We start from the raw sequence: 120,023 nt of genomic DNA, 5'->3' as shown, positions 1-120,023 counted from the left end.
CATGCTAGTTGTAGGCTGTCTTAATAAACACAAAGGTCGGTTTTACTCCCCACGTCTGCAGATTTGAAGATCTAGTGGATGATTTTTATTTATCATGGATAAGTGCTAGCGCTAGTTAGCATAGCTACATGTCGTAGCTGTAGCTGTGTACCAAGACACACGTCAACATACTGATAAATAAAACAACAAGAAACACTAAATCTGTGACCAATCGTTCAGACAGGTCCTGCTACAGGCGCCTCTCCGTCAGGATCAGATTCTGGATCAGATTCAGAGGGTTGAAGTAACGCGATCTCTGAGCAGCCGTGTATATTCAGCCAACATGTAAACATTAGATCAACGTGCTGGAGAGCCGAGGCACATCCACTTCCGGAGGGGGCGTGGTCAGAGAGAAAACAGAGTGTTCTGAGGAGGGCTGAAGAAGAGGGATTTTCAGGCATGCCAAAATCTGATTTCAAAGTGTTTTTTTGAGCATAAACTTTAAATACATGTTTTGGGGACCTCTTAGACCAATATATATTGATGAAAAAAGCGTGATATGTCACCTTTAAACTTTCTGAGCGAGGGGCTCTAGTGACAGAGCAGGAGGACTGCAATGACTCAGGGTCAACCATACCTCAGGGATTTTAAAAAAGTCTAGGTTTTCATGCGTTATAAAGTCATGACATAAAATGCATTTATAAGTTACTGACCATACAGTTGTGCTCATAAGTTTACATACTCTGGCAGAATTTAGGATTTTTTTGACCATTTTTCAGAGAATATGAATGATAAGAGAAAAACTTTTTTTTCACTCATGGTTAGTGGTTGGGTGAAGCAAAATTTGTATAAATCAACTGTGTTTACTCTTTTTATATCATAAAGACAACAGAAACTACCCAAGAAACCATAAATTCTGCCAGGGAATGTAAACTCATGAGCACAACTGTATCTAAAAGACCTAATTTTGTGATATTATAGATAAAAGAGCTGGGTGGCTGAGGTTGCAAGCGGAGGTGAATTAAATTGGAATGATATGGGAGAATTGGGAGTTATGGTCCATCACGTATGGGTATATGGTAACAACAGAGGGTGTTTGTCTGGTCATAATGGATAGAGAGATGAGTTGGGACTAAATGCATGAAAACTATTAATGATCCACTATTTCCTCCAGTGGTTTAGGATGCTGTTGCTGGGAAGGTGGAAGTATGTATGTATGTATGTATGTATGTATGTATGTATGTATGTATGTATGTATGTATGTATGTATGTATGTATGTATGTATGTATGTATGTATGTATGTATGTATGTATGTATGTATGTATGTATGTGTAAGTAAAGACTGTTAGTATCTAGAATTTCCTTTCTCATGACAGTATCCTATCATGAATAATATATTTCAATTCAATGCAGGTCTTCTACATGTGCCTTACATCATGCCTCAAAAAAGCATCAAACTCTACTCCCAGTAGTTGGTTTAATCCAAGAGTAGCTACATTAGATATGGACATCAGTTGAAAGGCCTGATGCAGACACAGACTAGCAAGCGACAGATAGAAGTGAGTCTAACTGTGTGTTAAGAAGAGCATCAACCCTCTTTGGAAAAACATGTGAACACACACTTTATGGTATGAAATGTTAAAATGTCTTGTGTTTAGATCGCGTCTTGTGTTTAGAACGCACCCCAACACCACCTCCACCACCACCATCACCACCACCACCACCATCACCTGTGATTTGAAACCCGATCAAACTTTTTTTCTTACCTTCAAATCAGTGGTATTAAAATGCCAAACACAAGAAAACTAATAGTTAATATGTTACACTACAACAATGTACACTACACTAAAACAAAGAGGGAAAAAATCCTCTTTGCGTAGTTTAAAAACAACAAAATAATCCGATGTGGCTGATGTACATCCTCTAAATTTTGTGAAAACACTTCAAAAAGAAAGTATTTGAGTCATTGCTGGAGAAGGTTGAAATCAGATGCAGCAAAGGTTTATTCCAAAAGTAAAGACAACAGACAGATCTGAGTAAACTCTGAGTTACCACTGGAGAAGGCTGAAGCTTTTATACAGAACACTACTCTTTATATGTAAGGTACTCCTCCCATTGATGTTATGATTGGAGGAACACGTTACACGTCATCATTACATAATTGAAAACCAATCATATCTGGAGTGAATCCAGAAGCAGAAAACAAAACGTATGGAAACTGCAAATATGTCCAGGGGGTCATACCATATAATATTACCCCAGCCAGCTAAAACTTTTGCCCCCTTCCTTTTTTGTGCATCTTCTCTCAGGTCAAACAACAGTTGAATCCCCCTCCCCATCAGAGAGCTCAGAAAACACTTCTAATGTGACCCTTTGACCCACCGTACATATGATTCTTCAACACACACAGAATGGCCATATGAAAAGGTTCTACCTCTGAACAGTAAGACTAACATTGTGTGTGCTGCCTAGCAGACTGCATGAGGAAGTAAAGAAGGGCTAAATAAGTGCGAGGCAGAATGCCTGCATGCAATGGAGAAACGAAAACAAAATACTTCCCTTGTTCTTTGGTTAGACCTGTATCTCTTGACACAAATCAAAGTCTGCAGTGCTAGAAGAAAAATGTTGGTTTTCTTCCACAATTAAAAAAACATCCCAATTACCATCAACACTATACTTTTCCCTGTGTAACACAAGACTGTGTTTATGGGTTACATCAACCTAATGACCACACAGCTTCCACAGTGACAATTTCCTTTATTCTCATTTTTTTCATTTAAACACACAATCTATTTTTCTGGTTTCTGAAGCTCCAACTTACATATACACGGCAGGAGCCCCGGTCTTGCTCCCCCAGCTCACTCCCCCTCTCTCTCCCAGGTCCAGTATGCTACTGCAGGGTAGAGGAGAACAAATCAGGAAAAGTTTCCACCTATGTTAATTAACTCCGTCACTGCTCCCACAAACCCCTCTCAAACATCTCTCTCTTGCAGCTAAGCCTACACCCGACCCAACCAACACACCCTGCTTGCATGGGATTTTGTATAAAAACATGATGTGTATGTAAAATTTGAATCAATCAATCAATCAACCAACCAACCAACCAACCAACCAACCAACCAACCAACCAACCAACCAACCAACCAATCAATCAATCAATCAATCAATCAATCAATCAATCAATCAATCAATCAATTTTTATTTGTATAGAGCCAAATCCCAACAAACGTTACATCACAACAAACGTTATCTCACAACACTTTTACAAAGGGCAGGTATAGACCGTACTCTATGTTGAATAAGACCCAACATCAAGACAGGATACAATCCTTATCTCATCTTAATCCACCATGAGCATTGCACCTCGCAGTATTTAGCTAGCGACGTGGAAAAACTTCCTTTAACAGGCAGAGACCTTGAGCAGAACCAGACTCATGTTAGACAGCCATCTACCTCGACCTAGGTTGGAAAGAGGGATAGAGGAGAATAAGAGAGAGAGAGAGAGCGATGATAGTGATGAGATGAGTAGTAGTAGTAGTAGTAGTAGTAGTAGCTGTTGCTGCTAGACTCCAGCACGTCTGTAGCAGCTGGAGTCTGGAATATCCCCAGCGGCAGGCCGTCTACGGCAGTGCCTCAGAGGAACCTACGAGACAAGGGAGCTCAGGGACTCCAGAAACTTACTTTCAATGGGACAGGGAGAGTTAAAGTAAGTGATGGGGGGGTGGTTTGAATATTTTTCCAGAGAACAGCTTCATTGGCACACAGAATTTTAATTATATGCTGATAATTACTGTGTAATGAATCAGAGGCCGAATCATATCAGCCAGTTGAACGCTCATTTCATTTATTTCTCATAAAAAGCTCTTACGTATCTATTAAACTCAAACATGTTTTCACTATTGACTGTTAATGAAATGGACAAGGTGCCTCAACCTCTTGACGTTGTATGAAGTAAAGCCAAAATACCCCTTCAATGGTTGAAGAGATGTTTTGCTGGGGAAGCCTATGCATGCGCAGAGGCGATGGAGCTGGTCGAGACAGGATTGATGTCATCCCTTTTCTGCTAACCAAAACACACATTTAACTTACTGTTAAATGTTGAAGATCCCTCAGGCTGGTCAAGTCCACAGCAGAGTCTGGAGGGCTGTTTGAGAAAATAATATCATACAAGCTACCTGTTTACTCTACATTAAAATGTGTGTTAACATGTAGAGTTTTTATGTCTTAAAAAGTCTTATTTCAACATGTAAACACAGTCAATAAAGCATGAAGACGACAGCTCGTTTATCTACCTTGTCAGGGGCATCACTGCACCTTGACATATTTTTTTATAATAATAATAATTTATTTAAATTGCACTTTTCTATACAGGCAACAATGCAAAGCAAACAGTAAAGCAATAAAATAAGTCTGGAAGCATACATACCTATGAAACAGACCAATAAAATCAAGTTAAACTGAATAAAATCCCAGTATAAAAGCTTTTCTGTAAAAATACGTCTTGAGTGATGAAATAAAACCAGGGACTGAATCTACAAATCTCATCTCCTCTGGCAGGCTGTTCCAAAGTGTAGGAGCTGAAAAAAAGCCCTGTCACCTTTGGTATTCAGTCGGGACCTTGGGACATCCAGCAGAGCACTGCCAGAGGATAGAAGACTGCGCCCTGGCTCACATAGGGATAAAAAATGAATGATAAAACGAATAGCACCACCAATTCCTAATTCCATTCCACTTTTAAACTTATTGTAGATCTGGTTGACAGGAAGCCGCATTATCTACGCACAGGTGATTGTTGTGGAGATAAGGGCTGGGCAACTGGCTCTCTGTGACGGTTAGCTTCTGATGGCCACATGTGTCTCAATATGTACATTGTACTGTATCAAGAGTTCCCTCTGACTGTAAATAATTGTTGGCCAGAATTTTGATTTACCAGGAAATAAACAATTAACAGTGAAGCTTATTTACAGTACATGATACCAACGACAGAAAACAGGTTAGGTGTCCTTTTCCCAACAAACAATTCACATATACTATACAGTGTGTTTGTATGTGGCACTGTCTTACACTACACCCCTAGGAGTCAATCCCTCCAATAATGTGTAACAGTCCTGGTCTCACCCCTCCCCCTGCTGGACCCAGCTGGTGATAGCCCTGGGATCCTGAACACTGCCACCATATCTGTCGCTACCAAGGCTTGGTGGTCCTCCATGAAAACTGGTGCCAAATCATTGTAGTGTGCCTTCATCACATCACTAAGGCCCCAAAAGCACATAGGCCCTCTCTAAATCTGTAAAAGTAAGACATTTTAAAAAGCCAACAGCACTCAGTAACAATGATCAGATGAATGTGGTTGTACAATTTGAGTGGCATCCAGAGGGGGGATAGGAGGGCTGCATTAACTTGACTTAACATCTTTTTACATTTGATGTTGGCCGCCACTATATTGTATTCTATAAATCTATTTAGGACCAAAGTGTGTGAAATGTACTTTTGTTGACAAGAAGCATCAATGTGAAAATAAACACAAAACAGCTGCAGCTTCTTCCGCAGCATGTTCAGTAATTTTCCTTGTGGTTGAAAGTCGAGTCCTGATACTCTGATAAGTCATCATGAGTCATCCACCTGAGCACTGACGCACTGCTGGCTGTGGACTGCTCCCTTTCAAAGAATCATAACATTGGAAGTAATTCATGACTCCACCTTGCTTTGTAGTACCTGAACAATCAGAGCCTGTCTTTGTGAGCTAAAAACATGTCGCACAAATACCGTACAAGTTTAACTGAGTAGGAACAGGCCTGAACATTATCGTTAGCTTTTTGTCAGGTTTGAGTAACGGCTGCAATCTGAACATAATTTTCAAGTCACATAGTGTGTGTAAAATGAAATAAAAGTGGTCAAAGGACATCAAGGATGAAATGTAATGCTTTATTATGGTTCGAAAAAACAAACAGTAGAGATGGTGAACTCAGTTGTATTGCATCATGGCTTAGTTAGTAGTAAACATTGTTGTTCATATACACAATAATGGCCCTCGTTTATCAAATGTGCATACGACCGAAAACTGGGTGTGCGACCATTTCCACGCAAAGATCGGCATTCATCAATCTGAACATGGGCAGAGGCTACGCTCGAATCCAATGCCAGGTCTCAACTAGTGTATGCAAGTTTTCATGTCAGTGTGGAGCGCGGTGCAGCAAAGTAAATCTGTCTGTGGCGGAGAATTAGCACATATTAGTAGCCTACAGTGCATTTTCAGACAGACATACAGAGGTTGACAGATTAATATTTAGATGGTTGAATAAGATATGACACCTAAAATGTATCTTATGTTTTGCTCTCTATCGAGCCCTGCAAAATGCTTATGATGACGTTGAGCAGCAAGAGCTGTGAACTGATTTCTGCCTATGACAAATACGTGTTTTCTAAATCGATTTACTTTAAAGATCTACGAAGCTTTCAGTAGCCTACTTATCAACACTCCCACGCGCACAGTTAACTCTATATAAATATTGTAGGTGAATTAAACAGAAAATCAAAAAAATGTAAATTAACCGGAGGAAACTGAATTAAACTTTTAGGGTGAGGTACGGTTTTTATTAGAAAGTTGTGATTGATGATGACAGGAGTTACCATGAAGACGATTGTTTTACTCCTGACTATTTCATTGAATGAATGGCCTGTGTGTGGCAGCTGACCATTTAAGAAGAAAGAACATTCATTCACATGAGATCAAAACCTGTCGGCACGCCTAGAGTCATTAATGATTAATGTAACGCTCTGGTTTGTGATTGACCCAGATACGCACGTTTCATAAATGATACCAGAACATTGTCGTAAGCTGATATCTGCACCCAAATCTGCACTGGTTTCAACGCAAGATTGATGAATGAGGCCCAATGTGTGCATTGACTGTTAATGCACACACACACACACACACACACACACACACACACACACACACACACACACACACACACACACACACAAACCTACACATGTACTGCACATTGCACTTTAACATTTTACATTTATGATTTTTGTATTATTTTGTTGTGATTTAGATATTATGCTTCAGTGTTCCTATTATGGCCTTCAGAAACAGTCATTGCATTTTACTGCCTGTCTGTAGGAGCATGTGACAAATACAGATCTTAACTCTAGAACCTTGAATCAAATGAAGTGACTTTCTCTTCCTGCCCTGTTTATGTGCTGTGGAATCAGCTGAACTATGCTTTGGCTATGGAAGGGTTAAAACATTATTTTCTCCATAAGAGCAGTACCTCAAAGTTAATGACTGATGCCATGATAACATCACTAAAACATTCCACTTATGTGGGTGCCTGTTACAAGGAGATACTGCACAGGGTTGAGCATAACTTGAACAAATGGTTACAGTGGGAGGCTTAGCTCTTTTTATAATAAGTATACTTATAATATATAAGTGGGATCTGAACTACTTCATCAAACTTGTTTGGAAGAAAATACAGAGGTGTTTTTGCTGAAGAACTATCAAGCTGTTTAGTGTGTCGTATGTTGTACTATGACATGGTACAAATAAGACAAATTAGACAATCCAGCATTTTCACATTTGGTTTTATGTTATCTTAAGATCAACTTATAAAGTGCAATTCATGAGGAAACAAGCAGGAAAAAAATGCTTTACATGAGCAACTAACATTTTAATATAATTTAATAATGTATTAAAAAAAAAGTTAGAAATTCATAATGACACATTTGTTCCAAAATATACATAGAATATGTTTGTTTGAAAAGTGGAGCTGATCAGATACCCCTTTTTTTCCACACCCCTATTCCAAGTACCCTTTCTGATACCACTGTTAATAAAAAAAAAAGGTACCTATCATTGGTGGAAAAACACTGCCATCTCACATTTTGTTTCCTTTGACTTATATAAAAATACCCATTCGCTTAGTGTGCATTGTGTTGTTGAAACAAGTTGACTTTTTTGGAGGAGCTGAAAAAAATATGGAATCAAATAAGTGTGTGAAGGTTCTCAGACATCCAGGTCATGGTGATACAAAGCAGACTTAGTAGAAATTCTTGAAGATGTTTAATCTCTCCTCCAAAAGGCTTCTTCAGTTCTGACCAAACTGGGGAACAGCTAGTAAATATAAGCCTTTAACCTCTACCCACCTATGACTCTTAAAACCTTTTCGGATCAAGCTATGAATCATCAAATAAGTGCGTTGACAGGCTGTTTGCTGATATGAGAAATTATATGTTACACAGTATTGTTGGCCGGTACCAATACTGGCATTGTTATCAGAGCAACTCTGTTGAAAAGCAACTGTGATTCAAATGCTGGTAAAGTACAGGCACACCTTTATGTGCATGCTACTTTTCTGGAATTTACAATATCCCAACAATGAGAGCTACAGCAAAAGCAATAGTCCCAATGATGACGATTCCTGAGCCAGCTCTAACAGCCACTTTAGCTGCATGGAGCATCACCTGAAATGTCAAAGTGCAGAGATAAAAAACAGACAGGAACTTGAGTTTTTTATGATGATATGCAGTTGTTAAAACAATACCATGAAATCACAAAACATGTTTCATTATTTGGACAGGCTCTCACCTCTTTCCTCTGACCTCGGTGCCCAGAGTTCATTGATGAAGTCTCTGTGACAGAAAACAGATACAAGTACAAGTTCTGTTCTGCTTCAGAGTACATGTGGTATTTAATTCAAAGTGTAAATTTCTAACAGTACTACATGAGAAGATATTCACCTCTTTTTTTCCTCCTTGGAATGGCATTCCTCTCAGTAGTGGTTACAAAAACCCAAACTACAACCAGGACAATCCACATTGTGTAAGCAATCAATGTCCACAGAGGCCATGGCTCTGTCCTGTTCTTTGTGCTGTCAATTATCTCCAAACAACCGACATAGATGAAAGCAACTGTGTAATAAAAACACGTTTTAGACAGATCAATAGATGAGCAATGGAAGCTGTGACATTCACAAGCTTTGAAATTCTGTGCAGCATAACGTGTTATCTTTTTAAATAAAACTTTTCAAAGCTGTGGTTTCATTCGCCAAAATATTTCCTGGCCTTGAGCAGAAGCTAACAGAAAATTAGTTTGATAGTTTGGGAGTTGGTAGATTAATTTTGTAAGCTCAGGATAGATACGGGTCAGCTATGCACTAAGCTAAGCTAAGCTATTCTAATACAGTCTGTATCACTTTTTTAAAGGACAGGTATGAGTAAAAGGGTTGTTGTGGGTGCACCTTATAAATTTCACCAAAACGTTTAGATTCCTTATATATCATATTCTGGGTTTCCTTTATTCCTCCTACCTCTGTCCTAAGTCTGTGTGGGCATGATGACGTAGGTACGCACTGTAACTGTACGTGCAGTGCACGCTCTGGTCAAAGCCAATTCTGGCATGGTCAGAGGTTGGTCAATAGTACGTAATACTCTGCTGTTAATGTTAATAAAAGTTGTAGATTGAGATTCAAATGCTGTTTAAGTATTGTATTCTGTTCTGTGTAGTCGTCGGCTGTTCTTGGATCAGTCCTGTAAAGTTTTTAGATCTTTCATTCAGGTTGTGAATGTGTTCAGTCCTTAAAGCTGGGGTTGGTTGTCACAGAAAACTAGCATGAATTTGAATGTAGCATTTCCTCAGAACTCTGTCTAACCCCCTTGGAGTTCCTCCAAAACGACAGCCCGGCTCACATGCACGAGCGCCGCCGATTCGCGACCATATGATCGTGACTGATTCAAAACCGGTCCTCAGCACATCGTTTGTGTTTTGCACTACGTCAACTCATGTCTCACTCAACGGTAAGAAAACACAAAAACATTATCATAGTGAAAGTTAAAAACAAAAAAACATGGAATGTACGCGCAGGAGGCGCGCAGAATGGCAGGACGGGATTTGATTGGTATCATATTTTGGCTCCTGATGGCAGGGATTGGTTGGTGTTTTCCCAGGTTTACTCCGGCTGTAGATACCGGCTTTTTTTCACTCTTTTTTAAGAACACATTATGTATTGATTGCCATCGGGACAGAAGGATAATTTTAACCAGTATAACAAAAAGTGTATCTAAATCTGACTACCAACCCCAGAAAATATGCTAATGCTAGCGGGCTAAGTTAGCATTATCACTAGGAAATGAGTCCTGTCGATCCTCGTTAATAGCATGCGTTTACTTTTTATCAGGCAAGACCCTAGACACAAACACAGCTCATGGATTTCCGTATTGCTGTCTTTTGTCACAGGTATGGAGGTGTTTTATGTATTTTGCTGATATTTTAATGTTTTTTCTTTGCTGAAATGCTACACTGCACGGTTTAGCAACTAAAGTTCATACATATGTTAATACAGTGAGTTGCTAACACAAATATTTGTATATATGTATATGATGTTAAGTTACAATTTGGGGGAAATAACATTTGAATATGGGATTTTTGGTATAAACAATGATTTGATTATTGTTTAAGTGCCTAGTGTATCAAGCAATTCTTTCTAAATGTTTGGCCTTCATATGTGATTAAGTTTGACTTTTTAAGGTATGTTGGACTTAGTCTGATATATCAGTTACACAAAATGTACATTTTAAAGGAGCAGGATACATTTTTTTGTGTGTAATTGTTTCTTGTTAGAAATTGCTTATTGTGTTTTTAGTGAACCTTTTTTACTGAAAAAAGCCAAGCATGGTCAGAGGGAAGACCCCAGACAAACACACAGCTCATGGATTTCTGCCTTTTGTCACAGAGATGAGAGTCAAGTACTAGAACCCCACCTATTGTTTCCTGATTCGTCATTCATTACCAGAACACAATGCAGGAGTAACACACGGGTTACACATAGTTTACCCTACCCGCAGCTTACCTTAAATGTGATATAATTGCTTGAAAGCCTACAACTTTAGAGATAAAAATTGTTATTCTCCTTACGTGTAAAAGCCTCATGGATGACAGAACACACTTTGGCACAGAGGTCACAGATCTCCTTTCTTGAACAGCATAAAAGAGAAACAATTTCAAACAAGGTACATGTGCTGTTAAGAGAAGGATAAGTTTGCAGTGAAGGAACCAACTCCATCTTGTCCCTATACCAACATTTATGCTCTACCAATAAGTAACGTAACCTACCCATGATCCTAATGTCACCTAATTATGAAGACAGATGGAGATAGATGGGCAGCAGGAGCCAGCACATTACTGGGGTTATCAAGCAGGCACCTCCCCATCATGGGTGTCTCCTTTACATTTCTTTCCCTCACAAACCTTTGTTAACCTTTCATCTCCTACTTTCAAGTCTTACTACTAGATTTCTCTGGAAAGTATAGATGTGAGGTCAGTTATTCATGGGTTGAACTCACAGCTCATGACTGGGTCCAAGTGGAAGACAGATGTTCACTATCTCCACGATAGTCAAGGTGATCACCACACACGCCAGAGCAATGAGAGTGGCCTAAACACACACACACAGACACACACACACACACACACACACACACACACACACACACACAGGGAGGCATGCTTACAGACATAAGGACATGCTAAAATAACTAACTTCTGAACCACTTGAAAATGTAGACAGAAGAAATTGGAAAATGCTGTGCACCAGTTGTTATCACTTACTTGTAATTGATAAAACACAATTGTCAAGCATAACGCTGCTATTTCCAATGCTCCACAAGTCACAAGGAACAATATCTTTGACATCTGCAACCAAAAAAACCAACCAATTTTAATTATCTTAAAAACATGAGGTTTGATTAAATTTACTGGTACTTTTGAAAGAAAAAAAAAAATCACAGGATCTAAGTCTGCATAGACCATTTAGCATTTTTAGCTTCTGCTAATTTGTTATACTGTTCCCTAGATGGTCTTACATGATTAAAAGTTCTATACACTTCAGAGGTTCAGGTTCAGAGGTCATGTGAGTGTGGTCAAGTTGAAAGCTGACCAATAACAAGCGGCAACCTCCGGTCTCAAACTATGAAGCCCATGCGGAAGTGTTTTATACTGCAATTCATCGAGAATCCGCTTGAGGCTTGCTGCAGAAACACCGGAAACCACATACACACCAATTCAAAAAAGACGATCTTTCCAGCATTAATGAACATGTTTACAGCCTGGTTCTAAAAACGTATTGGCTCTCCGTAGCTAATCTCTCTATCGGCACACACTGTACGTGTGTGTATGCGACGGTTCAGAAGATATTAAGATTACAAGTTTTTACCCAAATTAGGACATGACTGACGTGACTCTCGGTCGGGAACACATAGCTGTTGGCTAGGAGGCTCAAACTCTGCCTCTTTGCATTATATTATGCCTGGTTGAGTTCCGCATTTCCAATATGGCTGCCACCGTCGATTGGCTTCAAAACAGTGCTCTGGAACAGACTGGTGACGTCACGGATACTACGTCCATATTTTATACAGTCTATGACCAATCATCAGAGGGTCAGTGGATCACTTGGTGTCCGTCTCCAAAATGAAAAAAGTAGTTTGAATAGCGAGAGCAGAACTCAGCATCGAGAGCAGAGCAGTGCCTGCCTGAGTGCGTACGCCTCTCTGCGCTCTCTTGGACAGAAACTTTCAGCGCAGAGCTGATTTGTGCTCGCGCGACTTGTCGATCACAAGCAGGTGTCATTCCCCACCTCTGTCCCTATGCTTTTATGCGCACTCGCAGCTGCCTAAATACCTCTCGGTTGTTGAATTTCCTCGCGAGGACTTCATATCTGCGCGTGTGAAATATTATTATCAGCTTGTGAATATGTTTTTACGAGCTCTCCCGCTTTGACACAAATCTAACGCCATAGTTAACATGTTTATTTCTGCTGTAAATATCGGCTTTTTTGGATTTGTGTGTATGTGGTTTCCGGTACTTCCGGAGCCAGCCTCAAGCGGACACTTCATGAACTGCAGTTTTTAACACTTTCGCATTGGCTTAAATTCTTGCAGCCGGAGGTTGCTGCTTGGGAACAAGGAGGACAACAAACTGTTACTAAAATAACCAGATATGCCTGAACCTCATGCCTTACCCTGTCAAGGCGACGAGAAAGGGGGCTGTTAGTGATCATGTTAGACATTTCCTGAGAAGATAAAATAATAATAATAATACATTTTATTTAAAACGCCTTTCCAAACGCTCAAGGACACTTAACAGAGAGGATAAAACACAATTAAAACAACACGATAAAAGAAATAAAAACAACATGCAAAGTAACACCAAGTTAAAATGAGGCAGTGAAGTTAAACAGATGTGTGGATTTGAACAGAGTTTTGATTTGAATACCGGAAGTGAATCAGTGTTACGGATGTCTGGTGGGAGTGAGTTCCAGAGTTGGGGAGCAGTGTGACTGAAAGCTCTGCTCCCCATGGTGCTGAGACGGGCAGGGGGCTCAGAGAGGTGGAGGGAGGAGGAAGACCTGAGGGAGCAAGAGGGGGTGACGATGTGGAGGAGATCAGACAGATACGGGGGGGGGGGGGGGGGGGGGGGGGTTGTGGATGGCCTTAAAAGTGTACAGGAGGATTTTGAAGTTGATTCTGAAAATGACCGGGAGCCAGTGGAGCTGCTGGAGGACGGGGGTAATGTGGTGGAAGGAGGGGGTTCTGGTAATGATGCGGGCTGCAGAGTTCTGGACCAGTTGAAGCTTATGGAGGGATTTGTGAGGGACACCGAAGAGGAGTGAGTTACAGTAGTCGATACGGGAGGTGACGAGGCTGTGGACCAGGATGGCAGTGGTGTGAGGGGTGAGAGAGGGGCGGAGACCGTTGATGTTGCGGAGATGGAAATATGCAGACCGGGTTATGTTATCGATATGAGAGTGGAAAGAAAGTGAGCTGTTGAGGATGACACCCAGACTCTTTACCTGAGGGGAGGGGGAAACTGTTGAACTGTCTATGGTGAGGGAGAAACTGTCGGCTTTGGATAGGGTGGACTTAGTACTTATGAGGAGGAGTTCTGTTTTATTGCTGTTGAGTTGAAGGAAGTTGGAGGTGAACCAGGATTTGATCTCAGAAAGGCAGAGGGTGAGAGAGGACGGTGGGAGAGTGGAGTCGGGTTTACTGGACAGGTAGAGCAGGGTGTCATCCGCGAAGCAGTGAAAGTGAATGCCAAATTTACGAAAAATATTGCCAAGTGGGAGAAGGTAGATAATGAAGAAGAAGGGCCCCAGGACAGAGCCCTGGGGCACACCTGAAGTGACGGGGGAGGGTTGTGAAGTGAAGGATTTGAGTTGGATGAACTGAGTGCGGCCTGTGAGGTAGGAGTGAAACCAGTGCAGGGGGGTGTTAGTGATGCCTATGGAGGAGAGTCTATTGAGGAGGATGGGGTGAGAAATGGTGTTGAAGGCTGCACTCAGATCGAGGAGGATGAGTGAGGGAGAAATAAATCTCATTATTTAGCTCTTTCAATCAACATGCAGTGGGTTACAGCATTGACAAAGCAAGCATATGGAAATCATACCAACTTCACAGGCACCAGAAGACTGTCGATCACCATGAGTACTATGGGTTGCTGAAGAGGACCCAGAGAGAAAAGTAGCATTATAAAATATTAGTATATATATTTGTACATTGTCAAAAAACTTAATCAAATCCACAATTGTGTCCCAACTTATATTAAACCTTACCTTAAAAGTAGATGGTGACAGAATGCTTGACTTTGTGGTACCTGGGGTAGTATTTGGCTTTGTGGTACCTGGGGTAGTATCTGGCTTTGTGGTACCTGGGGTAGTATCTGGTTTTGTGGTACCTGGGGTAGTATTTGGCTTTGTGGTGCCTGGCTCATTAGTTGTAGTTGTTGTGGGGTTTACGGGGCTTAAGACATTTACCCAGAATGTTCTGAAATCACTCAAAAATGTGGCCCTGCAACAAATTGGCACATTGATATTTCAAGGTAAATAATTTTCCATCAAAATGGAGTATTGAATGTAACTTAATCAGATCAGTTTTTTTACAAATACCTGAAATTTGTTTTGTTTTTTCGCGACTCCACTGGCCATATCCATTGAACCTCAAACAACCTCTTGTCCTGAATGTCTCCTTGACTGACAGCTGAGGCCTGTAGACAACAGTAGCAGAGGAAGCTTAACAAAGTTTGACCTTGAAAGTTTGATTCTTACTTAAATTTCATTTAGATTTATTTATTAAAGCTCCGGTGAGGAGATTTTAGCTGGCAGTGAAACATCTTATAATAAATACTAATATATATGACCTATACCAGCAATGAAGAGCATCAGTGAGATCACAGGGATTATTTAAAGAGACATGGTTAACTGTTTTTCACACAGGGGTCACCAAATCATAAAAACCAAAAGTTCCTCACAGGAGCTTTAAATTAATGTGGAATTCATGGATGATCAAATATACAGTTGCTTGATGAACAGCATTTTTAAGGCTACACCAACTAATAGTGACATTTGAATATTACTTACTTTTGTACCATCACAGTCCAGAAGAGTGGTTGGGTATGCATTAAGGGCTTTAAATGTTCCGACAAGATTGTCTTCTTCATCTCGAGCCTGCAACATGAATCCTTTAAATCTAATGGAGTTCTTGCTTCTCAGAGAAACTGAAGAATGATTTGACATCAGAACAAAGGTGGAGGGACATAAAGTAAGGACAGATTTATGAATTACCCTTGTAATTAAAGAAAATGAGCACAGCAACAAACACTGATACCATTGGGTCCATAAATCTCTGTACCTGTAAAAAGCTCTTCATCATTGCCTTCTTCGTAAGAGATCAGAAAGGGGGGTTCAGTGTCATGAGCTGGATTTCCATGTTCCGGTAACATTGATCCACATGACTGTGGGAAGCCACCACTTGCAAAACCATGCACATTTATAAGGATGTTGAAGCCAGTTATGATCCACAACCACATCTGTAAAACATGTAGAGTATTATCTGTGAAAAAGAAAATCTAAATACGTCTTTTGAATTATTTTAAAAACACGCACTGAGGATCAATAACTTTTTTCTTAGTAATATCCACCTATTGCACCAAAGTATGTTATTAGCTTCCACTTTAAACATTTCTTTTTAATCTCAAGATGGTTCTCTCTACTTAACTCCAGTGCATTGGCTTCAAATTACACAATGATTTAGATTAATATGTTGTAGCTGCAAGTATGTTTGAGGGTGTGGACATGGTTACACGGCAACCTGATGTTCTACAGTGAGTGCAATAGCACAGAACCGAAGCTACACTTACTAGTTAACTCCTACACTGTATTGTCATTATTACATTACAAGGGCAGTTTGCTGCATAACAGAGCAAACTCAATAACTTAATAACTGAATTCCCCCCCCAAGGGGATCAATAAAGTAATATCCTATCTTACCTTATCTTATCTTATCTTATCTTATCTTATCTTAAATCCACCTACAGAATGATTTAGCTTAATATGTTGTAGCTGTAAGTATGTTTGAGGGTTACAATGTTACAATGTCATTTAGCAGATGCTTTTATCCAAAGTGACGTACATACGAGAACAAGAACAACACAAGCAAAGATCTAGACAAGAGGAAACAAGATCAGTACGAGTAACAAAGTGCTTCAAGTCCATTTGGGTGCAGGTACTGCCAAGCAGTGTAAAGGCTATGCACAAAAGTAAATAAGGAATTTTATTTATTTATTTATTTTTAAATAATAAAATAAGGAACATCTACAATGAGGCAACCAAACCATTTAAGACCTTCCATTATCTTCATCAACAATTAACATCACCACAATAATGACCAAAGTACCAAGTGCTGGGTCACTCAAGAGCTGAACACAGATTCCCAGAGTAGAGCAGGACAGTGCGAGTCAACTGTAGCTGGAAGACATGATCTGCCACTGGGGACAACAGTGGAGAACAGTCTAGCTAAGTGCATAGTGCTTCCTAAAGAGCTGGGTCTTTAGCTGTCTTTTGAAAGTAGTAGAAAGTTCTACAGTGCAATAGGACAGCAGCGAAGCTACACTTACTAGTTAACTCTTTAACTGTATTGTCATTATTACATAACAAGGGCAGTTTGCTGCATAACAGAGCAAACTCAATAACTCATTTTCTCATGACATGTTTCAACAAAATTGAACCTAATGTAAAAAAGCAACCATTTAAAAAAAATAATCACTCTTGGTATATCTTTTCAGTTTAGTTTTTAAGTAGCTAAAGTCTTAGCTTTCAATAAATCAACATATAGTGATCAAACTTTTTCTCTTACCTCCAAAATACAGGTAAACAACATGTCCAACACTACATATACTACAACTTTGGACTGAGCCTGCCCACAGGTAGAGCTAAATGAAAACAAAATACACACAGCTTCCCCTTCCTCTGAGTCCACCCATACCTTACGACACTGATCAAAGTCTGCACTGCAAGAAGAAAGACTGTTCCTTTTATTCTTCAAATAGAAAACAAACACCAATCACCATCCACCCTTGTACTTTGACGCCATTGCATGGTAATGTGTATAATATATGTGTATGTCATTTTAAAATGGTATTGTTAAATGCCCAGAGAACAGCTGCATTGAAACATTGTTGCATAATTGTTGTAATTTGGTATGAATAAATAATACCTCCATATAAATCCTTATGAGCTTTATTTTGCTGTAAGTAATTGCAGAGGATTGCTGACTGTATCAAATTAAGATTAGAAGCTCTAAAATGTTTTCAATTATAGGGACAGGGCTTACTCCATTGCTGCCCCTGCCCTCTGGAACTCCCTCCCCAAACACATGCGCAACTCCACTGACCTACAAACATTCAAATCCCACCTCAAAACACATCTCTTCAGAACTGCTTTTAACTGTTAATGTTTTTATTTCCACTGTGTTTCTAATTTTTTTCTTTTATTGTGTGCTATTTGTGAAGTGTCTTTGAGTTCTGTGAAAAGCGCTATATAAATAAAATGTATTATTATTATTATTATTATTATTATTATTATTATTATTATTATTATTATTATTATATTATTATTAAAATGTTTCTACAAATCTAAATGTAAGATAACAGATTACATTGTCTTCTTAAGGCGTGACCAGATTTAAGTGTATTCTTTTGAATTCTTTTAAAAACACGCACTGAGGATCAATAACCTTTTCTTAGTAATATCCACCTATTGCACCAAAGTATGTTATTAGCTTCCACTTTAAACATTTCTTTTTAATCTCAAGATGGTTCTCTCTACTTAACTCCAGTGCATTGGCTTCAAATTACACAATGATTTAGATTAATATGTTGTAGCTGTAAGTATGTTTGAGGGTGTGGACATGGTTACACAGCAACCTGATGTTCTACAGTGAGTGCAATAGGACAGAACCGAAGCTACACTTACTAGTTAACTATTTCACTGTATTGTCATTATTACATTACAAGGGCAGTTTGCTGCATAACAGAGCAAACTCAATAACTTATTTTCTCATGACATGTTTCAACAAAATTGAACCTAATGTAAAAAAGCAACCATTTTAAAATAATCACTCTTGGTATATCTTTTCAGTTTAGTTTTTAAGTAGCTAAGTCTTAGCTTTCAATAATCAACATATAGTGATCAAGCTTTGCTCTTACCTCCAAAATACAGGTAAACAACATGCCCAACACTACATATACTACAACTTTGGATTTAAAGGTAAAAACAAGGGAAATAAAAACCCTCCTGAAGCAGTGGAATGAAAAGAATGAAGGAATCATTTGTGAAAGGGATCCTCCCTCCAGAACTGTGAGACAACACAGTTTGTGCTAGATAGTGGAGCAACAGCCCAGCAGACTTCCAAATGAGGAAGGAAGAAAGGTCAAACGAAGCACAAGGCTGAGCCTGCCCACATGTAGAGCTAAATGAAAACAAAATGAATACAGCTCCCCTTTCCTCTGATTCCACCCATACCTTACGACATTGATCAAAGTCTGCACTGCAAGAAGAAAGACTGTTCCTTTTATTCTTCAAATGGAAAACAAACACAATCACCATCCACCCTTGTATTTTGACCCCTTTGCATGGTAATGTGTATAATATATGCGTATGTAATTTTAAAATGGTATTGTTAAATGCCCAGAGACAGCTGCATTGACACGTTGTTGCATCATTGTTGTAATTTGGTATGAATAAATAATAGCTATATATAAATCATTATGAGCTTTTATTTTGCTGTAAATTATTACAGAGGATTGCTGACTGTATCAAATTAAATTGGAAGCTCAAAAATGTTTTCAATGATAGCTAAAATGTTTCTACAGATCTGAATGTAAGATAACAGATTCTATTGTCTTCTTAAGGCATGACCAGATTTAAGTGTGTGATAAAGGCTTGGTGTTGATTGACCAGCATTAATTTCAGTGACCTTTAGTGTATTGGTTATTTTAAATCTTGTATAATCTATCTAAACTAGATTGAACACACTAGTCTTGCAAAGGCTAGGCCAACTCTTCAATCCACTGAGGTACTTTATCTGGATTATGTGTGCTGATAACTATTGTGTCTGATTTATCAAATTCTGAGTCAAATTAGCAAGTTTAACGCTCAGTCCATTTATTTCTGTGAAAACCTCCTCAGTGTGTAATATGGATCTAAAACACATTTCCACCATTGACTATATATTATGACTCTTGTGTTGGGTCAAGAGGGCTGTCAGTCATCATCTTATCAACATCAAGTAACTAATTCAAAACTATACTTCTCAGAACAATGAACACTTTGATATGAATGGGTATGGTGAGAACTAATAATGACAGCAAGTTTTTATGTGAAAAATCCATATAGCTTTAATTTTCTATTTTAACCCATGTTCCATCTGTTATAATGGAGAAGGTGGGCATTATGATGTAAAAGGCATCCAGTCATCAGGGGGAGCTTTGATTTTTTGAATACATTCAGGATAGCTGTTGTTCTGTCCATTGTTTTATACAGACTATGATTTTCACAAGCAAACACCCACAGGTAAGTCCTACAGCAGCATGATGCTTCAGTGGTCAAAATGGTTTTCCCTGAGGAACACTGATCACACAAAGGAAGGTTCCTACCTTACAAAGAAATTACAACTCACAGTGAGACCTAATATAACAAAGACTGTCATATTAACAAATACATACATAATCTGCTTCTACACCTCTTATCTATAAAAAGTGTGATAGCTAATTGTTTTATTTACTTCAAGTTTGCAGTTTGTTAGATTTACTTGACGATTAGTAGTAACATTTGTGTATTTTTTGTGGGAAAAAAACAGGTGCAGTATCTTTTTCAAGGGCAATATAAGACCAATTACTTGCAGTTGAAGTGAATATCCACCCATCCAGTCTCTATACCACTTATCTTGTTTTGGGTCACAGGGGTTTGGAGCCTATATCCCAGCGGTACACCAATGGGGGGTCATGAGATGTCTTCCGGATTTTTTTTTTTTTCTTGTGATCTAAATTTGCTTATTTTACCCATTATAAAAGTATAAACAAAAATAGTTGATACATTTGAAATAAAACCCTGCAAATAAGTACATTTCATTAGTTTTCTGCCTTTCTTGTTGCCAAATGACTCCTAAAGTTAGGGTTAGGGTTGGTTAACAGTTAATTAACAAAATGATCATTAGCAGCAGGTTAATTCACTGCAGCACATGAAACACACCCACATCTGCATGTAGGTTAACTAATTTTGAAGTATGAAGTAAATGAAGCAACATTTAACCACTTTGAGGGACAGTGTGGGTTACAAGTCTTAGGCACCTATATTTTGGGTGTCACAGGCTGAAATGTTTGGGAATCCCTCCTCTAGTTGACAAGAGAATCAAGGAGAAAATAAATGAGAAAGCTGTAGCAACTACTTCCGTGTTCTAAGAAATAAAGAAGTTGAAGCAGGTTCAGTCATTTGCTCTGTGGTTAAAAGTCATGTGCCCACATTCTGCAGAGATCTGATTATCAGGTGAGTCATCCACCTGAACACTGACGTACTGCTGTGGACGGCTGGCTTCCAAAGAACCATAAAATCATAAACAAATCTACAACTCCACCTTGGTTTGGATAACCATAGACTAGAGTAATATAATGGCATTCATTCAATCAGACAATCCAGCAGTTACACCAGGTTTTATAAGATAAGATAGATATGATAGATAAGATAAACCTTATTGTCCCGGGGGGAAATTTGTCATGGACATGAGTGCAGTGCTGCTCACAAACAATACATTCATTCAACATACCAACATAAAATAACATGCCCACTGTCAAGATGAGAAACCATGTCACTGCTGCATACACACACACACACAATGACACAACAAATACCATATAACAATAAACAACAATAAGATACCTTTATTTGTCCCACAACGGGGAAATTCATGGAGTTACAGCAGCAAACAGAAGGTGTACAGTACAAGAATATATATATATTAAAAAAAGTCCATCAGAGACGACAGCTTGGCCATAATTCTCCTGTCAGCCACCACCTCCGCAGGGTCCAGGACTGAGCTCGTTTTCTTCCCCAGTTAGTTCAGTCTTGCTCTCCTGTATCCTGTCCGCCACAGCAGGTGAAATCCTTCCAATGTAGCGTTCGTGTCCGGTGTTAGCTCTGTAAGCATGATGCTACTCTGCCAGTATTCCCTCTGGTTCTGGGTTAGCTCGTCCACCTTATCGTAGATAGATCTTACATTCCCCATAACGGTGGGTGGAAGGACAGGTCGATGTCATCTTTTCTTAGCTTGCACCTCAGTACCAGCACGTTGTCCTTGCCTCCTTCTCCTCAGTGCGCAGGGAACATCGGGCCTAGCATCGTTAGCATCTTTGTGTCTTTGGCTCTGTGGTACTTTGTGTAGTCTTTGCTCTGTGGTACTTTGTTAAGTCTTTGGCTCTGTGGTACTTTGTTAAGTCTTTGGCTCTGTGGTACTTTGTGTAGTCATTGGCTCTGTGGTACTTTGTTAAGTCTTTGGCTCTGTGGTACTTTGTTAAGTCTTGGCTCTGTGGTACTTTGTTAAGTCTTTGGCTCTGTGGTACTTTGTTAAGTCTTTGGCTCTGTGGTACTTTGTGTAGTCATTGGCTCTGTAGTACTTTGTGTAGTCATTGGCTCTGTGGTACTTTGTGTAGTCTTTGGCTATGTGGTACTTTGTTTAGTCTTTGGCTCTGTGGTATTTGATGCAGTCTTTGGCTTTGTGCTCCTTGGTTCAGTAGCTGCAATTGTTACTGATGCAGAGATTAGGGTCAATGTGCTGGAGAGCAATCCTGGTTGCTTTGGATAACTGTACTCATTGGATATGTTGAACCTGGTTTATTCTTTGGCTCAGTAGTTGGTGTGGGCTTTGGCTCAGTAGAAATTTGTGAAGTCTTTGGCTCTGTGGCATGTGGTGTAGTATTTGGCTCTGAAGTACTCCTTGTAGTCTTTTGCTCTGTATTAAACTGTTGTCGTCTTTGGCTCTGTGGTACTTTGTGTAGTCATTGGTTCTGTGGTACTCGGTGAAGTCTTTGGCTCTGTTGTATTTGCAGTAGTCTTTGGCTCTGTGGAACTTGGTGTAGTCATTGGATTCCTAGTACATGAAGTAGTCTTTGGCTCTGTTGTTGGTGTAAGCTTGGCTGGGAAGTACTTTGTGTAGTATAAGCCTTTGTGATACTCGTTGTAGTCTTTGGCTCTGTGGTACATTGTTCAGGTCTTTGGCTCTGAAGCACTTGTTGTATTTTTGGCTCTGTGGTACTTTGTTCAGTCTTTGTCTTTTTGGTACTTGGAGTAGTCTTTGCCTCTGTTGTACGTGAAAGCTTTGGCTCTGTGGTATAAGGTGTCGTATTTGGCTCTGAAGTACTCGTCGTTGTCTTTCGCTCTGTTCTACCCTTGTGCCATGTTGGCTCTGTTGAACTTGGTGTAGTCTCTGGCTCTGTGGTACTTTTTTGTAGTCTTGGCTCTGTGGTACTCGGTGTAGTCTTTGGCTCTGTAGTACTTTGTGTAGTCTTTGGGTTTGTTGTACCTTGTTCAGGAGCTGTAGTTGTTACTGATGCAGAGTTTAGGCGGTGATGTGACATTTACCCAGTATGTTCAAAAATAACTCAAAAATGGTGGCCCTGCAACAAAATGGCATTGACAGTATTTAAAGGTCAATATTTTTTCCAAAAAAAAAAAAAGAGTATTGAATGTAACTGGAGCATATCATGTACAAATACCTGAAAAAAATATTTCTATTGAGAGTTGTGTGACAGGCGGAACACATATGTAGCTGTTGGCTAGGAGGCTCAAACCCCGCCTCTTTACCTCACGAAGTTTGGTTGATTTCAGCACCAATTATGGCTCAAACATTATAAAAGAGGAGCTGCACTATACACGTTCTTATAAACTTGCTTTCATTTTTTAGAACAAGCTAAAATTAGACTTAAAACTCTGTCTAAGATTAATCAGAACATGGGACATTAATGATCTATTAATCTATAATACTACAACTTTCCAACAATAAAGAATATATCTATGCCTTCCGAACTTTCTTTTTTAAATCATTAAACTCATTTTCAGTACATCTTACTTAAAATAATTTCTTGAAAATAGTAAACATAGAACATTAAAGTGTTTTAAAAGGCCATGAACTCAGTCCTGAGAATCTCTCTGAGGTGAGTCTTGAGTTCAGAAGCAGCTGTTTTTGTTAGCATGCTACCTTACTGCTCTTATAAGTTAGTTCAGTTACTTCCAACATTTCTAGCATACTTTTTAAGATTTAATGTTAACTAAATAATCCTTAGCTTGCCTAACTGATTAATAACTCTCAGTTGTTTTTAAGATTATGTTAACCGGTACGATCCTTTGCTTACCTAACTGATTACTCACTATAAACATGTTTTTTCCGATTTAATATTAACCAGTACGGTCCTTGGCTTACCTAACTGATTACTCACCATGAGATGCTTTCTAAGATTTAATTGTTCTATGTTGAAGCTCAAGATTTCCATCTTTTAGAACAGAGTAGGCAGCTCATAATATGACTGTGGTTCCTCGCCATTTAGAAGTTTATAAGAGTGCACTGCATGTTGGGCACAAAGTAAACATGTTCCTGCAAAGGTGATGCAGGTACATAGCGCAGCTCTCTCCTCAGCTGTTGGTGGTGGATTGGGCGGAGGACTCCTCCGTTCATTCAGTATTGAGGCTATTAATAGCTCTTGGTCAGAAAGTGCTGAGTGAGAAATCGGCTGAATATAAAAAAATCAAAATATATATTTTTTTAACATTTAACATTAGATTATATTTAGCATTTATATTATATTCAACATTTAGATTTATATTTATATTTAGCATTTAGATGTATATTTAACATTTATATTTACATTTAAAATGTATATTTACTTTTTAGATTTACATTTAACATTTAGATTTAGATTTAACATTTAGATTTAGATTTAACAGTTAGATTTATATTTAGCATTTATATTTATATTCAACATTTAGATTTATATTTATATTTAGCATTTAGATGTATATTTTAACATTTATATTTACATTTAAAATTTAATATTTACTTTTAGATTACATTTAACATTTAGATTTACATTTAACAGTTAGATTTATATTTAGCATTTATATTTATATCAACATTTAGATTTATATTTATATTTAGCATTTAGATGTATATTTAACATTTATATTTACATTTAAAATGTAATATTTACTTTTTAGATTTACATTTAACATTTAGATTAGATTTAACATTTAGATTTAGATTTAACAGTTAGATTTATATTTAGCATTTATATTTATATTCAACATTTAGATTTATATTTATATTTAGCATTTAGATGTATATTTAACATTATATTTACATTTAAAAATTTAATATTTACTTTTTAGATTTACATTTAACATTTAGATTTACATTTAACAGTTAGATTTATATTTAGCATTTGGATTAACACTTTTTTCACTTAATATATTTTCACAACAAATCACAAATATTCCTCTAAATGTGATAAAAAGTGACACACACACACCACACACACACACACAACACACACACACACACACACACACACACACGCACACACACACACAACCTACACATGTACTGCACATTGCACTTTAACATTTTACATTTATGATTTTTGTATTATTTTGTTGTGATTTAGATATTATGCTTCAGTGTTCCTATTATGGCCTTCAGAAACAGTCATTGCATTTTACTGCCTGTCTGTAGGAGCATGTGACAATACAAGATCTTAACTCTAGAACCTTGAATCAAATGAAGTGACTTTCTCTTCCTGCCCTGTTTATGTGCTGTGGAATCAGCTGAACTATGCTTTGGCTATGGAAGGGTTAAAACATTATTTCTCCACAAGAGCAGTACCTCAAAGTTAATGACTGATGCCATGATAACATCACTAAAACATTCCACTTATGGGGTGCCTGTTACAAGGAGATACTGCACAGGGTTGAGCATAACTTGAACAAATACTTACAGTGGAGGCTTAGCTCTTTTCATAATAAGTATACTTATAATATATAAGTGGGATCTGAACTACTTCATCAAACTTGTTTGGAAGAAAATACAGAGGTGTTATTGCTGAAGAACTATCAAGCTGTTTAGTGTGTCGTATGTTGTACTATGACATGGTACAAATTAGACAAATTAGACAATCCAGCATTTTCACATTTGGTTTTATGTTATCTTAAGATCAACTTATAAAGTGCAATGCATTAGGAAACAAGCAGGAAAAAAAATGCTTTACATGAGCAACTAGCATTTTAATATAATTTAATAATGTATTAAAAAAAAAGTTAGAAATTCATAATGACACATTTGTTGCAAAATATACATAGAACATGTTTGTTTGAAAAGTGGAGCTGATCAGATACCTCTTTTTTTCACACCCCGATTCCAAGTACCCTTTGATACCACAGTTGATAAAAAAAAAAGGTACTTATCATTGGTGGAAAAACACTGCCATCTCACATTTTGTTACCTTTGACATATATAAAAATATCCATTCGCTTAGTGTGCAAATGTGAGAAATGATATGTTACACAGTATTGTTGGCCGGTACCAATACTGGCATTGATACAGAGCAACTCTGTTGAAAGCAACTGTGATTCAAATGCTGGTACAGGCACAACCTTTATGTACATGCTACTTTTCTGGATTTACGATATCCCAACAAGGAGAGCTACAGCAAAAGCAATAGTCCCAATGATGACGATTCCTGAAGCCAGCTCTAACAGCCACTATAGCTGCACGGAGCATCACCTGAAATGTCAAAGTGCAGAGATAAAAAACAGGCAGGAACTTGAGTTTTATATGATGATATGCAGTTGTTAAAACAATACCATGAAATCACAAAACATGTTTCATTATTTGGACAGGCTCTCACCTCTTTCCTCTGACCTCGGTGCCCAGTGTTCTTGATGAGTCCCTGTGACAGAAAACAGATACAAGTACAGTTCTGTTCTGCTTCAGAGTACATGTGGTATTTAATTCAAAGTGTAAATTTCTAACAGGACTACATGAGAAGATATTCACCTCTTTGTTTCCTCCTTGGAATGGCATTCCTCTCAGTAGTGGTTACAAAAACCCAAACTACAACCAGGACATCCACATTGTGTAAGCAATCAATGTCCACAGAGGCCAAGACTCTGTCCTGTTCTTTGTGCTGTCAATTACTCCAAACACCGACATAGATGAAAGCAACTGTGTAATAAAAAACATGTTTTAGACAGATCAATAGATGAGCATGGAAGCTGTGACATTCACAAGCTTTGAAATTCTGTGCAGTATAACGTGTTATATTTTTAAATAAAACTTTTCAAAGCTGTGGTTTCAATTTGCCAAAATATTTCCTGGCCTTGAGCAGAAGCTAACAGAAAATTAGTTTGATAGTTCCGGAGTTGGTAGATTCATTTTGTAAGCTCAGGATAGATACGGGTCAGCTCTGCACTAAGCTAAGCTAAGCTATTCTAATACAGTCTGTATCACTTTTTTAAAGGACAGGTATGAGTAACAGGTTGTTGTGGGTGCACCTTATAAATTTCACCAAAACGTTTAGACTCCTTATATATCATATTCTGGGTTTCCTTTATTCCTCCTACCTCTGTCCTAAGTCTGTGTGGGCTGATGACGTAGTTACGCACTGTAACTGTACATGCAGTGCACGCCTCTGGTCAAAGCCAATTCTGGCATGGTCAGAGGTTGGTCAATAGTACGTAATACTCTGCTGTTAATGTTAATAAAAGTTGTAGATTGAGATTCAATGCTGTTTAAGTATTGTATTCTGTTCTGTGTAGTCGTCGGCTGTTCTTGGATCAGTCCTGTAAAGTTTTTAGATCTTTCATTCAGGTTGTGAATGTGTAAAGTCCTTAAAGCTGGGGTTGGTTTCACAGAAAGACTAGCATGAATTTGAATGTAGCATTTCCTCAGAACTCTGTCTAACCCCCTTGGAGTTCCTCCACAACGACAGCCCGGCTCACATGCAACGAGCGCCGCCGATTCGCGACCATATGATCGTGACTGATTCAAAACCGGTCCTCAGCACATCGTTTGTGTTTTGCACTACGTCAACTCATGTCTCACTCAGCGGTAAGAAAACACAAAAACATTATCATAGTGAAAGTTAAAAACAAAAAAACATGAAATTTACGCGCAGGAGGCGCGCAGAATGGCAGGACGGGATGTGATTGGTATCATATTTTGGCTCCTGATGTCAGGGATGGTTGGTGTTTTCCCAGTTTTACTCCGGCTGTAGATAACGGCTTTTTTTCACTCTTTATTGATTGCCATCGGGACATAAAGATAATTCTAACCAGTATAAACAAAAAGTGTATCTAGATCTGACTACCAAACCCAGCTTTAAGAAAATATGCTAATGCTAGCGGGCTACAGTTAGCATTATCACTAGGAAATGAGTCCTGTCGATCCTCGTTAATAGCAGGCGTTTACTTTTTATCAGGCAAGACCCTAGACAACAAACACAGCTCATGGATTCTGTATTGCTGTCTTTTGTCACAGGTATGGAGGTGTTTTATGTATTTTGCTGATATTTTAATGTTTTTTCTTTGCTGAAATGCTACACTGCACGGTTTAGGCAACTAAAGTTCATACATGTTAATACAGTGAGTTGCTAACACAAATATTTGTATATATTTATATGATGTTAAGTTACAATTTGGGGGAAATAACATTTGAATATGGGATTTTTGGTACAAACAATGATTTGATTATTGTTTAAGTGCCTAGTGTATCAAGCAATTCTTTCTAAATGTTTGGGCCTTCATATGTATTAAGTTGACTTTTTAAGGTATGTTGGACTTAGTCTGAGATAGTCAGTTACACAAAATGTACATTTTAAAGGAGCAGGATACATTTTTTTGTGTGTAATTGTTTCTTGTTAGAAATTGCTTATTGTGTTTTTAGTGAACCTTTTTTACTGAAAAAAGCCAAGCATGGTCAGAGGAAGACCCCAGACAAACACACAGCTCATGGATTTCTGCCTTTGTCACAGAGATGAGAGTCAAGTACTAGAACCCCACATATTGTTTCCTGATTCGTCATTCATTAACAGAACTCAATGCAGGAGTAACACACGGGTTACACATGCAAGTGATTTCGATCTTTCTTAAGTTTGAACCATAGCAGAGTAAACCATGATGTGACCATAACTTCCTTAAAAATATAATTAGGCAGTTTACCCTAAATGCTACATAATTGCTTGAAAAGCCTACAACTTCAGAGATAAAAATGGTTATTCTCCTTACGTGTAAAAGCCTCATGGATGACAGAACACACTTTGGCACAGAGGTCACAGATCTCCTTTCTTGAACTGCACAAAAGAGAAACAATTTCAAATCAAGGTACATGTGCTGTTAAGAGAAGGATAAGTTTGCAGTGAGGAACCACTCCATGCTTGTCCCAATACCAACATTTATGCTCTACCAATAAGTAACATAACCTACCCTGATCCTAATGTCACCTTATGCCCACCTCGCTGGGGTTATCAAGCTGGCACCTCCCCGTCACAGGTGTTTCATTAGTTATGCCTATGGCTCAGGCCTAACTGGTTTGCACTCTACTTCCCCCTGCTCCTGTCTCCTTTACATTTCTTTCCCTCACAAACAAACAAATGTAATGACTGCACCTTTTCTTGATTGCAACCTTAGTTAACCTTTCATCTCCTACTTTCAAGTCTTACCACTAGGCTTTTCTGGAAAGTATAGATGTGATAGTGAGGTCAGTTATTCATGGGTTGAACTCACAGCTCATGACTGGGTCCAAGTGGAAGACAGGTGTCCACTATCTCCAAGATAGTCAAGGTGATCACCACACACGCCAGACCAATGAGAGTGGCCTAAACACACACACACACAGGGAGGCATGCTTACAGACATAAGGACATGCTAAAATAACTACTTCTGAACCACTTGAAAATGTAGACAGAAGAAATTGGAAAAATGCTGTGCACCAGTTGTTATCACTTACTTGTAATTGATAAAACACAATTGTCAAGCATAACGCTGCTATTTCCAATGCTCCACAAGTCACAAGGAACAATATCTTTGACATCTGCAACCAAAAAAAACAACCAATTTTTATCTTAAAAACATGAGGTTTGACTAAATTTACTGGTACTTTTGAAAGAAAAAAAAAAATCACAGGATGTAAGTCTGCATAGACCATTTAGCATTTTTAGCTTCTGCTAATTTGTTATACTATTCCCTAGATGGTCTTACATGATTAAAAGTTCTATACACTTCAGAGGTTCAGGTTCAGAGGTCATGTGGGTGTGGTCAAGTTGAAAGCTGACCAATCACAAGCGGCAACCTCCGGTCTCAAATTATGAAGCCCATGCAGAAGTGTTTTATACTGCAATTCATTGAGAATCTGCTTGAGGGCTGGCTGCAGAAACACCAGAGACCACGTAGACACCAATTAAAAAAAGACGATCTTTACAGCATTAATGAACATGTTTACAGCCTGGTTCTAAAAACAACTTTGCCCTTCGTAGCTAATTTCTCCATCAGCACACACTGTACGGGGGGTACATTTTTTTCTAATCCGACGGTTCAGAAGATATTAAGATAATGAGTTTTTGCTGAAATAAGGACATGACTGACTTGACTCCCGGTCGGGAACACATAGCTATTGGCTAGGAGGCTCAAACTCTGCCTCTTTACGTCACACGATGCCTGGTTGAGTTCCGCAGTTCCAATATGGCTGCCGTCGTCGATTGGCTTCAAAACAGCGCTCAGGAACAGATGGGTGACGTCACAGATACTACGTCCATATTTATCATCAGAGGGTCAGTGTGTGTGAAATATTATTATCTGCTTGTGAATATGTTTTTACGAGCTCTCCTGTTTTGACATAACTCTAACGCCATAGTAAACATGTTTATTTCTGCTGTAAAGATCACCTTCATTGGATTTGTGTGTATGTGGTTTCCGGTACTTCCAGAGCCAGCCTCTAGCGGACACTTGATGAACTGCAGTTTTTAACACTTTTGCATTGGCTTAAATTCTTGCGGCAAGAGGTTGAAGCTTTGGAACAAGGAGTACAACAAACTGTTACTATAATAACCAGATATGCCTGAACCTCATGCCTTACCCTGTCAAGGCGACGAAAAAGGGGGCTGTTAGTGACGCTGTTTCTGATCATGTTAGACATTTCCTGAGAAGAGAAAAGAGTGAGGGAGAAATAAATCTCATTATTTAGCTCTTTCAATCAACATGCAGTGGGTTACAGCATTGACAAAGCAAGTCTATGGAAATCATACCAACTTCACAAGCACCAGAAGACTGTCGATCACCATGAGTACTACTATGAGTCGCTGAAGAGGACCCAGAGAGAAAAGTAACATTATAAAATATTAGTATATATATTTGTACATTGTCAAAAAACGTAATCAAATCCACAATTGTGTCCCATCTTATATTAAACCTTACCTTTTGTATTTAAAAGGAGGTGGTGACGTAGCGTTTGACTCCATAGTGCTGTTACACATTGTGGTACTCAACTCTGTGGCGTCTGAGGTAGTATTTGGCTGTGTGGTACTTTGCTCATTAGTTGCAGTTGTTATGGGGTTAGACTTGAGACATTTACCCAGATGTTCTGAAATCACTCAATAATGTGGCCCTGCAACAAATTGGCACATTTATATTTTAAGGTAAATAATTTTTCATCAAAATGTAGTATTGAATGTAACTTAATCAGATCAGTTTTCTTTACAATACCTGAAATTGATTGTTTTATTCCACGACTACCCCTGGCCGTATCCATTGAACCTCAAACAACCTCTTGTCCTGAATGTTTCCTTGACTGACAGCTGAGGCCTGTAGACAACAGTAGCAGAAGGAAGCTTAAGAAAGTTTGATCTTGAAAGTTTGATTCTTACTTACATTTCATTTAGATTTATTTATTAAGCTCCTGTGAGGAGATTTTAGCTGGCAGTGAAACATCTTATAATAAATACTAATATATATGACCTATACCAGCATGAAGAGCATCAGTGAGATCACAGGGATTATTTGTAGCAAAGAGACAAGGTCTTGCACACAGGTCTTACCAAAATCATAAAAAACAAATCTTCCCCACAGGAGCGGAGTGGAATTCATGGATGATCAAATATACAGTTGATTGATGAACAGCATTTTAAGGCTACACCAACTAATAGTGACATTTGATTATTACTTACTTTTGCACCATCACAGTCCAGAAGAGTGGTTGGGTATACATTAAGGGCTTTAAATGTTCCGACAAGATTGTCTTCTTCATCTCGAGCCTGCAACATGAAGTCCTTTAAATCTAATGGAGTTCTTGCTTCTCAGAGAAACTGAAGAATGATTGACATCAGAACAAAGGTGGAGGGACATAAAGTAAGGGACAGATTTATGAATTACCCTTGTAATTAAAGAAAATGAGCAACAGCAACAAACACTGATACCATTGGGTCCATAAATCTCTGTACCTGTAAAAAGCTCTTCATCATTGCCTTCTTCGTAAGAGATCAGAAAGGGGGGTTCAGTGTCACGAGCTGAAGTTCCATGTTCCGGTAACATTGTTTTACATGACTGTGTGGAAACCACCACTTGCAAAACTATGCACATTATTGAGGATGTTGAAGCCAGTTATGATCCACAACCACATCTGTAAAACATGAAGAGTATTATCTGTGAAAAAGAAAATCTAAATATGTCTTTTGAATTCTTTAAAAAACACGCACTGAGGATCAATAACCTTTTTCCTTAGTATATCCACCAAAGTATGTTATTAGCTTCCACTTTAAACATTTCTTTTAAATCTCAAGATGGTTCTCTCTACTTAACTCCAGTGCATTGGCTTCAAATTACACAATGATTTAGATTAATATGTTGTAGCTGTAAGTATGTTTGAGGGTGTGGACATGGTTACACAGCAACCTGATGTTCTACAGTGAGTGCAATAGGACAGAACCGAAGCTACACTTACTAGTTAACTATTTCACTGTATTGTCATTATTACATTACAAGGGCAGTTTGCTGCATAACAGAGCAAACTCAATAACTTATTGTCTCATGACATGTTTCAACAAAATTGAACCTAATGTAAAAAAGCAACCATTTTAAAAATAATCACTCTTGGTATATCTTTTCAGTTTAGTTTTTAAGTAGCTAAAGTCTTAGCTTTCAATAAATCAACATATAGTGATCAAGCTTTTTCTCTTACCTCCAAATACAGGTAAACAACATGCCCAACACTACATATACTACAACTTTGGATTTAAAGGTAAAAACAAGGGAAATAAAAACCCTCCTGAAGCAGTGGAATGAAAAGAATGAAGGAATCCGTTGGAACGTCTTTGTGAAAGGGATCCTCCCTCCGAACTGTGAGACAACACAGTTTGTGCTAGATAGTGGAGCAACAGCCCAGCAGACTTCCAAATGAGGAAGTAAGATAGGTCAAACGAAGCACAAGGCTGAGCCTGCCCACATGTAGAGCTAAATGAAAACAAAATGAATACAGCTCCCTTTCCTCTGATTCCACCCATACCTTACGACATTGATCAAAGTCTGCACTGCAAGAAGAAAGACTGTTCCTTTTATTCTTCAAATAAAAAACAAACACAAATCACCATCCACCCTTGTATTTTGACCCCTTTGCATGGTAATGTGTATAATATATGTGTATGTAATTTTACAATGGTATTGTTAAATGCCCAGAGAACAGCTGCATTGACACGTTGTTGCATCATTGTTGTAATTTGGTATGAATAAATAATAGCTATATATTAAATCATTATGAGCTTTTATTTTGCTGTAAGTTATTGCAGAGGATTGCTGACTGTATCAATTAAAATTGGAAGCTCAAAAATGTTTTCAATGATAGCTAAATGTTTCTACAAATCTGAATGTAAGATAACAGATTATATTGTCTTCTTAAGCATGACCAGATTTAAGTGTGTGATAAAGGCTTGGTGTTGATTGACCAGCATTAATTTCAGTGACCTTTAGTGTATTGGTTGTTTTACATCTTGTATAATCTATCTAAACTAGATTGAACACACTAGTCTTGCAAAGCCTAGGCCAACTCTTCAATCCACTGAGGTACTTTATCTGGATTATGTGTGCTGATAACTATTGTGTCTGATTATCAAATTCTGAGTCAATTAGCAAGTTTAACGCTCAGTCCATTTATTTCTTGTGAAAACCTCCTCAGTGTGTAATATGGATCTAAAACACATTTCCACCATTGACTATATATTATGACTCTTGTGTTGGGTCAAGAGGGCTGTCAGTCATCATCTTATCAACATCAAGTAACTAATTCAAACTATACTTCCAGAACAATGAAACACTTTGATATGAATGGGTATGGTGAGAACTAATAATGACAGCAAGTTTTTATGTGAATAATCCATATAGCTTTGATTTTCTAGTTTAACCCATGTTCCATCTGTTATAATGAGAAGGTGGGCATTATGGATGTAAAAGGCATCCAGTCACCAGAGGGAGCTTTGATTTTTGAACTCATTCAGGATAGCTGTTGTTCTGTCCAGTGTTTACACAGACTATGATTTTCACAAGCAAACACCCAAAGGTAAGTCCTACAGCAGCATGATGCTTCAGTGGTCAAAATGGTTTTCCCTGAGGAACACCTGATCACAAACAAAGAAGGTTCCTACCTTACAAAGAAGTGATGACTCATTATGCAGTGAGACCTAATATAACAACACCATCATATCAACAAATACATACATAATCTGCTTCTACAACGTCTTATCTATAAAAGTGTGATAACTAATTGTTTTATATTACTTCAAGTTTGCAGTTGTTAGATTTACTTGACCATTAGTAGTAACATTTGTGCATTATTTCTTGTGTAAAAACAGGTGCAGTATCTTTTTCAAGGGCATATAGACCAATTACTTGCAGTTGAAGTGAATTATCCACCCATCCATTGTCCATAGGAACCACTTTTCCTGTTTTGGGTCACAGGGGGTTGGAGCCTATCCCAGCTGTCTTCTGGCAAGAGGCATAGTAACAACCCTGAACAGGTCATCACCTATCACAGGGCTAACAGGAGTTAACCAATTAACCTGATAAGCATGGCTGTTTTCGAAACCGCCTGCTACAAACTACCTTGAATGTAGTAGTAGGACTGCATACTTCTTACTGCGTTTGGATGTATACTTAGTATGACTGCTCTGTTGGATCTGTTCTGCAGTAGCCTGTGCTGGGTCAGGCGTCACTGGATTTCCGGTTTTGGAAAGCGGACGTAAACAACGGCCAAGCTGATAGCAAAACTGTCTTCTTTAACATCCACTTATTATTCAAAAAGTTAAGAAGTGGTTTAATGGAATGTATATAATTTCCACAGCGCCTAAAAACTGAGTTCCCCCCATCATATACATAATAAAGGAACAGTGGAACGTTAGCGCTGTGCATTGTGGGAAACAGTACGTGAGGGAGACTGGGTCCGATGCATACTAGGAAATTTTCCCAAATCAGCACAACTCTGTCACCTCCGTATCTATGTAGCCTGTTTACAACCTGCACCTTCCACTTACAACACATGTCAACCAACCTGATCCTGCTGAAAATCCCCAAGACACATTCAGTCATTGGTCATTCATAATTTCAGTCTGCTGTGCCCACAGACTGGAAACAATTTACAGAAAACTTAAAACTGGTCCACTACATCTCAAAATCCAGCCTTCAGGAACTCTCTGATGGACACTCTTAAACACACCTGCACCTGCTTTTAATCCTTTTTCTGTCCTGTCATGTTTAACTTGTCTTTTATGTTTTACCCTTGTGTTTTGTTTCATTACTGTTATCCCTGACCCTTTACCCCTCAAAAGGCTGTGCCTTTTGCCAGGTCGTCACTGTAATAAGAATTTGTTCTCCATGACCTACCTGCTTAAATGAAAGTTAAATTAAATAAATTTAAAAATTAAAAAAAAACATCCGGGTAGTTTTGGCATACTGCAGATTTTGCTCTTGTTCACATAATGCATACTACACACTGGATTTTGGGCAAATTAGTACCTACTGCTAGTATAGAAGTGGTTTCGGAAACAGCCATGTCTTTGGACTGTGAGAGGAAGTGGTAATACTCAGAGGGAACCACTGCAAGCACAGGAACATGCAAACTGCAGAAAAAAAATGCCCCAGCAGGGAGTTAAACCAGTAACCTTCTTGCTATGAGGTAACAGCGCCAACCACTGAACTGCCATGCTGCCCTGAAGAGAAACAACTACAGCAAAAGAATGAAAAAGTATAAAATGAGAAAAGAACAACAAGAAGAACAAACATTTTTATTTGTGTAGCATCTTCTTAAACAAAATTACAAAGTGATCTCTATAAGATGTGATTGAGGAATATGATGTATACGGGGAGATAGACCAAGAATAACTCTTGATGGACAGATGGCATTTTAAAAATATCAACTCTGTAATGGTCTCATACAGCAACAGCAATGTAAAAGTATTTACATAGGTTTCAATCATCCTCCTCTGCTATAAGGTTGTCAGTTCTTAATGGCAAAGGTTTATCAGATCAATGTACCCTGGAGTCATTTTTGAGATCAGTGGTGCAGCAGATAAGACACAGAGATGAATAAAAACTAGTACATAGATCCACGTGAGAAATTTTGCATTGTAACCTGCTGCTCCTCAACTGACCTCTGCAAATAAGCATACGACGCAGCACAGACTTCAAATGGCTCCTAAACTTTGCACCCACAAAAGCATAAAACACAGGGTTCAGGCAGCAGTGGAAGAATGCAATAAACCTGCACACACTGTATGCATAGTCAAGCCGTATGCTTATGTCACAGTCTTGAAATGGTCCGACCAGATTATCAGCCAAAATCCTCAGAAAGATGACCACATTGTACGGCACCCAGCCGAGGAAGAACACAGCAACAATGCAGAAGACTAATTTAACAGCTCTGTTCTTTGTTTTGGATCTCGCTCTCATGATCTTTCCTAGGATTCGAATGTAGCAAAAAGCAATCACTACAAAGCAAACAAGAAGAAAGCATTCTGTTGGATTACAGCAATGTTTTTGATCTGGGCTGTTTGTAATCACAGCCCGGGAGTGTTTACCGGTTTTGGGGGATTGAGACTATGGAACTGTAGAGCAGAGAGGGCATGGCTGCTCCAATACTGATCACCCACAGGAGGAAAGACACAAAAATCCTGTGCTGAAGCTCTTACGTCTTTAAGCAAGAAAGAGGGTGAACCACAGCTAGATACCTGTAGATGGTCATGCTGGTCAGGAAGAGAATGCTGCTGTAAACCCAGTGAAGAAATAAATGACACAATTTTGCAGAGGGTCTCTGAAAAAACCCATCCCTGGGTGTCGTAAATTGCCCAGAAAGGAAGACCGAAAGTGAAGACGAGGTCGGAGATGGCCAGGTTAGGATGAAAATGTTGGTAAGAGACTTGAGGTTTTCGTACAACCCAGGATGATAAGCAGAAGGATGTTTCCTGTGAGGCTCAGTGTGATCACAACGGAGAAGAAAAACAGGATATAGCATCAGGATCCAAATATGACCACCTCTTCTTTTTCACAGACTTGATCCTCATAGTCGGGGTCATAAATGCTGTCATTGGAGGAGTTCATTCATAGCTGCTCACCGGTACCTGGAAAAGACGTTTAAATAATAATAATTAATTATTCAGTTTCATCAATGAATTAAAAAAAAGCTAATTGTCATCTGTTAAATCAACCTGCTAGCATAACTATGTTATAAAGCAAGAATATTACCAGTCAGCTGCTCAATGGAAGAGGTGTTGTGCGTGATGCCTTCTGTCGACTCAAACGAGGGACTACCGGTATCATACTTGTGACAAGGGTTTTCTGTTCCTTGTTCTGTTTGGTATCATGCTATTGTTTTATAACAATATGCACCTGTATGATCATCATGGCAGATTATTGAGCAGCTTTCACATCATAACTGTTTAAAGCTCTCTGTGTGTTTTAAAAGTAAACTTAAGACTTATCTTTTTAATCTAGCTTTTAATTTGGAGTAATTTATTTTAGCCCTGGACTGCATTATCATTATCATTATTATTATTTTATTATTATTTTATTATTTTATTATTTTATTTCTTATTATTATTTTTTATTATTTTTATCATCATTATCTAAAGCATTGTTTAAACATGTATTTATTTATCTTATTTATTTTTGTGTTCATCTGATATCGTTAACTCTACCTTATTTTTAACTTTTATTTCCACTCTTACTTATTTTATTAATTTTACTGTGATTTTCTTTTCTTTTTAAGTATTTCTTTTTTTTTTAAACCATGCCTATCTATATTTTACCATTGCTGTTGTTTTCTTACTGTCTGTTACTCTGTGAAGCACTTTGGGCTGCATGTTTTTATGTATGAAAGGTGCTATATAAATAAAGTTGAGTTGAGATAAAACCAAAATAAAATATATAAAAAAAACACTCGTGGACAGTGACAGTTAATGTGATTGGTAAATTTACATGAGTTTGTACATAAGTACATGTTTTGAGTATCTGTACTTTACTCAAGAATAACACTTAGTGGGAAACGTTTCACTTTTACTCCACTAAGTTTGAAAGACAAATATCTTACTTTCCACTCCGCTACGTTTCTATGAATCTTCTTGGTACTCTCTTTGCTCTAAATCAGAAAATTAATTTTCCTCTCTAAAATCCAATCAGTAGGAGAATAAACTGTGCTCATGTACTTCTGCGAGTAGTTTTTCTAATGGTTAGTCTGTGCCTGTAACGTCGTACAGATAAGATATGCTACACAGCTGCATAGTTCTAAAGGCCTTGCACCTACTGAAATGGCTGCTTATAAAAAAAATTAATGATTTTTCTGTGTAAAGCCTGGCTGATACTTTCCCTGGTCATCAGGTATTTTTGGTTGTTGCTATTATTGTCCCATTATTTTGGAGCTGCAAATATGGGTTCCCCAGAAAAATTTGAGCATCAAACACTTAATTTCCTGAAAAATATTGATTGTTCATAAATGTAAATGATCTGACTTCTATTACAACTCAAGCTCTGAGGCACATGATCCTACATTTTCATTAATACAACCAATACAACTGTTTCTTTAGGCTTTGGCACTGGCTTTTGAATACACATGTATTTAAAACTCCAGTTCCCTAGTTTGTAAAAAATTGTACTTAGCGCTTGAACTGAAATTTCAGAGATTTAGTAGACCTGACAACGCTTCTCTAGAGTCCCAGAAATCAATCCAAAACTGGCATTACAACAGTGATGTTTCTTTTTTACAATTTTAATTTAGCTAAAAAACCTTTAGACTTAAGACATTTATAAAAATCGACCAGGGATATGGTTGTATCCATAGACTGTATAAAATGTGGACGTAGTATCGGTGACTCATCTGTTTCTGAAGCGCTGTTTTGAGGCCAATTGTCGGTGGGAGCCATATTGCTGCTGTCGAGCAATTGTGACGTAAAGAGGCGGGCTTTGAGCCTCCTAGCCAACAGCTACAGTGTTCCCGCCTGTCAATCAAGTCAGCTGTGCCTCTCATGGAGGACTCGTAATCTCAATAACTTTGAAATTGCCACATTAGAACCCCCCCAGCCGACCCCCTCCACCCCCCACCCAACCCCCCCGTACAGCGTGTGCTGATCGAGAAAAATCTGTGACCAATCGTTCAGAAAGGTCCTGCTGCAGGCGCCTCTCCGTCAGGATCAGATTCTGGATCAAATTCAGAGGGTTGAAGTAAACGCGGGTCTGTGAGCAGCCGTGTATATTCAGCCAACATGTAAACATTAGATCAACGCGCTGGACAGCCGAGGCCACATCCACTTCCTGAGGGGGCGTGGTGAGAGAGCTCATTCTCATTTAAAGGCACAGACACAGAAAACAGCCTGTTCTGAGCAGGGCTGAAAAAGTGTGTTTTACAGGCATTCCCTAAATCTGATTTCAAAGTGTTTTTTGAGCAATAAACTTTAAAGACATGTTTTGGGGACCTCTTAAACCAATATATGTTGATGAAAAAGAGCATAATATGTCACCTTTAAGACCGGATGTTGCTGCTTGGGTTGTATCATATAATGCTACAATATTTTATTTCAATATGAGAGTGAACATATGTCAGAGATAGCCTACTCTTTGAAATCATAAAAGGAATAATTTCACATTTCAATCACATTTGTTTGTGGTCAGCGGTGGTAGTTATATTAAACCAGTTACTCAGATAAGCTCGCGAAAGCCCATCCATTTAATACTGAAATGATTACGTCACTGTCCTGCTGTCAAAGGCACGTATTTATGAATACATTGATCACATGACACCTCTGTTTACTCTGCCACGACAACCAAACTATGGAGTTTCAGAGTCCCGCCCACAGACCTCGCTGCCATTGGTCCTCGAGCGACATGTCGTGTTGTCATTGGACAACTTAACGTCAGTTAACAAACTCCCAACAAGTTTGTCTGCTATCATAAACCCTTTGGATTGTTATGGACTTGAGTCATATACAGAAAAGTATGTCGAAGTTTCTGTTCTTTTGCCTTTATTATTGCAAACAGTTCTCAGGAAATATATTAGCTTACTCAAACAATGGTTTCTCGTGATGTTATTGTTCTTGTAAAGTGTCTATCTGAGGATTCACTGTGTTCAAGCTAAATATAACGTCACCAAGACTGACACAGTTAACAAGAGTCTCTTTAAAACCCTGAGCTGCCAGATGTGTGTTGTGTTATATGTGTTAGTCCTCTTAGAGGTGATGGTTAATAATATATGACCCGTCTTCAGCTTCACAAACTATTAAAACCAAACTCAGGTTAACCTAGTTAGCTTTTGGCTAAACAACTCGAAGGTTAAAAACAGCGCAGGGATTCTGTAAACGAACACAGTGGGAGTGGGAGTGGACTAGAGTTCAGGTTATGGCCTGGTTTACATTCACACTACACTCTAACGTATTTCATAACGCCATGACTGATTGATGTCATATAACATACTTACTGTATTTACTCTCTGATAGGCTATTAACATAGCAACATTAGCAATGCTGACATACCCTGTTCAGTTTTCAGTAATATAAGCAATGTATACAAATTGTGTGGAGCTTAGATTTATATTTAACATTTATATTTATATTGAAATTTAACATTTATATTTATATTTAACAGTTAGATTTATATTTAATATTTAGATTTATATTTAACATTTAGATTTGACGTTGGACATTTAGATTATATTTAACATTATATTATATTAACATTTATATTTATATTAATATCTAGATTTATATTTCTATTTAATATCTAGATTTATATTTAACATTTATGTTTATATTTAAAATGTGTATTTCTATTTCTATTTAATATTTAGATTTAGATTCAACATTATATTTAATATTATATTTATATTTAACATTTAGATTTAACGTTGAACATTTAAATTATATTTAACATTTATATTTATATTTAACATTTAGATTTATATCTAATATTTATATTAATGTTTATATTTCATATTATATTTAATATTTACATTTATATTTAACATTTAGATTTAACGTTGAACATTTAGATTGTATTTAAGATTTAGATTTAATATTTATATTACATTTAACCTTTACATTTAAGATTTAGATTTGACGTTGAACATTTAGATTTAACATTTAGATTTAACGTTGAACATTTAGATTATATTTAGAATTTGGATTCAACAATGGTTTTAACTTAATATATTTTTCACAACAAAATAAAATGTGAAGAGTTCACAAATATTCCTCTAAATGTGATAAAAAAAAATGTGACTTTTAAAAATTCACTCTACATTGCTATGACGTTTTGGAGCTAAATGTGGGATGCACAACTTTACAAACGGCGCCCCGTACTGGGGTATTAGCGTTGGAGTGGAAGCAAAAACCTCTCATATTTTCTACAGATATTTTAAACCTTCTTACTGATAGTTAGATCTACGTGCACATATATTGTTTTAAATTGTATTTGGTACACAATATATTTTGATAAGATTGCAGATATTTGGTATTCAGAAGATATAAATGTGTGTAGAGACAGATATTACACACTGTATTGTGCAGATTGAACAGCATTAGATGAACTCAGAAATAACAGATCACTCTATCTCTATCAGACTTACAAGTCTAAGAACCACATTTTCAGCAGAGCAGTATCATTTCTATTAATATTAAACCCAATGTCATGTATTAACATGTCCATGTGTGATGTGGAGAGAGTACATTATGCTTGAGCATACACCTTTTGTTCCTGACTGGCTCTCACTCTCTGATTCAGCAGACTGGATGTGACCCTGTGACCCCTGGTTGCCAGGGAGTGAGCAGTGGGGCCATGGCTGCTGGGGCTACTGCCGGGGAGAGCCCAACTCCAGAGGATTATCCGAGATCTGCATGGTACGTCAGCTTTATGTGGGTGCCTGTCCGTGTGATTGTGTGTGAATAGATCGGCTGTGGGCAGTTTTTGGCTGCCATGGTGTGACTAAGGCTACAGGAGAAAGAAGAGACAGAGAGGTTTGCCATTATGTAATGATCTTAGTCTCTGTGTCAAGTCTGAGGACAGATTTTACACTTGGAACTATTTCTATTTGGACCTTCCTTGTCTTCAAATCCTCTGGAAAAAATTGAAGCATCTGACCTCAAGTCCCTGTAGTCAGGGTGTGGTGGAAACCCCCATCAGCATGCAGCGGGATAGAAAGTGTGTACTGAGGGTGCACCCATCACAGGTGTCCTTCCAGTTTTTGCGGTGGATACGAGGCAAGTGATTGTTTTACAAAAAAATAGCTGCTCCTGAAAGTTGAAATGTGAAATAAGCGAAGGGGATTTGAGATTTCAGCATCTGTACAGTTGTGTGTAAATGTAACTAAAATTAACAGGAAGTAGAAACACAGTGTTACACATTCTGTATTTCTTTTTAGGCAGTGAGACTTGTGGTAATCTCTAAAAAATGGATTCCTTGCTATTTGCTTCTTCAGAGTGTGGTCATGAATTCTTATTTATGACTGGTATGATCCTCTTCTACTTAAAACACATTATTTTTGTTCTTTGGAGTATCTACAAGAAGCATGCCTTTGCTGCCTTTTAAAAAATCCATCTTTTATGCATTTGTTCTAACTTTGTTTTAAGTGATCTCTGAGGCTTCATTTTTTGCTGTGCTTTGTTATTATCAGATGCTGTTGCAGAGCTAGCAAAGGAGTACAGGGAAAGTGGGAGCCTATCACTGATGACAGTACCAACCTGCACAAATTCTCCTACAAACTGGAGTACCTGCTTCAGGTGTGTATTCTTTGATGTCGTTACCTTATTTCTTCAGAAAGAAAAAATAGTAATTAACTCTAATATAAGATTTTTGTAGCAAGAACATGTCTAGTTTGCTCGGCTGGCCCTTCATACTCAGCTAGCCCTTCACTCCACTCTGCAGCGTGCACCCTTCAGCGTAGCCTTATTTCTGTTGAGCAGTCCTTTCATAACCTCCACCTCCGCCTTAACATCAGTAAACTAAATGCATCATCTTTGACAGGAGGCATGTTGTATCCAGCCCCCCCACGATCAGCTGTACAGATGGCTCCCATGTGGAGTTTGTCAATCCTATAAATATCTAGGCTTCTGGCTGATTCATCTCTGTCCTTCACCACACACATTAACAACCTTCCAGTCCAAAATCAGAGCCAGACTAGCTTTCCTTTTCCGCAATAAAGCCTCCTTCACTCATGCTGCCAAACACATCCTTGTCATGATGACAATACTCCCGATCCTGGATTATGGTGACATCATTTACAAAATGGCCTCAAGTACTGCGCTCAATAAACTGGACACTCTTTATCACTCAGCTATCTGCTTTGCCACTAATGCACCCTTCCACACTCACCACTGAGATCTCTATAATTTGGTGAAGTGGCCCACCCTTCATACCCGACGGCTTCACCGCTGGCTTCATTTCGTATACAAGTCAATCCTGGGCAAGACACCTCCCTACCTGTCCTCTCTTCTTCACGTCACCCAAGCCTCATATCGCACTAGGTCCAGTGAATACATCAAGTTCATCATCCCCGGTACTTGTACTGTTTTCATCCGGAATTCCTTTCGTTTTGCAGCAGCCAACGACTGGAATAACTTACAAAACACCTCAAACTCTCAACCTTGACTCCACTAACAACCTTCAAGCTAAAACTTCCACAGATTGTAGTTGACTGTTTGGACTTTGGACACTTTGGACTTTACTTACATGCATACTTTATACACACATACTTTTTTACACCTTGCGAACATTGTTTGTTACTTATCCACTTTTGTTCTATTTTAGGTTTTTATGTCTGTGTGTGTATGTGTTCCTGTTGGCGCCTCTTGGTCAGGTCATGTTTGTTAATGAGAACTGGTTCTCAAACATTTTTACCTGGTAAAATAAAGGTCTAATAAAAAAATAAAAATCTAATCTACAGATTGTACATTTGCAAGTCAGCTGATTGACTTATACATTGTTTCCAAAGTAGAAAACTGTAGAACTGCATTTATCTCTCTTCCAGTTCGACCAGAAGAAGAAAGACCACATTTCTTGGTACAAGGAAGATTATTGGGAGTACTTCAGTGACTGTCTGGCTAAAGTCAAAGGAGCCAATGATGGGATCCGCTTTGTCAAGTCCATCACAGAGGTATGGAGATCTGCATGGTTGTTGTTCAGAATGATATCACTCATAAAGCACTGCTTACACACTCATTATTTGGATAAGAAGATCACCCTCAAAATCATTTGACTCACTATGACTCACATGGATTTTTTGCCTCTCTCACAGTGCAGACATGACACACGAGCACAAAGAGCCTGTCACAATACTCTTTCATACCGCTGCACAAAAAATAGTTCTTTCAATATGTTAGACAAATAGCTCATCCAGTTTTTCCATCCTCTGAGCTACATAACATACCAGTATTTGTAAAATGTTTCCTTTTTCTGTTTCTGTCTCATTTTTTCTACTTTAAATTTGAATAAGTGATAGAAAAAGGAGTTGAATAATGTTTGTTTCTTTTAAAATATGTAACCACTGCTCATCTAGCTTTACTGTTTGTCCATGAAAACAACATCTTGATTGAAATATTTCATAACTTAGTAATCTGTGATGTGTGAATGATCCCAGTTCACAAGAATGTACGTAAACACTTAGATAAAAATGTTGTTTAAATGTTTTCTTTTGCCTTTGACAGCTTAAGACCTCTGTGGGAAAAGGACGAGCATTTATCCGTTACTCCCTCGTACACCAGCGACTTGCTGACACCCTGCACAGTGCCTGATGAACCAGAGAGTCACAAGGTATAACTGTCACCTCACAACTGACGTTATAAAGTATAAAGTCTAGTTGAGACTAGATCTGGGAAACCAGACATAGTTAGGTTGGGTGTGGGTTGTGAAACGGACCTCTGTACATGCTGTTTCCTCTTTTGAACCTTGCAATACACATGGTTGGTGATTGTTCTTGTGTTTTTTTTATCATGTTTTTTTTTCCAGTGAAGATTATCAGTACTTCCAGAGAAGTCAGCGATAGTTGACTTTGGAAGGGAGTCAAAAAAAACTGAAGAAACTGGTTTTAGTGACTACACAACCAGACATCAGACTACGTGTGTAGAGCCAGGCTGTAAATAGTGCAACAACACGAAAACACATATTTACATCAGACATCAAGCCTACATGGAGAAGACTAAATCAAATTAAAATCAATGGCCAGGACTTTGTAATTTCAAGAGCAGGCTGACATATGATTATAATAATAACTTTATTTATATAGCACCTTTAAAAACAAATGTTTACAAAGTTATTTGTCAGAAAAAGTGTAGTTCAATAGCAGAGTAAACAAATTGACAGACAGGGAGGACAAAATGTGATCAATGCAAAACAAAATGCAACGCAAGAGGTTAAGGGAATTCACGTCAATTGGAGTGGTGTGACAATAGACCAGTAAATTATTGTTGAGAGGTTTTCAGGGTAAATAGATAAAAACAAATAAATAAATAAAAAAATAAAATGGAGAAGTAAATAAAAGCATTAAAAGGGCAATAAAAGAGTTTTCAGAGTAAAAGGATGGCATCACATCGGGAAAATTAGAAAAAGTGCAAAGGATGAATTAGGAACATTAAAATAATAAAAGAAAAATATTAACAATAAATTAAAACAATAAATAATCAAATAAAATACTCTAATAAAATTTAAGACATGAATTAGTTGGATAAAAATAAAATTAATAATAAGATAGAAGTAAAAGTGGTTAGAAGATAAAGTCACATGAAAGCTAGTCTGTAAAAATGGGTTTTAAGAAGAGATTTAAAAGGTGTCACTGACTCTGCGTGCCTAATCTCCTCATGGAGGTCGTTCCAAAGTCGAGGAGCTCTGATGGAGAAAGTACGATCCCCTTTGGATTTGAGCCTCGACTTCGGATTGACCAAAAATGTTCCACCCGAGGATCTAAGGCCGCGAGATGGCTCATAAGTTATGAGTATTTCTGCAGTGGTATCCGGGGCGAGACCCATATGAGCTTTAAAAGTGGTCAGAAAAATCTTAAAATCTATTCTAAAACGCACCGGAAGCCAGTGGAGAGAAGCAAGGACAGGAGTGATGTGATGTCGTCTGTTAAAACCAGTTAGAAGCCTAGCTGCTGCGTTCTGGACCAGTTGGAGGCGAGAGAGAGATTTATTGGTGATATATGACCTAAAAAAGCAAATAAGAACATCAGGGATAGGAATGATTATGTCTTACAGCTACTTTTCACATCTCACAACTCCGCCATTTGGACAGTGAGGGCAACAGTAACTTACTGCACGTAGACTGAAAGTACTTTAGTTTACATTCCCATCTCAGAAGTTCAATGAGCAATATGATAGTCATCTCAAAGATGAGAGGAGATTTATTATCATACCAAACATTGTCTGGGCATGTGGAGGAAAGGATCGGCAAACAGATAAAATGTACTCCTTTGTCAACTGAGATCACAACTACAGACAGAAATAGAAGGTTCCTCATAGGTAGACAAGGCAAGGCAAGTTTATTTATAAAGTTCATTGCATCACACAATGACAGGTCAGAAAACACAGTGAAAGAAGATATTCAGTCATTTAAGTGAGACATTAAAAGCAAAAAAGGCAAATAACAGAAGGTTTAAATATGATAAGGCAGTTTTAAAATACAGGAACAACAGCTACAATGCAGTACTAAACAATAGAAATAGGAATTAAATAATTTAGTAAAAACAACTGTGAACATGTGACTCTTTCACCTGAATTTAAAGGAACTGAGAAGTTCAACAGACCTGTGTCACATTGGGGGATAACTGAGGAGGACCCATGTGCAGAAAATAAAGATGTAATAATGAAAGAGCAAAAGGTACATACAAACTTGGATACGGAAACACTAGGAACACAAGAAGACTTACACACAGAATACAAGAAAGACGTACAATGATCCACGACAGGACAGGGGAAACAGAGGAACTGAATACACAGAGTATAGACACAGGTGTGGAACACGGAACACAGGTGAAACTAATGTGGGTAATCAAAAAAGGAGGGAAACACACAAGGGCAGGAAGTAAAACCAAACTGGACACAAAGGGGATCAAGAACTACAAAAACAGAGAACACAAGACAAGACTAAGAAACACAAGAAAATACATCAAGAGACATGGGTCACTAAACACACAAGGGGGACAAGGATAACTAATACAGAATAAACGCTGGGAGAAACCAAGGCATGTAACACAACGAAAAAACTAAACTAAACATCAACTCATGACATCGTGGTGTTCTCTGGGTTTTTTCCCCCAGATATTTCGAGCAGTAAAAACTGCTTCTCAAGTTTGATTCAGACTCTGGAAACAGAAAGTAGACCTGTCCCAGATGACCTGAACAGACTGGATGGTTCATACCCAATGAGAAAATCACCAATGTATCAATGCTTAATAAACCAGCAGTAGTATTTTAAAATCAGGCAGACAAGGAGCCAGTGTAAAGACCTCAGTGCTGGAGTGATGTGACCCAGCTTTAAAGGAATAGTCTGTAGAAATGTGAATGCTTAAGAACATGTGGCGGTCAGATACTAGATCAAAACGCTCCCTTATGTAGATATAAAAGACTCTTTCTAAGTTATGTTCATTGATTATACACTGATTTAAACATTCTTATTAATGGTATTAGCCTGTTCTGCTAATTGCTACTATTTACCACAAACTGTAGCTTGGAAGGTAAGGAAGCTGTTCAGTGAGGAGTAGATAAAGACTGCCACAAGACTTAGAATATTTACATTTCCATGAGAGTAGTCTACCCTGAATGGTTTTGTCCACACAACTACAAGTTATTTGCCTATACTGATTCACTTTGGTACTGAGGAACTTTCCAGGTTGCAGCTCTGTACTGTATGCATGTTGACAACACCTCTTAAAAACACTTAAAGAGGTAGCCTGCTATTTTTTTTCTGCCTAACATCTCAATACAAAATGTATTTAATTAAAATTAAGATCTCCATATATTTTCCTCTTTTCATTTAAAGAATTTTAATTTTTTAATTTTTTGTTATTGAGTTCTTTGGATCCTCATCAGCCACTGGCAATGTAGCAACTCTTTCTTTGATCCACACATGCAAATATGACATAAAAATCCACACAGATTACCAAATTAAAATACAGGGCAAAAATAGTTTTTAAGTAAGTAAATAAATAAATAAAGGAACTTGAGGAGAAAGCACAGGACAAGATTAGATATAATTTATTGAGAATTGGGGAAATAATAGGAAATAATAACATAAAATATATTGCACCAGGTTATTAAACAAATACACAGTATGAAAAACACAAAGCGATTCAGATGTGAGATGGTTACAATAGTTTGTGGGTGTGAATCATAAACAATGACCTGGGAAGACGGAGACATATTGCCAAGTCACAAAGTAACTGCCATGAGTGAAGAGAAAGATGATGACAGACACAGCTCTGTATTGGAAATATATTGAAATGATTCCTCCCGTTGAATTTAAAATCTGGCCAAATCCCAAAATACTTAAAGCTGCTGTGAGGAACTTTTGGTTTGTATCGATTCTAACGCCCCCTTGTGGACAAAGTGATACCTCTTATCTCTTGTCCTGTACATGCAAAATGTGTGTCTTCAGATAATAACCTCACCCTACTGTCTTTTAAAATTTAGATTTATCACACAATGTGATTATTTGCCATGAAAAAAGGGTGTTTCTAAAGCGAGATGCCAATCATCTGCTCTGACACCTACCCCCTCAGAGCAGTTTCAGGCATTAAAAATGACATTGAAAACAAGTCCTATAAATAGGCATACACTTCATATCAATAGCTTTAAAGCTACTATGAGAAACTTTCACTATGAGTCGTTCTTGGCGACCCCCGTCAATTTCTGTCCGACTTTGTTCAATCTCTGACAAAGCGGTACCTTTATCCGTTTGCTGATTTTGTCTCGCACATATAGCCCAAAAAAAATCACCTGCTATCTTTGAGCTGACCTGCGAATCACTCACTGTGAACGAATGCTGTAAATGAAAGAAATGGCACTTCTGGTCTGCATGTTGTGACTTGCTTTGTCTTACACTAAGCCGTGGTATGATTACAGTTATTAAAAATAACTATATGGGAAGAAGAAATCATTGAAGTGATGGTCTTGTCTCCTTTTGTAGGCCATAAAGAAGCATCAATTTTAATGTGAGTCTGATGGTAATGAGCTTGAAACATAAGTTTTAAGAATAATCTTTAGCCCATGTTGTGATAGTAGAAGCTGTTAAAAACTAACTAAGGCTTATTTCCCAGGAAGTAAATATGAGCCAACTTTTTTTTTTGCCCAGTTCAATGTCTCTACCCCTTCTTCAGTGTCTTAATTTAACCACTGCTTTTTCTCTTTTGCTGCAGTGACTGGTACTATGCAAGAAGCCCCTTCTTGAAGCCTCACCTCAGTGTTGACATAATCAATCACCTGTACGAACTGAATGAAGTTCAGTTTGATGTAGCTTCAAGAGGACATGATCTCGATGCCTCCTGGCCAACTTTTGCAAGGTAACAAACACAATAGATTGTCAGAACCCAATTTGAAGCACATTGAAACAACCAAAAAATGTGTCAGATATGTGAAGCAGCATCAGTAAGTTAAAACAAGTGTGTCAGTGTGTGGAGATTTGAGCTCGTGTTTTCTCAAATGAGGTACAGATTTAATTGAGGTTTCTTTTCTGATTAACAGGCGGACACTGGGAAGTGCAAATTCACCCGGACACATGTGGAAGCCACCGAGTCGTAGCTCAAGCATTAATAGTTTAGCCAGCACCTACTCCCAGGTAACTGATATATCTCTCTAATAACATCCTTTCATTTAATCATAGCTACAAATTATTATATGAAGCTCATCACACTTCCTCTGTTTTGTTCTTTTTCCAACTATCCAGCAAGCTCCTGAATTCCCCTACAGTCCTGACTACGGCCAGGGTCTGCTGAACGACCTGAATGAGTCTCTGCCTGTTTGCACAGAAGATGACGGCACAGTTGAGAACCTTCGTCTAGCGCTAGACCAGTCCGAGCTGAACCAGCGAGAGCTCGAAGATAAGATGAAGCAGCTGGGGCGACGAGTCAGCTGAGCTCAGGGGGGTAGTCGTGGAGCTCCAGAGGCAGCTAGATGTGTCCCTCACTCTCCAAGAGCAGCAGCAGGGATTGCAGGGAGAATTCAAGGCTCTGCAGGGGAAAGAGATGGCGCTGTCCATGGAGGTGGAAGCACTCAGGACTGTGGAAAAAGCCAGGGAGACTGAGCAACAACTGCTTCAGGAGAAGCTGGCAGCAGCTGAAGGGAAGAACATAGAGCTCATGGCCAAGTTGGATGGGGTTCTGAATGAGAAGGGCCAGCAAGCAACCAGTCACTTTGATTCAGCTCAGAAGATACACGAGCTGCTGGACAGATTGAAAGATGCAGAGAAAGGGAAGATGCAAGCTGTGGCTCAAGCAGAGGATACAAAGAGACAGGCAGAAAGGCTGGAGGAGGAGCTGAGAGTCAAAGAGGCAGCTGCAAAGAATGGTGAAACAAAACTCGAAGCATTGGTCACATCTGCATCTGAAGAGAAGTCCAAGTTGGCGATGAAAGTGGAGGAGCAGTGCAGCGCACTTGATAAGCTGCAGGGGGCCTTGACTGTTAGAGAAAAGGAGGCAAGCAACCTGCAGAGGCAGCTGCAGGATCTCCAAAGATCTCTAGAACAGAAGGAGGAGGAGGTGGAGGAGGTGAAAAGGAAGGCGCACCAAGAGAAAGATGAGATGCAGAAGAAGGCTGGTGGATTAAAGGTGTCTCTAGAAGCAGAAGTCACTGCACTTAAGGAGCAACTGAAGAGAAAAGAGGCAGAGCTAACCTCAATCTGTGAGACACTACATCAGCTAGAAGCTAAGAACCAAGGCCTGACCACAGAGAGGGTGAAACTGACCTCTAACCTCGCTGAGCTGGAGGGGACTGTCAAGGAACAGGCCGTGAAGATAGACAACTACAAGACTCAGTGCACCAATCTGATTGAGCTCCATGAGAAACTGCTGGCCACGTCGAAGAGAAACGAGGAGCTGATGAAGGAGATGGCGGAAAACAGAACAGTACTTGAAGCAGAATTGGCAGCTCTGAGGGCTTCTGAGAAACAGCTTCGCGGCCAGCTGGATGATACCAAGATGACAGTGGATGAGAAAGAGAAGCATTTGCGTGAGGAGAACAGCAAGCTTGATGAGAATCTCCAGCGAGCAAACCTCGCCGCAAAGCTCTCAGAGGACACATCAAAGCGACTGGAGCAGGAGAACCAGAGCCTGAGAGAGGAGCAGGACAAGGTGAAAGCAGCTCTGAGCCGCATGCAAGCCGACCTGAAGAGTGTTCACGGTCAGATTGGAGAGTTGGAGAAGAATTTAGGAGCATCCCGCAAGAATGAAGCAAGCCTTCAGGAGCAGCTACAAGCCAAAGAGACACAGCTAGAAGGCAAAGAGAAGAACCTTGTTGCGCTGCAGTCCACGTTAAAAGCTTTGGAGGCCAGAGAGAAGGAACTGGAGACTGCAAAATCTGATGCAGAAGCTGCGTTAGTTAAACAGTCAGAAGTGATGCAAAGGTTAACCTGTGAGAAGCAAGTGATGGAGAAATCTCAGCTGGAGAGGAGCGCAGTCCAAGCAAAGGACAACCAGGAAGTGGCAGGCAAACTGGCATTACTTGAAGGCCAGCTGGAGGTGAGCATGAAAGATGTGGCCAGGCTCCAGGGAGAGATCCTGGACCTTAGGGTGCAAGTGCAGAGATCTGAGGAGGAAAAGCTGAAATCCAGAACACAGTTGGAGGTGACAGAGGCCCAAAGAGATGAGCTCAGGACTCTGACTGAGCAGCTTAAAGCTCAAACAGAGAAACTGAATCAGCAACATGTAGCAGAGCTTATGGAGTGCAGGAAGAGAGAAGAGACCCTGATTGAGCAGCGTGATAGAGAAGTAGCCGCCCACTCCGAGTTAGTTATCTCCTCGGCGGCTCTCCGAGAACAGCTCTCAACCCTCAAGGCAGAAAATGACAGGTCAGTATCAGAGACAAACGAGATACGAGAGGGTCTGCACAGGGCAAACACAGAGATGGCCGAGCTGGGGATCACCATCTGTAAGCTCAGTGCAGAAAAAGAGGAGGCCAGAGAGTATTTGGTGGGGGACGCCGCCAAGATTGAAGAACTAGAGGAAGAGGTGGAGAGGCTAGGAGAGAGCATGTTTCAACTACGAGAGGAGAATACCAATCTGAAAGAGGAGATAAAACAGAAGGAGAAACTTCAAAACACTATCCCTGAGCTCCAGGAGCAGCTGGAGAAAGCCACGACACAAATGCAGAGTGTCAAGGACTCTGGCCGAGAGGAGGCAGAGGCTATCAAGTTCCAGTTGAGCTCTGAGAGTATGAATCACCAAGTTCAAATGAAGGTGAGTTAGTCAGAACTTGTTGATCTTGAACTGCATCACAAACAACATAATCACTCATGCTGTGGTATTTTTGTACTCAAGTGTTCTTCATATGAAATATTCAAACAGAATTTGCCTTCATTTTCTGGAGAATGACATGTGGTACGAAAAGGCATTTTTCATACTTATCACTTGGCTCTGATTAGAATCAGACAAGTAGATTACTTAGACAGGACTGGCTGACTTGTCAGTATGCGTGTGCGTAAATGATCAAAGAAAGCAATCAGACAAAAGAATGTGAACAGTTCCCAGGAAAGGTATGGTTACATCAGGTGGTGTTGTAACAAGTTTGGTTATTTTCTAACGTAACATCTTATTACTTCTTGTGTGTTAATTCAGTTCCCCATCACAGACATTATTGACATTCCCATGAGCCTCTTCTGTACTGTGTAATGCCTGGTTTATACTTCTGCGTTGACCCTACACCGCAGTAGATACATGTTGCCGTACGTGTTAAGTGTTAACTGGAAGAGGTTAGAATGCTGCAACGCTCCAAATGAGAACAGCATCATTAACTTGAAACCTCAGTGTGTTAGCATTGTCATCATTAGAGTACAATGACAAGCTCTTAGGGTGGTCCAAAGTCCTGATTTGTGAAGGTTCTTTTCAGTATATTCATTTTCTTATAGTCATAATATATTAATAACAATGTAAGCTGGCAAGAAGTGGTGTAATAATAATAATAATAATAATAATAATAATACTGATAATAATAATGATAATAATAATGATAATAATAATGATAATCATAATAATCTTTATTTTATAGCACTTTTCAAAACAGGGTTACAAAGTTCTTTACAAATAGGAAAGAAACAGAAAGACATTAAAAGAGAAATGTGAGAAACACTGAAAAAGAATAAAAATAATGAAAAAATAATAACCTGTGGGGATGTGTCAGCAAAAAGAAATGACAGAAAGGAAGATAAAAAAAAAGGTAAAGACAAGAAGTTAAGATAAAACAATGCTGGAAGACTAAAAACAACTAAATATAAAAGATTAAAACAATTAAAATAACAGAAATATAAAATATTAAATATGAAAGGATAAAAATAATGAAAAACTACCAGTGATACTACCTGAAAAATGATAAAAACACCTGGATCAAAACACGCTTAGGTGACATTACCTGTAAAAGCACATCGATAAAAATTTGTTTTTTAAAGAGATTGAACAGAGGATGAATAGGTGACAAATCAAATCTCCTCAGGGAGGTTGTTCCAGAAGAGCGGGACTCTGACAGAAAAGGCCCGGTCACCTTTGGTCCTCAGTCTGGACCATGGGACAGCGAGCAAAGCCTTGGGCTGAGGACCTCAGGGTATCACCGGGCACATATGGCTGAGGAGATACTGTATGTACTGAGGTGTGAGACCAGAGCGTGCTTTAAAAGTCAACTGTAAAATCTTAAAATCAATTCTAAAATCTATTGGAAGCCAAAAAACGGGAGCTTTAACAGGAGTGAAGTGGTCTCTCTTTTTGGTTCTTGTCGGAGTCGGGCTGCTGCATATTGGACTAGCTGTAACTTGTGCAAACTATGTTTGTCAGTCAATCAATCATCAATCAATCAATCAATCAATCAATCATCTTTATTTTTTTAGCACCAATCAGAACAAACATTATCTCACAACGCTTTTACAAACATAGCAGGTCTAGACTGTACTCTATGTTAATTATAACAAAGACCCAACACCAAGACAGGATAAGATCCAGTCTTATCTCATCTTAATCCACCATGAGTATTGCACCTCGCGGTATTTAGCTAGTTACAGCGGTGAGGAAAAACGTCCTTTTAACAGGCAGAAACCTTGAGCAGAACAAAACTTATGTTAGACAGCCATCTGCTGAGACCGAATTGGTGTTGGAAAGAGGGATAGAGGAGAATAAGAGAGAGATGGGGGGGTGGATGAGATGAGACGAGTAGTAGTAGTAGTTGTTGCCGCTAGAGTCCAGCACCTCTGTATCAGCTGGAGTCTGGAACGTCCACAGCAGGAGGACGTCTACAGCAGCTCAGACGAACCTATGAGACAAGGGACTTAAGGGACTCCAGAAAGGTCTATGGTTAGTAACTTTCAATGGGAGAGGGAGAGTGTAAAGTAAGTGATGGGGGGTTGGGGGGGTGGTGGGTGATATAGGAATCCCAGTGTGTCAGTACATACTAAAAGCTGGTCACAGCCTGAGCCAGCTCTTACTATAAGCTTTAGACATGTCTACAACAAGTTACGGTAGTCCAAGCAGGAGGATAAAAAAGCATGAATGACTGTCTTAAGGTTTTTGCTGGATAAAAACGACCTCATTTTGGAGAGTCTCCTTAGCTGCACAAATAAGTCTACACCACTAAGTTGACATGCTAGTTCAGATTGAGTTTCTTGTCAAATATGACACCCAGAAAATAGCTGTTGTGTTGTATGGCTCAGGGTGTTAAAACTACAATTTGAGAGAAGTAACAGAAAATTATTCAAATGCTTATAAAAAAGTAAACTGTAGGATAAAGATTTAAACTTCCAAAATATTAATTATAAAAACGTTCTCCTCATCATTTCAGCAATTACGTCCGTCTGATATATTGTTTGGGGAGTTATTAACCTAAATGTCCTCATTTCTCTTGACTTTTCAATATCTGTGTCTCTATAATTTCAACATTAGATAGAAGCTATCATCAGTATTTGTCTTAAAGCATTATTCTCATTTCCTCCTCCTTGTGTTATTTTTACATTTCAGAATACGAATGAGCAGCTCGACAAGGTGAAAGCTCAGCTGCAGGAGGAGTTGGAGAATGTGTCCAGCTTGCAGGCCAGAGTGTCTGAACTAGAGGTCTGTATCTCTAAAGTAAAGTGAATCATGTTATAGAATAACTAGAAACTAATAGGTGGTACCAAGTGTTCTGAAACCTTATCATAACATATAAAAATACAACCATCATTAGGTAAAATGTGTTACGAGCTCACCGTCTTAGAAAAGCTTTGAATGATCAAGAGAAGCTGTGGATAGAGGTGAAAAGTGCATAGATACATAACCTGGGAAAGGCACATACACCTTTATCATCAGTAGATTTGCAGGGGTGATGGAGAAAAGAAAGGTACACGCCACATGGAGCAGAGCGTGCATCTTTGGTGCTCATTAATGATACATGATTACATCAGTGAATTTGGCCTTTTTTGAATTTCTGTTTTTCATAATGAAACATCTTGATTGCATGAACAGTTTCCTTTGATTGCAGAAGGTAAAAAACATCACAAAATCCCTGCAGTGAAACCGTAGTAATGCAATCAATTGCACAATGAAAGCCCCATGAGCTCATAATTTCTCTCCATGATTGGATTTTTCTCTAGATCTATACAAAGGGAGCTGGTTTTTAGGGACTGAATAGTAGGTTTTTAATATCCTTTAGTGTAAGGTGCATCATTGATTTGTTTGTTCCTGTATTTTCTAATCAAGGCTGTAAATGAGCAGTATTTGCACCTCAGCTGCGAAAAAGATGCTCACATCACAAAGACAGAAATAACCATTCGAGAGAGTGAAAGTGAGCTTCAGCACCTCAGAGATGCAGTAACCAGGTGCGTTAATGATCAGAGATACCCTAAGGTTGCATTTACAGGTGCTATACAAAAGACTCATACTTTTGTTTTCTGTCTTCAGGGCTGAAGAAGCACAGCACGCTGTGCAAAAGGACTGCGAGGAATTGAGACAGCAACTCAACACAACAGAAGCTGCCAAACAAACTGAGTGCCTGAAGCTGACTGCAGAAATCGATGACCTCAACAGAACCAAGACCAACCTTGAGGAGCGGCTCATTGAGCTTATAAGGTACAACTTGTCTCCATTGCAGCTGTCTGTAGTTCACAGCTGTCTGCAGAACAGGAATAGAGTTTGTTTTAATGAGGAAAAGGTTGAAGTTCATTTTCTCTGAGAGAGTCTGCACCCTGTTATGTTTGGTTGCTGCCTGCTCTTTGATATTGCAGTTTTCTGATCTTGTTATACTTCACATTGATGGGGGGAAATTAGGTGTGAGGGGGAGAAATAAAGAAAAAAAGGATTCTTTGAAATCTGAGATAATTTACTGAAAAAACAAGTCTGACAGAGATGCAAGGAACTCCTTTGGGATGTGCATAAATTCAGTCTGGTTGTACTTTTGTATTATCCATCCCTTGATTGTTCCTCTCTGGTGCATTATACTAGAAAGCAAAGCTACTTCATGTATTAAGTATAGATGCCATATTAGTATAGAGTTCCAGCTAATTTTTCAGCATCTGAAATAGTGACGTTCAAACCATACAACCCAAACCCGTGACATAGTTTCAGTCTGGTTTATAAAAAGGGTGTCATGCATTTGTCTTTCTTGTCTAATTCATCAGGGATAAAGATGCTCTGTGGCAGAAATCTGACGCTCTAGAGTTGAGCAAAAACTGCGAGCAGAGGAGCGCTGGTGGTCGGACAAAGAGACCACTCACTGCCTCACCTGCAAGGGTCAGTTCACCTGGTATCTGCGCAGACATCACTGCAGGTGATTTTCAGAAAACACAAAGAATCCCTTGATTAATTATTCAATTATTAACTATTTAAGTATTACACTTGTATGTATTAACCCTATTTCATTTTTCATGTTATTTTTAGGCTTTGTGGTCGCATCTTTTGCTACTACTGCAGCAACAACTTCGTAATGACCAAGCACAGCGGGAAGAAGGAGCGCTGCTGCAAAGAATGTTACACGCAGAACAGCGCAGTGGTGGAGAGGTTCACAGAGGCAGAGATGAGCGCCTCAGACAGTCAGCCTCCACCACCTGGGGCCGGGCCTGAGCCACCTTCTGAACCTGCACCATATAAACCCACTCCCAGAGTAACAGGTGAGAGGCAGGCTAGGAAGAAAACCACATGGGAGGGACTTTTACTGCAGGTCACCAGGAGCAGAAGTGAGAAGGCTGTCTTTGTGATGTTGAGGAACAAAGACAGAAACTACTGTCATAATTGTTCTATAGTAGGCGAAAGGGAAGTGGGTGACATTTATATTCAGAGAAGAAACTGTTTGCTTCTACTGTACAGAGAGGAACATTACTGTTCTTCTATATTTTTTTAATAGACATAATCAGGAGACAATAACACAAAAGCAGATAATGCTGAACAATCCAGAAGTTAATCCAATTAATCTTTGACTTCCCAGTGTCAAACCCAAGTACCAAGCTGATGACGGAGCTTACGACATAATCACAGAAGAGGAAGTGAACGGCGTCTACGACAGTGACTCCACCTCTCAGACCACAGCAGGCTCCATCGAGGGAGAACAAGACCAACGGACTCCAGGAGCTCTGGATTTGTGAGTGTGATACGTCGACAGGATGGGGGTTTAGGGTTAAGACTGGGCTCAACTGGTTATTTTTGGGTCAGTATGTCACAGACATCTCAGTTGCAGGTGAAAGAATCACAACACAAGGCACCATCAAGCTTTTGGCATTATATGAAGCGATATATTATTGTGTTATGTGAATGTAAGCTTGTTTACATTCACACCTTTCAAAGTAGTGTCAAAATCCATGCCCCCTTTGTTATTATTTCACAAACGGTCAAAAAATAATATCAAATGGTAGAAAAGGTAAAAAATCCCACACACCGTTTCTAATGCTGAATTATCTCGATGAAGAAATGTTTAAGTTTAAGCATCCAAGCAAGGCTTTCATCCAGGCTGCCACATCATTTTCACTTTGACATTTTCAAAGATGAAGAGTAGGAATTAACCATGAAATTGACCCATATTTGCTTTTACAGTGTTCTGTGTTACCAGATGCTGTAAATAATAGCCGATGATTGTCATCTTTATTAGTTAATGTTTAATGGGTAGTCTCTCTCGCAAAATGTAATTAAATAAGCTGTGGTGTGGCTGTAAGCACATTGATTAAAGTGAGTGTTGAATTTTACGATGAATAAACTGTTTAAGTCTTTTCAACACAGGAAGCCAGACCCTTGAGGAGAACGTCACACATCTGCCCATTCAGAAAATTCACCTCTGCATTGCCTTTTAATTTTTATTTCAATATATGTTCATTGTACACATATACATTGACCATCCAAAAAAAAGGGCTGCACACTCTAATATTTCATTGGACCGCTTTTAGCTTTGAGTACGGCATGTGTTCGCCGTGGCATTGTTTCGATAAGCTTCTGCAGTGTCACATTTGTTTCCATCCACAGTTGCATTAATTTTCCACCAAGATATTGTATTGAAGATGGGAGAGTCGCTGCACAAAGTATTTTTCTGCACATCCCATAGATTCTCAATTGGGCTGAGGTCTGGACTCTGTGGTGGCCAATCCATGTGTAAAAATGATGTCTCATGCTCCCTGACCACAATGTTAGCCCTATTAATCCTGGCATTATCTTCTCGGAATATACCCGTGCCATCAGTGAAGAAAAACTCCACTGATGGAAAGACCTGGTCATTCAGTATACTCAGGTAGTCAGCTGACCTCATTATTTGAGCGCATAATGTTGCTGAACCTAGACCTGACCAACTGCAGCAACCCCAGATCATAACACTGCCCCCACAGGCTTGTACGGTAGGGACTATGCATGATGGATGCATCACTTCATCCGCCTCTCTTCTTACCCTGATGTCCCCATCACTCTGGTACAGGGTCAATCTGGACTCGTTTTGGTCCCTAGCAAATCTCCATAGTTGTTTACTTTGCTTGATGCAGGCTAATAACTTGACCCTTCTGAAACAGATGAACATCCTTTCCAACAGGATATATCTTTCAACATGGTTATTTAAGAAATGAGAAGCTGCTCATCGCATCAGCTAGGGTTAAATAAGTCGTTGCTAGCTGAAACATATTCATCACTGCAGTAATTATCCAATGGAAGGCTCTTACCTACTTGCTTTGTTAAATCCAGGTAGCGACTTCTTTTGTGACAGGCAGTGTATATTTACAATAACAGTATACATGGTGATGAAGTAGCGTATAAAGATAATGTTTTGTCTTTTATCTGTGGCTGTGTGTACAGGAATGTCAAGACTTAAGAGATTGGATGACATTGAGACTGAATGTCATGGTTAATGTGTCATAACATAGTGTATCTGAAATGAGATAAAACCTTCAAAAACTCTCATATACTTTGTAAGAATGGCTGAGATGTGGTACCTGGTTGTAATTATAAATAGGTATTTAAAGGTTGCTTCACAGAGAAACTTTGTGTTTGTTTTCATACCTGAAATATTGAATAACAGCCTTTTGGGATTAGCTGTAATGTCTAATGTTTTGTATTTTGCAGAAGCACAGGAGACGTGACGCCTGATGATACCGAGGAGCACATTTCCACTGTTCAGGACTCTGAAATCAACCTCCTCAGATCAGGAGAAGTTACGTGAGTCTCCTCCTCTGTTTGGGTTTTGAACTGATGAGCCGCATGTATTGATCCCACTCTTAAATGTGATTTATCTTCTTGCAGGGTGGCTGTCCCTCTCAGCATTGAGGATATTTCTCAATTCGGTGATGGTTCCAGGGAACTTTTCATCAAGTCTAGCTGTTACAGCGTGATCACTGTTGCTGTGGGCGACAGCGGGCCAACCATCAGCTGGATGTTTTCCTCAGAACCAAAGAGCATCTCCTTTAGTGTGGTGTACAGAGAATCTGCTGACACTCAGGTGGAACAGTCAAAGGTAAATGCACTTGTTGTTTGCCTTTAATGTGTGTGTGTGTGTCTAGACCAGTGGAACTACTTGAAACCGACACATTTTAACAGTAAAGGGGCTTTATGAATGTGGAGTTGTATTGGCATCATTCAGTCGATGCACATCTGCCACAGAAATGTCATGGAGAGGTCAAAATCAGTGACAATGCTTTTTTAATGATGTCATTAAAGAAAACATCACCAGGCGGAGGGAAATGGTTTTCTATTCTTCAAAATTGCAACCATTTCAGAACTCATAGAAACATCAAATAAATTATTACTAGACACAATGCAGAGAGCAGGACTATTTGCTTGATCTTTCAGATTTTGCTGACTAAAGCAAAAACTCTGCAGGTGGCCCGTGTTGCTCAGCAGGCTGAAGTAAACATCCTGCACTTAAAAATGTCAGGGGCTGTAAATGAGTTCGGATCCTTCTTCTTTAAAATCCCCTCCCCCGTCCTTACCTGGCCCATTTTTCCTCATGTGGTTTTTGGGCCTTTTATTCATATGTTTGGGGTAACGATGATGATTGCATTCTTGCTGTTCATCATTAACAGGTCATGTAAGTAGTAACGGTAGCTGTAGTAAAATAGATCTGCTTGTAGGAGATACTTAATCTTAAACCTGGACATGAAGTTTCAGACAAATGTTTCTGTTCTTTTCTCAGGTTCTGATTCCTCTCACTCGCTGTAATTCCCATAAAGAGACAATACAAGGACAGCTGAAAGTGCGACAGCCCGGCCTCTACACACTCATCTTCGACAACTCATTTTCACGGTATTGAAATCTGACACTCCATTTGTATTTCATTCATTCATAGAAAGTATCTGACTAGAAAGACAATATAATTACATGGAATGTGAGGAAGAATCGCCTAAAAACCCTCCAGAGGCCTGCAAGCAGCTTCCTCCAGACGGCATAAAAGGAAATAATAGAGCAGTGAATGTATAATTTATGCACAATCTTTATGTTTCTGCAAATAATTCAGACATAAACAAGACAGATCAGCACAGAATGGGACAGCAAGGCATCCCTAGATACACATCAGTTGCAACAATGTGATGAAATACAGCCATACATCACATCACACCCTCTATCAAAGCACTTACGAGTATACAATCACTGTGATGAACAGACTCAGATCAGAAAATTTTCATGAAGAGTTTTTGTCCTGACTATTCCTCTCAGTGGAGAAGATTGTGAATTACAGAAATAGGTTAACAATTTGTCCTTCATTTCCTCCCGCTGTCTGTAATGTGTGTATGTGTGTGTCTGTGTGTTTCGCCAGCTTCCTATCTTATTTCAGTTAATCAGATTGCAGTCATTTGACCAGAAATCCTCCTCCCAACAGGTTTATCTCCAAGAAGTCCTCTACCACCTGACCATGGAGAAGCCCATCATCTATGACGGAAGCGACTTCCCGTGAAGCTAGCTGACACCTGCTCCTGGAGAGGCATCTTCCTGATGTCGCAAAGACACTATATGACGTTAGTGTGGCAACACTTTAAAGATAGCGATCTAATGACTGTTAATTTCCAACTACAATGAGCTATGCTCCCAAGAATCTTTTTCATTTATGATTTCAGCTTAAATCCTGCATTGTTTTACTCTGTGGTATTATTTTTTATGGTGTGCACACATTGTCATTGTAACCAAGTGAAGGTTTGTCGAGAAGATGAAAAGAGTTCTGAAACGAAACTGAAAGAGAAATGTTTATGCAAATGTTTGCATTTTTTATTTAATATACACCAAGTAATATATACATATACCTGTAGTTCAGTTAGCTCTAATTTACTAAGTTACTCAGACATATCGTTTTCTTTTTTCTCTCTGTTATATTCATCAGGTTGGTTTGGCCCCACTTTTTTTCCTTACTGGCAACTCTGGGGAAAAAAAGGCTGTTGTCAGGTAACAAATACGTATCTGTAATTGTTGTCACTGAAGACTTATAGGGAAGATTCCAGAAATGTCTGAACTCAGCCATTTTAAAAGATTTCAAACATTTTGGAATCTTGAAAATCAAAATAAGCAGAAAAGGTGCAGAAAGATATTTCACTGGTGGCCAGTTTATGACTTGACTCTCTAAACACGAAGCTTGCACTTCATAAAGTGAAAGTAGTAGTTACTGGCATGGGAAAACTTCACTTTACTTAAAATAACAAAATAAGTGCACTTTGTGCAGATCTCAGGAGACATATTTTAATTTTTTCCTCCAATTGTAGTATGTCCTTACTTAAGAAAAAGCTGCCATCTTATTTGATGTTTCAGGCGAACCTACAAATCCTTTTTTCTGACTTCATGTGAAATTACTATGACACTCAGTCATGAAGTGTATTTATATCAGTGAGCTAATGAGCCACTGGTCTTTCAAAGTGCCTTTTAACTCTAAATGCCAGGGACTTATTTGCTTTTAAAACTGTATTTTTATTCACACGGAACATGACAATTGGTACAAATTGGTACCGCTAAGTAAAATCTTCGGTTGATACTCAACTACATTTAATCTCAATATGCACAATATCAAATGTATTACAGTCCTAACAGTTTTATTAGAGTAAATGGTTTTTTTTTTCAGTTTGAATTGTTCTTTAAGAAATTATTGTGTGCTGTTCATTGTTTTGTTTTTTATTTGGCAAGGCAATAAGAAAAGAAAGCATTGTCAGTTTTAGAAGGGCTTATCTCTGCTGCTTGTGTGGAGATCAGTTTAGCATCTCACAGTCAGGTGTCTTTTGTATTTTTTTTAATGGGTGTAAATTGCTGCAATTTCAAAATCGTATATTTTCTCTACACAGCTGCACTTTTGTGATGATGATTTTATAAATTGTTACAAGCAATATCAAATCTGTTAAGTTTACATGATCTTTAAAACGAATTCACACAGGGATAGATTTTTCTACTTGCTGTTTTTGGATGATAATTTTGGAGGCATGAATCATCACTACAAGCACTCAGTGTAACTAGAAAAAGGCCTGTCAGATAAATATAAATAAAATGTTTGGGGGGTTGATGATTCCATCTGTGTCTGGTTTAGTTTTGACAGCGTGGAACCTCAGAACAACAAGATCAACACATTATCTCTGCGTGATGCTTCTTATAAACAAGTTTGTCACCTTACAACACATCCATTTAGAACAGGGAGGATGCAGAGGGAGTCCTCGGATGGGAAGATTGTTTTCCACGATCCACAGTTAAACAATTGTAGCTCATGGCACCATTTTCATGTCCATAGGGAATGATAAGTTAACATTATTAGAAGTCAGGGGTGTAGATAGCCTGCCAGGATAATAATCTGGAAATATGTTGATTGTTTCTCGTATTGCATATGTGAGAACCTGCTGTGTAAATGATTAGTGCTAAAATGATTGAATGATGACAGCCAAATTATAAATTTGATTGACGTTGCTCTCCAATTGCTCGGTGTAAGTCAATTTTTATGCACAAGTACACAAGGAAACTTGTAAGTAAGTAAGTAAGTAAGTAAGTAAGTAAGTAAGTAAGTAAGTAAACTTTATTTATTATCACCTTTCACAGAGCATACTCACAAAGGGCTTCACAGAGTATAGTAATTGTGGAATAAATACAACAATAATAATAGCAAACAAAATAAACCATAGTACAATATTACAACACATGGTCAAAAACCATAACAAACAAATGTATCTTTAGCTGCTTTTTAAAAGCTTCAGTGGAAACAGCACAGCACAGCACAGCACAGCACAGCACATTTGGGCAGGAAGATTGTTCCACAGAGTTGGGGCCACAAGCTCAAAGGCATGGTCACCTTTTGTTTCTAGTCTAACACGAGGCACATCAAGCAGACCCTTATCTGAGGATCTGAGGGGTCTACTGGGGATGTAAGGATGGAGCAGATCAGATATATATGAGGGTGCTTGATCATGGAGAGCTTCATATGTTATTATGAGGATCTTTAACTGTACTCTGAATTTGATTGGAAGCGCTTGTAAGGAGAATAGAATGCGGGTGACGTGTTTTTTTTTACTGGACCTGGCTAACAGTTTTGCGGCAGCATTTTGGAATTCGGTCAAGAGAAGATTTATTGAGGCTGGTGAAAAGAGAATTGCAGTAATCGAGCTGTGAGGAAATGAAAGCATGAAACAGCATTTCTAAATCTGTGTGTGAAACCAAGGGTTTCAATTTTGCTATATGTATTAAGTGGAACAAACAAGAATGGGTTGGGGTATTGATTTAATGTGTTAGTCAAAAGCATTCCATGATCAATTGAGGGAATTTTTTTACAGAGGTAGAAAGAGAACCCATATAATCAGCAACCCTGGCCGCATTGCTGTTGGAAGAGAAAATGAGAACCTCTGGGTTTTTTTGTGTTCAACTAAAGGAAGTTGTGGTTCATTAAGAGCCAATTTTTGATGATTCTCAAAGTACGAGAAAACTAAAATTCCTTACAAGTTTCTCAATCAGATTTTTATTTACTGTGAAAAACATAGAAAAGCTTCATGGACCTGCAGTTTGAGTTTAAAAAGACCAAGAACTGTACAGCAAGTTCTCAAACTTTTCAGCTTGCGACCCCCAAAATATAGGTGCTAAAGACTTATGACCCCCACTGTCCCTCAAAGGGATTTAATTTGGCTTCATTTAGATGGTCTGCGGAAAATTAGCCTATGAGCATGTGGCTTTGTTTTCTGTGCCTTTATGAATCGACCTACTGCTACTGATGCTTTTGATAATTAACTGTTCACTAACCCTAAACTTAGGAGTCATCTGGAAACAAAGAAAGGCAGAAAACTCATTACATTTTCTATTTTCAAGGTTTTTATTTCAAAGTTAGCCACTAATTTGTCGATATTTTTTACTATAATGGGTAAAATGTACTATTTTTAGATAACTTAAAAAAAAAAAACATTCTTGAAGACATCTCACGACCCCCCATCTGTGTATGGCGACCCACCAGGGGGTCCCGCCCCACACTTTGGGAACCCCTGCTGTACAGTATGTCTCTCGTCTACAAGTTTTAATTCCTAATGTTTGCTTTCATCACAGTAGTGGGGCAGTTTTGTGAGTGTTTGGCGACACAGTCCGGCTGAGGAAAGCAAAAGGAGAAGTTTAGATAATGTGGACTAAACAGGTTGCAGACAGCCGCGTAACCTCCGCTGTAAAGTAGACTAGGTTAACCAGGACCTTAATAGTGCCTTCAAAATAAAAGGAAACATTCCGCTTTACATTTGTGCTATACAGAAGAAGCATATAGTTTTACAAACTTTGTCTATTAGGTCAGCTCTGGCCAAAATCTTCAAATAGTGCGTGTACGTTTTCTTGTAATTCAAAACAATTTTACTTTCTATTTTGTTGCAGTGTTAATTTATTTTGAAAGTACTTGCCGGAAATTGTGTTCTTCCATTAGATGCCACTTGATAAATGTTGATTTACACCTGAGGAGAGAGAGAGAGAGGGAGAGAGGGAGAGGGAGAGAGAGAGGAGTGATCCGGACTCTCAGTGAACGAAGGGAACTGGACCGACGACATGACCCGTCTCCACCTCAGAGGCATTTTTCTCACTCTGTCTTTGGCTGCAACGGTGAGTACTTTACACCAGATGAGTCAAAGTAAAGATGAAAAATGACTTGTTATACATCGGAGAAAACTTTCACTTGTCATTATACGAATGTAAGAGGGTATTTAAAAAAAAAAAAATATTTAAAACATTGCCAACATATTCAGAAACGATGAACACCCACATTTACAAAAATAAATCTTCATGCAAAAGATCAGACACCCATTGGTCATTTTTTTCTTTTTCTTCTATTTTCCATTAAAGCCAACTATTTGACATTATGGCATGTTGAGTTTTATTAAGTACATATTTTAATGCCTGCTTTTATTTTAAAATTTTGATCTTTGTTTTTATCAGACATAAATATATTTAATTTCAGACAAGTTGGCTTTATGACATTGTGGTGGACATCTCACTTTTTCAAGTGAAAGATATCCATCACTCAAAATGGGTATTGCTCTGGGTTGGCATTTTATCGATTGTTATGATTGCATGATTTGATATGTATGTAAAACATAGTGAGATGATATGTAAGCATGTGTTGATAGTATTTATTGTGTTAATGCATTCAGATAGGCCTATAACAAATGTATATTCAGAAATGTCTTCATAGGTCTGCATATATGATGAGGGATGATGTAACTTAAAGTGAATATTTGAATTTTTTCATTTAGTTCCATGAAAATGAGTTTTCTCACAAATTGGGTGATCTCTCCAAGTAAAGTGACTTGTTTGAAATCAGGAGAGTGGGAGTGACTGATTGACTTTCATCCATTGATGGCTCAACTTTATTTACTGTTTGCAGCATTTGATCAATTTGTCTTTGCCAATTAACTTTGAAGTAACAGGAGAGGCAGCAAACCATACGCATGCATGCGCTATCACAAGCTGACACTCACAACAGCGCTCACCTCGCTGATTTCCATAATGGAATATAAATATGAGAGGCACACAAACAGGTGGTGTGATGATCAGCGTGACGGAGAGAGAATGGGAGACACTCATCACCGGGCTCCTCTTCATTCTATTCTTTTTTCTGCTGAGGACTGCAGAGAATTAAAATGAACTCCAGGGTCCAGAACACACAAAAACATGCACACACATTTAAAAAATCCACTGTCTCTAAAAGTAATCTAACAGGACATGACTGGTCTCTCTTTGAATGGTCAGATATAATTGAAATTCTTTTGGAATCACCAGAAAAACAAAAAAAAACAAAACCCCCAAAGTTTTTTTTTTTTAAATTACAATGATCAGGTCATCTTTTTAGAAGCATGGCAAAAAATATATATATTTCAATGTCCACACATGCACACATGTTTTATGCAATCAGTCTGATTTACACCCCAAGTGTACAGTTTAAAAACAATGTTATACGTCAGTTTAAAACATGAATATGCTTTTTGGAAGAAAGTAGCTGAAAAGATGAAGTTGTATGTTTCATGTAAAGTAAGTATAAACCAAAAGTTAGTCTACATCCAGCAGGCAGATGTCTTCAAACAAACCCATAAAAATTGAATTTCCTGTTTATGCAAGGCTTCATTAAGTGCTTGCTGGTTCAAGCTTAACTTTTGACACACAGATATGAGACTCTTATCAATCTCTACTCTCACTAAGAAAGGGAATAGATTCATTTCCCTTATGATGCTTATCTTGCATAATTCATAACACCTCTGAACTTCAGAGACTGTCAGTGCATGTGCTCTCTGACTGACTGACAGAACATGTTTTATATTTATACCGTGCATCACAAGCCTGAAAGTGCCCCTCATTTGCTGTTGAAAATAGAAGGCAACATCTGCAGAGTGAGCCCAATCCAATGGCCCCCTTTTTTGGGTAGTTAGTGGATAATGGGCTTCACCTCTCAGAGAACATTTTTACATCAGACTGCACACTAACCTGGCAGTGGGAGGAGGGTTTTGGCTTTGTGTTTAGTTGCATGGATCATAGTTTCCAGACTTACTTTATGCAGCTCCCCTGTTTCTTTCTATAGCCTTTTTATGTCTCTTAAATGCTGCAGTGTCTCCTTTCATTCAGGGGCATATCTAGAAGGGTGGCCAGGGATGGCATGGGCCCCCCTTGAAATTTGATTGGCCACCCCTTGTACAATCTCAAAGTACAAAAATAATGATTGTCTATTTGACTTGCCTTAAATAAAATCATCTATTTGAGCTGTGATGTAACAGACTACTGAAGCATTTTCCTTTTGTTAGTTCATAAAAAAGTGACTTGGCAAACATCTACTTTTTGACTTCTTAAGGAACTTAGTCTAAAAAATGTACATGTTGCATATCTGTTGTGTTACTTCATGAAGTTAAACAATTATGCAGACATGTTGCATCAATTCAAAACACAAGAGCTCTGAGTTACAGCAGATATGATCAGTGGAGATGAAGGCCAATTTAATGCTATTAATGTGTGTGTGCAGATAAAGGCTGTTTTCTAAACGGCCTGCTACATACTACATATGAATGTAATATGCAGTACGTACAGCATACTGCATACTGCATACTGCATACTGCATACTGCGTTTGTAAGTCGTATGTAGTATGACTGTTCTGTTGGATCTGTTTTGCAGTATGCTGGGCCGGGTGTCACTGGATTTCTGTTTTTTGGAAAATGGAAGTAAACAACGGCCAATCTGATAGCAAAACTGCTTCATTAGCATTCACTTATGATTTAAAAAGTTAGAAGTGGTTCATAAGGAATTTAATAATTTTCACAGCACCTAAAAACTGAGTGCCCCCTGTCAAAAAAAAGAAGAAAAAAAATAAAAGCGGAACATTAGCACTGTGCATTGTGGGAAACTGTACGCCAGGTAGACTGGTTTGATGCATACTGAGACATTTTCCCAAATCAGTACAACATCTGGGTAGTTTTGCCATACTGCAGATTTTTCTCCTGTTCACATACATACTGAATTTTGGCCAAATCAGTACATACTACTAGTATAGCAGGCGGTTTTGAAAACAGCCATACTTGTGCAAGTCACTGCTCTGGTTGGGCCACCCCAGTTAAAATGTCTGGACACACACACCAGCTTTGATCCCCTTGTGCAATTGAGTTGCATGAGCACGTCATGCACCCTCAGTGATAATTACCTGGTCTTGACTCTTTCGTTGTTCCTCACCACCTGCCTCTCAGGGCTTTGCTCACATCCATTCACAGGCACGCCATATCAATGTAGGATAAAAAATCTCCACAGCGTCCATGATTATCTGACACACAATGTCCCCTTGATGTGATGCTTTTATTCTGTAGCGCTTAATGGCAACAATGGGTGCATACAGATTTCAACTTATGTATAAATGCTTCAACAATGGCAGTGTTGAATCTATTGTGACAACACAACCCCACTTTAGCAAAGAACAATATGCTGCTGTATCGTCTTATATGTCACATATTGAAACACACTCGCTGTAAATTGTGGTCTCCTGAAATCAATGTGACTTTAAGAAGGAAAATTAATCCTTTTCAATGCGTCCCTTGCTTTCCTTTGAACAGGGTGAGCAGTAATTGCTGCGTCAATTTCAGAATAACACCTCTCATTAAATTATTATCAATGCATTAGGAACAAAGAACAGGCAGAGATCTGGTCAGGTTGCTTTTTAACATGTCTGTTTCTTATTGATGGGAGGAAAGATGCTGCTGAGAGCTGGCAAAATGATTCCTTTAAGAACAGAGGAGAAAAATGTGTTTTTCGGCCCAGTGACTGTCAGGGAGTTAGTTTTCTGAGTTTATCCTTTTATTCTGAAGTCTAAAGTGGTTTGTTATTCTGCACAAACACAAAATTGTATTTTTCTCACCAGGAGTCACATTATTTGTGCCTGTGTATGTGTGTGTTTGAGAAAGTTCAAAGTGAAATTCGAGGGAAAGGTCAGAGGTGAGTGATTGTGTTTGAGAGACACAAATAAAAAGTTTGGGTCTAAACCATTTTCATTTCAGTTTGGTTGTTTTTTTTCTCAAATACATCCTGCTAAATTCAAGTTTTGACACGCAACATTTTGAGTGCAAGTTCTTTGAATACTCTGGTTTTGCTTTGGATGGAAACAAAATGGTAGAATGTGGTTTGCAATAGGGCATCAATGCAGCTTGACTGAATAAGATGACACGGGTTGTTTTTTTTAATCTACATGTAATTTCATTAGAGTATTCATTAGTTCTTTAGTAATAGAAATGGTTTATTTGTTTCTTGAGCTTTCTTTTTTTAAAGAAGTCTCTATCCAATTCTCATTTCATCCTGATCCTACAGTAATTCTGACTCTCTCAGTTGCTGCAATAAATCCATGTCAACCCTAAATTAGTCAGCAGGTTTGGATTCCAGTGATTTTACAATCAAAATCACAAATGTCGATTGGTTCAAATCTGTCCACAACATTATGATAATAAAAGCGAAATCAGTGCAAGGCATGCTCAGCTATGTAATTTTATATAATAGCTCCAGGTGGGCATGGAAATGTTTACCACACATAACTAGCGCATCCTATTGGATCTCAGAGAGCCAGCGAGTGTGGAAGCTGCAGTCCTCCAGAGGGAGTGTTTCTGGTCTCGGAGGAGTTCATCTTCTGAAGCTTCTTTTCATTCAAAGATTGGTTGCACTTGTTTTCCCCTCGAGCTGTAAGTGTTATAGAACTGAGCTGAATACAGGACAAAGGTTTGTGCTGTACGCTTATCAATAACAGAGATGACTTTCTTAAGAGTGTGTTTGTGACCTGTTGCGTTGCTCTCAATGTTTTATTGAGTATGCATGTTTGAAAAGAAGAAGAGAGATCATTAAAAAGCTTCAGATGTACTCTGCATTGGGTTAAAAGGCTGAACACTCTCTGAATATTAAGTGAATTTGAATATGGAGGAATTTTATGATGAAATATCTGCATCTTTATTTTTCAATTTAACTACTTTTATTTTGTTTTGTCTGCATGCACCCATCTTTTCTTTTAACATGCAGAATTGTGCTCACAAATCAAATTACACATTTCACTTCCCAGACACTGAAATGAGTAAATAATGTCTTTAAGGCCCATGCAGAGACTTGAGCTCCGATTTTTAAAAGAAGAGTGTGTATTTTTAATTACTTTTAAAACAAATGATGCTCCACAACTGACGAACGCCACCATTAAAGCCTTATAATTAATCTTGAGCTACAGTAATCAACATCATGAATATTTCACATCATGCAAGTTCATCTCATGTTTTATTTGCCTGAATAAAAAGGATCACTAATGAACGAACCATAAAGAGCTTTTTTCTGATGCTGAAATGTGAAAGCAGCAGATATATTTTCCACTTCAGCAGCATTACCATGGAAGTGTTTTATAAGATACCACACATTGTTGTGGTATCACGTTGTAGTATTTGTGATTATGTTTTGGGGAAACATAATTCAGTCCCTTGAGAATTTTGGTTCCACTCCAATCCTCGGTCCATTGCTGAATGTCATCGACACTCTGGCCTCCAAAAATGTCTGTTCTTTCTTCAGTTGTCAAAAAATAATGTTACCAAGGAGATAATTAGGGCAGTGATAAGATGTCCATCACAGCATACGTAGTATGTCATTTTCACACATTATGTTTATAAGACACAGTCAGACAAAGTTAACCAACATTGTACATTTAAATAGCGACATTAACCTCATCAGAGACAAATCATATATTTGAAATTATCAGCAAGCTTAGATTTTTGTTGAATAGGATTCCATTAATAATTACTTTTACCCTCAGTGTCAACAGTTTAATATTTTTCTTGAGATCTTACTATTAAGGCATGCATGGCACAGTTTTGACATTTGGAGTTGGCAACTGGCCACAACATGAAGACTTGCAGTGTAGGCTCACTTGCAGTATGACAGTGTAATAAATCAAGATTGTGTGATGCTGACAGAGGCAAACACCAGACTGTAAAACAGCAGTGGAGGTCTTGCCAACTAGACGTTGCCGTGTCTGCCAAACACAAGCCTTCTATCTTTAAATCCATTTTGTGCTTTTGACAGAATGCTTCCTCCAGACAAGGGCTGAAGCACAACTCCCCTCCCTTCCCTGTACTTCACTTCTCAAGGTCAACAACACCTGGCCCATTAGCTTTTACATTTAAAACCACATTACATTATTTAATGGGACACACAGAAATGTGTGTGTGCAATTAATAACAATGAATTATACCTGTGACCTTCATACATTTTGTATGCAACTGTTCACAGACTACGAAAAATACCTTTAACACACTGCAGAGATTTGAGGTAGAGCAAAAGGACTATTTACCCCAAAGCATCGACTATCCTTTCACCTTTAATCCTCAATCAATATAACCTGCTGATATCATCTTATCATCCTTCATCTTCTATCACATGAACTTTTCCTTATTTTAGTTAAATGTCATTCAAATGCAAATCCAGATGTTCTGCTATGATTTGACATCTGAGAGAAAGCTGCAGAAAACCAGAGGAAGACTCTTTACACTAAGTGGATGGAACTAAGACTTTAGGATCTCTATCTTTAGGGACAAAGTTGTGCTATTAAGAAGTGAGGAAAATGTGACAAAAAGGTTTATGTTTCAGTGGCAAGGCATTTCCTGTTGAAGGTATGGCACATGATGAGTCTCTGCTCTTTAAAGACTGACATATACTTTGATTCCCCCTGAAATGCTTTTTCCATGTAATTGCTCCTTGAAGAGCATCCTCTCTTTCTTTTCTTACACACTATCTTCTTTCCTATGCCTAGGCTTTACCGAGCTTGCACCCTGAGTGTGAGTTCATATTTCAACTGGAAAGAGAGGAGCAGCACTGCCTTCAGTACATCGCAGAGCAGGGAAACAGAAGCATAGAAGGTGTGTTTTTGGCAACTTGAAGCTTGGCTGTAGGTGTGTTATGAAATAAACTGTTTTTTTTTAATATAGAACAAAAGCCTACCTAAGCTGACAATTTTAGGAGAACAGTGGTTATTGGGGATCTAATATGTAGAGCACATACACAATATGTGATCTATCACTGTAAATGTGTTTATAGTGGAAACCATTAGGGATAGTTATGTAAGGATTTATGTTCTAATTCACCCCAAGATATAGATTGTGCTTGACGATGTACAGCACTACCCTATTTATCCCATAATGTAGTGTGAACACTATTTAAGCCAAGGTTTATGTTATGGCTTCAAGGAATGCTGTTGAATGTTTTGTGCATGATACGCTGCATTAACCCCCTCTCTATCTGTATGAGTATGTACAGTACATTTTAACTTTGTGGTTTTCAGTGGTGTATGCCAATGTGTAAATGTGAGAAAAACTGTTCTGACTGACGAAAACATGCATTTTTAAAATCTGCTTTTCATCTTCATTCATCATCCAATAAGGTTGTCAACCATTCTGGGATGCAGTTGTGTGCTGGCCTCATGCAGTCATTGGGGAGACGGTCCAAAGAGCTTGTCCTGCAGTTTTCTCCCTCTTCAGAAATAACACAGGTGAGTTAAATATCAGTGGCCACCGAGGTTCTGATGGATAGTTGGTTCATTAATTCAAACCACGTTGTCCCAGTGTTGGTGAAAGCAGCATTACATGATGCAGAGCTCACCCAGCAGCGCACCGTCAATTTGCCGCCCAAGAGACAGCTGGTACTAGACCTACTGCCAGATCATCAACTTCCTTGTCCCTTCCCCTCTGCTCTGCTTGATTAAACATAACTTTACCTAACCCTCTCAAATGCCCTTATCCACTCACTTATTCAATCACTCAGAGACCTCATAGTGGTCTTGCCTTGGGCCTCAATATGACTAAAACCACCTCTGGACCATGGATAAGAATAAGAACAACAGCTAAAATTGTCTGTATTGAAAATACTTGGAGGCCTCTTTGTGGTGTTTCTACACTTCAGCAGCAGTACCCAGGAATCATTTGGTCTTTGCAATCCATGTACTCCTTCAAATATGCCTTGTGTTTGTAGGAAAATAACTACTGGTCTTAAATACTTTTCAGAATTTCTGGAATTCAGTTATGGATTTTTAGTTTGGTGTTGCACCCCATGACTTTTACTTCTTTTACCCATCTGGCCACCCCTATTAAACATTTCTGTGGGCGCCACTGTTAAAAATACCATGCACCGAAAAATGGCATGAAATGAAAGGCTAATGCTTGTAGGTTATACTGGTTTATGTTAGGTTGAATATTTTCTGGTTTTCGGCCACTTCCATATTATCATACTGTTGGCCTGGATGCTGTCCTCAAACAAGTATGTGTGAATCTTGTAATTGTGTTTGACTTGAAATAATGCAGTTGAATGCATACATTCATGCATTGACAATACTTATGTAATAATGTTCACATTTCTCTAAATAATTGAAAATGTAAACAAGATGTCTGCACTGGAGAGCAGTGATTCTCAAAGTGGGGTCCTGGGACCCCTGGGGGTCCGTGAAATAATTAGAATACATTTCTAATATGTTATAAAATTATGCTGTCATTACAAAACAGCATATACACCATTGTTATGATACCATTAGGTAGCTTGAAGGAATATGTCAGTCTTGCTAATGTTAATTTTCTGAAAGCTTTTAAGATCAATTACTTGAAAAGTATAAATGCTGTCATGTTGAGTCCACAAGGAATAAAACAGCCCAATATACAAGTGGTATTTACTTGATTCAAATTGAAGTGTTATCTGTTTATCACTACGGTACAGGTCTGAAGTATTTACATTGATAAGTTTTACAATACAAATAGTTCAAAGGGGATCTAAGAGTGAAAATGGTAAACATGTCTTAATCTGCGTTACAATAATGAGGGGGTCCTTGGACAATTTTCTCACCTGTAAGGAGTCCCTGGCTCCAAAAAGTTTGAGAACCCCTGCTATAGAGAGCCAGGGGGTCACTCAATTTAATGGGAAGTCTCTAAAAAACTTTTTATAATGAAAACAAACATTTCCTATCTTCTTTTTCTTGACAAGTTAGAGATTCTAATACAAAGAATATAGCTTGATGGCTAAATTTACTTTTTTATATCAATTTTTTATATTAATATCCTTTTTTACCTCTTTCCTCAGGTTCAGTGAGCCGTAACTGCACCACTGATGGTTGGTCCAGACCTTTTCTTCCGCACCACATTGCCTGCAGTGTGGATGCTGACATCCCCGAGGTGAGGGCCCTTCTTGTTTGATTCAACTCAGTCTAGCTGATAGACTGCACTACTGCTGGTAAAAGGATCAGCTCGTTTGATTTGCTGCTTAGTCCTCAGCTCTATTGCTAAATCCATCAGCTGCCTTTGACCCAATCTTTGCATTATCTAAGCTTGGTATCTCTTTATCTGCCAACCTCTGGTTCATGTCCTATTTCTCAGAGATATCTTGAAGTAATTTAGAGTGTATTGGATGTGTCCAAACTTTATGGCTTATCCACAGGGGCGCTTTGATTGATGCTTCAATATATACCACTTCACTTGTTGCAATCATCCACTCCCGTAGTTTCTCGTGCAATTACTATGCAGACGATACCCAGCTCTTCCTATCACTCCCGCCAGCCATCACTTCAGTGTCATCATGCCTTTTGCTTATCTCTAAATGGATAAAAGAATGGCACCTTCAGGTCAACCAATCCAAGACTGAGCTCCTTGTCTTCCCAACCAGTCCCTCTACCACAGATCAATATCCAGTTTAGATCAACCAAACGCACGCCCACAAAGTCTTCCTGGATCCTGCGGTTCATGATAGATGACCAGCTAACCTTTGAGGTTCTCATGCCCTCATGTGCTCACTTGTAATAATTTGCCCTGTACAACATTTGGAAGATCAGACGCTACCTGTCAGAGCATGCTACAGAACTCCTGGTACAAGTTCTTGTAATTACCTGCATTGACTACTGTAACGCCTTACTGGCAGGCCTCGCTGCATGCACATTCAAATCCGCTGCAAATGATCCAGAACGCAGCAGCATGACTGGCTTTCAACCAAGCCAAAATTTCATGCATCACTGTGCTGTTCTTATCCCTTCACTGGCTGTCAGTTGCTGCTTGCATCAGATTCTAAACCCTGTTGCTTGTTGCTTGTTTACTAAACAACAACAAAAATGGCTTCTACCTACCTGAACTCCCTCGTCCAGGTCTATACTTACCACGCCTATTACGCTCTGCCAATGAAAATCACCTGGCACTCCCTTCACAACAGAAAATAAAGCCATCCATAGAACCATTACAACTTCATAAACTATTGGTCAAATGAATAGTAACAGCTTAGCGTACAACAGAGGGAGGCTTGCCAACCACTGATCTTTGGACAGTGTACCATACTGAAAAATGGCTATCAAACTAAATAGAATCCACCAAGCTACTTTCCACCTTTGAGAAAAAGTAAGCTCCAACTCTGTAATGAACACTTCAACTATTGATGAGAGTGATGCTTTTGTTGATATTGATGATGATGATATCAAAGATGTTGTTGAGGTTGATTAGGGTGTATTCATGATGATGATAAAAATATTAAAAAAACACTGCTTCTGTTCACCCTCTGCACTGTCTCCTGTGTACTACCTATCAACATCGTTCAATCAGACTTGAAGCTTGTTTTGCTTACTGATGTTGTCCTCTCTTGTCTTGATCCTTGCTTGTGTTGTAATTACTCTCAGATGTACCTCGTTTGGACAAAAGCATTCACAAAATGCTTTTTTAACATTGTATCATTGCATGGTTACTGAGAGTGAAGCTTACTGAAGATGTCAGACTCGAAAATGAGAAACTAAATGAGAAAGGGGAAATGTGTCATACTACAAGAGGTTCAAAAGGTCCAGATGTCAGCCTGTAATGAATTGAAACTGCACCTATTTCTGCTCTATTTGGGTAGTTGACTTTTGAGTATATGTTCAGCGGCCAGACGCCTTTAAAATGATGAAAATCTCCTTTGATAAAAAGTTTGCCTCATGTGAAAATACTTTTTAAGGTACGAAATGGATAGGAAGTCAGTAATCAGGTAAAAGCAGACATTATCATGTTTCACAAAGCGAGAATAGAGCTCAAACGCTCTGAACGTTGTTTTGTGGGATGATTTTCAGAGAGCTACTTTTAGAGATATGAAGAGCACCTTTGTCCACAGTTAAAAAAAGGCTTTTAAGGTTTCTGATAGCCAGGGTGGAAAGTCTCTAATTACAAGTTCTGGTGGTCCTGTTATTACCTTTTCATGTATTTTTGAGTCAGTTCAATAATTGTATTTTTCCAGCCATTCTTGACTTTATGCTGTAGCCATCTCTTCAGTAAAGCTGAGCCTCAAGCTTTTTTTAATAATTTGGACACTTTCACAATAAGTTGACAGCATTTCAGTCGAATGTCTTTTATGCATAATCTTTTCATCCTCTTGGTTTCAGACAGAACAGTCATACTTTGCCACAGTGAAGCTGATATACACCGTTGGTTACAGCATCTCTCTAATGGTGCTGACTGTAGCTGTGTTGATCCTCCTGCTCTTCAGGTATGTAATAGATTACAGAAAAAAGAAATAAATCTTTTGGTCGTCTGACAAAAAAAAAGTCTATTTCATTGCATTTTGCATCAGTAAGTAAACCCATTCATTGATGGCAGACACCTTAGCAATGGAAGTCACAATTGCTGTGTTTCTTTATACTAAATATTACCAGGGTAGTATTTGATGCATGCTGATAAAAAAGCTAATGCATGAATCTTTACGAATTGTGACTCCTGGGCCTCAGGGTCCTGAGTTGTGTTTCAAGTATGAAAGTTCTCACACAGCTGGGTGTTTTGCCAGGTTTATAATCATTATGAAAGGAATGGTCTGACATTTGGGAAAAATGCTTCACAGCTTCAAGGGTCTTTGACAGCTGGCCACCTGGCTTGTTGGTTCACTGGATGAAAGGAAACCAGTAAGCATAGAATTAGAAATCTCACATAACGAACGGTTTCTTTTTCTCTGCCTATAGCTGGTTTACAATTATATAAATCTACTTCATGCTGTCTGGTTGTGACTTTGTCTAAAATTATACCAAATGACAGTGTTCTTTCTCTGCTATTTGTTTTGGTATCCCCCTCGCTTTTTGAATGCACTTTTTCCCCTAAGCTGACATGCTGCGTGTCAGAAACTCTTAAAACATATGAATTATGGCCATGGCTACAAAAGCTGATCTTATTACTGTGTATTCTTTGTCAGCCACTTTGATCCTTTCTATGCAATTAACATTAAAACAAAAACATGAGTATATATTTTGAAGTTTCATTTTATCTAACTTTTCAACAGGAGGTTGCGTTGTGCCAGGAACTGCATTCATATTCAGCTCTTCATCACATTCATTTTGAAAGCTGTGGCAGTGTTTATAAAGGACGCGACTCTCTTCTCAAATGAAGACACCAACCACTGCACCCTCTCCACAGTAAGATAATGATATTGAGCAGAAGAGGTTTTGGGATTATTAAACACCTCTGGGTAGTTTTCCCTGCTCGTACATTTATGCATCCCTCCAGTCACATACTGCTTGTCAATCTTCTCTCTTTCATACTAATACCTCCTTAAAATTCTCTCTGTGTCCTCCTTTTGCTTCATTTTCTTTCTGCCCAGTTTGCCTGTAAGGCGTCTGTGGTCTTCTGTCACTACTGTGTAATGGCTAATTTTTTCTGGCTCCTGGTGGAGGCGCTCTACCTCAATTCTCTGCTGCTTTCGTCCTTCTATCACAGCCGTCGATGTCTGTGGGGCTTCAGTCTGCTTGGATGGGGTGAGAAATGTTGGAATGCAGCTTACCTGACATTTGTTTTGCTGAGATGCAGAGTTTGGTTCAGATATAAAATACACCACATTAACAATACAGTATGGGCTATTTGAATTATATATGCAGTACTAACTGCATATATAAAAATGATTTAGCTTAAATGTTACAATGAAATGTGAGGACGAAAAGGAAAAAATAATTGATACGGCATGCAATGCTTTAAAATGAATGTTTGCTCAAGGTTAGTTTCAGGGCTAATTAAGAGAAAAAGAAATAGTCTGATAAAATAAAAAGTGGTGACAGCCTAAATTCAGCAAGAATAACACTTTGAATACAAATTACCAAGAAAGTTTGAGTGCACTTGAATCAACGTCTGTTTGTGTTGGAAAGGTTTCTTCTGTTTTGTAGGGAGTGCATTGCTTGCAGAGTGAGTTTCTGTTTGTTTATCTTAGAAAATAGATGTTTTTTTTATCAGTATCCCCACAATTACATTTTTCAGAGGTTGTTTTGCTTCTTGGTATGTACAATTACCCACCATGTGTGAGTTGTAGTTTCCAGTCCATTTACCTTGTAGGATGTGGCTCTTTATGTTGAAACTTTGTACCTTACAATGTAGCTATGAAGCTTTTTTTGACATGATTTATATTCCCAGTTTCATTTCTTTGAAATCCACAAATTAGTTTAGCGCACTGACTGGCATAATTAACAAAAATGACACACAAAACCCCCCACAGTGATGGTATGGGCTATCATCTCTTTGTATTTTGAAAGTCAGGCAGCTTTCAAGTTGATTTTTGGTTCACTCCACAGTGACTTTAGAAGTTTGAACTATAGTTGCCTTCAAAGATCTGTCCCATTTATGTCCCACCCATAAATCACATGATTTATAGGTGACATTATCTAAAGGACATGAGGCCCAGGCTACTTTAGTGGTCAAATAGTGTGTAAGCTAGATGATCATTTCAAATCTTTTGAGAAATATAGTTTGATATTTGTCACATTCAAAGCTTCTTTAGGGACAAGAATCAAACAGACTGCAATTGGCAAAATCTCATGGTAATAATGTTCGTACCGCTAGATCTGTGTGCCTTGACTGGGCGGCAGTGTGAATTTGAATTGGGCGCTGTTAGTTCCAAAATAAAAGCTTCATAAGCAATACAGATATACCAACCATAGTCTGTCAGTACTGACTCCTACAGGTTACTAGCCGGACTGCCCACTGTAAAAATGTTGGGGAGGCACTTTGGAGGCCATGAGAAGATTTCTCAATGCTCAGAGACACACCTGACACAGTCTATGGTGCGGACAAGCTAAGTTACTATTGCTAAGTCTGTATCGCTTCATGAAGCTTTTATTTTATACTCGGCGGCAGTGTGAATTTGCCTTTTGACATTTAAATTTAACATTTAGATTTAACATTTAACATTTAGATTTATCAAACAACATTTATATTTAACATTTAGCTATAACATTTAAAATGTATAGTTAACATTTTATTTATATTTAACATATATATTTATATTTAAAATGTATATTTATATTTCACATTTAGATTCAAAGATTATTTATATATTTAGTATTTTGATGGAACTGTGATTGTACCTTAAATTGATTTTTCACAACCAAATTAAATGTGGAGAAGATCACATATAAATGTGATAAAAATAAGGGACTTTTAAAAACTCATTACTTTTTTATGACGTTTTGGAGCTAAATTTGGAGAATTGTTGCAGTTATTTTCAGTGCGCACAACTTAACAAATGGCACCCCATAATTAGATTATGTTTTTTGGATTATACTTGTTTCTTAGAACACATATTATTAGATCATAGGTCTCACTGCTATTTAATTTGCCATGGAAAAGAATCCAACCCAGTGGTAATAAAGCATTAAATGATGGAAACATTCACATTTTGAAAGTGTCGTGTATACGACCCTTAGAAAAATGTAATAACTGTGTATGGTGTCTTTATGCAGCCGAATCTCGTGAGAATAAATGAGAGTCACCCGCAAGCCTGTGGTATTCATCTCATGAGGATAAGGAAGAGCTACATATGCAAATTGAACAGCCCATGCACCCGTTATCGTTGCGAGCACTTTCACAGCTCTCACATGCAACATTTCTCTGCTCATGAGTGCAACCTTGCAGCCTGTGAGGAGAAAACTACGTTTCAAATGCATGCAGGAGTGGACTGAGTGCATAAATGTTTTCCCTGTGCTCAGTGCTGTCCTGCTTGCTTAACTTTGACCTCCTTGCTCGCGAACAGTTTCCCTGTTTTGTCACTTAGTGGGCAGGCACAGTCACAGTGGTATCACTGAAAATAATTGGTTATACAGTCCTAATTTATGATTTGACCAATTGGTAAGAGTGGTTAAACATTACTTTCTATTATGGTAAAAAAAACAAAAACATTTGTATTGCACAACAAAACAATGGAAATTACAATATTAAATATAAAAGATAGAATGGTAAACATCTGTGCCGGTAATGTCCCTACAGGCTGCTGTTCTCAGCGGTCGCTGTGTTTAACAGCAGGAGGTGCCGACTGCCTCTGTCACTGGATTCTTAACAAAGTCAACGCTTTTATGGCAATTTTCTAGTAGCATCTCATTTAAATATTTCTCATTAATATGAATGTATGCACCATACCAAGGGTGCTTGCTATACAATTAATAAAAGTAGTTTGCGAGACAGGAGCAAGATTAAATCTAACAAAGCAGAAACATAACAGTTTATCTTTCTCGTCTCAGGGCTCTCACATCTCATCATTTCCACTCACATATAATTCAATTAGTGTACTGATGGCATTCAGGTTTACTTTCTATTCCAGGGTAAATTCGAAAAAATTGTTTCGAGAAATTTCCCTAGAAACTACAGTTATATTCACCACTACATTACAGACGTTTGACTGCTCTCATAATTTTGTGCAATCCTAAAGGAGGAGGACTGTATCACTGTAGCCAACTATGTTAAGATGTACTACTGTGACTGTGCTCACACACTGACTTGCAAAACCGAAAAACTACCTGCTTGTGTGCAGAACAAAGTTTTGCACACAGGAGAGCACTGGGCACAGGGAAAACAAACACGTGCTCAGTTGTTTCTGTACTGCACGTAGTTTCCTCCTCACAGGCTGCAAAGTTGCACCCAGGAGCAGAGAAATTATGTACATGAGTTTTGCAACAGTGCTGATAACATACGTACATAGATGGGCTTATTTGTGTGCACAGCTCTTCCTCGTCCTCGCCAGCTCGTGCATCACTCTTATTTGTTCTCACAAGATTTGATAGCTCAATGCCGCCACAGCTGTAACATTTTGCTGAACTGATCAATAGTAGCAACTGAAAAGATTATTCAAAAAATCTAGAGTAGATGATTTGTATCTTTCTGACGCTGGTTTGGGGTTTTCTGTCTACCCACAGGTGTACCTGCATTCTTCATCCTCCTATGGATTGGGTCCAGGGTTTACTTTGAAGACACAGAGTTTGTATAAACTTTCATCTCCACATGCACATTATTTTACCCCATAAAATTAGAGCCCACTGCCTAACCGAGATGACAAGGGGGTCCTGAGATGCCTTCTAAAACAATAAATAAATGATAATAATAATAATGTATAAACCCTAGCCCTTTTTTTTGGGCTGTTCTTATGTCAATTTTTGGATTGGTCTTTTAGTTCCTGCGCGTGGCTGTTAACGTTTAATCACCTCAATCCCCTCACAGTGGGGATCACTTGTCTCTGGCACCACTGTTTGGGGGTGACAGACTGAAAAGTTTGGCAACTCCTGCCTTAGACTTATTGACCTACGTAGGGCTGGGTGATAAGTTGGTAATTATCGTGACATAATTTTTCAATATGAATATACCAAATGTTCGATAAAAATGTGGTATATATAAACCTGCAGGTACACCCCCCAACCACTGGAAAGGAAGGGGGTGCTAAAATGTCTTAAACGCTAGTTGCCACCCAACATTAAACGGAATAAACCGCCATCATTGAACAGCCAATCATGTCGCAGAGTTAGACGTAGGTGGGCTTAAAGACGTTTGTTGTATATTTAAATAAAATTGTGCAAATTATTTAAACCTGAGAAAAATAATAATCTGCAAACTAAAACGTCACAAAAATCTCATCTTACACTAAAGACCTGCTTCCTGTTCGTACCGTCAGAAATTAGGGATTCAAGAACTGAATCCAGATACAAGCTAACAAACCATTTTCAACTCTCATTCGAGGGGCAAAAATCTGTCTTCAAATTTAGATTTAGATGGATTTGATATTTGTCATGGTAATTATTGACATCGACTGATATGATAAGTGATATAGTAATAACATCTTTTTCAATATCACCCAGCTCTAGACCTATGTATTGATGAAGAAATACACCATTAACAGGGAATTTCTCAGTTAAATAAGCTTTCAATCGCACTGACTTTGTACTCTAATTTCTGGTGTCTGTTAAGACTTTTTTAAATTCGTTATTCAGACTTATTCATAATTAACTGCAACTTACAAGAAAAGACTCACCAAAATGTATATTTCATAATGTCTTCCTGAACAGATGTTGGGACATCAATGAGGACTCGCCCTATTGGTGGATCATCAAGGGACCAATTGTCGTGTCCATTGCGGTACATACTCCAATTGTGCTGCAAGAAACAAAATGATTGGTTGTTATTTATGTTCCAAGCAGATTTCAGATTGTTATGCATATTCTTTGTTTACTTTCTTACAGGGATTTATTTCTGAGATCTGGTTAGAATAAATAATTTTGTTCCCTGTAGAATAGAGTGCCAGTAAGTGTCCTGGTCAATTTCACACTTGTCTGCCCATCTTGTAGCATGACATTTAATAATGATGTTTCTGATGGAGACATTTACCTCAGTGCCTGGTGTGAATTTTAGAACATGTTTTGTTCTTGTTTTTTCTATCATCAGGTAAATTTTATGCTCTTCATGAACATCCTCAGAATCCTGATACAGAAGCTCAATCCTCGACTGATCCAGTTCAATAATTCCTCTCAGTACAGGTAATCCTTTAGCTGCAGATGCAGTGTGAGTGACTGAACTCACTGTCATACAGCCTCTTCTACTCTAGTTATTACTACATTTTGATTAGAGAAAGACCTGAAGAAGACTTTTAGGAGCATTCTTCTGGTTTCAGATCTGCTTTTATCGAATTTGGCTTTCATCTTTTGAAATTTTGCCTGTGTGCATTTAGAGTTTATCAGAGACTATTTAGCTTTTACAGTCTTGTGAGCACATTTTCAAAGACCTTTTCAGTTTCTTTGATTCTTATTTACTCAGATAAGTAGACACTTTGATGTGAGGGAAGATACAAGTTGTTTTGAAAAGTGTTGCTACACCAAAGTGGGCAGCAACTTTATTCATTCGGTGTCTCATTCATCTGGACCTCAAACTAGTGAGTCTGGACACGTCTTCCCTCCCTCTTCAAGAGAGGCTTATCAGACTTTCTAATTGAAATAGGCTTCCTAATTGCCTGAAAGTGTTCAGAGACACATCCAGATCTTAAAAAAGGTAAGCTAAGTGATGCTTGACTTAACTGCACCATCTGGATTAATATGTACACGCCAGAAAATTACCTTTGCACTCACATTTTAATAACCTCACTTTGAATCATGCACCTGATGCAACCTTTCCGAGGATAAACAAAAGCTGTGTACAGGCTAACACATCATAAAAGCATCCTCTTTATTCCCATCTACTGATAATCATGTATTCGTACATTACGCCATATTCAAAGCATTCAGAAAAGACATGCACTTATTAAATGACTCCATAAAGGTAGCTTTGCTTTCTTAATTATGTTTCTTTTCTCTTGTGCAACAGACGCCTGACTAAATCTACCCTTCTCCTCATTCCTTTGTTTGGTACTCACTACATTTTCTTCAATTTTCTGCCTGACTATTTCAACATTAACCTGCGCTTCTGCATCGAGCTCTGCATCGGATCCTTCCAGGTACGTACTTGTATAATGATTAATATTCTGACAGTAATATATTTAACATGCTGATATACCCTAAAACATATGCACTCACCTAACCTTACACCAGAAAAAAAAAAACCTCTTGGAGCTCTCTATTCTGTTTTAAACCCTTTTTTAATTGATCTATCATGACAGAGGATCCTGGCACCAGTGATGGACAAGTACACAGCTTCTTTACTTAAGTCAAAGTATAGATACTCCAGGTCAAATATTACTCCAATACAAGTGAAAGTTGTTCAGTCAAATCATTACTTGACTTAAAGTTCTGGAGTATTTGCTTTTAAAAATACTTAAGTATTCAAAGTACTTCTTAAAAAATCTCAAAACTTTGTATTTTCTCAATACATAAGTGCATTCAAGAATACATAGAAGTACATTATGTTTATTAAGAAACCATTACTTGAAATTTCAAAAAACTATACCATGGAATAAAAACAGAAACCAAGTTACTCCAAGCACAGACAACTTAGTTTGAAATGTTCATCTGGAATGAAACAAACGTTACGTAGCTCAACAAGCTTTCTCAGGTTCGACAGTGAATGTTTGTATGTTTGGGCAGAGTGGGAAACAGGGAGAACATTTCAAACGATACTTATCATTTTTCATTTCAAAAACCTATAACACAGGCTGAAGATATGACCATGGGTGCTCAGGTGGTGAATTATAGCCATCATTATCACCTCTAAATGAACTGCCTGATCTGAGTTAAATCTGCTCTGTGTTTGCTCCTTACTTACTTGACTAGAATCTAATGTTTGGATTTGAAATGTATCTTAGTTCACTTTGCTTTTGGCACTTTTGTTGGGAATGCATTAATAAGATTTCCCAGGTAATGAGGTTTCACCTTGAATTTTATTATTCTCCATGCAAATTTCTATAAACAACATTGAGAGTCTACATCCATCTGAGTAGCTCTAGTTCAATACTAATACAACAGCCAATGGCATCCAAACATTGTGTTGCTTGGTAAGAATGATGGTTAACATTTTCACCAGCATACTCATGTTTATTTTCATGTTAGCATTGGCACTAATGAGACTAATTGATTGTGATTCATCTGTACAAAATTAATGAAAATCACATGCTCACAGACTGTTTATATTTTGCATACAATCAGTGCTAGAGCTAGCATCACAATCAAAAAGTCTATGGCTTTTTAATATGATTAGATTTATCACTATTTTTAAATAAATTAATTAATATGCTTTTGAAGCACCAACTTGGTCAAGAATGATTTGATAGTGAAAACCTTTAATAATTGGGAAAAGGCTTGGCAGCAATATGTTGCTGGAAATGTGAGGAAATCTTGGCACAGAGCATGCAAGCACTAAATGACTGCCTACACTTCTCTTCACATGTGGCACAAGCTGGGGTGCTTGCCACATTCCCTGGTCCAATTTTCTTTCATGTCTCCCTTCCTGTGAGGAATTGAATAATTGGAAAGCTAATTACAGTGTAGACAAAAGAAGCAACTTAATACCAAACAAAGTGTCTAAATACATATTACAACACACAGTTTCTGTTTATATGAGAGAAAAGGTAACTTCACCCTGCAAGTTTCTGTACCAAGATAAAAGGAGAGTAGGATATTTTACAGACATTCCCTTTAATGATTGCACAGTTTGCAGCAGTGAGCAGAGATACAGCAAAGCATTCATATCTTTTCTTTTGCCAGCTGTGTGTGCCAAATATAATAGTCTATCATAGTCGTATTCCTCATCACTTTCAGCTCTCATTTGTGTCTGACACTGAAACCATCTTCCCATAAACAGCCATTAAAAGATGCACCCTTTTCTGAAATGTTAATGATTGAAACCGTCTGTCTTCCAGGGGCTTCTTGTTGCAGTTCTCTATTGCTTTCTCAATCAAGAGGTCAGTGCGAGCCACACTACTTTAAAGCAATCACTCAAACATATTCAAGAAATCACACGGATAATTTACTGCTCTCTGTTGCATAATAAACCTGTCTACCCAGACCATTTACCAGTAAGTGAGTGTTGAGAGTTTTCGTGGCTTAAAATGCAAAATAATTAGCTTCTACTCTACCTCTCATCACATAATAAGAGACCTGAAGAGATATCATCTCTCATCATATCAACATCTATTTAATTTAAGATGTTACATAATGTAAAATGTGATTTTTCTTTTGTGTGTGTGTGTGTGTGTGGGGGGGGCTTCAGTAGTTTCTCTTGTAGGAGGGTGGATAAGATGATTGATAGTACTCATATCCCTGTTGAATAGAAGGCTACAGTTAGCAGAAAGTTGAAAGTGGAAACTTCATCGTCTTAATTTATCCAAAGGTCAAAAAATTCAGTCTAGACTCAATAATGAATACAATATCTTGATAAATATCAGTTTTCATGGGAGTAATGCACAGAAGCTATTGTTATGTGTTGCTTAGATTTAATGAAGAACCAATCCTGGGTGGGAAATAGGCCAGTTAATTATAATGAATGAAACCAGGATTAGAATAATACAGATCTTCCAAAGATTTTCTAACCCCCTCCTTTTTGGATCTTCATCCCACATTCCAATCTCCACAACAGATAAAATCAAACCCTGCTGTGCTCTGCACCCTCCAGTCCTGGATTACCCTTGACCCCCTTCCTTTTCGGTCAGACAGAGAATGTTAACCATTTGGGACTGGAATGACTTCCCCTCCCCCTTTCATTTTTCTAGTATTGTATTCTTTATTCTAATGTATGTATTTATTTGCTGTTGAGTGTTGCTTTTATTATTGCTATGTTGTAAGGTGACCTTGGGTGTCCAGAAAGGCGCCTATAAATACAATGAATGAATATAATTATTATTAGCACTTACTTCCTTTCTTAAATCTTGTTGGCTAACTTTAGACATCATCAGAGTTTTAATGGATTTATGTTCAGCTTCTCTTCGTGGAAACCGTCATAATTTAAAAGACAGAGACATTTCTGATCATTTCCCTGACCTTTGCAAGACAACCTGGAACTTGTGGATTTGAACTAAGCACTGGGCCTCCCATCACCCCTAGTGTGATAAGAAGTCAGATGCAGTCATAAATTGCAGAAAGCATTTTAATTTTCTGAATAATTCTGCCACAGACTTGCATAGCTTTATCAAATTAACATACATTTTGAGATATTGTAAAAAGTACTTTGAATACTTAATTATTTCTAAAAGCAAGTACTCCAGGACTTTAACTCAAGTAATAATTTGATGACACAACTTTCCCTTGTATTGGAGTATTGTTTGACCAGGAGGATCTATACTTTAACTTAAGTAATGAAGACTTGTTCCACCATCCACCACTGAGCATAATGTGACGTCTTGCTGCAATCACACCAACTGAGATGATTTTTTTCTACAAAGACAAATTACACAGTTATAAAATGAGTCAAAGAAAAGTACCTCATCTTTCTGTTTTGGTTGTTGGCAGGTCCAGAAAGAGGTGCACATGCAGTGGCTGAGGTGGCAGGAGCGGAGCTATGGTGTGGTGTCACCTGCTGCGAAGGGCAGTCAGATGGACACACCCTTCTAGAGGTTTCTCCACAAGCAGTCAGTCTTGCCCAAAAGGTTTTCTGCTCACTGAATGTTCACAGACGATTGCCTCTGATCTCTTCAGCCCCCTTGTTGGGCTGTGCAGTACACACGATAGCAGTGGTTGTTGGCTTTACACCATGAAGCCTGAGTCTGTTTATTTTCATTCCAAACAGTCTTACCCTGTTTCACTTGCTGTACTTCTTCTGCCTGAATGGAGACTCTGAGGTAGACTGAAGGGAGAGGGGATCTGAAATACATTTTTATCCTCATACATTTCAAGACAGGTTCTGCCAGCTCCTGTTATCAAGTTCCAGTAACAACTTTAGAAATATAAGCTTCAGATGTGTGTGATAGAATGATAACTTTTAAACAGCTTAATCTAACCTAAAATAATCCTTCAGTTAGCAAGTAGATAGTTTCTTGAATTTGATGTCACATTGTCAAAAAGCACTTCAAACAGTATGCTTTAAAGCTTAAAGCCAGTCCAACGTACTGTCTTCTGTCATGCTTTGTAGTCATCTTAGCCAGTATGGAGGACAAACTCTAAGCCATACAGTATATGAACATATTAATGGAAACATGCCCTGTAACACTAACATGGTAGTTATTCAAATAATATCAATTTAAGTCTTCACTTTATCTGCTTATATGTTGAAAATTGCTTGTGCATGCTTTAATCAAGAATTATACAACTTGATGTATTAATCTTAAATTGTTTCATTTGTGATCTTTTCATGTTCTAATTTGACAGAACTGTCTCAGTGACAGGAAATGTAAAACAAAAAAAGACTGAATTATTCTACAAACCACAATCCTTTTGTTTCATCTAAGCTTTTTTAATGTAATTGAAACATTTCCATGAACTGAATGTGTAAACCTGTTGCTGTCAGAAAATTGTTTTGTGGTCACTTTTCATTGTTGCTGTATTTAAAATGTTTTCTTGTGTCTATTTTGCGATAAAACATTGCTTTACGAAAATGACAGCTTGTTAAAAAAAATGTTTTCATTCAGCTTTACTGTCGCTCTATGATGCAGACTGTTTCACAAAATGAAAATATTATATCAGTGAGAGAAGGCAAAGCCATAAAAGTCATTTTTGCAACATGTCATACAGGTACAATCATAATACAATACACAAGGACTCATTCAGTTCCTTAGAAACTGACACTCACAAACAAATCCTTTTTCTTTGCATCTTTTGTTTCAAAGGGAAACAAATACTCATGCTTTAGGGCAAGCATCTATAATTAGACCATTTGTTTTCTTGCACATCCTTATTTTCGAATTGCAGCAATGATTGCATACTGACATGTTCAAATACACAAGGGATGCCATTGAACAGTATTAATTGTTGTTTATTTAACATGAAAGAATACATTGTTTATCAGTGAGCTTATTTAGATAACTGTCAAACTTTCACTTTTTGAAAGTTTTTCCCCCAGAAAATTTCGAGCAGCTAACACTTAATTCCTGCATTCTGATAAATATTTATGTGACCAATTGTGGTGGGAATGAGTTATGAAAAAGGAAAACAAAAAAAGATTTATTTATTTATATGTTATTTATTATAGTAAAAAATGAACATAACATAACATACCATAATGAACTACATGGGTATTGAGAGAGAGCCCTTTTTTAAAATTGTATATATCTGAGAGGCATCCAGAGGCCCCCTTTTTTTGCATGTTATATGTTTTAAGGGGCATTGAGAGGGCCCTTTTTTATTAAGTTTTATAAATTGTATGGGCTTCCAGAGGGCACTTTTTTATGTTTTATACATCTGAGTGGAATCAAGAGGGCACTGTTTTATGTTTTATACATTTGAGGGACATCCAGAGGGCACTTTTTTTTAATGTTTCATACATTTTAGGGGCTTCCAGAGGGCACTTTTTTTTAGCATATTATACATAGGGGCCTCCAGAGGGCACTTTTTTTTTAGCATATTATACATAGGGGCCTCCAGAGGGCACTTTTTTTTAGCATATTATACATAGGGGCCTCCAGAGGGCACTTTTTTTTAGCATATTATACATAGGGGCATCCAGAGGGCACTGTTTTTTTATGTTTCATACATTTTAGGGGCTTCCAGAGGGCACTTTTTTTTTTTAGCATATTATACATAGGGGCATCCAGAGGGCACTTTTTTATGTTTTATACATTTGAGGGGCATCCAGAGGGCACTTTTTTTTTTAGCATATTATACATATGGGCATGCAGAGGGCACTGTTTTTAGCATGTTATACTTAGGGGCATCCAGAGAGCACTTTTTTATGTTTTATACATTTGAGGGGCATCCAGAGGGCACTTTTTAACGGGTTTTTTTTAATTGAAGGGCATCCAAACGGGACCTTTTTTGTATTTTATACATCTAAGGGGATTCAGAGGGCACTTTTTATTCTTTAATATATTTGAGGGGCATTCAAAGGGGAACTTTTTTTTTTTTACATTTTATACATTTCTGGGGCATCAAGAGCACACTGTTTTAAAAATATTTTATACAATTTAGGGGCACCCAAGACTCGATTTTGTGATGTTGAAGTTGTGTGTTACGTTACGTCTCAACAATGTGCACTTGTAAAGTGCGCCATATATTCGCTATGCCCCTTCAGCCTCCTGACTGCTTTATGACCTCCATGTCAGGGTTCAAAGCAGGGGCATCTTAAAGCAGCCTGCGGGTCGGACTCCTGCTCCTCTTTAGCGGTGTTTCGGGAATTGAGGAATGGGAAGTGCAGAATTCCTGGACAGGATGTGGAGTCACTGCTGTAATGTAAGATACAGCCCCCTGTCTCCATACTGACACAGAGCTGGCTCGCGGCTGCAGGAGTCCGCATCTGGAGAAGACTTCTAGCATCTGGATTGAACTCGCTGTCTCGATCTGCTTTTACTAAACACAAGTCTCATCCGGGTAAGTCAGTCAGAACTTTGTCACAGTTACACCCTCACATTTGATCACAGCACTACTTTAAGAGTTACCCTCTCTGTTGTCTTTTTAATGGACTGTCTTATCGCAAAAGTTTTCGATAAATGTTTGTTTTTCAAAGCTTAATCGAAATTCAACTTACTCACTTAAAACTTGCTTAATAGTTTAAAACGTAGACATGTTGCAGCTGCAGTTAATTTCTATTGTTCTGAGCAGACAGCCTAGGGGGGTTGATGTGAACGTAATAACAGGGTGCTCTACCCCTTGTGTTGTTTGGCTTGTCTAGACATGCATGGATAGTGTGACTGCTTCACACAATTCACGAATGTACATTTCCAGGGATTTTGCTCTCATCAGTCATTTTATACATTATTAAACCATTTAAACTCAATCCTCTGGCCTGCTGATATGATAGTTAACACATCTCTTCTTCTGTACGCAGACTCAGGTGATAATGACTCACATCTGGATCTTCCTCCCAGCCCTGCTGCTGCTGGTGCAGTCAGCAGCTGACCCTCTTAGTAGCCCCGAGGAAAATGACAATGAAGTCCTGAAACACATAGAGTTGGAGCTCCACAAGAGCCAGGTGAGTGAAAGAGGAAAACCTTCACGTTATTTAAGAGATAATTTTGTCAAAATATGAAGCTTTTTGAGATGGATTCAAGTAGTCAAACTTATGTTTTGTTCCTTTGTCCTGGAATCAGGAGACTGAAAACGCCATAGGAAATCTTAGTGCAACAAAGAGCAACACACCTACAACTTGTGAGTTTTCTTATCAGCTCATTCATTGCTCTCATTTTAAATGTCCATGCCCCTCAAGTTCCCCACTTCTTTTACAGCAGCAGCACCCTTGACCACCACAGTTTTGAGCCCCAGTCCTGTTCCTGAATGTCCAGGAAACCAGATGAAGCCTGAGAACAGCACAGACTGCGACTGTCCATCTGGCATGGTGAAGGATGGAGACCACTGTACGTGCCCTGTTGGCTTCAATATGGAGGAAGCTGCAGGCTGTAAAGGTGAAAAAGGGCTTGTTGTAAAATGTTTTCTAACTTTTGAAGACATTTGACGCACCAGTCTGATAGTAGCTACATGTGGCACATTATGTCCTCCCTGACAGATGTCAACGAGTGTGAAGGAGAGGAACCGGGACCATGTGGTCTCCATGCCAGCTGCTCTAATACCCCCGGCTCTTACTTGTGTAGCTGTATCCGTGGATACCTGATGGGTGTTGGAGGGTGCCAGGGTTCGTCAACATCTGTGTGTGTGAGAGATATAGGCAGAAATGATGTACTGTGTGCATGAGAGTGTGCTGGACGGAGAGTTTTTGCAATGATTAACTGTACCCTTCAGATAATTAGCTGTATGAACATGATGCATTGTGTACCTTTGGGTTTTCCAGACGTAGACGAGTGCGCTCTGGCTGCAGTGACTGGCTTGCAGGCCTGTCAGGGGGATGCAGAGTGCTCAAACACCCCCGGCTCCTTCACATGTTCCTGTCCTCGTGGATATGTGATGGCACTTAATGGACGGAGCTGTGTAGGTGAGGCTGATGAAAGTGGTGTGTGTGACCGGATATACAATACAACTGTGTTTGTTCAGAGGCATTTTATCCAGCATGCTTGAAACAACAATGCTGTAGCAGAGGCATGGGGGTAAACGCCTTCCTTATGGCTAGTTGACAGGCTGTAATCATGCTTTAAATGTCTAAAAGTAAGTACCAGCCTTCATAAAAACACAACAATTAAGAAAAAAGTAAAACTGAAAAGTAAAAAACAAACATCTCTTCTGTGAAACACATTTTTAGACATTTCAAAACCACCTTGAGCTAACTGGAGAAGCTTGAGAGTTATCGTTCACGATGATAACATGAATGTCAAATGAAAACGATCTATCTTTTGTTCCCCCTCCTTGTAGATGTGGATGAGTGCAGCTTCGAGGAGCAGTGCCGTCATGAGCTGGGAAACGTGTGTGTGAACACCCCTGGTAGCTTTGTGTGTCAGTGCCAGCCAGGCTTTAAAGCAGAAGCTCCCGCCTGTGTTGGTAAGTTTGTCTTTTCGCTTCCAAAACAGCAGGCTAACACTGATGTCTAGATTTGATCTGGTGTTGTGGGTTTCTCATATTTTGCTTGAGTTGCCCCAGATTTAACAACTCCCGCTGACAGGGAGGAAGGCTCTGCAGGAGTTAGGGCTTAAGTCTGCTGCTTTGTTGGCTGCCTGCCTGCTTTGTTAGTCTTTGTGTTTGTTCCAAAGCCTGTCTCCACTCCTTCACATATCATGTAATTACTTATTTCCTTTCTTGTTCCGTAAGTATTCTTTTTGCTCTCTTTTTAACATCTTCATTCTGTTTTCTGTGTGACTTTTCTGCACTTTGGGTCTCAGGTCCTGTGTGTCCAGGCTACACTGTGTGTCAAGGTATGATATGCTTTCCATGCTGAACACATTTTGCTTGCTTTTTCAGGATTAAAATTGTCAAGACAACAACCGAACATAAACAAAGTTTTCAGTATTTACAAAATGTACTCTTCATGACAGTTTCTTAGAATCAAGTGTTATTTCTTGCCATATTTTGCTGTCCAAGGGACATGATTATACTCAATGAGGGCTTCATTGGTTTTTGGTGCCATGATTCTCTTACCCTGTTGCTTACTGGGAAACGAAGGACCCTTAGACACCCTTTGAGCAGAATACGGTTTAGATAAGTAATTAACTGTTTTGTTGCATTATATGACTGACATTAAGATAGTTATAAGGATATATTCTGCATGTAGACAAATTCTTGTTCTCTGTTCCCCATCTCTGTCCCAGATGTAGATGAATGTGCGGAGAGTCCTTCGTTGTGTGATGGTCAGGGTGTGTGTGAAAACACGCTTGGGAGCTACAAGTGTGTTTGCCAACTGGGTTACCGGGGAAACGGCACACACTGTGAAGGTAAGCAATTAGTGCTGACGTCCCTCAATGGAAAACTCTGTTTCCAAAAGATGGGGTCGGCTTCTTTGTGTACGTGAGTTTAAATGCTTACCGTTTTGCATTCCATTAAAGTGATCCCAAGTGGCAGAGTAATGTTTATTGAATGGAAATGAAGTGAGTTTGAAAAAGTTTCCTCTCTTTCACTAGATGAGAATGAGTGTGCATCAGGCGGTCACGGATGTGACACCAACGCACGTTGTGGTAACATCATTGGCTCCTATTTCTGCCAATGCTACCAAGGCTTCAATGGAGATGGACACTCTTGTTTTGGTGGGTTAGCAATTTGTATGTGTTTTCCAAATGTGTGTTTAAATGGTACTCAGAATGTGTCAGTGTCTGCCAGTGCTACTTGTGTCATTCTGATAACACCAGTCTGTGCCAGCAGCACTTGGGCACACACTGATTACCACACTCTGGTCCTTTGGGATTCCCCTTATTTTCAGACATTGATGAGTGTGCTGTAAACAACGGCCACTGTGAACACAACTGCTCCAATGAACAGGGAGGGTACAGCTGCCAGTGTTGCTCAGGCTACCAGCTGGACCAGGACAGACACAACTGCACAGGTAACAGCTGGGGGGGAGGGAGGTTATTTATGAAGTTAGAGTATGAACATGAGTCGACCCTTGGTTTTTGCAACACAATTCAAGTTTCATAAGCGGTTAGGCCACTAAATGTAACATCAAATTGTATTAACGTGTTTTGTTACACTTTTATTAACTCTAGAAAAGATGTTTGGGATCAGGAGAAAAAATCTTGGCTTAAAAAAATATATATATTATGACTGTGTTCAGCTTTGTTTAGCTTATATACTGCTTTCATTATTTAAACTAAGTTCAGTCAGACAACTCACGTTTACTTAAGATAAAGTTTATTGCAGCATACAGTATTGTGTTTGGTGTATGGGCTCCTAACCTCATTACTCCTCGTAGATTATTTAAATGCAGACATTTAGGAGTAATGAGATAGGACTAACCTTCCTCGGAGCCTGCAGGTGGATGCCGGGGAGCAGGTGGGTACGAAGTTTGCACACAGCACTAAGCAGGACAGCAGGAGCACTTGAAAAGCAGAGGCAGAGACAGGGAGACTTGCAGCTTAAATAGACCGCCAAATGAGAGGATGTTGGGATGAGCTGATAGGGAGGTTGATGACGTGTCAGTATGAATGAGCGCAGCTCGAGTTGTCTGCCTGAACTAGCTTGCAGGCGGCGCTCCATGTGTGAGTACAGGCATGGTTGTGCCAGTTCTTCTGAATATATAGCAAGACAGCAAATAACATTAACATACTGTAATATTTCCATGGTGATGACTATTTTTCAAGCAGGATTTTATTAGTATTCCAGTGTCTTTTGCCTTTGTTATCAGAAAATGAATGGCATTCTGGTTGACACAGTATCTGTTTTTTACCATACCTTTACCATACATGAAAACTATTCACAGTCACATAGGTGTGACTAGTTTTTACTTCTCTAATGCGATTTAGCATGAATAACATTTAATTTGAAGGTGCCCTGTAGAGTTTTTTTTTAACAACATCAAAGTGTTTTATAGTTTTGCGCACAACAATCTAAATGTAGCTGTTTAGTAAGAGAATCATTCATTCTCAGATTCTCTCCTGTACTTCTCAAATAATACTTTAATGATATGAATCACAAATCTGAATCTGCTTCTAATCAGCTGAAATCCTCAATTTGCTTCAATATAGAGGAGATTTTAGTTATCCCTCTGTTGGTCAGTAGAGGGCATGAAAGGCATTGTCTCTCCTTGAAGCACCTACAGTATGATCTTCAAAAGCCAGTGCTAGATTATGTCCCGGCAGAACAAATTGCTGCTTATCATTTTTGTGAAGCTTGTTGAAACAAGTGCTGGAACAAATCTCAATAGTGTTTGATTTAAGTCTAAGTCAGCTTTATATAGAGGCATGTTTTTCCATTAGTTGAGCAAATGTCCCTGATGTTTCAGATGTGGATGAGTGCTTGGCACAGAATGGATCCTGTGAGCACATTTGCATCAACACTCAGGGATCGTTCCAGTGCTCCTGCAGGCCGGGATACCAGCTGCACATTGATGGTCACACCTGTGTGGGTCAGTCACTCAGCAACACTCTGCCACTTTACCACTCACTGCTATTTACCTACTCATTTCAATCACATTAGTTAGAATTATCAGCATGCAGAGGCATAGTTTATCTTACTTTCTCGTTTCCATTTTTATGTTTGCATGAGTGTATCTTTTCTGCCCATACATTAGCTTAAAGGGACATTTTGGAGGATGGGTGAGATAAGAAGTCCAGACTGCACTGCAGAAACAAGTTTGTCTAAAAAATGTTTTAAATTTTGGGTCTGTTTCTTTGTGTGTTTCTATGTGTGCACAGATATTGATGAATGTAAACTTCAGAATGGTGGTTGCTCTCACACCTGCAGCAATTCTCCTGGAGGACACACCTGCCACTGCCCTCCTCCTCTGCTGCTTGACACAGACAACCTCAGCTGCACTAGTATGTTTCAGTTTGCATTTTTTGAGTTTTAAATTTGTTATAGTGTTAACATACAAACTTATAATTAAGTAAAATTTTAAGACTTAAAAAATTGCACAGCCTTGTTATTTTTGAATGCCCTTTGACTTACTTTCTTTGACCCTCTGTGTTATCAACATCTTATTTTGAATATCCAAAGCCACTGTATGTTAAAGGTTAAAGATATCCAACTTTACTTCAAACAAGATAAATCATTTCAAAATTTAGGTGGATGCTTCTAACAGATTTTTGCTATCTTTTGTGTTCTTCATTGTTGTAATGTGTAAGAATTTGGAGTTTTAAAACAAAATGTTCACGTTTTTCCCCCCTGAACAGATTTAACATCTTGCAATCTCAGAAATGGTGGCTGTGATCATGTATGTGCAGTGTGGGCTGAGGGACAGGTCCAGTGTAGCTGTCGAACAGGCTGGAAGTTGGGCGAGGACCAGAGGAGCTGCCTGGGTGAGACTTAGTATTCAAACTTCACACTGGAACCATTATTTTTGGTTTATTTTTTGGGGCTTTTATGCCTCTGTTAAGAGGATAGGATATTCAATAGAGTTGGAAACTGGGGGAGAGGGTGAGGAACGACATGCGGTAAAGATTTGCGGATTAGAAATCAACCTGAGATGCTCACTTTAAGGACCAAAACCTCTCTACATGGAGTGCAAAAAATAACCCCCAGGCCAAACCAGCACCCACACTATTTTTGATGATTTGTTCTGTTCTTACAACACTGTGGGCTTTAGCACCAAAGTTATTTTTAGATTACAATATATTATTACAGATATATTGGAACTGCTTATGTTTCATCAAATGTAGTAATAATGAACAGCCAAGTTCATTAGCTTTCTTAATTGTAAGTTTATTTAAGAAAAATGAAGACTTTGTCACAAACACCACAAGCACATTCATCATTTATCGCTGTGTTCTCTCAGATAAAAAACATTAAGGTCTAGAAAGGTTTGAATGGCTGCAATCTACTCATCAGTTTTACATTTGCCCAGCCAAGGTGTCTATAAAAGGACATTGTTATGGAAAAAAGGAATTTGCCCAAATTTATCGGCTGACATCTGATAGCTCTGAGCGGTTCGGCCTTGGCCGGATTTTCTTGGACAAAAATGTGTTGACCGAGCAAACAGCCAAGTTAATCTGGTGGTCACTCAACCTCAAAAGAAAATGAGCAGACTTTCTGGATCTATTTTAGATTGTATGCAACATTTTTACATGCTCAAATGGTGGATGTTGTAACCATAAATCTATATTTTTGTCATTGTTTTTTTCGCAAGATGTGAACGAGTGTGGAGACTTCACAAATGGGGGCTGTGAGCAGCTCTGTTTGAACCACCCAGGTGGATTCAACTGCACCTGCAGGGACGGGTATCAAGTCCGAACTGATGACCTCACTAAGTGCCAGCGTGAATACAATATCTAACATTTTAATCTCAATCAGGAAGAGTATTACTAATTGCACACACTTTGATCTCAGTGTATTAATATGTAATTATGCTTGTTTCCGCTCTCTGCCTTTCCAGCCGTGTGTGACCCTCCCTGTCAAAACTATGGAGTGTGTGTGGCGCCTAATAGCTGTGACTGTCCTCCAGGTTACCCTGGACTGGGCTGCTCAGGTATTTAACTCAACTCATCTTTATTTATATAGCAGCTTTTATACATTCAAGCGTGCAGCCCAAAGAGCTTTATAAAAGAACAGAGACAGAAAACAACAGCAATAGATACAATGATACAAGACTAAAACAAGAGGAATGTGATATGAAATACTTAAAAATAAAATAAAATTTAAACAATTAAAATAAAATCAAGTAATTCCATAGAATCAAAGAAATACCAGAGAAATAAAAATAAAATAATAAAAAAGTATAGAATAAAAATAAAATATATAAAATGATGCTAAAACAATGGTCATAAAGGTAATAATGCAGTAAGGAAATTACACTAAGTTAAAAGATTAAAAAGGAAAATCTTTAGTTTACTTTTAAAAACACCCAGAGAGAGAGAGCGAGCTGTTTGATGTCCAGAGGCAGAGAGTTCCACAGTTTTGGTGCACAAAAACAGATAGCTCTCTGTCTGGCAGTTGTGATGGACACATGAGGAACATTTAAAAGGTACACAGTAGGATTGTTTTAAATTGATTGCATCCACATAATCGTTAACATCACAGATATTTGCAATTTAGCAGATGCTCAAAAAGTGACAGAGACAATGGAGGTAGCTCAGTCAGAGTGCTGTACATTTCCATTTTACTGATGTGCTATATTCACATGATTGACAATATGAAATTTTACTGTTGCCCAAATATAGAGATGAAACCTACTAATAGAACGGTTAAGGAAAATCTACTTGATCCATTATGTGTTTTCAGATTTGTATGTGATATTCATGGAACAATTTGCACATCATGAATATTCTATATACTGCTTGCTTCATTCAAACACAAATTGAGATGCAGACTTGATTTGACTGTAATGCTGTCGACCAAAACCAGGATCACATCTTAGATGGTAATTTCATGTCATTGTTAAAAGATTGTGAATACATTGATGTGCTGATAAAGCGTCAGTGTAACTGTTTGAATGTTGGTTGTGTGTTTGTAGCCATCTGCTCCCCACCCTGTGCACATGGAGGCACCTGTATGCGCTGGGACGAGTGTCTTTGTCCTCCTGGCTGGGCTGGAGCAGGCTGCCACACAGGTATGGAAATATATGCAGAATAACCCACTTCAGTCCAAGCAAAAAACATATTTACACATTTCCTTCCATGTTTTACCATTTCTGTACTTATTTAGCCTGCTTTGCTTGTCTTCATGTTTAACTATCTGTCTTGCTCAGCGGTGTGTGAGCTGCCCTGTGCTAACAGTGGACGCTGTGTGAGGCCTAACACCTGCCAGTGTCCCTCTGACTACAATGGCCCACAGTGCCTTTTGCGTGAGTAAGCAAAACCACCAGTAAATCTGGCATTAGTTAAACGAGACATGTAGGTGGGATAGCTAGTAATGTCTGCCTCCCTGTCTCTTTGCTTGTTAAATTATGGGTTATACTTAAACAAACAAAGGTTGTTTAGTTTACTCTCATGTCCTTGAGTGTGCTGTTTTCTTTGACTTACCTCTATATGTGTACATTTGTGTCCTTTTGAAGCCCTGTGCACTCCTGCCTGTCAAAATGGGGGAAGATGTGTAGATGTCAACAAATGCACATGTGTTGGTGGATGGCGGGGTGCTCGTTGCCAGATAGGTAAGACTACTTCCACTGTATCTGTAGCCATCCATTGCAATGTTGCTGCCATCTGCCTCGACTGAGATGGGGTTGGAAAGAGGGATAGAGGAGAATAAGAGAGAGAGGGAGAGCGGTGATAGTGATGAGGCGAATGGTGGTAGTAGTAGTAGCTGTTGCTACTGGAGCATGTCCGTATCAGCTGGAGTCTGGAATGTCCACAGCAGCAGGACGACATCTACGGCAGCGACTCAGAGGAAATTTGTGCTACATGTTCTCAATCTTAATGGCAGTAATTTCAACCCAAACACAAAATCCAATGAAAAAATAAGGTAAAAATAAAATAGGTTATTAAAATGTAAGTGCATTTCTGAATTGTATTTGTTGAGGTAAATACTTCATACTAGTATCCCTTAAATCCTATAAACCCCCAAACCGAAATGTTCTGAGAGGAGTAAATCCCGTCATATAATGTTGATCCCACTGAAGACTGCTGATATTTCAGCCTGTATAATGAATTTGTAACACTTCATATTAAATTTGGAAGGAAGTCACCAATAGAATATTCATTTTGATTTTATTTAATTGAGATTGTGATTGTGATTTGTATCGATCTTAAAGAATTGTCCCCTCAAAAGGTTGTTAACATTTAGAAAGCAAACAGTCAAGCTAGTTTGCCCTGCTTTAGGCCACTGCTTTAGCCATCTTTTGACTAATACCTATGTCCCAGTTTCAATGTGTGCTCTTCATTGCGAGTAACCGTGTCATGTTGCAAAATGTTTAGACATCGAGTGTACTTTGTTTTAAAACTGTTAAATTAATGTTTGTTTATGCATCTCCACGTCCAGGGGACAGCTCTCGCTAAAGGGCCAGGGGTCACCTGTTCATCCTTCCACATCTCTGCTCTTCCAGCTTTTTACTCTTGTGCACATGATAACTCAGAGTATACGAATATGACTAGACCCCAGTTACATTGTCATTGCATGAGAAACAATGAAATTGAAAACTGCAACTTGATTCTAGTGTATTATTTACAGAGCCTGTCCAGTGTCAGAAACCTTGTCAGAACGGTGGAGTTTGTGTGGGCCTCAACAGGTGCCAGTGTGTGAAAGGATTTACTGGAGGTCTATGTGAAACAGGTTAGTTTGTTAGTCTTTATGTGGGTGTTGGTGTTAAACACATTTCCTAGCCTAAAGCACTCATTAAGACTCTTCCTATTTGTCTTCCACAGCAGTGACTATCCCTTGTGTACCACCCTGCCAACACGGGGCCACCTGCAGTCCTCATAATACCTGTACCTGTCCTGAGGGCACTGCAGGCCTGCGCTGTGAGAAACTGTAAGCATGAACATACACAAGGCTTAAACACCAAGAACCAACTCACAGAGCACAACTCTTTCAGTCATCCACTGAGTTCCTCTTGACTGAAGTATTCTTCATTTTGTCTCTCGCTTTCAGTATTTTGTGCCAATGAAAAAATCTAGATGCAAATCCTGGACAGATGAAATAACTTAAAGTGGTTAAAACCTTATTCACCAGTCAAGTTATGTGTGGTTCTATCTCAGCCCCTGCCAAAACTTGAAATGGCCTGGAACACATGAAAGGATGTTTGGACAATTCAAATCTGCCCTTTTCATTTATTGTAGTTCATCACAAGGTTTCAAAGCAGGACTCATCAGGTTGTAAACCTTCAGACAAACAAAAGACAACAATAACACTCAATAATCAATTAAAGTAAACATTTCTTAAACATTTACCTTTTCAACTTAACAGACAGCAATTCAAATAATGTTAAACAAAATCCAAAAGTCCATTTCCTACCAGTGGCCTCTTTCAATGTTTCTCAAGCTGAAATCCTCCTTCTCTGGCTGAGACAGTGGCTGTTTCCGAAATCGCCTACTATACTAGCAGTACGTACTGATATGTCCAAAATTCAGTATGTAGTAAGTAGTATGTGAACAAGAGCAAAATCTGCAGTATGCCAAAACTCCCCGGATGTCTACTGATTCGGGAAAATATCTCAGTATGCATCGGACCAGTCTTCCTCGCGTACTGTTTCCCATAATGCACAGCGCTCGTTCTGCTTTTCCTTTTTCCTAATTTTTTGACGGGAGGAAATCTGTTTTTGGGTGCTGTGAAAGTTATCAAATTACATATAAACCACTTCCTAACTTTTTAAATCATAAATGGATGCTAAATAAGCTTTTTATTTATCGGCTTCGCCATTGTTTACTTCCGCTTTCCGAAACCGGAAATCCAGCGAAGTCTGGCTCAGCATGCTGCATGACAGATCGGACAGAACAGTCATACTACATACTAAATTCAAATGCAGTATGTAGTAGGCAATACCTACTGCCTACTACATTAGTAAGTAGTATGTAGCAGGCCGTTTCGGAAACAGCCAGTTTGCTCTCTGAGAAAGTGAGGTCCAGGCAGCTGCTTTGAGTTGCACTGATTGCAGCTGAGTGCACTGCTTCTTCTACCAGTGTGATATTGGTAGGTGCCAGGGTTTCTGCTCCTTGCCACCACCTGCTGGATTGCAGTGAGCATTGTTTGACATTTCCTCAGCTTTGACTGAACAATCATCAAATTCACAGCAGTAATATAATGTAAACAACGTGTCATGATTTTACTGTTTGTGCTTCTTATTTCTTTCCTAGGACATGTCCAGTCGTCACCACTGTGGTCAGCATGGCTCGAGCAGTAAGAAAGGCATTCAAGGAGAGTTATGTTGACCGGTGTGGACCCCTTGGAGTTCAGCTTTGCACTAAATACAGGTAACCTGTTCTCTTATTTTATCCTCTTGATTGTGTAATTCATTATTTCGTTTTTATCTCTTAGAATAAATGGATGGGTGAGGATTATGACAAAGCTGTGTCTGCTTTCAGGATAAACCAGGCACGTGTGTACCTGCAGGCATACAGAGTCGGTTACAAAATCCAGTGTCCACAGAGGAAGGGCAGGTGAACTATGTGCTTTGAATCAGTGGACAACATCTGGGCAACAATTTAGACAATTAAAGCCTGTCTCTACACATGTTTCTACCATCCCAAAACATTCAAAGCATGTTGTGACTCCTCTGACATCCGTTTCACGCTTTAAGCCTCTATTTGCCTAAAGCATGCTTTGGACATATCCTTAAACATACCTCCAAATCAGTTTTATACACAATAAAATGCTTTCAACATCGTAATATCGATATTTCTAGCTGAGGAAATGTTTGGTGTCATTATTTGTCATGTTTGTATAAGGCAGCTAAAAGGTATTAAAAGTAAGTTTTTGTCATTTTACAAAATGGTGTCACTTGTGAACATTGTTTAACAGTCATTGAACTGTTGTCAAGGATTGTCTTTTAACAATATATGCCAGTTTAAGGCCCTACTCAAAAATAGGGCGTACTTCATCGTATAGTCCCAATAAAGATAACGTGTCACAAACTCGACCTCTCTGAGGTTAATATCTCTCCTTTTAACTAGAAAATACTTAATAAATGACAGGATAGGATAAGCTGTGTTTGTATTAATGTCACTATACAACACTCAATTTGCACTTTGACTATTTAGTTATTTTAGTCCATTTGTACTGGTATATGAGACCTGCAGTGCTGTGTTGTACTGATATTCACCACCTTTTTTTGGCATGAGAAGAACTATCACAACTCAAACTATGTTTGAGGAAATGTCTTTAACCTAAATTTCAATTTACTAGTTTGACATACTTTGGTTGCCAACTCTCCTGCCCCCAGCGCGTGACACACGCTTTCACGGTCAGTCTCACTCTCTCAGTCTGCCAAAACAAATCTCACGCCAGAACACTACACCATAAAAACACTGTGGTGTGCCATGTTTTTATCTCTATGTTGATCGGTCAGCTGCTCAAACATGTGATTCTGATCTGCTCTACTTTGATTCTCTGATTAACTTCTGTCAGAGACAATGAACTTGAAACTATAAAACAAACACAACGGTTATGGTTATGGTTATGGTTTTGACATTTAAGGTGGCTTAATTGAAATATGATGTTACCTTGTTCAGAGTAACGTGAAAGAAAATTCTCCACCTTAAAATTTCAGGTAGCTGCCAAATAGTGACCTGAGGCCGTACAATATCGGCACAATGAACTACTGAACTACTGTAGTAAAAATGAAAAGGCTGCAAAGTATACCTTATTTTAGCTAAGCTTTCCCTGTAATCTCTACCTGAATGATTGGGACCCCTGACTGCCACATGTTTGGGAGTTTAGTTAACACCTCAGAAAGTGTTTATTGATTCAAGTGTTTAATCAGTTGTGGGTTGTGGATTTTTTTTACCTCTGATTTAAATTGAATTACTCAGTCTTAAAGAGACCTCGTGAAAAATAACATCAAATTGTACCAGAATGAAAGCTTCTCTCAGGGATTTGAATTCATTTTTCCCTATTTATGTATCAATAATTTTGTGTTCTCCTTTCAAGTAATTACATTTTTTAGCACAAATGGTCACATAACTATTTTCCAGAGTCCAGGCAATTAAGTGTTATATGCTCAAAATGTATGGAGGGGGTTCCTCAGCCGCCCTCTAGTTACCTCTACCATGAAATGTTTAAATAAATCCTAAACTTTGAGTATCAGATTTGAAAGGAAGTGCTCTTCCAATTTTCTCACCCCTGCCCCTCAAAGCAGCCTGAGAACACCCACTTATCATTCTTATGGTGAATCCATGGGTGATGAAAATAAGTGCAGGTGATTGAATGCAAGTGTGATAAGGTCAATGTCATAAAAATCTCACTCCTGCCAGACACTCAAATTTGGCAACCCTGCATACTGTGTGTTCCATCGGTCAACATGCAGGAGGTGGACATTTTGACCGATACTGCAGCCAGTCACTGGGGGAGCTCTAACATTTTGGCTTAGCAGGCATTGTTGTTCTGTCCATCTTATATTAAGTCTAACGGAATGATGTGTTTGCATAAAATGATAGCATGTTATGTTTTCCTACTTGTGGCTGGATTATTCTCTGCACCATCACCCTTTGTTTTAAGTTTTCTTACATCCAGCAAAGTGCAAGTGCCTTGTTCAATTATTGTATTAATTTTGTAGAAAATGTAACAAAATAATTTATAACAATTGTATGGCAGCAGCACCAGCGTAATCTGAACTGGAAGTAGCACCTTGAAATGTATTTCAAGCTGTGCTCTCTGAGGTTAAAATAGGTTGTATTCTGTTAGATAAAAGGCTGTAAAAGAAAGTGCTGTCAGAGAAAAAGAGGTCATGGCAAAAGTGCAAATCAGGTCATAACAGACAGGCTGCCTTTATGAATTGTCAGTATGACGCATAAGGATTTGATAGCACTGATATTAGTGACAAACAAACTTTTTTTTTTACCACCAAAAATCAACATTTTCATCCATCCATCCATCCATCCATTTTCTTCCGCTTATCCGGGGTCGGGTCGCGGGGGTAGCAGTCCAAGCAGATTGACCCAGACATCCCTCTCCCCAGCAACACTTTCCAGCTCCTCCTGGGGAATCCCGAGGCGATCCCAGACCAGGCGGGAGATATAATCCCTCCACCGCGTTCTGGGTCTACTCCGGGGCCTTCTCCCAGCAGGACGTGCCCGGAACACCTCTAAAGGGAGGCGTCCGGGAGGCATCCTTATCAGATGCCGAATCACCTCAGCTGACTCCTTTCGACACGGAGGAGCAGCGGCTCTACTCCGAGCTCCCTCGAGATGTCAACATCAACATTTTCATAGACAGCCAAATGTAAGTAGCACAAAGATTAATCTAGTGCCAGACACCATGTGTTTCTCATTCAGGTAGCAGTCTCTGGAGTCTCTTCAGTCAGAGGGGTCCCAGTTTTGTTTGTGCTCCTTTAGCTCTTCCCTGATGGAGTCCTTCGGCTTGTTGAAAATATCCAGGAATGTCTGAAGTGGTTCTGGCAAGCGTCTCATCAGCAGAGGGAATAACTGCAGAGCATAGCAAATGAAAAATAATACATGCAAAGGGGATGTCATTTGAGGAAAAAAAAAAAATTCAATTCCAGATTTTTTTTGAGCTTTAGCTTGTATTTTTCTCCAAAAAGTTTGAAAATGCTTTCCCTGAGCCCAAGCTGTGCCTTTACACTCTAGTCCTTCAGCCAAGCAGTTGCTGAAACCTCTCATCACTGTACTCGAAGTGATGCCCAAAGCAGGGAGCAGATGATGTTTGAGACAGCATTGTTAAGTGTGAGGTGTGGATTGAATAATGATAATAATAATAATAATAATAATAATAATAATAATAATAATAATAATAATAAAACATGTTATTTAAAAGCGCCTTTCTCAACACTCAAGGCTACTTTACAGAGGGATTAAAACACAATAAATAAAAAACATGATAAAATAAATTAAAAAAACAAGCAAAGTAACACCAACTTAAAATGAAGCAGTGGAAATTAAACAGAGAATGCAGATTGGAACAGATGGGTATTGTGTTTTGATTTAAAGAGGGTTAGAGAGTCAATATTTCTGATGTCTGGTGGGAGTGAGTTCCAGAGTTTGGGAGCAGAGCAACTGAAAGCTCTGCTCCCCATGTTGCTGAGACGGGCGGAGGGCACAGAGAGGTGGAGGGAGAGGGAAGACCTGAAGGAGCGATACAGGGTGGAGGCGATCGGACAGATACAGGGGGGCAAGGTTGTGGATGGCCTTAAATGTATACAGGAGGATTTCGAAGGAGATTCTGATTGAAGGGCTTACCTCCAAATTTAAACAGAAAGATAGATGTTAATTTTGTACACTGGTCTCTTCCTAAATGTGTCACTTTATATTCAACAATTACCTCTGTAGTGATGAAACTCATTCGAACAATGTGTAAATTCATCCAGGATCACAAGTTCAAGTGACCTCTCTGGCTCTCTTACCTAGCAGCTAGGTAAGAGAGCCACAAGTCCTCTTAACAAACAAATAAACAAACAAAAAACAGCCAGATATTTTCCAAAAGACAATTTGCTTTTAATTTAGTAAATAAACAAAGTGTTGTTATTTAAAGAAAAACCAATGTGTAATATTATAGAGAAATATGACACACTGTTAGGAATGATACAGAAAAATGTAAAGAAGTGATTGAAATTAACTGTGAACAATGAGACAATGCTTGCCATACCAACATTTTATTACCTTAGTCAGCAGAGCAAAAAGTAAGCTGTGACCTGAACAGCCTATACAGCAATGTCTAACAAACAGCAACATTATACATGTGATGAAATGCCTACGCCAGTAGCAATATCCTACCTGCTAAGTGAAATGCTTTGACCAGCAATGGCTAATAGTACACTGTGACCTGAATAGCTTAGCAAGAAGTATCTTGATACCATCTGATTTAACTTCAATTTGAGATAACAGCCACCCAAGTTTTAGTTTTAGTTTGTTGCACGACGAAAAAGAGATATCAGCTCTGAATGTCATGCATGTTATTATAAAGAAAGCAAATTATTAGATTGAATTATCCTTTGTAGAGTATAACAGGTTACATAATAACACATAATGACAACTGAAAGATTAACAAAGATTAATGTTGTCTGAGTTTTAATTTGTTTCTCAGAAATTCTCTGACTTAACAAAAGAAAGCCTAATAACAGTTGGCAAACCATCTCTAAACCATAAAACTGTGACATAGTAGTAAGTGGTGAGAACAGAAAACAAAGATTATTGCTTTTGTAAGTACTCCTAGTCAATCAGAGCTTCTATAAGCGTGAGGTTGCACAGATTTCATACTGACATGGTGCTAGAGTAACGCCAAAGTGGTAGTCCATCACAGGCTCCACCCCATCAGGCATGGAAAAGGTGAAGTGTTGGAAAAAGGAGGTGAAGAAGAGAAAAAGCTCCATCCTTGCCAGGTTCTCACCAAGACATAGCCGCTTACCTAGACAAAAAGAAGACAAACTCATAATCAGCCTGACAAGCATCTGAGCAAGACAGATAATCTGGTGACCCATTTTATTGTGATTCAATTTTAAACCTGAGAATTTTTTTTTTCCACCTTTAAAATTTAAAGAATTTAGAAAGTTAATCTCAGGAAGCATAAAGTTCCATATTGACCTGATTTAAGAACAAACTTGATAATAAGATGATGCCCCTTTTCAATGTTTATTTTTGAAAGATCACATCTTATGAAGACTAATTGAAAATAAAACTAACAAATTTAATGAAAAAAGTTGGGTTATTTTAACACCTTACAAATGAAATATTTTTCCTATATCTTTTTTAATCAAATCATAACATTTAAAGTAAATTTAATGTGATCATGTGTGTAAATGAATCATTCATGGTATCTTACATTTCAAGGATTGGCATTTCAGTACCATTAAATTAAAATAAACTGCAGTTCATTGGATTGAAGACTGGGCTGGTAATACGCATACCTTTATCCATATCTGAGTTTATGTGCTTACACACACATTTTAAATAATATGTCTTTGCTCGTCATCTTTAGATATTCTGTGACACCATATTTCTTGGCAGCTTGACAGTTATTTAATTAGGCTGCTGCATTGATGGCTAATATGTAAAATCAGCATCAAAACTCCATCTCAATTAGCCTACTTTTGAGTGACTTTTCCCTTTTTCCCATTGGACTATCCAACTTTTGATATATGTGTATAAAAAAAATCATTGTCTTATATTTGTATCAATACATTGAATAACAAATGGAGAAAATAAATTAGGTAGGATATACATTGAATTAAATTGATCACCAGTTTGTTATCTAACTTGCCTTTGGGACAATCTATGCAAAGCCAAAAAAAAAATACCAACATGACCTAAACACAGCTGATCTATCACAATCCCTGGCCTTTATTTTTCTGTGCTTCCCTCTTGAAAGTAAGAATTTACTTCGAGCAAATCAGCAATAATTATGTGGGACCACATTAAAGAGCCCGGGCTCCTGTGTAAGCAGCATAAGATGCTAAGTAAACAGGTAATCAAGTTACTCCTCACCTGTAGAGAAAGGGATGAAAGCAGCTGGCTTCACAAACTTGCCCTCCTCATTCAGAAAGTGTCTTGGGTTGAAAGTGAAGGGTGTCTCCCACTCCTTCTTGTCGAAGAGCACTGACGTCAAATTGGGTATGATTAAAACCCCCTGGTGATTGGAGTAATGTAATGTATTATAATACAATATAATAAGACAAGACAAGACAAGACAAGACAACCCTGATTCCCAAAAAGTTGGGACACTGTTAATAAAACATAATTTGATGGTTTGCAAATTATTTAAACCCCACATTCAAACCTAAATATTTAAAGACAACATAGAAATGGCGTGCCATATTCCTTATGTGTTTTGGTGATGATTCAATTAGTGTATCACCACCAGATTCAGATTCTATCCTTTCAGACAGTGGACCAACTCTTTATCCTTGCTGGACTCCTGAGAGGAGCAAAGGAGTTTGCACTCCCAGCCTACATGTGTTTTGTGGACCTGGAGAAGGCCAATGATTTTATCTCTGCGGGTACTGTGGGAGATAGGGAGGTACTGTGGGAATATGGGGATCTGAGGATATTCCTGCGAGCCACCTGGTCACTGTATGACTAAAATGAGAGCCGCCACCCTAAAGAAAATGGTGGATTAGTCCCTATGGTTAAGGAGTGAGTCTTTGACCCAAGTGAGGGAGTTCAAGCTTCAAAGATAGGCTGGAGCCTCCTTTCAAGCCCTGAGAATAAACTTGAGAAGCTGAGTATAGTGGGATACCCTGATTGGTGAGGCACACTTTATGACCTCCTTTTTTAAAAACAAGAACCACGATCACTGCATGCTTCTCCACAGTACTGTCCCCGACTTCCATGCAACACTAATGATGTTTGTCAGCCAAGGCAAACAGAAAATGTCCAGGTCTTTCACTGTCTTAGACGGAATCTCAGCCACACCTGGTGCCTCTTTCTTGAGAAGCTCTTTGACTACCTCAGCAACCTCTGCTTAGGATATAAGTAAGAATTCGCCTTGACTTTCCCTCTCTGCCTCCTCATCAGAGAGCATGTTATTCGGGTTCAGGAGTTCCTCAATGTGTTCCTTCCACAGCTCAGCCATACACCCAGTCCTGGACAGCAGTTCTCAAACCCTACTGAGAAAAGAGTGGGCCAAGCCCTGCTTTCCCCCCCTGAGCCATCTGACAATTTTTTTAGAATTTCCTTGAGGCCAACTTTCCCCATAGGCTTCCTTCAGCATCCAATAAACTACTCCTAAACTCCTACTACCAGAGACCACTGGGCAAACCAAGTCTGAAAGGCCCTCTCCTTCAGAGCTGGTGTTCACCATGACATGCACGATTACCCTCTGGCCACAATCTTGAGCAGCTTATTTGGATTCCATGTCCCAAACAACATCTCCTGGCAGGAGCAATTCTGTCAGGGGAGTTATATGGAAAAGGGCAATCTGATCCAACTCACCACCAGGTTTGTTATTGCCAGTCTATGACTAGTACAGAAGTCCAATAACCAAACACTACTCCGGTTCAGATTGAACAGGCCGTTCCTTCCAATCACTATCATTGCCCACATGGGTGTTGAAGTCATCAAGTGGACCTATAGAGTTCCCGGGTAGGACCCTTTCCAGGACCCCTCCCAGAGACTCCAGAAAAGCCAGTAATATAATTTTGGAATTCATGAAGGCCCCACATGATGAAGTTTGTTACATTAAAATGGCATCCATGATAATTGACCTTTGGGATTGTGTAGCCTCCCAGCTGGATATCCTTGGTGGTCTTATGAGGCAAGCTGAGAGGGACTATGTTGCCCATTCTCTGGATCTCGTGGAGGACAGCGTCAGTATAGGGCAGGTTTATTCGATCCTCTGCAGATGGACGTCTAGACTGTCCAATCACTTTGTCTAATTCAGCCTGCACTTTTGCTGTGAGAAGGGGATATAAGATAGTAATCACAACTTCTTTAACAGATAGATGTTTGTCACAGAGACTATGGCATGAATGTGAAGGACAGAGAAAATCATTCAAATGATGTGCAGGTATTAGTCTAAACACATGCATAATATCCACTGATATGACTGTTTTTTATTACTTGTTTGCACATTATGTATTAACTGGCCTGGTCAGTGCTCTTACCCTGGATCTCAGGGTACTTTGCCATGTAGAGGAAAGCCCAGCGCAGGGTGGTGGATGTGGTCTCAGAGCCAGCCACAAACAGATCAAAGACACAACCAACAAGGTTTTCCTCATCAAAAGTGTTGTCAGCCTGCCCTTCACCCTGAGAATACATCCAAATACATGTATTATAACACATGTTTGTAGAGCTGTACTTTCTTAGTTTGAAATGTGTTTTATTTATTTGTTAAGATAATGCTGTAGAGGCAGAGGTCATGGCAAAAATGCAAATCAGGTCATAGCATTTATTTAAACAGAGACTTTACCTTTATGGAGTGTTATGTTAGTAAAACACGAACAACAGTTGATATAATTTTACTGCTAAACAAAACATACTTTTCGCAAAATCTGATTACACTAAGTAAGTGCTAAAAAAAATCATCTAATGCCAGTCACCATCTGAATCTCATTCAGGTAGCAGTCGATGTAGTCTCTCCCATCTGAAGAGTCCCAGTTTTTCTTGTGCTCGTTAAGCTCCTCTCTTATGAAGTCCTTTACGTTGTTAAAAATGTGCAGGAATGTCTTGTGTGGTCCTGGTAAGCATCTCATCAGCAGAGGAAATGAGTTGTACAACTACAGGGTTGAGAAGATTGAAATAATGATATATAAAAGAGGATATTGTACACACAACATTGATCAGTCATTAATGCCTTGAAAATGCTTCACCTCTGCCCAGACTGAGCCTAGAATCTGGAGTCCTTGTTCGAAGCAGCTAATCATTTTCCTGAACTTCTCGTCACTGTACTCAAAGCGATGTCCAAAAACCAAGGAGCAGATGATGTTGGAGACAGCGTTGTTAAGGATGAGGTGTGGATTGAAGGGCTTACCTGCAAATTTAGACAGAAGGTTAGATGTTATATTTGTAGATTGGATAATTTCTCTTTCCAAATTTGTCTCTTTACATTATGCATTCAGTACCTTTAAAGTGACGAAAGTTTTTTGAACAATGTGTAAATTCATCCAAGATCACAGGTTCAAGTGACTTCTTGCCAAATCCAAACTGCCTGAGGGTTGAGAGTGCAAAACGCCTCTGTTGCTTCCACATGTGTCCATTAGTGAAAATAAGACCTGATTGGAAGTACGTGACATTTAGAAAAAATGAAGAAATTCACTTACAAAGTGTGAAATTAATGGTCCCTTTATTTGTGTGTTTGTTTGTTTGTGAGTTTTGCTTAATTTGTATTTTGATAAAATTATTTACATTTTGGTAAAATAATCTTCATCATTCAATCATAGAAAGAGAGTTGCTGTTTTTACTCGATTTGACTGTCAGGAGAACTCTAATCGGTTGAAAACAATTAGGAGATTTATATCAAACAAAGCAATCAAGGGTGATATTAACATGTCACTTTTTTGTTTTATCCTTTTTTACTATGCCACAATGCTCATTAACAAGGAACAGAGCTATTTAGATATGGCCTATAATGTGGCTGTGGTTGTGGATTACAATCCTTAATATTTAAAAAGCAAGATTTGAACAAAACATAAACAATAAAAACATTGTACTCACTCAGCAATGTTTTTATCAGTGAGTTTTCTAGATTTCAAAATGTTAGTGGGTAAAGAACTGCAAACACACAAGCTTTGTCTTTGCTTAGTCTGTGTTTTATATCCTCTCACCTAGTCCATGGGTTATGTCCATGACCATAGGTAGGGCTGGGCGGTCTGCCAGACTGTCTCCTTGATTTACCAGAGCTTCTTTCAGAACATCATATCTGTTTAAGACCACCAGCCACTGCCAGCCCATTCGCAGACTATACACATCTCCATATTTCCCAGCTAACTGTGAGTTTATTCAATAGATGAGGAGGAACACAGTGTTTAATACAACTTGGAACATTAAGTTACTTGATCTGTATTTTTCTGTAAGGTAATTCCTTTTTTAAGACTTGTTCATCTACCTGTGTCATGTTCTCATGGGTCTTGTTGCGGTCCACTGTAAAGATGTTGCCCACAAAAGGAAAAGCCAAAGGTCCTGGAGGGAAGCATGCTGGCCGGCGGGTCCTAATATAATCTATAGTGAGAAGAAAAATGGCAGTGAAGAGCAGCAGACTTTTGACATCCCAGTTCAAGTATGTTCCAGCTATGGAAGAGATTAAATCCATTCTGTAGTCAGGGGCTCAACTCTGTGTACTGTGGTTTTCTTGAATCTTCAGTCAGACAAAAGCCTTGAGTTGTATTGCCATGAACTATCAAACACTGTTTATCAGTGACACGAGATCAATCATTCATTTATAGTGACCTGTCAGTAAGGGAAAGGGTAAGTAACTAAATCGTATCAAAGGTAAGACAAATCACCAATTTAAAAACATGTCACACAAGCAATCACCTCCTAGGGTCTTACTGTTCACCTGGCACAAAAAAAAAACGACATAGTGCCATTCTTTTCCTCAGAAATAGTACAAGACAAGACCTCTCTAAAGGAAGAGCACAGCTCAGCCAGAACTTTAACATCAGCATTAAGTAGAGCAAGAGGTCCATAGGAACTACAGGAAGTGGGGTCTTAACTTTCTTTAAGAGTAAGTAAGTAAGTAAGATTTATTTACAGAGCACCTCTCAAGAACAGAGGTCACAAGGTGCTTTACAACAATAACAATAAAAAAAACATTAAAAGGCAAAACAGCGATTGCAAATACATACAAAAACATGACATAAAAACAGATTAAACAAAGGCAAGTCTAAACAGATCGGTCTTCAACTGCTTTTTGAACCTGTCAACAGTGTCCACAGTTCTCAGTTCCAAAGGGAGACTGTTCCAGAGTTTAGGACCACAACTTGGAAAGCGAGTCCCCTTCAGTTTTTATCCTAGTACGAGGCACAACCAATAAATTCTGATCAGAGGACCTCAGAGTCCTGCTGGAGTTATATGGCTTCAGCAGCCCCCTGATATTGACTGGAGCCTGACCATTGAGCGCTCTGTACACAATAACAATAATTTTAAACTGGATCCTACATTTAACTGGAAGCCAGTGCAAAGATATGAAGATCGGTGTAACATGAGATCTCCTAGATGATTTGGTCACCAGCTAAGCAGCAGCGTTTTGGACCACTTGTAGGTGGTTCAGGGATGCATTTATAAGACATGTAAAGAGAGAATTACAATAATCCAGGCGAGATTACACAAAAGCATGAATAATAATTTCCAGCTCAGCTGTGGACACAAAAGTTCTGAGTTTGGCGATATTTCTTAAGCGATAAAAAGAAAAACGAACCAAACTCTTCACATGCTGGTCCAGGTTAAGGGCCTGGACCATTTGGACCCCTAGATTGTGTAGGGCAGGTTTAACAGTAGAGGACAAAAACCCAAGGCTTCTCTTCACCTCTGGAACAACACGGTCAGGAGCTGAGATTAGAACTTCAATCTTATCTGAATTCACCTGAAGGTAATTCTCTGCCATCCAACGCTTTATACAGTCCACACAATCAAGCAGGATAGACAACTTAGAGAAATTGTTGGGTTTAAAAGGCAAGTACAGCTGAATGTGGTCAGCATAGAAGTGATAAGAGATGTCTTTAAAAGTTCTTATAAGATACCCCAGGGGGAGCAGATAACGATAAAACAACAGGGGGCCCAGGACAGAACCTTGTTGGACACCACAGGACAGGTTTTCTACTGATGAGACATATTTTCCAGCATGAACTGAAAAAGTTCTTCCAGAAAGATAGAGAAGAGAAGAGTTGTGAAAGCTTGAGTCAGTGTAGGAGACTGTAAAGATTTATTGAACATCTGCAAAATAACAAAATAAAAAAAAAATTAATTGAATAAGCTTATTTTCTAAGTAATCTGTTCAAGAATTTAAACAATAAGGTATCTACCATGTTCATCTGCTGTAACATCAGTGGGTGAAAATTGAATAATTCTGTTAATTATAATATCAACTCCTCTAGCCTTTGAATTAAAATACACCAGCCTATGCTCAGGGACTGGTGCTTAAGGTGGTCTTTAATCGGAGAGGAGCCCCAATATCAGAGTTAAGATGCTTCTAATGAGTGAAGCCCCAAGTTTCAGTTTGCATATATTCCAACTCAGAAAAGGCATAAGGACCAAGAATGATATTCAAACAGGCTAATAACATTTATGTATTTTATTTACATCACGGTGTAGAAATACAAAATATAACATCATTCTCATTTCAAGGTGTATTACATATCCAAGACCTGTATCAATAAAAAAAGAAACATATTTATACAAACTGTGTTCTCATTATAAAAATTAACAGTGGGATTACAGTGGGTTGCTGAATATTGGGCTTTTTTTTGGTCAGTCAGAGCCCCTCTTAACGTGAGGTTGCACAAATGTCATAATTATGGGGTGATGAAACGATGCCAAACTTGAATTCCATCTTTGGCTTCATCCCAGCAGGCATGGAGAAAGTGAAGTGCTGCATGAAGGAGGTGAAGAAGAGGAAAAAGCTCCATCTTGGCCAGGCCCTCCCTGGACACAGACGCTTACCTGACAGAAGAGCAAATTTATACAACTGGATTTTTTTTTCACAGAAATTATACAAAGCCCGGAGGTAAGTAATGAAAGAAAATCTAATTCTAATTCCTTCATATCATATCAGGTCAATCCACACATTTCACCTCGACCTGTTGGCACTTAAGCCAACCCTACAAATCCTTCAGGGTTCCAATTAGCATAACCACCCATCACTATACATTATCCTTTACTTACTTAATAACTCAAGAACATTGAGTGAAAGTTTTGCCAGTCACACTGTGACTTTTGTCACACTTGTTTCATGTATTTTTAAAAAAAGGAATAAAGGAAAAAGGAGATTATCTTTGTAAAAACAGATATTCTTAGGTCGTACATGTGGAGGAAAAAGCCATTAAATATCAGACGTATTACATTAATTACCAAAGAAGAGGCTAACAGGGGTATTAGACAGACATTGTTACTTTGAGGCTACATATGTTCCAAATAATAAGGCAAAAATAACGGTTGAAATGTCCAAACACATTTTTTAACTCCTTCTCCCTGGTATACTTAGGAAATGTGCAGTGAAAAAAAACCCATCTTCAATTCATAACCTGGCCCGGCTTAGCTTCAAAAAGTTGAATCAAGTCATTAATGACTGTGATGTTTTTGTAGTGAGCAGTGCATTTATTGCTATTATTAAAGTTTACTTGGCTTCTTTCTTTTCAATCTTTACTCCTTGACAATCAGAGTTTTTGAAAATGCTGTGAGGATCGCCAAAGAGTCCCCATGTATGCTGGGACAGACTCCTGGCACCTGTATTAACAGTTAAAGACACTAAGTCAACAAGTTATTGTGCTCATCCTCACCTGCAGAGAAAGGGATGAAAGCAGCTGGCTTCACAAACTTGTCCTCCTTGCTCAGAAAGTGCCTTGGGTTGAAGGTGGAGGATGTCTCCCACTCATTCTTGTCGTACAGCACTGAGGTCAAGTTGGGAATGACTGCAACTCCCTAGTGATAAGGTGGTTAATTATTGGAATTGATAAAAGATGGAGGTTTTTGAAACATAAAAACTTCATCAATGATAATTTACCTTTGGGATTGTGTATTGTCCAAGCTGGATATCATTGTTGGTGAATCGAGCTAGGCTAAGAGGAACTGTGTTGCCCATTCTCATGACCTCGTGGATGACAGCATCAGTATAGGGCAGGTTTACACGATCTGTTGTTGATGGCTGTTTGGACCCAATCACTTCATCTATCTCATCTTGGACCTTTGCTGTGGAACAAGAAGAGAAACCAAAGGGGAGAACATATTTTATCAAAAGCCTGCAAGAGTACATACTAGGTACATGCAAAGAGATGTGCCACAGTGTAGCAGAGCATGCAGATTTCTGTTCCCTCTGATTCAAAACTTGCAAATGGTGATGAATGAATGAAGAAGACACTGATATTTGCACAACATGTCTCTCTGGAGTTACAGGAAAGATATATACTATAAACACTTGAAGATCTATGATCTATGTAGACACGTTTTGGTGTCACCCATTTGCACATAACTAAGCAAGAGCTGGCCGGATCAGTGCTCTTACCCTGGATCTCAGGATACTCTGCCATGTAGAGAAAACCCCAGAGAAGGGTGGCGGTGGTAGTTTCAGTGCCAGCCACAAACAGATCGAAGATACACATTACCAGGTTTTCCTCCTCAAAAGTGTTGTCAGCCTGCCCCTTATTCTGAAAATAAATTCCAACATGTTAAAAAAAACAGTTAAGAATTATTTTGTGAAACTGTGTGTCTCGTCAGAGATCAGGCATTCTTTCAAAAAAATATTAGGAAAAAGTGGTGCAAAGACATGAATGAACCTTTGACATTGTCTCCACCTTACAGCACTACCTTTGCAATAAAGTAAATAATACTAATATTGTGCAACAGTGAAATGTCATGTCAGTCCAGCACATACAACAGCTGATTATGTTATGTTACATGATGTTATTGAAAAGCCAGCAGGTATGAAGGTCACAGAAACCACACACTAAGCTTCTGATTAGACAGCACAGTGTAAACAGTAAAAATCTCCATCTAGTGCCAGTCACCATCGCCATCTCATTCAGGTAGCTGTCGATGTAGTCTCTTTGGTCAGAAGGATCCCAATTTAGTCTGTGCTCCTTCAGCTCCTCTTTAATGAAGCCCTTAACATCAGTGAAGATGTGTCGTAATGTGACATGTGGCCCTGGCAATAGCTCATCAGCAGAGGGTATGAGTTGTAAAACTGCATAGAAAAATAGATAGAAAAGAGCATTTCAGCAATACATTGTTGTTTGTAACAATCTATGCTTAAAACTCATTGTAGACAACTCTCCTGTACTAAGAAATGTAAATCACAACAACAATACACTCACAAATATTTAATTAATAGCTTAAAATGACCATACCCATGACCAGAGAGAGATTTGAATCTGAAGTGCCTTTTCAAAGAAGGTAGTCAGTTTCCTGAACTTTGCATCACTGTATTCAAAGCGATGTCCGAAAACCAGGGAGCAGATGATGTTGGAAACAGCATTGCTGATGACTGATCGTGGATCAAATGGCTTACCTTCACAGTTCAACAGAAAAATAGATGTTAATTTTGCAAATGTGGTAAGTTGTCATCCTGATTTTGTCAGAGTGCATTTAGTGCTTACCTTTATATTGCTGTAAGTCTTTTAAACAAAAGGTAATTTCTTGTAAGATGACAGGCTCAAGTGATTTCTTGCCTAGTCCAAAGTTTCTCAGGGTCGTAAGTGCAAAACGCCGTTGCTGCTTCCATAAGTCCCCGCTGCTAGCAATGATACCTGACAGGGAATACATCACAATTAGTTAAAAACTAAGGAAAAAGTAATCAAGAAAACAATGAAACATTCTCTGACATGTGACTCACGCTGACACTAAGATAGAGTTTGTAAAAGATCATCAGTTAACTAAAAATACACATGTAAAAATGTTGGCACTAGCAATATGTCATCTATAAAAATTACTCCTGGAAGTGGTAGAGCATACAATACTTTTCACAATAATTTATAACATTGAACAAACAAATTTCAATACTTAAGATAAAGGCAACATAATACAACTAAGAACTTGAATAAAGAAAATGGCATTTAAAATGTGGATACAAATGCTTCTTAGTCTGTCTTTGTTTTACATCCTCTTACCCAGTCCAAAGTTGAGTTCGGTTGACAAAGGGAGTGCTGGACGATCCACCAGCTTGTGACCTTGATTTACAAGAGCCTCCTTGTAGACCTTAAACCCGTTTAAAACCACAATCCATGACTTGCCCATCCGCAGGCTGAATACATCTCCGAATTTCTCTGCTAACTGTAAGTGGATTACAAAGGAGAGGAGAAAACGATGAGTCCCATCAGGTGGCCTGTTTAATTGTAATAGTCGTCTATTTTTTAACACTTCTGAATTTACCTTTGTCATACTCTCGTGCGTCCTGTTGTGGTCCACGGCAAACATGTTCCCCAGGATTGGAAAACCCCAAGGTCTGGGAGGAAAGCTTGCCGGCTGTCGGTTCTTGATATAATCTGTGGTGAGGATGAAAACTGCCATGAAGAGCAGCAGGCTTCTGACATCCCATCCTACAAAGGATGTAATTACACAGAAGATGGAATCCATCATGCAAACAAGGGCTCAGCTCCGAATAACCAAAGCTTGTGCGTTTTGCTTTTTATGTGCCACAACTCCTCTCCTCTCTCTCTCCTCATCTCTCTCCTCTCTCTCTCTCTCTCTCTCTCGTCTCCTCTCTCTCTCTCTCTCTCTCTCTCTCTCGTAAAGAGCAGCCTGATGTGCTATCCAACTGACCATGACCTATATTGTTTGTCTTTGTTTACACACCCATTGATTTCTACTTCATGACTTATCAAAGGTTGCTGCTTGGTAAATAGTGTTCTTAATTTACCTCAGATGATTGAGGCACCAAAATAAGTTGAGAAGGGTGAGAAGTTACTAGATATCAAATGAAGAACGAATGTTAAAATTCACTTTCATGAAATATGATGAATTAGGATGTTCTTGATTACATATTTTTAGACTGCTAATGACTTCTTTAATGACTAGTTAATTGGGAACAGGCGTGAAACCAATACTGATTCAGCTGAATTTAATCATAACCCATATTCCCAAAAAGTTTGAACACTGTATTATGTTAATTGAAAAAAAAAAAAAGTTTGGATGTTTTGCAATTCAGTTTAACCGTTTTTGAATTGAAAATAGTGCCAAGACAACATTTCAAATGTTGATACTGAAAACCTTTATTCTTCTAAGAAGAATATATGCTTATTTTGAACAAGATGCCACCAAATGACAAAAATGGTTAGAAAGTTGCATGTTTACTTCCTTTCCTTCCTTTCCTTTCCTTTAACAACACTCTGTAAACTTTGGGCAGTGAGGAGACCAGTTTCTGGAGTTTTGAAAAAGAAATGTCCCATTCTTGCCTGATATAGGATTTCACATGAGGGATGAAAGATCATAATAATCCAGTATTGGTTTTTGGCCTTTTGTGTGCTAGAGTGTGACGTTCTATGAGAAAGCTCCTCTCAAGTGTTTCTGCTGTCAGAAGTATAACCAAGTACAAACATGCTGTATGTAGAGGAGTCAGACGATATGGGAGTTTTGGGAGAAAATAAACACCTAACTGAATACAGAAAACAGAAGGAGAGAGTTTTGCTTTCTGGATTAGCCCCCTCCTCACCACGCTAGTTCAGAATGACGTCTGGGTTACCAGTGACACAAATCCAAATGACCATGAATCTCATAATCTATTTTACTCTCTCTCTTAAATAAAACCACAAGATACTTGTCCTCCTTTATTTCAGGCAGTAACTTACTCCTAGCCCAAAGGGAGCACATCACCATTTTCCAGCAGAGATAGTGAGAGAATCATAGCCTCAGACTTGGCGGTGCTGACTGCCATCTACTGACAGCTACGCAGATGGCTGAAAGCTACCTACTGCTTGAGGTGAGTTTAAGGGACTTCAGATCTTGAAAATTTCAAACAGAATAAATGAGAATGGACAACCATTCAGTCAGCTAAATCTAACAATTCTAGGATGATGATTTACCAAGAGCTTCTACTGGTATTGTGTG

The 120,023-nt window shown here is 38.7% G+C and overlaps 5 protein-coding genes, 1 long non-coding RNA gene and 1 pseudogene across 11 annotated transcripts; 3 read left to right on the top strand and 4 right to left on the bottom strand.

Annotated features, from left to right (window-relative positions):
- Positions 1-7,554: 7,554 nt before the first annotated feature.
- On the bottom strand, positions 7,555-17,301 carry LOC117806328. The gene is made up of 13 exons (XM_034675221.1): positions 17,174-17,301; positions 15,671-15,848; positions 15,400-15,536; positions 14,929-15,026; positions 14,596-14,830; positions 14,430-14,480; positions 13,003-13,053; positions 11,595-11,678; positions 11,330-11,421; positions 10,902-10,966; positions 8,729-8,899; positions 8,577-8,620; positions 7,555-8,452 (listed from the first exon to the last, which is right to left on the bottom strand). The coding sequence occupies exons 1-13, from the start codon at positions 17,195-17,197 to the stop codon at positions 8,351-8,353; spliced, it is 1,332 nt and encodes a 443-aa protein (XP_034531112.1). The 5' UTR covers positions 17,198-17,301; the 3' UTR covers positions 7,555-8,350.
- An 8,319-nt stretch (positions 17,302-25,620) lies between these two features.
- On the bottom strand, positions 25,621-26,329 carry LOC117806339. Its single transcript, XR_004629644.1, has 2 exons — positions 26,265-26,329; positions 25,621-26,140 (listed from the first exon to the last, which is right to left on the bottom strand). It is a non-coding gene; the product is annotated as an uncharacterized LOC117806339 (long non-coding RNA).
- Positions 26,330-35,983: 9,654 nt separating this feature from the next.
- LOC117833001 (chemokine XC receptor 1-like) lies at positions 35,984-36,987 on the bottom strand. The gene is given in 7 exon segments (XM_034712343.1): positions 35,984-36,048; positions 36,051-36,392; positions 36,395-36,442; positions 36,445-36,659; positions 36,661-36,784; positions 36,787-36,825; positions 36,828-36,987. Coding segments are annotated over 7 exon segments (993 nt in total).
- Positions 36,988-41,706: 4,719 nt separating this feature from the next.
- Positions 41,707-63,019, top strand: LOC117832262 (FYVE and coiled-coil domain-containing protein 1-like). The gene is given in 23 exon segments (XM_034711321.1): positions 41,707-41,736; positions 41,738-41,768; positions 42,542-42,580; positions 42,583-42,647; positions 43,895-44,020; positions 44,571-44,643; positions 44,646-44,676; positions 49,274-49,417; positions 49,599-49,692; positions 49,801-49,971; positions 49,973-52,306; positions 55,064-55,156; positions 55,781-55,899; positions 55,982-56,149; positions 56,698-56,735; positions 56,738-56,846; positions 56,957-57,186; positions 57,473-57,653; positions 59,606-59,698; positions 59,783-59,993; positions 60,672-60,781; positions 61,293-61,309; positions 61,372-63,019. Coding segments are annotated over 23 exon segments (4,566 nt in total). The 3' UTR covers positions 61,431-63,019.
- Positions 63,020-65,385: 2,366 nt separating this feature from the next.
- On the top strand, positions 65,386-88,718 carry ghrhrl (growth hormone releasing hormone receptor, like). The gene is made up of 13 exons (XM_034711978.1): positions 65,386-65,554; positions 72,247-72,352; positions 72,874-72,981; positions 74,556-74,647; positions 76,861-76,964; positions 77,745-77,877; positions 78,063-78,216; positions 81,634-81,694; positions 82,774-82,843; positions 83,150-83,241; positions 84,062-84,191; positions 86,049-86,090; positions 87,634-88,718. The coding sequence occupies exons 1-13, from the start codon at positions 65,501-65,503 to the stop codon at positions 87,733-87,735; spliced, it is 1,248 nt and encodes a 415-aa protein (XP_034567869.1). The 5' UTR covers positions 65,386-65,500; the 3' UTR covers positions 87,736-88,718.
- A 1,554-nt stretch (positions 88,719-90,272) lies between these two features.
- si:ch211-221n20.8 (fibrillin-2) lies at positions 90,273-102,800 on the top strand. Of its 6 annotated transcripts, none has more exons than XM_034700777.1 (23): positions 90,310-90,642; positions 91,100-91,243; positions 91,362-91,419; positions 91,500-91,673; positions 91,775-91,900; positions 92,057-92,197; positions 92,572-92,697; positions 93,036-93,068; positions 93,462-93,584; positions 93,771-93,893; positions 94,067-94,189; positions 95,585-95,707; positions 95,997-96,119; positions 96,474-96,599; positions 97,427-97,555; positions 97,673-97,765; positions 98,750-98,845; positions 98,984-99,079; positions 99,290-99,385; positions 100,402-100,503; positions 100,596-100,701; positions 102,024-102,140; positions 102,252-102,800. In XM_034700777.1, exons 2-23 carry the CDS (start codon positions 91,112-91,114, stop codon positions 102,328-102,330), a joined length of 2,445 nt encoding a protein of 814 aa, XP_034556668.1. In that variant the 5' UTR covers positions 90,310-90,642; positions 91,100-91,111; the 3' UTR covers positions 102,331-102,800. The 6 variants fall into 6 exon arrangements, with proteins under 6 accessions (XP_034556696.1, XP_034556687.1, XP_034556668.1 ...); XM_034700762.1 differs by having other exon boundaries at positions 91,497-91,673; XM_034700769.1 differs by lacking the exon at positions 90,310-90,642 and adding an exon at positions 90,700-90,984 and having other exon boundaries at positions 91,497-91,673.
- A 3,676-nt stretch (positions 102,801-106,476) lies between these two features.
- On the bottom strand, positions 106,477-118,553 carry LOC117828726 (annotated as a pseudogene).
- Positions 118,554-120,023: the final 1,470 nt, after the last annotated feature.

The sequence above is a fragment of the Notolabrus celidotus genome, chromosome 2 (assembly GCF_009762535.1).
Source record: "Notolabrus celidotus isolate fNotCel1 chromosome 2, fNotCel1.pri, whole genome shotgun sequence".
NCBI classification, from domain to species: domain Eukaryota; kingdom Metazoa; phylum Chordata; class Actinopteri; order Labriformes; family Labridae; genus Notolabrus; species Notolabrus celidotus.
Note: the sequence above shows the minus strand (reverse complement) of the source record. Positions and strands in the feature narration are given on the sequence as shown.

Excerpts from the sequence above, each read along its gene's own strand:
- LOC117806328 (XM_034675221.1), bottom strand. The coding sequence starts at position 17,197 with ATGTTGTTTACCTGTATTTTGGAG. Across the intron at positions 15,537-15,670 it reads TGATGAAGAGCTTTTTACAG|TTTCTCTGAGAAGCAAGAAC; the intron begins GTACAGAGATTT and ends ATCATTCTTCAG. Across the intron at positions 11,422-11,594 it reads TTGTGTTTTATCAATTACAA|GCCACTCTCATTGCTCTGGC; the intron begins GTAAGTGATAAC and ends GTGTGTGTTTAG.
- si:ch211-221n20.8 (XM_034700762.1), top strand. The coding sequence starts at position 91,112 with ATGACTCACATCTGGATCTTCCTCCCAGCCCTGCTGCTGCTGGTGCAG. Across the intron at positions 91,674-91,774 it reads GGAAGCTGCAGGCTGTAAAG|ATGTCAACGAGTGTGAAGGA; the intron begins GTGAAAAAGGGC and ends CCTCCCTGACAG. Across the intron at positions 93,585-93,770 it reads AAACGGCACACACTGTGAAG|ATGAGAATGAGTGTGCATCA; the intron begins GTAAGCAATTAG and ends CTCTTTCACTAG.
- ghrhrl (XM_034711978.1), top strand. The coding sequence starts at position 65,501 with ATGACCCGTCTCCACCTCAGAGGCATTTTTCTCACTCTGTCTTTGGCT. Across the intron at positions 65,555-72,246 it reads CTCTGTCTTTGGCTGCAACG|GCTTTACCGAGCTTGCACCC; the intron begins GTGAGTACTTTA and ends TCCTATGCCTAG. Across the intron at positions 77,878-78,062 it reads ACCACTGCACCCTCTCCACA|TTTGCCTGTAAGGCGTCTGT; the intron begins GTAAGATAATGA and ends CTTTCTGCCCAG.